We start from the raw sequence: 144179 nt of genomic DNA on the forward strand, positions 1-144179 counted from the left end.
GATAATGGAGCAACTAGCACAGCTTGCATTAAAGGCAAAAAGTAGATTCACAGCTAATTGGTCCTGCAAGAGTATAATTATGACTGAAATGCTGGTAATTATGACATTAAAAGAAAAATGCAGGTTGGCCAGAATTTTAATAGTTTCAAGATGTTTATCAAAATCATCTATGAGTTAATTAAATTTTATTGACATATCTAGAATGTGAGATGCTATTTGTTGAATTTGATCACCATATTATGCACCATGGTCCCTTCCTTTAATCCCATAAAGGAAAATATACTCCGGAGTGATTTTCGTTCAAAATAAAAAAAGATTTTCATTCAACAAACTAACACCACCGAGATTATACAAGAAAAAAAAATGAACATATAAACATCTATATATTAGGAACACCCTGATTTTGTTGGAGAGATCTAAGTAAAATTTTAATGCATCGGTCATTAAGTATATTCTTGATGGACAATTTGTCAAAAATTCCACTAGAAATGACCAGTTAATTGAAATGTATGTATTCACCAGTGATTGTAGTCATTTATAGTGAAGATTCCTCACCTCCTCAAGGGTCAATTTTATCAGAAGCCAATTATCCTTCCCGTATGCTTTTGGACTGTGAGGGGAAAGCAGAGCACCTGGAGCAAAGCAACACAAAGGCAGATTTCTTAGAACTAATCCCCAGCACTGCAAAGTAACAAAGTCACTGCACAACTAAAAACATTATCAGGTCGGTGAGGGAAAAGTATATAATATAAAAGGGACCCATGTCATTTCTCAGCTGTGTACAGTCAGTAGCTTAGTTCTTGTTCAAAGAAACATGATGGTGTAACACAAATTACCATTCAGGTCCTAAAACCATAACATAAATGAGCCTCAAGATAGTATTCTTGGTAATAGACTAGATCAGGGGGGGCCAATACGTTGATCATGGTCCACCAGTTAATCCCCCGTGGATCACTGGTAGACTGCGATGAAGCCGGGGATGCGGAAGTGCTGCGTGAATGCGTATATAAGCTGCGTCGCGTACGTATGCATTCACGCCGCACTTCCTGGTCATCAGTTGACCGCGGAATGAAAAAGTCTGCCCACCTCTAGACTAGATTGTTTAATAGCAATTGAAATTCAGGCATCATTACTATTAAAAACAAAACAAAAAAAAATGTTATGACCCCCTTATATTGTGTGGATTTTGACAAGTTCTGTGCTCAGAAATAGTATTTAGCAAATGGTTAAATAAACAGGAATAATAGTACAATAACATTTGTTATAAATAATATGTAACATACAGGTCTGTGCCTTTAGAATTGGTTCTCTTTTTCATTATATGTATACAGACCTTAGGACACAGGTTCTATTGAATCTCTAATGGTCCGTGCCATTGCAACCTCATCATATGCCTATTTGTTTCTTTCTTTTATAGCTCCCAAGGGAAAGATCCATATGAATCGTATGAAGCCACTGTGGTAAAATGCATGTAGTAGTAAATGATCATCCAAACAGGTTGAAACCCTTCCAAATTACTTTTAGTCATAGGAAGTACTTTGAGTCATAGGAAGTAATTTTTATAGTTTTATGCTTTTTTTACCCTCATACCACAGTTATTGGCTTGGTAAATTAAACAGATAAACTGCAAGATTCTGACTAGGTTCTCATAGACCAGTATGTCCCAGACTAAGGCTGATGGCACAAGAACAACTTTTATCTACAAAGTATCAGCACTGGATGCTTTTCAACCAGCTAAAAGGCACCATATGCCATCAGCCAAAGGTACAGAGTTAACAGATCAATAAGAACCTAAAGCGGAGGATGCAAAGTTCCCAAAAAAACCCTACTCATTTTAATGCTATACTTTTAGCCACAAACAATAAAAGTGGAGGCTCACATGGACTTCCCAGTTATCTCAATTAAGATTAAATTTAATTATTTAAATAAAACATTTTATAATACTTTGTGATTCTTATGAAACTGCTCCCCATCTTATAGTGTTAAATCTAAATAAACTGGGACTTTAAATTAAAGTTATTATATTGAAATGTCTTAAAATCAGTTCTAAAATATTTTTTTTCATTCTAATTTCAGTAAATTATAAGGTACTACTTAGTGCAGAGCTTTACTGCCCCATTTTGCTTCTCTGAAAAATTTATGAAATGCAGAAATTTCACCAAATGTTTTGAACCAATGGTCATTTATTTTGTGCCAAATGTATTGGAGTTAATGGCTGTTTTTTTCTCAAGTCTTTTTTTTTTTTCACATGCATCGCTCAATTTTATTCCCAACCAAACAAAGTGGATAGTGAAATTCTATTGCAGATTCATGAAAAATTTGCAAAACAAGCCAAATTTACACCAGGTGAAAAAATTCACTCAAGACTAGTACGGATTAACAGGAATATAATATCATACAGAATAAACAGCAGAGCAGACGTGAGCGAGGGTAAGCAGGAATGATTTCCTCAGAAGAACGTATTCTAGCAGAAAGACTAGACTACTAGGGCAGGGGTGATTCTGCGGTACTGCTAATAGTTTTCTTTGCATTATCTTTCATTTGTTTACCATTATTCTTCTTGCCACTCACTTACCTTTCTATTTCCGCTGCTATACAGTATAACATTGTCTCTTTTCTCCATTTATGGATCTGACATGTAGATCAGAAGCTATGTAAGTCTACTCGTCAATCAACTGCCAGCTCAACTGTTCAGTTTCTATAGATACAGGATCCAAGAGTTATTTTGCTTATAAAATCTAGCTCAGTGCATCTTTTTATCTATCATCCTCCAGGTGTAGGTGTCTGTAAATTTAGTTTTTCTGAGTGGGGCCTGCGTGGGCGTGTTTTTATGTATGCCTGTGCGTCTATATCTATGTGGACGTGTGTATGCATTTATGAATAATACATTTCTCATTACACACAGTGATGTATTTTCATGCTGTTTAATTATGTACTGGCAAACATATTCTTCCTTGTATAATTACTGTGGACAGATCTCTACATTTATATAACTGAAAAATAAAACAACAGCTCCACCATAATAAAATTTAGGTCAAGTTGAAAACAAAACTGGCCTGGGAAATGCTCAAGACTTCAAGCATTTGTTAATACAATTATGACCCCGTGAATTAAGATGGTTAAGAGTTATAAAGGGTAGATTACGAGTATGGAACATTTGGTAGAAGTGCTTTGGATATGTAAGATAATTGACAATTTTCCCCCCTGAGTATTTATAAAGCAGCTAATTATTAAGTCCACAGTCGCTTGGCAATGGGTTTATTTCACACTGAATGCACAAAAAGTGTTTAGGGGCAGTCAGCCACCCATAGCAGTAATATTAAACATTATCAGCTTCTAAAGCAAAACCTAAAGCAACGAGGCAAACAAATAGCAAAAATCTGGGAAAATCTCTTTTGTTTTGACCACTGCAAGATTATCAGAGGCAAGTTATTGTACTGTATTCTATACTGTTTAAATATTATCTTGTGATCAGAGTTGCCACCTTTTGGCTTGTTAATGTCTGGGCGAGGTCAGTGAGATCAGGGAGGGTGCAGGGCTGGTTTGTGGGCGGGGCAGTTATGTCAAGGGCGGGGCTATGATGCTATGATTGGTGATAAGTTGATTGCCACATCATAATAATTCTAATTTAGAGATCCTGACAGGCAGTTTTCACTCGGACAGTCCTTCCAAAAACCAGGCTGTCCTAGTAAAAGCCGGACAGGCGGCAACTCTGTTTATGATCATTGGAACAAATCATGCAGTGGTACATTGCCCATTATTTATCCATGGGCTTCCCTATACAAACACTTTATTTGTATCTACCAAATTTCATGGTCATGTCAGGGTGGGTTGTCATGCTGCAGTGTGTATCCTAGGTGCATCAATAAAGCTTGTCATCATTGCAATATGGAATAAAACAGTGTTGACATTAGATGTATGTTCAGTGACATCAAATTGTCGTATGCAAGTTCAGTGACAGTGAATTGTCTGGATGTGATATTCTCAGTTATAAATAAAGAACAAGCATTGTGGATATATTTATTTTCTTCATGGACGCCTCTTAAAGGCAAAACCATGGGTACAACATTCCTAAATTCAAAACCCTAAAAGAAACAGTTTAGAGTAAAAATAAAACAGGATAAACAGATAGGCTGTGCAAAATCAAAAATCTTTCTAATATAGTTAAAGGCACAGGTTACTTAGCAGATAACAGATAAAGCCCCATTATATTCTACAGAGCTTATCTGTTATCTGCTAAGTAACCTGGGCCTTTTCTCCTTTTTTGCCAGCTTGAATGGCTGCCCCATAGCTACACAGCAGCTTATTTATATAAACTATAGTAGGGTTTGTGTAGAAAACACACCAGTTGTAGCAGTGCAGGACAACAGCACATTATATTTTAATTACTTTAAAACATTTTTATTTTTTGGTGTTACTGTTGCTTTAATATTTTGCAATTAATAGCCATTTCAAATGGAGTTTTTGAGAACATTTCCCTTTGTCATGTCTGTTACATATTAATTGAGTGCAAATGAATGGTTAGAAAGTATAAACAAAATATATATTTTGTATTTTTACAAAGCAAAATGGTAAATGCAGGTCAACATTCTGCAAGTAGGTACTGTCTATTGATAAAGGTTAGTAGACCAACCCTCCCCAACCGTCTGGACAGTTGCCCATACTCTGTACTAAGTGAAGTAAGAGATTTAGTTGAACCAAAGCCATTATTATAAAGTCACATTTATAGGGCTTTGGGTTCAAGAGGCCTAGGCAAATGCATAACCAGTTTTGAAAATGAGTCATTTGCGACATACAATGTAAACTGCAACAATGTAAGAGGTAAAATTCCACTTCTAAATTTACGGTTTCAACGCATTATTTTGTTCTTTACCCTGTGATTAGAAAGCCAGTCTCCATCCCAGATGAGAATTCTCAAGAGTGACATGGATTTTTTATTACTTAACTAAATGGAAAAAAAGCTGATAGCACTGATGAACAGAGTTGGCAGCATTTCATTATGGTTAATCCAGCCTTAACAAGGTGAAACAATTTTCTGCATTGAGACGTTTTTATTAGTCAAGATTGGCTGTTAACAAATTGTGCTTGTAAGCAGTTCCTTGGTATGTGTCTGTGTCAGGCTAACCGGATTTAGGGAGATTTCAGAGATGTGATCCAGGTTGGACCGTCCTTAAATGTTGTATTGGGCACTGGCCAAATCTAAAAACACTGAAAATAAACATGCTCATTATTATGGTTTATATTGCTGAAATAACGTGTTGTAGTTATTGCCTTATTTTAGAAGACATAGCAATACTCGAAATCCAATATTGGATAGATCTAATTACTATATCCTGGATAACACATGCTAGTTACTCTATAAATACTAATATTGGGCTTTTTTTTAAATGTATTTGGTATTTTAGTTATTGCAAATAATAAAGGCTATTTTATGTTCTTAAAGATGAACAAAACTTAATTTCGCTCCCACTAAAACCTAGAACTGGCCACCAACGATACAAGTAAATATTAGTACAGGACCTGTTATATAATGCTTGGAACCTGGGGTTTTACAGATAAGGAGTCTTCATGCAATTTGGATTTCCATACATTAAGTCAAAAATTCATTAAAACATTGAATAAACCCAGTAGGATTGTTTTGCCTCCGATAAGGATTAATTATACCTTTATAAGTGTGAAGTACAAGGCACTGTTCTATAATTACACAGAAAAAAGGAAATCATTAATAAAATTTTGAATTATTTGATTAACATGGAGTCTATGGGAGACAGCCTTCCTGTAATTCAAAGCTTTCTGGATAACAGGTTTCTGCATAACCGATCCTATACCTGTATAAGGAAAGGGGAATTGACTAGTATCCAGAAAGCTCCAAGTAGACTCCACTTCATCTTATAATTCACATTTTTAAAAACTTCCTAAGATTTCCCTTTTCTCTGTAATAATAAAACAGTACTTTGTATTTGTTCCCAATTAAGATATAATTATTCCTTATTGGAGGTCAAACAATCCTATTGGGTTTATTTAATTTTTAAATGATTTTTTAGTAGACATAGGGGCACATTTACTAATCCACGAACTTTCGAAAAGAGGCCAAATGCGTTTTTTTCGTAATGATCAGTATTTTGCGTTTTTTTTCGTAAATTGACGCAACTTTTTCGTAGCTGTTACGACTTTTTTGTAAATTGTCGCAACTTTTTCGTAGCGTTACGACTTGCGCGAATTGTCGCGACTTTTTCGTAGCCGCCGCGCCAAGTGCGAAAGTTTCGGATTCATTCAAGCTTCAGTATTGTGACTTTCCTTGGGCCAGGTTGGAGCTGCAGAGTGCCATTGAGCCCTATGGGAGACTTTCCTTGGGCCGGGTTGGAGCTGCAGAGTGCCATTGAGCCCTATGGGAGACTTTCCTTGGGCCGGGTTGGAGCTGCAGAGTGCCATTGAGTCCTATGGGAGACTTTCCTTGGGCCGGGTTGGAGCTGCAGAGTGCCATTGAGCCCTATGGGAGACTTTCCTTGGGCCAGGTTGGAGCTGCAGAGTGCCATTGAGCCCTATGGGAGACTTTCCTTGGGCCGGGTTGGAGCTGCAGAGTGCCATTGAGCCCTATGGGAGACTTTCCTTGGGCCGGGTTGGAGCTGCAGAGTGCCATTGAGCCCTATGGGAGACTTTCCTTGGGCCGGGTTGGAGCTGCAGAGTGCCATTGAGCCCTATGGGAGACTTTCCTTGGGCCGGGTTGGAGCTGCAGAGTGCCATTGAGTCCTATGGGAGACTTTCCTTGGGCCGGGTTGGAGCTGCAGAGTGCCATTGAGCTCTATGGGAGACTTTCCTTGGGCCGGGTTGGAGCTGCAGAGTGCCATTGAGCCCTATGGGAGACTTTCCTTGGGCCAGGTTGGAGCTGCAGAGTGCCATTGAGCCCATGGGAGACTTTCCTTGGGCCGGGTTGGAGCTGCAGAGTACCATTGAGCCCTATGGGAGACTTTCCTTGGGCCGGGTTGGAGCTGCAGAGTGCCATTGAGCCCTATGGGAGACTTTCCTTGGGCCGGGTTGGAGCTGCAGAGTGCCATTGAGCCCTATGGGAGACTTTCCTTGGGCCAGGTTGGAGTTGCAGAGTGCCATTGAGTCCTATGGGAGGCTTCCAAAATCATGCAAAGTCTGAAAGGTTTGCCCGCCGTTTACGAGCGCTCAATACGAAAAAGTCGCGACAATATACGAGCAAATCGTAACGGCTACGAAAAAGTCGCAACAATTCGTGCAAGTCATAACGAAAAAGTCGTAACGGCGATGAAAAAATGCAAAAAATACGAAAAAAGTCGCAAAATGTTCGTTTCCAATCAGAATTTTTCCCATTCAGATTCGGATTCGTGGATTAGTAAATGTGCCCTATAAGGTATGGAGATCCAAAAATACACAAAGGCTCCTTAACCAAAAAACCCCAGGTCCGAGCGTTCTGGATAACAGGTCTCATATCTGTACAAACAAATAAAATCCTGAGAACCTATAAATGATTCCATGTCCTTTATTATTAGATGTACAGTAAGTGCAGGAGCACTAATGACAGCAAAATGGCAGTTATGTGCTGTACACAAAGTGGTTGCAGCTAGCCCTTGTACCATGTAATCTGCATCATGGACCTTATGCCAGATTAAAGCTTCAGCGGCATTGAAGAGCTCAGCAACGATAGGTGCCAGCCCCCCCTGTATATAGTGCCCACTAATAGTAGGTGTTGGATGTAGGTCCAAAGCTCCCTAGCACCTTGTATCTCCCAGTGTTCTTTGAACCACATTCTATAGAGTGTCAGAGGGATACCCAAGCTCTAGCCATCATACAAATACAACTGTTGGTTATCCCTTATATGAGTTTCAAATTATTGTTGGAGATCCCTTCTTCTACAGGTCTTACAGAAGCAAGGAGGTAAAATTCAGTTTAAGGACTATTATGCTCTTCATTATTGATATATTATTCAAAATTATATACTTTATTTTTCAAAGTGTATCATTATATAATGGGCAAACAACATTTGAATCCGCAAAATAGTTCCATGGCCACAGTGGCATTATAGCTGCCATAGCCCATAAGAAATACTTGTATAGATACAGTATGTGCAGCACAGCTAATCAGAACTGGAGATTGCATGGAAACACAAAGGGCCATGCACTGATTTTCATGTTAATTAACTAGATAATTGGTCCATGAATCTGCACTATAGTGACGTTATACTGAGATGAATGCAGAGCAGACCATGGCTCAGGGGTCATAAGGCTCCCTTCATAATTTAATTCAGAATTAATCTGGACATTCTTAAAATTACTTCAATTAATGCAAAATGTACCAATATGGTAAAAGGGAGAAAAAAAACTAGTGAAAGTACAGCCATACATATTATTTACAAATGTAATTATTTATGAAAGGAGCAAAAAATACAGGCGGCAATGATATGCCATATTTATACATTAGTGCCGTTGGATGGCTTTAGTCTTTACCCTGTCTCTTCTGCTTAATATGCTATAAAGCTATTCAAGTGAGACAAATGCCCAGAACGCTGCTCGCCCTCCTACATTAATAAATGATACAGCCTTTCACAGAGCAGGTAGACTTTGTGTTCATTTCAGCACAAGGATAGGAAATTGATACAAGCCTCTGTTTCTGGAAGAAATTGGAGTAGTATTTCCTGAAGCTCAAATGAATATCAGTGCACTGACTTTATTAAGTGAAAAATAAAACTGTATGTTAATGGGGCGGCTGAGGACAGAGCACTTCATAATGCTGCCTGCATAACTACTGAGAGCCATTGCTGCAGTTCATTGGAGCTTTCAGCTCTGTCAAAATAACAATTACTCATCAGGAATAAATACTGTAGGACTGTAATAAGATTTGCACCAAATGTTTAATATCTCTATCTGCCTACTCGCTAAACTGATAGCTGCACTAAGACTAAGGGATTGATTTACTAAGGCAGGTGCTAAATATACAAATGCAGTTTTCCATAGCAACCAATCAGCTTTCATTTTTAACTGCTAGTAGACTGACCAAAACTAACAACTGCTATGGGCACTTCACTTATGTTCTCAAATGACCCCCTTCAATGGGATACATCTAATCATCATGCTAAATCAACCAGTATTAAATCCATGGGTAAAATTCAACATATAATATGTGTGCCCACTTCAACACCAAAATCTAGTGAGGAAAAGAAGTGGAAAGTATGCACCCTTTTTACAATGGGTTTGTATTTGTACAAACCTCTGGAAATCCCTTCTTCTACCTTGGACAATTATACAGTAAAGAATACAGTATATAATAAATACAATAAAATTCTGCCTCATTGACTAGTAGGGTAAAAGGTTGAACCATTGGGTACACAAGTGTGTATTAAAGAGCTATTACACTTTTTGTAATGTTATTTTTCCAAAACTGTCTCACCTTTTTGGTTTGGTTAGACACCGAAGGGATGGGGTACAGATGGGGTAACACTGGTTATGTGTGCCATTAGACTAGTTGAGCTGTGTCTACTGTATCAAATAAGGATTAGGGGGTCTCCTTTCATTACTGGACACAGGGTAGGTATAACATGATCCTAGTGTAATGCCATTATTTATAGTACCTATGGTGGGGTTAAGGGTTCTTTAGAGATCAACCTTTTATTACCCCCCAAGACTGAAAATAAAAGGAGATCTATAACACAATTACCAACTGTTTCCCCTTTTTAATGGTTTCTTATTTTTATCTCTAACCCTGTCTTCTGGGCACAAGGTCAGGAAAGGGGGGGAATTGATTCACAGAGACACGCTGCAAATAAATGTACTCTTTCTGGTTTCTCCATTTTTTATGTGTGTTCTTGAGAGAAGCAGACATGCAGATGTTATAGGGAACACAAACAAGCATATCTGAAGGCTGAGGCAGCTGGGATCTGGGTCAATTTTTATGCTCTGCCTCCTAAACCACTCTTTGAACCATTTACTGGAATGTACATGTCCTTTTACATATACTCTATATGTTCTGTTAAGGAAAAAAATATTCAATACAGAATATACAAATATAATATTTGAATACATATTTCCAGTTTAGAGGAAGCCATGGCCCTAAGTTAATACCTATAGAAACCCAGAAGAAAATGTGGGCCTACTGGCATATCTTTTTTGCTCTAAGGCAGGGATGGAAGAGTCATGGCTCACCTCCCTTTTACAGAAGGGGTAATGTACAGTATTTATTTTTCACCTGTGTATCTTAATACACACCAAGAATGTGTTTTTTTAGAACTTTAGTGCATAGCACAGACATTTTTTGAGGCCATAGCGTATATATACCCTATATACATATATATAGATTGTAAGCTCTATGGGGCAGGGACCTCCATCCTCTTGTGTCTTTGACTCTTAACTAATTGCAACTGTATCTTGTATTTATTTGTATGTATTGTTATACTTTGCATTTATCTATTATTATCTTAATAACCCCCTGTTTGTATTAATCTATTCTATCTAAGATAGATACATACATACATACATACATATATACAAAAATAGTCTGTGCAATTCTACATTCACTGGATGTACTCTCCATGCCCCAAACAATGTTTATAGGATTGCCACCTTTGTACATGGACTACACTGACTGGACCAGGACACAAGGGGGTGTACGTTAATGTAAATGAACAGAATGTTTTGTCATAGGACCAGGAGGACCAGGAGTTGTGACCAGTGTTGGACTGGGATGCCAGGGGCCCACCAGAAAACCTTAGACCATGGGCCCACTCTCCAAACTATTTTTCATCCACTTCTTACTCAGTCTCTATATTTTCCTAGTTTTTTATTTTTACATACTATAATGTATTCTTCTATATATTTAGTTGCTTTGTTCCCATAGAAAAATAAGTAATGACCATGAATTAAACCAAATGGCTAGAAGTAGGAGGGCCCAGTGACACCTGTTCCCACCGGGAATTTTCCTGGTACCCCTGTGGACCAGTCCAACACTGGTTGTGACTTCAAGAAGTGGAATTTTGACATCAAGAGGGCGATTCATCAACATCATTTTTGTGGTTTTAGAGGTTTTTAAAACTAATAACTAAATTCATTTTCATGAAAGTCAGTCATTTAGCAAAAGATCAAAATTGAAAAAGCATGAATGAAAAAAACTCCAGAAAAATTAAAAAACCACAACTTTTTTGTATTGTCGCACAAATGACGGTGTCAAAAAAATCCAAAAACCTCTAAAAACCATAAAACAAAGAAAGATCTTCCAGTTGTAAAAGGGAAATCTGCCATTGACTTCTACATGATCTCAACATGTTTTAGATTTGTTTGGGTTTTGTCGCATAATAAATAAATAAAAATTACATTTTCTCTATTACAATAGCGTTTTTTGGCACAAAAGAAATAGTAAATGCCACCCCCCAAGTGTGGATTTGGAAGCGCATTTGATGAGTGTGTGAGCTATGAAGGGGGAAAGGGGCAAATTGGAAATGGACTGACAAGTTATTACACATTTGCTGTACATTTCCAGTTCTTTCCTTTTGGTTGCATTGTTTGTCACACTGTTTAATTCTCATTGCAGCACTGGGGAATATGTTGGCGTGCAGCTACAGCAAGTAACACCAGATGCAAACTGACCTAATATTGAAAATCTGTTCATACATTTAGCAGATTCCCCATGGATAAAACTTAATTTGTGTAAGAACTGTTCGACAACATTTTATTCACATTCAACAGTGATTCCTATTGATAGGTACATGGGAAGTGCATATAATGGCAACATTAGCAGAATTAAAGCATGTTCCCTGCCAGACAATAAAGGTCCATTTTCCAACATCATAAAGAATGTTACCACTTGTTCGTGGAATAATCATTACTGTATAATGGAGTTAAAAGCTGTCTAACGCTCTAATTAAAGCACATCCCAACAAGAGAAAATGATCTCAATTCGTTTTTTCAATCTGTACAAATTGTTACTTTCTTAATAATTGGAGCTTTATAATTAGGTCCTAATGAAATGCGTCCATCGAAGGCACATCTGATTAAACCAAGGACTCTTTCTATTCGTTCTTTCATCCAGCTGAGATTTGGAAGGAGCTCTGAATCCAGTAATTCAAATTAACATTGAGACAGGCATGGAGTGTGTATTTTCAGCAGTGTGCTAGAATATGAAATATAGAAATATGAATATACCTGAATTTTGTTTGGACCGTTATGCATGGCACAAAATCCTACACTCCTGGGTATGTAAAAATATATACTCATGCACGATTAGGCTTGGATATTATAAAAGTTACAACTAATAATACAGCTATTGTATTAATACAGGTATGGGATCCATTATCCAGGAACTCATTATCCAGAAAGTTCTGAATTACTGAAAGCCCATCTCCCATAGACTCTATTATAATTAAATCATTCTAATTTTTAAAACTGATTTTCTTTTTCTCTGCAATAAGAAAACAGTACCTTGTACAGGTATGGGATCTGTTATCCAGAATGCTCGGGACCTGGGGTCTTTCGGATAAGGGATCTTTCCGTAGTTTGGATCTCCATGCTTTAAGTTTACTAGAAAATCATTTAAACATTAAATAAACCCAATAGGATTGTTTTCCATCCAATACAGGTATGGGATCCCTTATCCGGAAACCCGGTATCCAGAACGCTCCAATTACGGAAAGCCTGTCTCTGATAGACTCCATTTTAATCAAATAATTCAGAATTTATAACTGATTTCATTTTTCTCTGTAATAATAAAACAGTACCTTGTAACTGATCCCAACTAAGATATAAAAAATCCTTATTGGATGCAAAACAATCCTATTGGGTTTGAATAATGTTTTATAGATTTTTTAGTAGGCTTATGGTATGGAGATCCAAATTACAGAAAGACCCCTTATCTGGAATACCCTTGGTCCCGAGGATTCTGGATAACGGGTCCTATACCTGTACTTGATTTCAATTAAGATATACCATAATTAATCCTTATTGGAGGCAGAACAATCCTACTGGGTTTATTTAATGTTTAAATAATTTTTTAATAGACCTAAGATATGTACATTTAAATTAAGGAAACACCCCTTCTCTGAAAAACCCCTGGTACTGAGTATTCTGCATAACAGGTCCCATACCTGTATAAACAAAGTTATTTTGTGTTTTCTTTTGCTTTGCCTACTGAAATAAAATGAAGGTAATTTATAAATTCTCACGAACTAGTGAAAGTGATCGTTCAATCTCAAATCTCTTTGCGTTCAGTCCTGAGTATTATGGGGGACCTATTTATCATGCTGTGCCAAATCATTTACACTGGAAAAATGGTGTAAAAAGCAGAGTAAAATAAATGACAAATTTAAAAAATGGAGTATTTTCTTTTACACCGCCTGGTGTAAAGGCAGCATTTAAAAAACAGTGATGGATGGCTGCTATTTTCCCACAGCATTTTTAAGTGTCTGCTGGATTTCACACTGGAATGTTATCCTGGAAATGTTATGCCACAAATAAATACACAGCTTGATATATATGCTGCTTTTTACACAGCAGTGACTGGCGATCAGATAGTGATGTGTGCATTTTTTTTCACACAGTTTGAATAATGGGACCCTTAAGTTTATCCTTGTGTTACTGAATTCTCTGACCTGGTATAGAGGCTCTACTAACTGGAATTGTATTACAGTCTATGTTTCAATAATTAAGACTTGGGGCTTTTTTTAAAAGATGTCACAGAGGGAGTTACCTGTTCTAAACCTGTGCTGCCTGCCTCTAACCCAGACCAGACTCATCTTTGGATACCCCCTCTCTATTATACAGGTATCGGATACATTATACAGAAACCTGTTATCTAGAAAGCTCCAAATTATGAGATAGCCATCTCCCATAGATTCCATTTTAATGAAATAAATCCAAAATTTTAAAGTGGACCTGTCACCCTGACATAAAAAGCTGTATAATAAAAGTCCTTTTCAAATTAAACCCAAAGTAATTTTTTTCTTAACACATCCAAACCCATTATAAAAGCATTTAAAAATCCCAGATGTCAATCATATATTGCCTGCCCCGCCTCTATGCCGTAGGCAGACAGTTACTTTCACTTTCAATTCAGAACTTCTTAGATGTTGCTGCTCTCCTCACATTCCCCCTCCCTCCTCACCATCTAATTTTGTAACCAGTGCATGGACATGAGCATCTGGCCCCCCATACTGGCACAGAAACAAGATTTTGGCAAGATACAAAGCTTGCCTTAATAACAGTGTCCACAAAATGGGGACTGTCTTTTTGCTGCCATTGTGAAATCCAAGGCTAAAGAAAATAAGATTTAAATAATTTTTATAGTGTACGTGAAGTTTATTTTACTTGACAAACACAATAGAAAACAATGTGGAATTATTTCTTAGGGTGACAGGTCCCCTTTAAAAATGATTTCCTTTTTCTCTGTAAAAATAGCAGTACGTTGTACTTCATCCAAACTAAGATATAATTAGTCCTTATTGGAGGCAAAACAATCCTAAAACAAAATCCTAATCCTAATGTTTTGTTTTTTTTTTAAAGTTTTTCAAGTTAGGAGAAAAGGAGGAAAACATAGGTGGCTAAGGCGAGCTTGGTATGGATATTAGGATTGTGCATTTAACCATACACCCCACACTGCCTTAAACTTAGTAGGACATCTTCAAGACATATATACCAATTTCTGCTTGGGTAGCACATCAATGATGAGTTTCTTCCAGAAAGTGAGGGTAGGAGCTTTGATGGACTTTCATTTTAACAGAAAACCTTTGTTGACATAGCTAATGCGTTTTATTTATTTTTAAATTCATTTTTAGCAGACTTACGGTATGGAGTTCCAAATTATGGAAAGATCCCTTATCCAAAAAAAACCAGGTTCCAATCATTCTGGATAACAGGTCCCATACCTGTAGTATGCCTAACTACTCTGTACTTCACTAGCTGCCTGTCAAACATTCAGGTGAGCCCTGTGCTGTGTGAGGCTTCCCTTACCATGCTGGATTCCTCATGCAAGCCTGATAGGCCTAATCTAAGTTCCATAATTTCTATATCTGTTTCTTTCAGTGATCTAAGGGGCCAGCCATACACACATCTTTTTAAGGGATACACGTGCCCTGCTAATCCCTCATTCTAGAATTTGCAATTTTCTAGAGTTCCAACATCTTTTTACTAAATGTAAGTGTGAAAAACAGGATAGCATAAGTGTAACACATGAGCTCCCTGCCCATTCTCCATTTTATGATAGACATAGGTGTCTGTCTTACTGCAAAATTATTACAACATGTATTGATAAAAAAGCTAATTTGCAGCTAATACAGGTATGGGACCTGTTCTCCAGAACCTGAGGTTTTCTGGATAAGGGCTCTTTCTGTAATTTGTGTAATTTGGATCTCCGTATCTTAAGTCTACTAAATAATCATATAAACAGTAATTAAACCCAATAGGATTATTTTGCCTCCAATAAAGATTAATTATATCTTAGTTGGGATCAATTACAAGGTTCTGTTTTATTATTACAGAGAAAAAGGGAAACATTTTTAAAAAATGTAAATTATTTGGGAGATTATTATTATGGGAGATAACCTTCCATAATTCAGATATGCTGTATATCGGGCTTTTGGATAATGGATCCTATACCTGTATTACCATATATGAATATTCAATAGGTGCTTTACAAACTTTTACTTTAAGTTTTACAGTGATAATTATACTCTTCTGTATAAAAAAGCTTCTGTGTATAGCGCTTGATTACATAAAATGTTTCAATATTTAATATTATTGTAGTTAAATAGAGTGCTTCAGCAATAGTAAACAGGCCTGTGTAGATTCTCTGCTTCCCCTCCCTGACTGTAAGAATAATTTAGTATCTAGAACTGATAGCAAAAGGAAGATGAGAGAGTAATATATTTTGGGGATGGTTTTTACTTTGGTTTTTACTTGGCAGCTAAAAAGACAATATATCAGCCTTTTTTATGATTGACAGTAGGCAGTTCTTGGTTCAGATGCAGCACTAGAGACTAGGGTCTAAGCAGAGCAGTATTGCCTTACACAGCATATATTACACCTCTAAGGGGGCAGACATTTAACCAAATGCCTTCAGTCCATTTCAAGATTGTTTCATTGTCAAAAATGTTGTGATTTACAGCAGAGAGGGGGCGGATAATACAATTGATAAAAGAACATTTTCAGCAGCTCTGTTAGATCTTGTAAAGATGAATGTTCGTGATGTAAGCTGAAAAATTTATTATTATCTGAAATCATATTAAATCACATCTTTATTCTTTCTTTCAGAAACCATGGGAATGGTGCTGATGATAACAGATCCACAGCTGGCAAATGACAGGGAGAAACACAAAGTATACTAGACAGATGGTATTGCTTTCAGGACATATTTATGAAGGCTCAACAAACTCTGTAGAATGAATATTTTGAGATACAAAAGCCCTTGCAATGATACACTGTGTACACTAATATTTAAGAGTTTTCAGCTTCATTTTCAAAAGAAAGTGCCATCACATTGACGAGAGACATCTCCCCAGTGCATAAAAAACTGTTTTAAAAGTTTGTAATTCTGTAAAATGCTCACAAAGTCATTAAAGGGACATTGATCAACTATGATTTTTGAAAAGAGAAGTAGTGATTGGCTTTATGTTGGATCTCCCATCATTCCAACTTTTGTCAGGTGATCCTGGCACCCATTTGGGAGGTTTAACCTTAGAAAGCGAGTTGCAGGCAAAATGTATTTCCCTATAGAAATGCCTAAAGAAATTCTAGAATTCTTAATGAATCAGATGAAAGTGAGTGTAGGACTGGCCAGAGTGGGGATGACTTTGACATAGTTGGCCTGTTTGTCCTGTTTGAAGGGTGTTTCTTAGTAGCTTAAAACACAGAATGTTTTCATGGGTAAATAACATTATGGCTATATAAGACTGCTCAAAAATAATATATATAAAATGTATTCATACAATTTGCTATCTACAAGAAACACAAATGTTAATTTAACAATGCATACGCCAGTACTATACATTCCATAACACATAGACATTTACATTAACAAATGACTTTAGTGAAGAGTTGCTAGTAATACAGAACAAATGTTTTACTGGGGAGACAGATTTATTCATTTCTAAATGAAGGGTTTTCAAAATACAATGGTGATTGACTACATGTGGTCTTATTGGTACAAGACATCATCCATATTCATGATCTCATGGATTTCTGGTTGTTGAGGCTCAACCAGTGGCCAGAACAGGCACAGTAAGTTTGAAGTAAGTTTGCTTTCCCCACTGTAAGTGCCTTTATTTAGTGGCACAGTAAGAATGGCCACTGAATAAAGTTGGGATGGCCACTGGCAAGGTTGATATGGAATGGAGTCTTGGATAAGTTGGTTGATTTGCAGCTTGCCCATTGCTTACATCAGAGAGTAGCCTTCTCTTCTCAATGTTTACTTCTCCTTTACTGTCTGTTCTTATTGACTCCTCCACACCTGTTTTGGTTACTAACACTCCAGATGATATCTGTAATGTTGCTGTATCATTGACAAAAGCTTTTCTTGGCAGTGCATGTTGCTCAAGGGACCTACTGTCTGTAGTAGGCTATCTGGCCGGCTGGCATCTGTAAAAGTGTGGCAAAAAAAGTGCAATGCTGTCACTCAAGGACCTACTGCCTGCCTGTGTTTTTAAGAGACACCTGTATAACATGAAAAGAGAGTGCTTAATCACTAATGTGGCCTGCTTGCCACATTCTTAAGTTATCTTGCTTGTTTGCACTATGGAAAGACACCTGCAGTCTTACCAATGTCTCAAAAGACAGTTCTTAACCTCTTAACTGGGGTTCTTGCTCCATTCTAAACTTCTGTTGCTTGTTTGCTTTCTGGAGAGACGGCTGCATTAACTACAGTGCATAATTAATGGAAAATGAAAAGTGGGTTTTGGTCAAGCTGATTTGGAGAATTTTTGGCCTGAGCTACTGGAAGATTTCTGGTCGGACAGTATTCATGGAGAAGCTGCTGCTACGCTTGCAAGGAATTGTTATAATAGAAATGTTTTTTACTATAAAGAACAGGTATAGGAAGTGGAAAGGAGCTTCTCTAACAATGTAGGGCAATGCATATACTACTGCTGAAATAAATACACTGCAATGAACTGCAACATAAATGTAGCTTCCCATTGACTCCGATGCATTTTGGTTAAATCAAGTAGTTTCATAGAATTTTTCATGGTTTCATGAATTTTTCATGGAAGTCAAAATACTGTAGATTTGCTTGTCACTAGCCAGGGCCATATATATTGCAGTGCTAGCTCAAAGCAAAGGTACTAAGTACTAAAAATACAGCAAACCTTAAAGCATCCTGGAGAAAGAAGGGGGGTCAGGAGGCTTAGGTGCCTACTCAGTAACCCTGATCATATGTCAGCACTTAAACCAGGGCTAAGTGACAAAAGTGTGTCCTTTGTAAATACATTCAGTATGTTTAATCAACAATATAACAAGTTACATTTAGCTGAATACCTGCTCTTATAAACTATAAATGATTAGCTGTGTTCTCAAATGGTATCTACATGTTGTTGTTCTTCTTTCTTGCTGCTAATTTCTTAAAAATGATACAGGAAAAACAGTATATTCTTGGTTGGGCAGGCAGTTACCAGCAAAGGATCCGCACAGGAATAAATAGCACAAAAGCAATTCTCAGATACTGTAGATATCATTAGAATAAATATCATCACAGTTGAAAAGATCAGCTATGTCTGAAAGCAACACTCCCAGAAACAGCATAATACAAAAATATTTGATTGTTAAATGCTATATATAGTCCTGAAGAACCGATCAATAAATCAGCTGCTGGTACAGGAATGAGTCAATGAAGAATAAATGACTGGGTCAGGTGTCTGCTGTAGCAAGCCCACCAGGAGCTAAAGCTGCAACTGACTACCTTCATTGTTTGTTTTACCAAGGCAGAACTACTGCTGGTTAGTGATTAATTACACTAGCACCCAGAAAACCACAGAACCATTTTGTGCAGCGTATATTAACTAAGCAGTGTCAGAATTTCAAATGCATCAATGTGCCTTTTCTTTAAAAGCAATTCCATGAGCAGAGGTTGGGAACCCAGGCAATGCAGAAAGACTGAGGCTCACAAAGGAATGTCTAACCTGCAGTGCCAGCTGTTGCCAAGCTTCTACAAAGGCTAGCGGACCATGGGTTAAACATCCTTAATGTATACTGAAAATATTAATTCATCAAACATTTTTAATTGTTTTAAAGATATTTGTTAAATGTAATTGGAGTTGGAAGCGGTTTTATTGTATCCCTTTCTGTTCTAGGGGTCTGACACTTGAAACAATGTAAAAAGAGTCAGATCTCCTGTAGAGGGATTCTTTACAGTGGAAGGCAGTGTGCAGAGTGCAAAAATGGGTGTAATCTGTCATTTTACTTGCACTTTGCACATTGCCTCCCACTTTCTTTGAATTGACACATCTTTCTGTACTCAATGTAACCAGGTTTTATTGTATAATACATTTTCCTACTAAAAGTTAAGTTTAAAGGGATTCTGTCGCGATTTTTATGGTATACTTTTTATTTCTAAATTATACTGATTACATAGCAAATAATTCACTCTACCATTTAAACTTTTATTCTTGAACCAAAAAATGTATTTTTTTTAGTTATAATATTGGTGTGTAGGCGCCATCTCAGAGCCTGAGCTTTTAGAAGGAGCCAGCACTACACAATGTATCTGCTTTCAGATAAGCTATTTTTTTTCTACTGAGTGCAATTCTAATTGAGTGCAATTCTGATATCTACTGTTATGTGGGGCATGGGCATATTTTTAGCAATGCAGGTGTGAGGGAACTGCTATCTTGCTACTTCCCATTGTTTTGCTGATCAGCTGTTGGGGGGAAAAGGAGAGGGGTGATATCACTCCAACTTGCATCACAGCAGTAAAGAGAGACTGAGGTTCAACAGAGCACAGGTCACACGGCTGAGGGTACCTGGGAAACTAGGAATATAGCTAGCCCCATGTCAAGTTTTAAAATCAAATATGAAAAAATCTGTTTGCTCTTTAAAAAAAAACAGATTTCAGTGCAGGATTCTGCTGGAGAAGCTCTATTAACTGATCTATTTGGGAAAAAAAACATGAAGGTGATCTATTGTTTTTGGTGCATTTTTGTTGCACCTGTGCTACTCCCAGGATAAGAATACTCCTCTGTGTGCCTCCAAGTGCAGTATATGAAGAAGCTGTGCTTGGGTAGGAAAGTTAATTATTGGTTACTCGCTCCTTTCTTCCTCACAGAAATCAGCAGTCCTTGCTTGTACAGACAAGTAACTGTAGCTATCTTTATGCCAGAACATTCTGTCACAGTGGTCAGGCATTGTATCTAAAACCCATCGAATACAGCAATGCAGTCTGGAACGCTTGATTGCTCTAGTAGTACAGCAGCAACGAAACCCTGCATTGAGCTGTGCTGGAATTACACTTGTATTTCTGAGCAGTAATCTCAGGCTTCACAATTGTAGAAGGGATCTGCTCCGATTTCTGTATTAAAGGGCATGATTTTATCAATCAATATTCACTCTTTCAAGCTCTCCTTCTTAAAGGGGAAGGCATTAATTAACTTCACGTCCAAACATCTAGAACGCATTGATTTTTAATTAAAAAAATATACCAAAAGCAATTAAAGTACTTAACAATTCTCTTGTTTTCTTAAAACCTTGAGTACTTTAGTGTACTATACCTTTCACCTTTTCTTATGACACCTTTATATTTTTTTATTAAGAAAATCAAACCCAAACTCTCCTTGTCTTTCTGGAACTTTGTGGCCCTTGAGACCAGGGCCGGAACTAGGGGTAGGCAGAAAAGGCACGTGCCTAGCGCGCAATGCTTGGGGGGGGGGGGTGCTAGGCATGTACCTCTTCTACTCCCCAACTCCGTGCCCTCGTCCCCCCACAGCATGTTACCGGTCATGGTGCTTAGTCATTAAGTGTGTGCGTGTTCTGGCATCGTACTCCCCCTCATTGTCAGCGTGCAGTGAGGAGGGGGGAGCATGATGGGAGGGGGACAGTGGTATTTACACCAGGCCAGGTTACGCCGACTGGCTAGGCCCGGCACTGCTTCAGACCCTTTGTAATTACCTTTCCTTGCAACAGAGGAGACACTAACATGAGAGGAGACTTAATACTGAGGAAGCTGGAGGGACCCCACACACAACCTGTTAAAGAGTAAATATCTCTTTGGTTGCTATGGGTTACTTTACCATGGCAAATTTTATGCCTTTTAATTTTACTACAGGTTATTAGCTTTATCTATAAGAAAAGCCTTTTGAATTGAGAATCCCTCTCCTAATCTGAATGCACAATAAAAAGATTTGCACCAAAAATTAATATTTATTAAAAGTGCATTTAAAATGATAAACGACCCTAAGCAATTCATCCTACCATGTTCGTTTAAGTACAATACAATAGGGACTGTAAAACTATAATCTACTTCATTTGATATAAACCCAACAGTATGCAAAGGTTGTTAACATCAGTCTTTTCCCGTAATGTTATTGATAAGTGAGGCTTATTTGTCAAGGTGATAAATTGTACCAGTGCAGCTACCACTGGCAACTAAACAGCAATTCACTTTGATCAGCTAGATAGAAAAGAAACACTTTAGATTCAATTAGTTGATATGGTCAACTGCAAATAGTAGTAAATCAGTCCCAGAGTCTGTTTAAATGGAACACATTTAAACTAGGGATGCACTGAATCCAGGATTCAACCTTTTTCGGCAGGATTCGGATTCAGCCAAATCCATGCTCCTGGCCAAACCGAATCTGATGTAAAACACATCATGTAAACACAGAAGCTGAAAATCTTTTGCAGTGCGTGCCGACATTTAACCCTTCCGAGACTTAATTAGCATGAGATAATTAGGATTCGGTGCGGTATTCGGCCGACTCCTTTATAATGGATTTGGAGGTGCCATCTCACCGCTAGAATGTAAATCGCCAGTGGGATGGCATATGCAGTGCGAAGTTTCCTCTCAAGGCAACTTCCGCGATTTCGGGAAATGTCGGCGCCGCGTATGCCTTCCCAGAGGCGATTTACATTCTCACCAGTGGGATGGAATTGCGAGGAGATTAGTCGCCCGCAACAACGAAGATTTGTGTACCCCTGCGCTTATAGGTGGAGATGGGTTGGATGTTCCAGTAGCAGTGTTTTGGGAGAAGACAGTACCACATAATGTTTTGGGGATATTATACACACAGGGAACATTGCAATAATGTAGGTTCTGTGTTTCAAGTACTCACATCCATCCTTGAATCTTATGGACATTTTGTTGGTCACATGACTGATGACACTTGTTTAATAGTAAAGTACTGCCATGTTAAAATATAAGGGTATTAGTGGTCACCTCTATGATCACCCTATGGCCTGTGACCAACAGCCTTTTTTTAGTCTTTTTAATGAAATTCCTAGGTCACTATCTTTTCTTTTTAATCATAAGGGGTACATGCTCTGCATACATCAATATGCTGTATATGTGTATTTTACTCCTGCTTACTGTAATAATGGGAAATTTTGATATTTCTAGCCTGGTGAAAAAGTCTAGCGATTTTTTTCACCAGGCATGGATTCTCAGCAAAATTCCACATTTCGCCACTGACACATTTTTGCTGTGAAACTTCCGCAAAATTTCACCATTAAAAAAAAAATTGCGTCAAAGGCATGTGCGTGGAAAAAAAGGTGCGTAAAATAAGTTTATTACCATTTCACAATTTTTTCGTAGTTTCGTGAATTTTTTTGTGAAGCGGGGCAGATTCACTCATCACTAGATTGAACTAAAATATCAAAGATAATGAAACTGCCACCAGGTAATACTTAAAATAACTTTTAATATGAAATATAAAAAAGATAATATTAAGTCACAGGGTCGGACTGGGCCGCCAGAACACCGGGAAAAGGGAGCAGGAGGCGTGTCCAGAAGGGGAGTAGGAAGCATGTTCAGAAGGAGAGCAGGGGGTGTGTTTAGAAGGGGAGCAGGGGCGTGTTTGAATGGGGCAGGAGGCGTGTCCAGAAGAGGAGTAGGAAGCATGTTCAGAAGGAGAGCAGAGGCCATGTTCAGAAGGGGATCAGGGAGCGTATCGCTGGTCTCCTGCGCTTGGGGTCAGATGGGTAGTGGGGGCCCCAGTGGGGGGGGGGGGGAGGAGGTGTGTGAAGGTGGTGGGAGCCATTGGGTAGTACAGGGGCTTTATCCCCGGTGGTCCTTGCACCCCCCAGTCCGACCCTGTTAAGCCATGTAAAAGAGCAAGCAAAAGTGATACATCAAAACAGTTTTTCACTGATGGAAACAGATTTTAATCAAGGTCACAAATTACAGAATATTTTCATTCTTTTTTTCTAAGAGTAACAAATATAAAAATGAAGACTATTCAGTCAAAAACCCCTATGCTTCATTTTGTAGTGCAACTGCTAGAATTCCAGCCAGCCATGCCACATGACTCATGAGTGCTCTATATGCCTTTTGTCTCTTTCAGTCTAACTGATACAATCTCAATTAGTAATTCAAAAACAAAATCATGCAACGAGCACAAGATGGTACTTTTGTCTTTTTTTTTTGCTGTAACACCAAATTAATTATTTTTAATGTGGTATTTAACTCAACATCTTGAACAAATTAGCCTTATTGGAAAGTTCAGTAAAGTGAGCCTTGTTTGCTATTAGTAGGAAGGTGCATGTCACTGTAGATACAATTTTAACAAATGCATTGAAACTGAGCACAGTTGGGAAGATATTCTAAAACTTGATTTTTTTCGGATTTATATTTGTTTGAAACCAGGAAAAAAAACTTGTTTCCACATGTGGCAATCATTAATCAAAAGATCCAAACCGAAAAAGCATAAATGAAATAATTGTGGGAAAAGTTGCAAGAACAGCAAATTTTTCGACTTGTCACACAATAACTGTAACTTTTTCGTATTGTCGCACAAATTCCCCGAAAACCTCTAAAACCACAAAGAAAGATCTTCCACTTGTTAAATGAACATCTGCCATTGACATCTACATGATCTTGACAGGGTGTATTTTTGCATTCAGAATTGTTGTGGTTTTGTTGTACAGGTATAGGACCTGTTATCCAGAATGCTCGGGACCAAGGGTATTCCAGATAAAAGGTCTTTCCGTAATTTGGATCTCCATACCTTAAGTCTGCTAAAAAATCAATAAAACATTAATTAAACCCAATAGGATTGTTTTGCATCTAATAAGGATTGATTATATCTTAGTTGGGATCAATTACAAGGTACTGTTTTATTATTACAGAGAAAAAGGAAATCAGTTTTAAAATTCTGAATTATTTGATTAAAATGGAGTCTATGGGAGATGGCCTTTCCGTAATTCGGAGCTTTCTGGATAATGGGTTTCCGGATAAGGGGTCCCATACCTGTATAATAAATCACAGAAAAGACAGTTATTTTCCTCAACTAATTCAGGATTTCTGCAACAAAAATCCTAACCCTCCAAAAAACACGCTTTAGTAAATGCCCCCTAAAGAGTTAAAAAAATGATTTCCATTCATTCTGCGCCAGGTTATTATGTACTTAGAACAAAGAGTGCTGAATAAATGATAGAAGATCAATGATTACATTAAATAAAGATGTCAAATGTCAAAATAATTCATCTAAATATGTACAAATGCAGATAAATATTTAAAAAGGCAATATATACTTTGAAAGTCTATTCATACAATAAGCGCAAGCCAGAAATGTATTGTGCAGTTTACTGGTGCCTGGGAATTGATATTAGACAGAGTTATAGGGCCTTCACTAATAATGGACAAAATGCAAAAAAAAATTTGTCATATCTAGTGATGAGCGAATCTGTCCCATTTCGCTTCGCCAAAAGATTTGCGAAACAGCGAAAAATTCGCCCGCGGCTTTTATTTCATTGCGTGGCTATTATTTTGTCGCACTGCTATTATTTTGTCGCCCGCGACAATTCGCATGGCAAATTTTTCTGCGGCAAATTTTTTCATCTGTTTCGTGAAACAATCCGCCAATGGCGAAACGCAAAATTCGACGCGAATCCATGCCTGGCGAAACATTTCGCCCATCACTAGTCATATCTTCTCCACAATGCGGTATACATAAATAGGAACCATGTCCGCCCAGCACTTTCACCTTTTTTAGTAAATGAGGCTCTACGTCATTAGTTATTTTAAAAAGTTCTTGCTTAGTAGTGATGGGCGAATCTGTCCTGTTTCACTTTGTGGAAAAAAAATCGCATTGAAGTCAATGGACTCTTTTTTTACATTGGTGTCTATGGGTGTTTTTTCGTAGTGGAATCTGGTGAAACATTTGACTTATCACTACTCCTGAGGCTGAAATGCAGGCTACTGCTATGAACTGCAATGTCTGTTAGTGTTACTCTTGTACCCCAAGTCTTTTGTGGGGCATTAAATCAAATTCTGCCTAAAATGAAAATGATATTTTTCTGCCATGAAATTTGTTTAAAAAAAAATATTGCAGTAAAAGTTAAAGTCAAAATGTTTATTGATATGAATGTATTTAGATTTTATTAAATATGTATAATTAACATAAATGTAACCCCTTTTTGGCCGTAAAAACAGGCAATACAGGCTAGATAGGCTTTAAGCAGGTGTGGGCAAACTTTTTGGCTCAGGGGCCACAATGACTTACAGCCGGGCCGGGCCAGGCCAGTGTTATGCCCAGGGCTGCCATCAGAAATCACGGGGTCTCTCAGCTCCCCCCCAGCATCCTCCAGCTCCCCCCCCAGCATCCTGCAGCTCCCCCCCAGAATCCTCCAGCTCCATTCCCCAGAATCCTCCCCAACATCCTCCAGCTCCCCCCCCCAGCATCCTGCAGCTCCCCACCCAAGCATCCTCCCCAACATCCTCCAGCTCCATTCCCCAGCTCCCCCCAGCATTCTTCCCAGCATCCTCCCCCCCAGCGTCCTTCCCAGCATTCCTCCCAGCATCCTGTGGATCAGGGATAGGAACTAACCTGATACCTGCGTCTTAAACACAGTCCTACACTAAGGCAACTTTCTAACTAGACTATCTCACTTTCCTAGAAAGTGCTTTTAAACATATTATCCTGCTCTTGCTAATCTTGCTCGTTCACGGGGCCGCTGTTCCCCGACTTCGCTAGAGTTTAGGTGGTTCTCTAGGGTAGATGGCTTACTGGGGCCCTGTTGATCCCAGGCTCAGTGGAACATCCACCTCAGTGAACAGATGCAGCCAAAGAGAGAGACCCACCCCCTGCTAAGCACTATATCAGAGTGACAAGGGAGTGGTGGTACATGGGTCTTTGCCCAGTAACAGATATAGGAAATGGTAGGGTTTAAAGCCACAGGGGCATTTTAACCCTATGGGTCCCTACATAATAATCTTTATAAAAGATCCTACTAAGCAACGTAAGAACATCAGGTACAACATCAAAAAAATCAGGTACATTTCTTTCTAATTTCTAATAACATTGTCACTATTTATGTTTATGTAATACCCTAAACATGTAGAAGGTAGCCCCCCCGGGGCAATAGCATAAAAGAGAAAGTAACGTATTGCCCTTCATTCAGTAGCTGCCTGTGTTGGAAGCCAAATGCATAAAAACGCTTTGAAAATTGTGTTTTTCCTCATTTTAATAAATATACAAACTACAAAGCACAGTGTACAGTGCTCAGCTGCAAAACGACCATTCATCTTAGCAAACGCACATTGATCCATTTTTTAAAATGTTCCTGTTTGCAAAGAAAAAGCTGTATTATAATATTCCTATTGTTGGGTTATCCCGTTGCTTTTATCCTTCTTTTTTCCTCCAAAACCCCAAAGAGAAAACAAAAGGGGGGTGCAGAGGGGCTAATTTACTAACATATGTGGCATCGGTGCAGTCACTAATCGCAATTTCTTTTGTTAAGATAAAATAAAAAATCATTCTATGTAACAGCAGCGTATAGATACAGAACACAGAAGAGCAAAGAAAATGGTATGACACTAATAATTGCAAAGATGCTTAATGTGAGGCATGAACTATGTTGTTCTCTTGAAGCGCAATATATATAATGTGCCTACAGGGCATCAACAGTACAGGGACTTGATGTTAATACTAAATACATCTGCGGATGAAATATTGTAGAGCAGTGGAGTTATAGAAAATTATGGTACTGGAAAAAAAGTATAAAAAATAGTATTTTCTCCATATCTAAAAAGCACTTTAATGGGGTTATGTAATAAAAGGGACAAAATTTACCCCAGAGCAGTAACCCATAGCAACCAATCAGCAGGTAGAATTTACTGCTCACCTGTTTGAAATGAAACACCTTGGTTGCCATGGGTTACTGCTCCTGGGCAAACTTAGTGCCTTTTATTACATATGGGAGTTTATGTCATGTTTAATTGACTTATGTATCAGTCCGTTTCGTATTGATGACTAAGTAGGTGAAATATCAAATACAGAACTGGGGGATCCTGTGTTGTTGTCCCCATATAATTTCCACTATTTATATGATAGTCAGGGAAGTTTTTTAAGGAGTTGGTAAACTTTTTTTTTTTAAAGCTGATACCGTTGTCAATTCAGCAGAATGCGTTCCGCTGCTTTGATAAATGGAATCCTATTCCTGCTCTATGGAGAGATAATGGTCAGCTCTGCTCAGCACAATTTGGAAAGTTATTTTCCACACTGGAATGATTTGTTCCAGGGAGAAAAATAAATGACTGAGCCTTAAAAACTCTTAAAAGTCTTAATGGGCAGTAACAATCAAAAAGCTACACATGGTATTTTAGTACAGGTACACAAGAGATGCCTACTTTTGGGTAGCTTATGCATTATCACCAAAATAAATGGTGTGTACTTTAACAAAAAGTGGTTAATGCAGCCAGAAAACAGAAAACAATGGTGTAAATGCTTCTGTTGTGTCTGCAACATACTGTAAGCCCCAAAATGTAATCTTCTAGTGCATTATATAATCATTGACTACTATATTATAGAAGGGGCATATTTATTATAGTGTGTAAACCATCATCGCCGGTGATGTTGCCCATAGCAACCAGTCAGCAATTCAATTTTAATGCTCACCTACAAGTCAGAGAACAAAAGCAATAATTATTGGTTGCTATGGGCAACATTACCTGTGATGTTGGCTTAGCACCAGGGTTGGACTGGGAAAAAACGCCGGTGTCCTCCCCTGACACGTTTCATTTATTGCATTCAGTGGAGGATGTCGGGCGGGTGGCGGGGGCCCCTGCGGGGGATTAGGGTGCGAGGGACGCAGCCAACGGGGGGCACCTTGGGGGGTTGGCAGCCCTTGCCCCCCCAGTCCGACCCTGCTTAGCACTAATATAAAAAGGGTCGGACTGGGGGGTGAAGGTCCCACCAGGGCTCCTGTCCCAGGGGCCCTGCAGGTGCCCCCGACCAGTCGCGTCCCCTAACCCTCCCCGCAGGGGCCCCCCTAACCCCCCTCGCAGGGCACCCCTCCCGACGTCCTCCTCCGAGTGCCTAAATTTGACGTGTAAACGCCGTAAATGTTATACGTCAAAAAAAAAAAATTGACGCGCGACAATTCGTTTGATGTCGGCAAAAATTCTTTTGATGCGGGCGATAATTTATGGACACGCAGCAAATTTTTCCACAGCAAATTTTTTCATCCATTTCGTGAAAAAAATCCGCCAATGGCGAAACGCAGGAAATTCACCACGAATCCATCCCTGGCGAAACATTTCGCCCATCACTAGCACAGAGGCCTAAAGTAATGATGTTAGAATTCTGTATTTTACATGTTAATAATATGTTAGTTTTTTTTTTATTATTTCTTTTTATCAGGACAAGTTTAATATTGAAGTGTCCTATTCTATGTCCAACTACCAATGTCCTATTGTACTTAATAAACAATTACTTTTAAATTAGGTTCTCTAATAATTAGGTTTAGTTTGCAGTGCAAGTCATATTATATGCCCCATATTCTTTTCTAGGAATGTCAATATATTGCCTGATTTAATAACCCTGCTTAGGTATTTAGAATCGTTTAGCTATGTGTCATAGCTTTATTGGGAAGAGGATTATTTTTTTATTGTGTATTTTTCCCATGGCTGGATTCAGTGCATCACTCACTCTTTCCCTCTCTTTACATTCCCTACTCTTAGCCTGTAAAATTACTACAGAAATAAAATAATCAGGCAGAACACACCATCTTCAAAAAAAAAAAATATATATATATACGTTTTTCAGCATGGTTTTAATGAACAGCTTCTAACACAATTTCTAGAGAAGAAAACAGTTTCTTGGAAATGGAAAGACGCTCGCAAACTGTCTATTCAGGGCTGTTGCTGGCTTGGAGCTGGAAGGAAAACAGGGAAATGTACTATAGTTAGTGATGGGCAAAATTTTTCGCAAGGATTAGTGGTAAATTTCCATGTTTCTTCACTGGCCGATTGTTTCATGAAATGGGCAGAAAAATTTGCAGTGGAAATATTTGTCCCGCATCAAAAAAATGTGTCATTTTCCGTGGTTCGCAAATTTTTCGCTGCTCCGCGAATCTTTTCAAAGTTTCATACATTTTTAGCCAATGTGAAACAGGACAGATTCAATCATCACTAACTATAGTTGGGCAAAATGGTAAGAGTTAAAGAGATGGTAAGACAGAAGTGTGGTAATCATTGGACTTAAGTACAGTCAAGAGGGAAAACAGCCCCATATGTAATAAAAGGCACTAAGTTTGCCCAGGAGCAGTAACCCATAGCAACCAATCAGCAGGGAGAATTTACTGGTCACCTGTTTAAAAGCAAACATCTTATTGGTTGCTATGGGTTACTGCTACTGGGCACACTTAGTGCCTTTTATTACTTATAGGGGTCATTGTCTTAGGGCTGTTTTCCCTTTTGACGCTACTTTTATTACATAACCCCCTAAGTATCATTATACAAACATACAAATATTCATAATAAATCAAGTATTAATACAGAGGCAGCATATTACACAAAGCTGTACAATAATAGCAGGGCATCTGTAATACATATAAGCTCCATACAACAAGTCAAGGTACAGTATATCCCCATAGAATATCCTGCATTAACCACTTTGCTCTTACCCCATGTACATGCAAACGTGCAAACAGTTTATGCAGGACTGTTGACACACTGGAAAGGGTGCAGGATGTATGGGGTGGAAATATCCTTATTGTCATAGGACTGCCGGAATTATACTAAAGTACTGACAGAATTTGCTTTCATTTAGTTCATGACTGTGGCTGGACTGTACAGCAATTACCTGCACCAGTGTTGTGTTAGTAGCTGTAAAGTGCTATATTTTATGGGTTGGATCATTTATAGTTGTTGTTACTTTATTCTTCTTTAATATAAGAAAGCTCCTGATATGAGCGGCTTCCGTAGATTATTTATTTTTACAATCTACTGCTCCTATGTAACTTATATATTTTCTGGAGAGAGTAAAATGTTTGTAATAGTTTCCTCTAGTTATGAAAATCCACGCCATTTGCAGTTCTCCAGTGCTACAGCCTGATGCAGGACAACAGCCCTATTTTGGAGGAGGTTCCTTTCTAATTTATTATGTGTAAAATGTTGAAAGTTGATGCCACATTGGCACATTTTAAACCTTTAAGTTACAGTGGGGCAAGTAGCCATGTGTTTTGAGCATTTATGAGACATCACCAAGGATATTACAGAGGCTTATATGATGGCCTATCCCCAGTTTGATTACAGACTATCTCTGGTCAAAGATGTAAACTGTAGTTGCAGCTACTGTATATCCCAGGTAAGACGCTACATTGTATAAGGCAAAGTCAGAATGCAAATCTAAGTTTCAGCTTTGGACCGTTCAGTATTTGCTGCTCAGATTCCCTGGGCCTCCTTTTTAAACAATAGTCAAAATGCATTTTACCACTGTTATTCTCTTAATAATAGCCTTTAGACATCATGTTTGGCCCTTCCAACAGAAACCTGACTGATTCTAACTTGGGCATGCAATCATTTCACATGTAAATAAAATATATGTGCACTGGAAAAGGACATTTATTAAGGGGCATGTTTGTGTAAGTAGATCTCTCTTGAACCCTATTTTGAGAAGGAATATGCTGCCCACATTTTTTTCAAGTCTTCATCTTTCATCTCACACTTACTGTACATTGTGTAGGGCTCAAATTGCCCCAGATACAAATGGAGGAGCATTGAGGGGGTGCAAACTGGTTGGGCTATGCACCTCGCACTGCATTAAAAATCTATTGAAGGGTGTAGAGGACAACACTGCTGGGCACAACACAGTCCTGTACCTAGCATTTTGTGTCCCCTATCCTACATTATATATATATAGGTATGTCTTTTTGTAATTTGGATGTACATACTGTGTTTGCTAAAAGTTAATTGTAATTTTTTCACTGTAATTATTTCCTAACCCGTGTATTCATGAACAAACGGATACTTTCTTACTTCCCATGCATATTTTTTATTAAATATTTGTAAATATGTGTGTGTATAGATAGGTCTATATATGTATACTGTATATATATATATAGATATTAGTATTTTCAGACATTACTGTACCCTTTTGTCTTTCTATTTTTACTATAATGCTTTAATGATGTACCAATGTACATCATGCACAATTCAACAGTGTTTGAACTGGAAGAGAATTCAGCCAATAAGAACGCTGTCAGTAACAGCTGACATGAGTTTACAGATTGCCTTAGTTTACTAATGTTCAGTAACCAACCATACATTTATGTGACTGTGTGAATGCTACCTGTTAACTGGTAGTTATGAGTATCTAGCTATGTAGCAAACGTTGCACCTTTTGTTAAATTACCCATCAGGGGCAGCACTAATTTCTATATTTAAATAAAATGAGCCATTTTTCCATAATGAAACTAAGAAATAAAATAAGCACAGCGCAAATCTGTGCAATATCCAACCCAGTTTTGTCCTACATACAAAAAAATGCACAGACAAGTTGTTGTGTTTAACACATTCCATAGAAATGTGCAAAATGGTTGATTCATATTTATTAAAACAGTTCAGTATGAAGTAAGATTCACTGTTCAATGCATATTATAGGGCAGATACTATTAACAGACTGTAATATCAACATATCAAATATTCCGGTCTGAAATGTCACTTGGAAAAGGAAACATACACTTGAAATATTTACAGGTTGCTTCCCATTTATATACAGGAGTGAGTGCGCATACAGGTAAAAATGTTATATGTCACAGGAGTCTAATTGCATCAGAACTGGTTGAGGTCTAGCAAACCTTAAGATCCAGGCAAATTAAATAAGAAAAAAGCAGGATATAGCACACATTTATAAAGAGAAACAAATACATTTATATAGACTGGGGCTGATTTCCGACATAGTTACCCCCAGCAATTCAATATTTGTTTTCATTTGCTGATTTGTAGTAGACTGTTCAAAGCTACAGTCATTTTTGATTGGTAGCTATTGGCAACTGCACTTGTGCAATTTAGCACATACTAGGACTTGTTTGTCAACACTGAGCCAATTTGAGGCTGGGCAGTAACCCATAGCAGTGATTAGCTTGTTCCCATCAGCCATCTGCAGGAAGAAGAATGAAAGCAAAAGTTTGATTGGTCTTTATGGGGTTACTGCCTAGGTGCAAATCTCCCTAATGTTTATAAACAGCCACCACTGTATGATAGTAAATGAGCCCTATGTAATTGTTCTTTATGAGGATAAGCAAAGTTCTTCCTTTATCTGGAGACGAGAATGCAGAGTTTCAGCGCAAGGGATTGGCCATGCTTGCTTGCCCTGCAATGTATCATAGATTGGTGATTTAAACACATCATTGGGGTATGTTCCTTGCACAGTATTATTGCTTGCCAGTGCACGCATGGGTTATATTGCACAATGTCCGTGGAAGATCTTGATTCACTCAGATCGGGGTTAGGGAATGTTCTTTCTCTAGCACTCACACTTTATGGCATATAATGAAGCATGGGTAGCTCCAAATACCCCTTTATAAAACCACATCATTAAAACACCAAGCTTCCCTTTTGGGTGTGTTCCAAATGTAAAGGTTTTGGATGCGGTGTTTGCAAAAACTGCTTTGTAATGGGAAGAAGCAGGCACAATTTTAGTAGTAAAACTGCTTAACGGAGAATTTGGTTGAACTGAAGAAGCTGCTCAGATGTGTAGTGAAACATCTTCGAAGATTACTCAGCAAGTCCACTTGCTCTACATTTACTTCCACTAGATTTTGCTAAGTAAATTTTCTTGCACCATTTTTTCACACTTCTCAGTGAATTCTGAAATATCTGGGTATGCTAATTAAAAATAAAGAAACATTTCAGAGTTACACTGAAATTGATGCCTTAGTAAAGGCCACTGAAGACTATGGGAAAAAGTGGCACAACGTTAATAAATCTTCCAATAATCTGGCGTAGTTAGTAAAAAACCTGGCGTAGTAAGTAAAACTGCTTAAGAATGTATGTAGTATCTGTGCCATTTTGCTTCACTGAAAAATCTGCAAAACTGCTGGAAATTTGTGAAGCGGAGAAAAATTAGGAAAATGCACAGAAGTCAATCGGTGATAATTTTTTTACATGTGTCAATTTTATGGAAAAAATATGGAATTTCAGAGCGAATCCATGCCTGCCGAAAAAATTTGCTCATCACTACTCAAATATAATTTGACCTGTGCTGTGTTCTATGCAACCTCGTATTCATGGCTTCACTGACTTTTCCTATCACCTTTTACGCTAATGCCAGATGGGGCTGATACTTGGCCTGCAGATAAATGTCCCTATGCTGCTATCAGCCTTTTCCTGTGACTGCGCCTGGATATATATATATGTATTGTGTAAGTATTGGGGGTGGTTGCTGGAGATTTACAGCCCTACTGTGTCAGTGATTACATTTCCCTGGTATAAATGTTCTTTTATTTTTTTTACATTATGTAATTAATAGGAAAACTTTTCTAGAACTGAATAAAGTGCTTTTCATGTAAAAGGGAGTTACTGGAAATGAATAATGTTCATGCAAACCTCTACTGGTAACTTATATCCTACATTCATATCAGTACACTGGCCAAAGGAAAAACCTTCCTGCATCATTCATTTTTCACATGTAATGCCAATGAAAATGGACTTTTATGATGTGAATAATATGAATAACACAATAACTAAACTAGATCACAACACTGAACAGTTTATGTTAAAGAATCAATTCAGATATTTTTAAATTAAAAAAAAAAAATGATTCATTGTTCATTATGGTATTGCTAATACAATACTCTTATGATACCAAAAATACATTCCACCAAAATCGGAGCAATGGGTTGTATTTGATGGTAATATGTCAGCAACTTTGTTGCAAATAAGCCTAGGCAATAAATAAAATTACTATAAAAAACAGTGTAGGAATACATTACATCAAATGAAATGAAATGGGTATTAAAGCACAGAAATAAATGGGTCATTGCCAATAACTGTATATGCATTCCAAATTCTCTACTTCCCCAGAAGCCATTGCACGAGCAGTAACATGTTACCAGGGTTAGAGCTGAACCCATTACAGACATGTACTTTTTATTCCACCTTATTAGTAGAGGAATGGGTTTGTTACCAGCACACAGACCATGTTTGCAGCAAGCGCCCACTGAACAATGCCCCACGCTTGCTGCAATTATCTCTCATTCATCAGCAACTTGCATTTCTTGTGACTTTAAACATAAACACATCAACATGTCAATATGAAATCACATGGCAAAATAAGCATTTATTTAATTGCAAAAACATATTCTTTGGGCTTTCCTTTCCATTATTACTAATAACCACTGGTTAATGTGTCGGGGTGTACATTTTGCCTCAAGTTACTACAAAATCTAAGTATAATTTCATACCCAGGTAAAAATACAACTAGTAATGTCAGCCTATTTTGACACAATTCATTGTTTTCTGAGTAATTTGAGTTGAATTTTGTTGTTGTTTGTCTGTTGGAGGCAGGAATGGAAATGTGGTTTGTTGGTCACCAGATATTCCCGGTTGGCTCAATCATTGAGGAGGGGTATACGGTTCAGCTGTACAGGGCCATGCCATTCCTGGGTCCCTGAAAAGCAACATTTAACATTGCTCATGAAGAAAAGGTATTTCATCTGTTAAGGGCCCCAAGTGCCGAGTCGATATCCGATAGTTCCCTTGTCAAAAAAAACCTCAGTGGGTGGATTCCCTTTCATTGGGCTAAAGTTTGTCAGACTGCCAGTTGCAACTGCATGATCTCTAAGACTGTTATTTCAGCAAATATTATTATTATACAGATGGTACAAAGGTTTTTTTTTTTTACAGTTTTAGAGAATTTCAGTCCGTCATTACTGGGAAAATGCCCAACGTACGTAATAAAAAGATACTTTTTTTTTTGCACCGACACTAACACTTTTCCTGAAAAAAGTAAAAGTATTAATAAATATTTATGTGAAGCACATTAAACTTTAGAATTTAGAAACGTTTTTTTTTTGTACACAGAATGCTGCGTTATTATCATAAAAAAGAGTTGTACGTCAAAAAATAATGTCCCCCAAATTAAAAATTCACATCTCCATAAATTGGTTCTCTTTTTAACACATATAGGCAACCTTTGGCATTGCAGCTGTTGCAGAACCAAATCCCAGCATCCTCCATTCGTGCTCAGCTGGCAGGGGATGCTGGGAGTTTTGGCTCTGAAACCGCTGGAGTGCTGAAGGCAGATCCCTATTGAGACAAGCCACTCACCATGTGCTACGACAGAACGTTAACCCTTTCACTGCCAAAGGGTGACACACAGCATCGCTATACAATGTGTTTTTGCTCCTCCATTTGCAGCAGTTCATTCCAAAGTAAAAAAGAAAATAATATATATATAATAATAAATACTTTGTAATCTATGTAATTTTATAGAAGCCATAAGTGCAATCTTCTCAAAGCTCATTCCAGTTAACAAAGTCCTCCTTTTGAGAGGAACATACTGTACATTTCAGTGAACGAATCAGTTTATTAGTAATACATACTAAAACAATCTGAGACTGAAGATGCTAATGGAGTGTTAGCAAACTCCTATTCCTATTTGGATAATACCAGCCCTTCAATGGCGAGCTCCCTATTCAGGTAAGTTGCCCAGTATACCAAATTGAATGTACCGAATAAAAGTGGAAAGACTATTCTAGACATTCTGTCGATTTTACTGACGCTGTTAAATGTTTTCTTTGCCTCCTGTGGTTTCGCTTTGTTCGGATCTGCGGTGGCGCTTTTAGATATTGTTGGCAGAGCTGAATCTTTCGTGATGTTCGGGGCGTAATTTGCAACCGCCACTGCGTATGCATTGTTTTTCTTTATCACAGAAGCCTTCTCTTTTTTCTGCAAAGAAAGAATAGATGGTTTAAAATAAGAATTTGTTAATTGCTGAGTGTTTTTTTTTTCTTTTGCCAAAGACATAATTAATTACACGGGTGTCGTGATGCTGTATTTATTGCATCTTTCCCTTAAGCCTACCTGCAAGAATGGTTATAAGCCATATGCTTTGTAAAGTAGTAATTACTTGAGCTAGATTTCTACCCAATACAGCAAATTAAATGGATTGGTAAAAGTTAAAGAAGAAGTAGGAGCGTAATTTAAGTTGTTAAAATGAACAATAGAAAAGAAAGACATTTGGCAACAGCTCAGAGACACCAAGTATAAATCAGCTCTTTATAGGGAAATTCAAATTTAGTTAGTCTTCATGAGCCTGAAACGTAATTAAAATGTGTGCATATTAAAGGGGAACTTCTGCTTCCAAACCAAAATTTGTTAAAGTGCCACACTCAGAGCCCCTAATAAATATACCCATCACTGTAATTTGTTCTTTCAAAAAGTATGAATAAATACTGTTCTCCTACTGACCGGGCTGGCTACTTTGAGACTCAATAAAAAAAATGTAATAGTAGTCAACTGTCCTCAGCCTGCCTTCAGCCTGCATCCTCCCAATCCCACAATCCCCTGCACACATGATGTCACTAAGGAAAGGAACTTCACAGTGCAATGCATTGTGGGTTATGTAGTTCCTGCGTGCTGTCTGTAAGCTGTGGAGAAGTTGTTACAATTTGTACCATCAGTGTTTTAGTCCCTCCTCCCCTGCCAGGATTTCAAATAATGCAGATAGAGAGTAACTGTTTTGCAGCTGGAATTCAGCATATAAAAATTATATTTATTTATACTTTTTGATAGAACAGATTACAGTGATAGGTATATTAGGGGTTTCTATGTTGTGTGGGGCTCTTTAACAAATTTTGGTTCAGAAGCCGGAGTTCTCCTTTAAAATACATAAACATAGTGGCTGCAGACTTGTGACCAATGTAAATGCATCTATCATCAGGTTCACTGATGTGCATACCCAGAAAGCATATTGGATAGCTAAAGCCAAGACCATACGGATGTGAAATGAATTGCAATTAAGGTAATTTATACGTCCATGCCATCTCTTAGCAACCGTATGTCATCAGCGTACCATACCAGTATTAATAGCATGACACATTTGTCATCAAACACCTCTTCCTATTCCCCAACAATGGAGCTGTGCCAAATATTGTTATGAAATATTATGTGCAAAACAGAGAGAAAAATTAAGCACCGGCACTCAAAGCAGATACAAGGAGGGCAATGCTTGACAAATGGGCTTGCCCTGCTTGTATCTGTTTTGGATGGTGCCAATCTCTCCTGCATTTGTGCAGTTCATTGGAGTGCCAGGGTGTGCGGGTAAGATCTTCTTTTCTACTGCAAAACAGAGAGAAAACACCATTCTACAGCTCTGAAGTAACCAAATAATGTAGCTGCCAAGGACCATGAACCATTTTCTTATGACCATGAAATAACACAGTTATATCCTCAGGAGGTGAAGGTGAACCCCTAAGTAACCAGATAAATAAGAAAAAATAAAGTGTAGATCTATGCATATAATCTTTTTGGAAAAGCAATTTGCAATATTTCATATTCATCTTGTATGGAGTGGGGAGGGGGTGTTCTCTTACCTTGTCATTGACAACACTTTTCCCATCCCAAGCCCATCCTCTTTTAGTAAAGTAGTTGACAGTTGCAAACTCTATCAAAGCAGAAAATACAAAAGCATAGCAGACTGCAATGAACCAGTCCATGGCTGTTGCATAGGCCACTTTTGGAAGGGAGTTTCTAGCGCTGATACTGAGTGTTGTCATTGTCAATACAGTAGTAACACCTACAAGAAAAACATATATATATATAATTTATAAGATGCAGATTTAAACTGGTAAATGATGTAACTAATGTACACGTGCAAATGACGAAAATGGCATGGATTTCCAACAAAATTACTTGTCTCATTACACTGCATTCCATTAAGGTTTTGATTTGATACAGCTGAACTGTATTATTCTCTTTTATTGACTTCCTTATCTAGTGTGAAGCTCCACCCCCTTTTGCTTTCTGAGTTCTCCTTCTCTTTCCAACTATGAAGACCTCAAAGAGGTGCCTACTGGGCATGCTCACTGCTTCTGCTCCAATTACAATTAATCAGGCTTGTTTGTGCAGTAGGCACCTCTTTGAGGTGGAGTGCTCAGAAAGCACAAAAAGGGAGTACACAGAAAGGTGCTTGTAATAGAGAAACAAAATACATCTGCATGCAGGGAGAAAGGTATGTTATTCTGGGGGCTGTACAGAGTAATTTTAGAGATTTTAAAAAAAAAAAAAAAGATTTACTTATTCTTTAAAAACTGGATGCAAAGAAGACCAAAGCAATTACAGGTATCGGAAAACCCATTATCTAGAAAGTTCCAAATTACGGAAAGGCCATCTCCCATAGACTCCATTTTAATCAAATAATTAACGTTTTTAAAAACGATTTCCTTTTTCTCTGTAATATTAAACCAGTGCCTTGTACTTGATCCCAACATGTGGTTTCAACAACAGAAATGATGGCTTTGATACAATATATGTATGCAGATTTTCTCGTAACATCACTTGGAAAAAGGCAAGGGCTTATTTATCAACATCAGGGAAATCTGCACCCAGAGGAACCAATCAGTAAATAGCTTTTTTCAGGCAGCTGCAGGTAGAGCAGTGTAAGATACATTTTGATTGGTTGTTATGGTTTTCTGCCCAGTTTTGATTAATGCTCCCCAGTGTCTCTTCGCATATAAATAATACTAAGAAGTTAGCCAGCCCTTGGCGTGTCCCTCACTGTAGTGCTGCCCAGCAGCTATTAATCAGTGCTCAATCTAACCTACAGTCAACTCTGGAGTCTTTTATTATTTAGAACTTACAAAAATAGAGAGAATAATTACAGTGCAGATATTGTAGGAAAAGGATTGGGTGGGGTTAGATTTTTGTGCAGATGCCCTAGGAGTGTAAAATAGAGAGATTAAGTATGAGTGGGTAAGTATGAGTGGGTTAGTATGAGTGGGTTAGTATGAGTGGGTAAGTAGAAGTGGGTTAGTATGAATGGGTAAGTGTGAGTGGGTTAGTAGAAGTGGGTAAGTAGAAGTGGGTTAGTATGAATGGGTAAGTATGAGTGGGTTAGTATGAATGGGTAAGTATGAGAGGGTAAGTATGAGTGGATTAGTATGAGTGGATTAGTATGAGTGGGTAAGTATGAGTGGGTAAGTAGAGGTGGGTTAGCATGAGTGGGTAAGTATGAATGGGTAAGGAAAAGTGGGTAAGTATAAGTGGGTAAGTATGAGTGGGTTAGTATGAGTGGGTTAGTAGAAGTGGGTTAGTAGAAGTGGGTTAGTATGAATGGGTAAGTATGAGTGGGTTAGTATGAGTGGGTAAGTATGAGTGGGTTAGTATGAGTGGGTAAGTATGAGTGGGTTAGTATAAGTGGGTAAGTATAAGTGGGTAAGTATGAGTGGGTTAGTATGAGTGGGTTAGTAGAAGTGGGTTAGTATGAATGGGTAAGTATGAGTGGGTTAGTATGAGTGGGTAAGTATGAGTGGGTTAGTATAAGTGGGTAATTAGAAGTGGGTTAGTATGAGTGGGTAAGTATGAGTGGGTTAGTATAAGTGGGTTAGTATGAATGGGTAAGTATGAGAGGGTATGTATGAGTGGATTAGTATGAGTGGATTAGTATGAGAGGGTAAGTATAAGTGGGTTAGTATGAATGGGTAAGTATGAGAGGGTAAGTATGAGTGGATTAGTATGAGTGGATTAGTATGAGTGGATTAGTATGAGAGGGTAAGTATAAGTGGGTTAGTATGAATGGGTAAGTATGAGAGGGTAAGTATGAGTGGATTAGTATGAGTGGATTAGTATGAGTGGATTAGTATGAGAGGGTAAGTATGAGTGGATTAGTATGAGTGGGTAAGTATTCCACCTGCATAGGGACTCATGTGTATAGATTTGGGGTATAAACAGTTGCCCCTTAAAGTCCAGTAAAGATGTGCCTTTTATGGCTGTTGTTGGAACTTATAACAGCTATCCAGAATGCTTGGGACCTGGGGGTTTCCAGATAAGGGACCTTTCTGTTACTTGGATCTCCATACTGTAAATCTACTAAAAAATCACTTAAAATTTTAATAAACCCAATAGGATTGTTTTGCCTCCAATAATGGATTAATAATTGGATAATGGGTTTACATGTACATGCCTGTACTTTAAGCACAGTGAATGTTGCTGCTTTTAACCCTTAGGGCTCTGGCACATGGGGAGATTAGTCGCCCGCGACAAATCTCCCTGTTCGCGGGCGACTAATCTCCCCAGATTGGCATCCCACCGGCGAAAATGTAAATCGCCGGTGGGATGGCATTTCGGGGAGATTAGTCGCCCGCGAACAGGGAGATTTGTCGCGGGCGACTAATCTCCCCGTGTGCCAGAGCCCTTAAATCTTTAATCTATTGCAACATCTGAATTGCCATTGTTTATAAAAATAAATCATTAACCATTTGATAAAAACTTACTGGTGTTCAAATACGCGATTCTGCAGTTTGTCTAAAATAGTTTAATACCATTATCTTAACTTTTTCACAGGCCTCAAAAAATGATTATGGCCGCTATGTAATAAAAGGCATTACGTTTGCAGTAACCCATAGCAACCAATCAGCAGAAAGCGTTTACTGGTCACCTGTTTAATAATACAGGCAATAGATGTAAGAGCTACAATGGGCGTGTAAAAATGGACATGGTCGTATCAAAATGGGCGCAGTCGTGGCAAAAAAAGACACGGATGACAAATAAAAAGATGTGAACGACAAATAAAAAGATGTGGGCGACAAAAAAGACGCGGGAGACAAAAAAAAGTTGCTTGACAAACATGTTTTGCGGATTTTTCACTGTTTAGCAAATTTTCTTGTTTTGTGAATTTTATGGTGAACCCAAACTTGACAGATTCGCTCATCGCTAACTGTGATTTATATGAATATTTTTTAGAGAAATTGCATTCCATTAGGAAGCAGAAGAAAAGGATGGGTGCGTGGGTGGACAGCAAGCAATCTGTAGGATAAAATATTTATGTATGAGCACAGATAAGAAACCCATACATCATAAGATAGGCCTCTCCCAAATGGTTCTTCTTTGTAAAACAACAAAAGCTAATCATGATAAAAGCATAGGAACTATTGAAACTGTCTCCATCAGTGATGCTCTTTGGTGCATGAAATCACCCGTACCGGCCACCCACACACACACACAAGCTAAACATTACAGTTCTTTTATTATTAGCTGTAAAACTTCCCAACGTGTTATTGAACAATTTGTTACGGATCTACAAATTCTGTATAGACTTGTTTATTGCCCTCTGGAGTCATGGAATTGCCAAGGTGATAAGTGGCTGCATAAGAGCAAATAAAAACACAAACATTTGCATCAATTCTACAGCCTGTCTTTATATGAAATTGTCATCCAGCCGTAGCCATTCCGGTCCCACTAATCAACAATGTATTTATGGCTATCCCCCAACCCCTCCTATTATCAGCTCAAGGAATGCATGAAAAGGGGCTGATTTGTCATTTTTTAATTATATCTTTCTAAGCAATTGAAATGTGTATGCACAACTGATAAGAACACTTAATTTCTGCAATGGAACAGTTTGTTGGGGATGGAATTGGTTTTAATGTAAAAGCTCAACTTGCTTAATAGATATCAAAAATGTACATTTTTAAAACCATAGTTCAAATTAATGATTTTAGTGCAAAAATTTGAATAATGAAAAAAAACATGACCGTTGATAAATAATTCCCTAAGTTGCCTCTTTCAGAGTTATGCTGTCTACATATATCTTATTATTTTATAATCATAAATCATTATGGGCTTACATATATGCCCTTTTGTCTTCAATAGCTGTAAAATTATATATTTTTTTTATATTTTACAACAGTTGGGAGTCTGCATCACCCAGCTTGTTAGTCATGATAAGCAACATTTTTCGCCAGGTATGGATTCGTTATGACATTCTGCAATTTGGGAGTATTTTTGCATAACCGTTGCATAATTTTGATGTAAAAATGTTCATTTCTTAGACTCCAATGAATTCTGTATAAAAAAAATTACAGCTAAAAAAAAAGGTCAAAACAAAAAAATGCCCATAGACTTTAATGTATTGTACAGGTATGGGATCCCTTATCCGGAAACCCCTTATCCAGAAAGTTCCAAATTATGGAAAGGCCGTCTCCCATAGACTCCATTATAAATAATTCTAATTTTTAAAAATTATTTCCTTTTCCTCTGTAATAATAAAACAGTACCTGTACTTGATCCCAACTAAGATATAATTACCCCTTATTGGGGGCAGAACAGCCCTATTGGGTTTATTTAATGGTTAAATGATTCCCTTTTCTCTGTAATAATAAAACAGTACCTGTACTTGATCCCAACTAAGATATAATTACCCCTTATTGGGGGCAGAACAGCCCTATTGGGTTTATTTAATGGTTAAATGATTCCCTTTTCTCTGTAATAATAAAACAGTACCTGTAATTGATCCCAACTAAGATATAATTAGTCCTTATTGGAGGCAAAACAAGCCTATTGGGTTTATTCAATATTTAAATGATTTTTAGCAGACTTAAGTTATGGAGACCCAAATTATGGAAAGATCCCTTATCCAGAAAACCCCAGGTCCCTAGAATTCTTGATAACAGGTCCCATACCTGTACATGGAAAATGTCCCTACAAACAATCTTTGAAAAAATGCCCATTGCCTTGAATGGATTTTAGCGGTTTCATTAATTTTTCTTTGGTTTCGCTAATTTTACTGCAAAGCTAAATGTGACAGATTTGCTACTACTTATAAGCAGTTATGCAATACTGTATCATATACATTCTCTTTTGCCTCTCCTTATCATACTAATGAATTGATCACAACCTGTAATAAAGAACTCTAAACAGAAATGCCATAATGGAATCTGTTCAACAAATAAGATCTAAAATAATGCACTCACATATGTATTCATAATTATGTATTAATATTGTAAATGATAGCACTTATGATGCAATTAATGACTGTTTACAGAGCAGGAATATCCCCATGCCTTCTAGGTCTCAGAACAGCAATGTCAGGACAGTAGGACTTGGTTCAAGCTGGGCACTTTCGTAGTGGAACAGATGCTCATATTCCTTCTTATGTTGCTGTTTCAGCTTCTGACCCACAACTGTTATTTACTTTTCTTGAAGGTCAGGCTCCATTTCTGCAGGGGAGAGATTTCTCTGGTGTTTTCATGACTGTAGTAATTCTATTTTTTTAAGAATTTGACTAAATCTAACATTGAGACATTCAGATTATTTAACTGGGGAAAAGGTTTTTTTATCTCTGCAAAAATATTATTGAATTCAATATGGTTATGTCTTTAGCTTGTTCTTGGGCTTATATGCACTTGCTTTCTAAGCAATGCAGATGGTTTGTAGATATTGTCTATCATATCATTTCCTGTGGGTTGAGATACCGTTGTTTGCTATGTTATCTAAAAATGCATCATCTTGGAATGTCTTCCTATTCCATTAACATTAACACAAAATTTAATCCCCAAAAAATGACAGTGACAAAGCTTTACCATACATCGATGGGGGGTAAATTGCTTAGTAGACACAGTGAATATTTTCAGCAAGTAACTGAATAGCTTTTGGAAACACAGAATATCATTACACACATTCATTTAGTGGCAGTATACCCCCTACAATTCAATACTGTGCTGAGCATACTCTTTGCCCATGGGTTTTAAATAAGAAATATCTATTATTTGGTTTTGCAAAAACCCTGCATAATTTTTGATGACTATTGCATTTAAGGCCCCTGGATCTTTTACAAAATGCATTTTTGTATAAAAGTATTCAAGGCTAAAATGAATAGTGTTCATTTAATATTAAACAAAAAAAAACAGTTTTGCCAGTATTTTATGCAATGTATTTTGCTTAGTAAGCATGATTTGCCAATTTCACAGCATCTGCATAGCAGTCTTCTAGGTAACTAGCACTTAAAGCCTCATGCAAATAATATGCTTACTTCTCTTAGATTATACTGTAGCACTGAGCAAAAGCTACCCTGCTACTTTCATATTTACAGAACGATGGTATTAACTTCCTTTTCAGTTCGCTTTTACATGTGCTATACTCCCAGGGGTCATTGAGTAATTGTAATTCAATAAAGAACAAAACACATGGAAAAGTCATTGGCATTCTTTCACTCTTATGTCCAAAATGAGTCCCAAACAAAATTATCCACTAATGGATCATATTGGCATTCACATACTTTACACATGCTTAAAAGCTATCAGAATGCTTACTGCAATACAGGTATGGGACCTGTTATCCAGAATACTCAGGATCTGGGGTTTTCCAGATAAGGGATCTTTCTGTAATTTGGATCTCCATAACTTTTTAACTTCCTAACTAATTATGCTAAAAATCATTTAAATATTGAATAAACCCAATAGGATTGTTTTGTCTCCAATAAGGATTAATTATGTCTTAGTTGGGATCAAGTACAGGTACTGTTTTATTATTACAGAGAAAAGGGAATGATTTAAGCATGAAATAAACCCAATAGGGCTGTTCTGCCCCCAATAAGGGGTAATTATATCTTAGTTGGGATCAAGTACAGGTACTGTTTTATTATTACAGAGAAAAGGGAATCATTTAACCATGAAATAAACCCAATAGGGCTGTTCTGCCCCCAATAAGGGGTAATTATATCTTAGTTGGGATCAAGTACAGGTACTGTTTTATTATTACAGAGAAAAGGGAATCATTTAACCATTAAATAAACCCAATAGGACTGTTCTGCCCCGAATAAGGGGTAATTACTGTATATCTTAGTTGGGATCAAGTACAGGCACTGTTTTATTATTACAGAGAAAAAGGAATCATTTAACCATTAAATAAACCCAATAGGGCTGTTCTGCCCCCAATAAGGGGTAATTATATCTTAGTTGGGATCAAGTACAGGTACTGTTTTATTATTACAGAGAAAAGGGAATCATTTAACCATTAAATAAATCCAATAGGGCTGTTCTGCCCCCAATAAGGGGTAATTATATCTTAGTTGGGATCAAGTACAGGCACTGTTTTATTATTACAGAGAAAAAGGAATCATTTAACCATTAAATAAACCCAATAGGGCTGTTCTGCCCCCAATAAGGGGTAATTATATCTTAGTTGGGATCAAGTACAGGTACTGTTTTATTATTACAGAGAAAAGGGAATTATTTTTAAAAATTAGACTTATTTGCCTATAATGGAGTCTATGGTAGATGGCCTTCCCATAATTTGGAACTTTCTGGATAGTGGGTTTCTGGATAAGGGATCCCATACCTGTACTTCTAATTTTACGGTATCTATCTGACCAATAATCTTGCCTTTACTTTTAGGGGCAGATTTACTAATCCACGAACGGACCGAAAGCGTTCGAACGCTTTTTTTCGTAATGATCGGTATTTTTGCGACTTTTTCGTCGCCGTCGCAACTTTTTCGAATGTCCCGGCGATTTTTTCGTCACCGTTATGACTTTATCGTATATTTTCCGCGACTTTATCATTGCCGTCGTGAAAAAATCAGATTGGTTTTTCCGCCGGTTACAATTGCTCATTACGAAAAAATCGCGATGGCGATGAAAAAGTTACGCAAAATACGATAAAGTCGTGACGGGGACAAAAAATCACGCAAAATACTAAAAAAAAACGCGACAGCGACGAAAAAGTCGCAAAATTTTTGTTTCCAATCCGATTTTTTCCCATTCGGGATTCGGATTCATGGATTAGTAAATGTGCCCCTTAGAGTATATGGTTCCTTCTGCCTTAGTTTGCTTTGGGATCTGTTTTAGCCCTACATAATGATGCTTTTAAACCTTCTTCCTCCATTTCTTATCTAATGGGTTTCTCTTTAACAGCCTCTTTTTTTCCAAAGTACTACTTAAAGATTTTCCGTTGCTAAGTGATGGGGCACATAGAGTACGTATGTTGCTTACATAAGTCACATCATAATTGCTGGATAAGATAAAAAGTTAGCTCTGCAGCAATGTGGGACATATCTGGAAATAAAGAGGAGGCAGATTAATTATATATTTCAACACCACCAACTCACTTTGCCTGTTGCTTCGACTGTGATTCATGCAGAATTATTCTTTTTTCTGATATGCTCAACTTTTAATGCTCCACTTCTAATTTTAATATAACGGATATAATAATATCATTTTTCTTTTGAGATGCACATTTCTGGCCACAAATATGATTCTACATTATTGTATCTGAATGGCTCGTTGTCTTTAAAGTGGCTCGTTATTCAATATAAATTTTTCTTACTCTTTGATGTCAGTAACACATCAGATTTTCTAGATAAGAACGAGAAAACCGTGTTTGCTGAAAAAAATGTGTATTCTGTAACAGAAGTAGCAGTTACATCACCCAAGCATTGCATTTTTAAAGCATCATCTTACACAGTGATCCCCAACCAGTGGCTCAGGGGCAACATGTTGCTCCCCAACCCCTTGGATGTTGCTCTCACTGCCCCCAAACCAGGTAGTTATTTTTAAATTCCTGACTTGGGGGCAAGTTTTGGTTGAATAAAAACAAGATTTCCTACCAAATAAAGCCCCCTGTAAGCTGATAGTGTGCATAGAGGCTGCCTAATAGCCAATCACAGCCCTTATTTGGCTCCTCCATGAACTTTTATGGTGCTTGTGTTGCTCTCCAAGTCTTTTTACATTTGACTGTGGCTCACGAGTCAGAAAGGTTGGGGACCCCTGATCTTACAGTTTATATTGTCTGTTGGTTATATTCAGATTCATATAAATATTTGATAAGTTCTTTATATATAAAAATAGTGCCATTTTTTTTAAAATAAACTGTAATCTGTATCCCAATATACAAATTATTATGGCCTACTACATTTTCTCTCCTGTTCCAGATAAATGGTCACACAGAGATATGGAAGAGCGCTGAGTTCTAATACAATCTGTAGTTCTAATACAATCTGTGCTGTTTCTGCTATTAGATGTTTAATTTTAAACCATTTTTTTTTCAAACTATATTAAAAGATAATATCCTGTTATTAACAGTAGAAACTAAGGATGCATTACCACTGTTGTAGACTACCTAGTACATTTTACCAGTTTAAGCACCAGATACAATATCTCAAGTGCTGTATTATTTGCCTTCTAATGCACACAGCTTTGGTCCTTTGCAAATGAAGGGGAAATTGGGTCAGAGATACAGAGAAATCCCATCAAGAGTTGTTAAAAAGAAGTGGGTCAATGGGTAAAGTCGGCTTAAATGAAGTGTTAAGCATCATTTTGCAAATGAAAGGGAAATCTTTTAAAGCAATCATGAGCAATCAGATAGGCTGAGGGAAATTAGCCTATAAATTCTTTAGCTTATGGTAGATGAGTGAGGCGCAACAGAATTCCTGTAAACAGCACAAGTATAGCATTCAGCATTAACTGTGCAGTACCCACAGAAACAAATGCTGAATGGAAAAATGGTACAAGGAAATCCTATAAAACATTGAGTCCAATGACTGTATAAGGCACAGGAAAGGAAAATAAATTGCAAATGCATGTATTGATATCATTGCTGTTATTATTAGAAGCCCTAGCAGAGATCACATGGCAACATACAACAGCATCCCCAAAAATATAGGAAATGACCAAATGGCAGCAGTAAGTGCTCCAGCAGATTATAATTGAATGATATCTTGAAATGCTTTCTAGATAATGTTTTTTTTATTCTGCTTTGGCATTCTTTTTTCTGTTATGTGCCCAGAGTCTGAATCATAGACCCAGGCTGACAAACACATAATCAGGCTGCAGGAGTGAAGAATTCACTTACATCTCCTTGACAGCCACATAAAGTACCCTGCATTTTTATTCCTACTTCTATTTAGGTTTTCAAGAACATACTTCTAGTACTGTATCCTATACAAAAGGGCAAAGGGTGACTCTGCTCAGAGAGCATAATTCCACACACACATATATATATACAGTACACACTCTAACAAACACAGCTTTTCAAGGTTTATAAACCTATTATATTTTGATCTGCTTATTGTTTCCAGGTAGAGCATTGTGTATGTTGGTCCCCTGTACTTTTAAAAGTCTGTATCTGATGGGGAAGAATCTTACAGTGCACACAAAACAGTGTTTGTATTTGGTAAAATGATAGCTAAGCTAAAGCAGTGAGTACTCTTTCTGCACCTAAACACAAGGCTTATGAATATCACAGACATACTCAGCTTTAACACAAGCCAAATGAATAGAAAAGTGGCAACTCCATTGAGTTTCTAAAATACATTTTACCATTTTACTGTCTCCAAAAAATATGGGAAATATTTCATTGTCAACTGAAAGGCAACTTCGGGGGCAATTTTACACAGAATAAAACCATTTCCATAAACATGAGAAGAATCACACAAATTCAAGTTCAAATAAAATGCACCTAATTTGAGTAGGAGATTAAATTCTACTATTTATCTATCTATCTATCTATCTATCTATCTATCTATCTATCTATCATCTATTTATATCTGTCTGTCTTTCTGTGATAGAAACATTAACCACAAAATAGTTATATACATCTGGGATATTACATGGTTTAATTCCAGAAACAGCTCATTTCATTACAATAAGACTAAGGCAGGATTTCTTAATACATTAAAATGTTCTCTTACAGTAACACCAAAAAATGAAAGTGTATAAAAGTAACCAAAATATAATGTGCTGCTGCCCTGCACTGGTAAAAGTTGTGTGTTTACTTCAGAAAGTCTACTATAATTTATATAAATAAGCTGCTGTGTAGCCATGGGTGCCTGTGCACATAGCAGATAACAGATAAAACACTATTGTATTCTACAGTACTTATCTGGTATCTGCTATGTAACCTGTGCCTTTTCTCCTTTTTTCCAGCTTGAATGGCTGCCCCCGTGGCTACACATCAGCTTATTATATAAACTATAGTAGTGTTACTGTAGCAAACACACCAGTTTTACTAGTGCAGGGCAACAGTGCATTATATTTTTATTACTTGAAAGCTCTTTCATTTTTTGGTGTTACTGTTCCTTTAAGCGCAGTATATAAACCTATATAAACCTATTGTTTGGCCTGCAAAGCTAGTTTTCCTACTAAATGTGGTTCCCCTGAAAGACGTTATGAAGCACAGGCCTAAGAAGACCAAGAAGACAAAACAGAAAATCCATTCATCTAGTGTTATATGACTATATAGTGTTATGTCACTGAATTTTGTGTGCATCACAATTTTGGATGAGCTTTGGTCTCCAAGTAGCCTGACACTTTTCTTTTTAATTTCTTTGTTGTTCTATCAATGAATCAATGCAATGGAATACAATGCAACTGGGTTTGAGAGCAGCCCCCAACATGTTTGATATTTTACACTAACTTAAATGTTTGGCCTTTGCCAAACAAAATATTAGCTTCATTTAATTAATTTTTAACTTATTGGTCAAGAGAGCATTTGTATGCAATAATAGGTAAGCAAAGTAAGGCTCAAACAGTGCTGATAAGTAAAGGAACAAAGATCAGTTATAACTCCTGATTCCCATTAGTTCTCCACCCCCCAAATGGGAAAAACAAAAATATGTGTAAAACATAAATCCATTATTCATGGAAACCCAGAAAGTGTTGTACTGTAACTGTAAGATTCATTTTTGGCTTTGTGAAAAACGTTTTGATTGGTTGCTTGTCAATTAAATTTCTGTCCAGATAAATAATTATCGTCTATTCCATGTTTCATGTTCCTTACTCTTAAATTTTTCTTTACCATAGTTTTTTGGACTCTTCCATGCTGAAGGGTGCCCAAATTTGTTCATAAAGATTTTTTTCCCTACAAAATTAGTAAATGGTCACCCTGTTATATTATTTGGCTAAATTATTTGGCTGTATTAGACAATAAGATATAGAAAATATGATGGTTTTGTGTGTGACATTTCCATGATCCAAAGTGAGTAAAACAATTACTGCTATTGGTCAAGTGCCAAATTCTTGACATTTACAATTACAGGTATAGGACCCATTATCCAGAATGCTCGGGACCAAGGGTATTCCGGATAAGGGGTCTTTCCATAATTTGGATCTCCATACCATAAGTCTACTAAAAAATTAATAAAACATTAATTAAACCCAATAGGATTGTTTTGCATCCAATAAGGATTATTTATATCTTAGTTGGGATCAATTACAAGGTTCTGTTTTATTTTTACATAAAAAAAAGAAATCAGTTTTAAAATTCTGAATTATTTGCTTATAATGGAGTCTATGGGAGACGGGCTTTCCGTAATTCGGAGCTTTCTGGATAACGGGTTTCCGGATAAGGGGTCCGATACCTGTACTAGAAAATATATACTTTTTTAATTCTGAAGAAATAATATCGACAAAGGGACTAATTGTCCTTGCTCAATACTTTTTGCCAAGCAGCTTTTTTGATGGGTATAGAGAATTTAAGCTTTAACAATTTATTTTCATTTGATTCTTAAAGAATCTATTCTCCCCCACATGTGATTTGTAGTCAAACACATGCTGACAAATTGTAACAGGTATCAGGTTTGATATATGTGTCAGCCCTAAAAGCTTTCTCAGTTGTGGAAGATTGCAGCTGCAATTTTAGCTTGGTCTTCCTAGCTTTCTGCTGCAGCTCTAGCCATTATAGCTCAGATTACGGTGAGTTTTATGAATTCTTATGGGAGGGGGGAGCAGGAGAGGGGAGAGAGGAGAGAACTGCACAGACTCTGGTCCCAGGAATGAAGGATTTTTCTGAGATACCAAAGATACCGAAGAACATGTTTACAAAAAATAAGACTAGAAATCCTTTGTTTCTTTTGATAGAGGACTCTGCATTTAGCAGAATTATCTAGAAACATTTTACAGATCAACATATTTTGGCACTGATAACTGGAGTCAAGTCGATTGCACCATACTTGGCACTTTCTACTCACCAAACACTGTTCTTGCAGGGACAGACTCTCTGTTCAACCAAAAAGACACCTGAGATAAAATAACTGTCATGATGCAGGGAAGATACGTCTGAATCACAAAGTACCCAATCTTTCGTTTCAAATGAAAATGTGTTGTCATCACTGTATATTCACCTGCCAGACACAAATACATAAATAAAATCCATATTAGCATTCTGTACGTGGAACAACACGCATTCCCACTCTGTAAATCCCTGAGTTAATCAAATCTGCTCTCTGGCAAAGAGAGGATATAACTATAATGATTTTATATTGGATTTTTGGTCCTTCCGCAAGAAAATGAAATCTTGAGCAAATACAGATACAGAATGTGTACAACTATCATTAGATGAAATGCAAAGGCACACTAGTGTTGGTAGGAGACGGCTTACTGTTCTTTTCTTAGTATTTATTTATTTAAGAATTTGTTCTGCTTTCATGGAAAAATCGATTTCTTGGTGATAATTTGACAATGACCCCTTGCCTGAGGTGAAAAACAGAGTTATAGGATATTGCTCAAACACATCCTTGATTGTTTTCTTAGGGGATGATTTATTAACATTCAAATTTGATTTTTTTTGTGCTAAAACTCACACATTTAAGTTAAACGTGAATACAAAAATGTGGCATCTTAAAGCTAGAAAGTTCATGTCAGGTCAATGGGAGTTGTCCTAGCAAAATTCAAGCATGTTTTTCATATCAAATCTTTCAGCTCGTGGACATCATTGAAAATGATTGTGCTGCGGTTTAATTTTTTGTTTTCACATTTTTTTTTTTTAGAGATTCAAGTTTTCTTATTAAATAAAGATCATTTTAAATGAATCTACTAAGTTTAAGAAAACTCATAAATTTCAAAGCACTTGAATTTATAAAATCTATTACATTTTCCTAGTGCAACTCCTATTGACTTCTACATGAACCCACCAGCATTTAGATGCCAAATTTTTACATTCATTGTTTTTCCAGCTTTATATATATATTTTTGTGCTTGATACATCTCAAACTTATTAGTTTTGGAACTCTAAGGGGCACATTTACTAACCCACGAATGGGCCGAATGCGTCCGATTGCGTTTTTTTTCGTAATGATCTGTATTTTGCGATTTTTTCGGAAAATTGTCGTGACTTTTTCGTTACCAATACGATTAGCGCGAAAAAACGCGAGTTTTTCGTAGCCATTCCGAAAGTTGTGCAAAATCTGGCGATTTTTTCGTAGCGTTAAAACTTGCGCGAAAAGTCGCAATTTTTTCATAGCGTTAAAACTTGTGCGAAACGTCGCGCCTTTTAAGTTTTAACGCTACGAAAAAGGCGCGACTTTTCGCACAAGTTTTAACGCTACGAAAAAATCGCCAGATTTTGCGCAACTTTCAGAATGGCTACGAAAAACTCGCGTTTTTTCGCGCAAATCGTATTGGTAACGAAAAAGTCGCGACAATTTCCGAAAAGTCGTAAAGGCGCCGAAAAAATCGCAAAAAATACGAAAAAGTCGCAAAAAGTTCGTTTTCCAATTGGAATTTTTCCAATTTGGATTCGAATTCGTGTCTTAGTAAATCAGCCCCTAAGACTTTTTAGTTTTAGAACAAAAAAAAACTTTGCAGTAAAAACTTGAATTCAAGTTGCTAAATCTGCCCCATACTGTATCATCAGCAGGAAGGCTAGTGGAGAATTTCTAACCTGTTGCTTTGTAGCTGCTTTTGAATGATATTGTGTAGCATGCTGTCAAGGCATACAGAAAAGTACAATTAAGTTCAGTTCATTTCAATCTTCAAAAACTATTAAGAAAGCTTGAATTTAGCTTGCAATGTATGTACCAACCTGTGCTGGATTTAATGGTTTCTTTTCCAACTAAATGGCCCAAAAGAACATACTGGTTTAATCGAGATCCATCTGGTGCCACCACTACAGACTCTGTGGCATTGCGTGTCCATACATATGTCACTTCAGAAGTTGTATAGGCATCTGTCAAAGAACAAATAGGGCACTGTTGATTTGATTAACATTGGTCCAATTGCATTACTGCATTTACCTCAGACTGCACTGTTAAGACTGACATTCATATGTATAATAGATATCATTTATGCACATAAGTTATGAGATTGAAAGCTCTTTTGGGCAGGTCCCTCTTTAACTCTTGTATCAGTTATTAGTTACTTTGTATGTTGAATGTATACACTTTTTTATTGTACAGCGATATTCCCAAGTGCACTTTCACAACAGTCCCCTCACAGTTAAGCAGGAATACAATTTTACCATCCTTTCCAGTAAACCAGAGCAACCAATCAAAAATTCGCTTTTATTGTTATATCTGACTAGATAACTGCTGTCTCTACCAGATACAAATTAATACTTCCATAATATTATCATGTTATACAGCTGTCAAGTGTTAATATGGCCAAAAGAACCAGACACTGTCCAACATATCACTGTTAAAAACAAGGGGATTAACATGAAGTTGGGCCTTGCTTTGCTGTAACAGCCTCTTCTCTCCCGATGTTCTTAAGATTCCATATAGCCACAGGGGTATTAGTGAGGTTGGGCAGTGATGTTGGACCGTCAGGCTTTGCTTCAGTTGGAGGTCTAATGCATTCCATAGGTGTTCAGTTGGGTTGAGGTCAGGGCTCTTTGCAGGTCAGTCAGGTTCTTCCACTCCTGTGTCAGCAAACCCACTCTGTACAAAACTTGCTTTGTGCAAGGGGGTAGCATTATGTTGAAACCTTTGCCACAAAGTGGGAAGCTTAAAATAGCCAAAAATGTCATTGTATGCAGTAGCCTTAAGGACTGCTTTTGGTGGAACCAGGGGCCCTAACAGAAATCATGTAATACAGGCCATTTTTCCTCCTTTATCAAAATGATCAACTCAACTCTCTTCTGTCAGACTTCATGATGGTGAAATAATAACCTTTCCGGGGGATGCATTTCCACTATTCCAGACTCCAGTAGTGTTGGCCTTTACAACACTCCAGCTGACACCCAGGGGCAGATTTATGATTGCTCAAGTCTTTTTTTTTTTTTCAAAAGCCCTCACAGGGGAATAAAAACCCCAATTGGCAATAAGCCGTGGTAACTGGAGCAGAAACCACACATAAGTTCAGGAACTCATCATGGTTTCAGCAAATTATTGCACAAGCCCTAAGGCAAACATAAATCTGCCCCTTGGGATTGTACCAGGTGATGTTAGATTTGTTTAGCTTTGATCGCCACATTTTTCTACATGACATTTTAGACAAAGTGTCCAAATCTTTAAAAATGGCTAGGTTAAAACTGTCTTACCAAAAAGGTTTTGACTCTTTATACTTTTTTACTCTATCTGGAGGATAAAGTTGAAACTTAAAGAAACCTACCAGCCAGTTGGAACAATCTACAGCGCTGGACCAGACATTGTGTTATACTACAGAGATCTGTATAGACAAGTGTGCAAAAAATAGTGGCACATGGTGGCTTTAGATATGGCAAGCAATTCTCCCATTCCTCTCCTCTTCGTGTAATAATTAACATTGCTTATAAACCATTCTTGACTTAGTATTGCTGTGTTTAAAAAGCCAAGTTGAACCAAATAAAGTGTGTAGGGACCTATAAGGTTAACAATCCCTAAACCTTACGCTTCCTTATTTCACTGTTACTGGCCAGAGACCCATATAACAAATTTTCCTATTTACATGTTGTACATTATTGACCCATAGGTATGACCACTTCCTGTCACTCTTTAATATAGTGTTGAGCAGGTGGTGGATATTCCTCTTTGGCTGCATCTGTTGAACCAGGTGGATGTTCCACTGAGCCTGGGATCAACAAGGCCCCAATAAAGCCATCTTACCCTAGAGGGATCTTTACCTTTGGAGAAGTCAGGGAGCAGGGACCCTGTGAATGAGGATTAGCTAGTACAGGATAGATATTTGTAATAGCATTTCAAGGAAAGTGAGATAGTCAGCTTTTGTTAGAAAGAGCAGCTTTCTGGCTCCAACCAGGAGAGATTATATGGGAGTATTCTCCTTTACAGGCTCTACTGCCTTAGTGAAGGGATCACATAGTGACAAGGGTATCAGGCATAGCCTTCTCCCTGATCCACGTCTGCTGTAAGGGATCCAGACCACTAGACGTAGAAACCCTAAGGACTTTGTTACTAGCCAGACTACTCTCCACAGTGGTGTCTCTGTAGTCTATCTATCTATAGTCTATCTAGCTGGCCTTTGTCTGATTTCAGCCAAAAAGGAATTACAAGAACAAAGTATTATTTGAAATGTTCACCAGCATTTAAATCTGCCAGTTCACGTGCGTTCTAAAAATACATATATGCCACATTAGGTTTGTATTTAATCCAGACAGATGCAAATGGTAAAAACTGTAAGAACATTTAATAGGAGAAAGATTTCCAAACTTGTGAGTTGTTGACAGGGAATTTACACGCCTGAAAATTGTTTTCTTATTCTAATAAGGATAAAAGCAGCCAGTTCCATCATGAATGTGCTTTCTCCCAATGTACACAGCTTTTTTATGCTAGCTCTCTGCACAGCCAATTCAATTAAGTGTTCGCAGATCATTGATCCATGCAATCAATAAAAATAAAGTTTCCTTAAAGGGATACTATCATCAAAACTGATGATCTGATAACCATGTGTAATGTTGGAGACAGCAGTGTGGAGGATTCCTAATAAAACATTCATTACTGCTTTTTTGTTTGCATAGATAATGTCATCTCCTTGTCCCATTGGTGAATCATGGCTGCAACGGATAATAATCAGATCATAATATATCTTTAATATTAGTATTGTATAAAGGGCTGCTATCAACATCACCAGATCATTTTGTGACTAAAGAGGTGAAACAATGCGATTATGTCTTTATTAACATCAGATGCTCAGTCACTTTAACCATGCTGTTTGAGAGTAACAGTAATGTAGTACTGCTGGATCATGTCTCCAACTCTGCCTGGCACCAACGTGTTTAACAAAGGTGCCCAGTAGTGATGAGCGAATCTGTTCCTTTTTGCACCACAAAAAGTGAAAAATTCTCGAAATGCGACCATTTTTTCCGCAGAAGTTTCACAAAACAATTCGGTAATAGTGAAATATGGAAATTCCCTGCGAATCCATGCCTGTGCGGAGAGGTTTTTGCTTATGGGGAAAGTTAGGATCTTAGTGGGGATTGGCCATCTAGATCAGAGGAGGGATTAATATCCAAGAGCTTTACCTCGTTGCTTTTTTCACCATCAGGGCACTGGAACGCTGGCACCTACACCTTTTGGTTGCGAGTACTGCATGCTGGTTATGCACTGATTATAGCTTGTGTGTTTCTTTATACAGGTATGGGACCCGTTATCCAGAATGCTTGGGACCTGGGGTTTTCCGGATAAGGGGTCTTTCCGTAATTCGGATCTCCTACCTTAAGTGTGCTAATACAATTATTTAACCAGCAATTAAACTCAATAGGATTGTTTTGGCTCCAATAAGGATTAATTATATCTTAGTTGGGATCAAGTACAAGCTACTCTTTTTTTATTAGAGAGAAAAAGGAAACCATTTTAAAAAAATGTGAATTATTTGATTAAAATGGAGTCTATGGAAGATGGCTATTCCGTAATTAGGAACTTTCTGGATAATGGGTTTCCTGATAAGGGGTCTGATACCTGTACTATAACTCATAATTTCTGCTTTCAGTAGTGTTTTTGTAAATTTGCTATGTTTATTAATAGTATTTACAGCTGTTGGCAGTTATTTCATTATATCCTTGCCATTTAGTACAGGTTACCATGCTTCAGTTTACATGCCCACCGTGGCTGCAGTGACTGGCATTGGAATATGTTAAAGTTTGGTTATGGCAGGTCAAGGACAGGTTATCGGGTTTGATAAATATATATAAATAAAACTGTGGCCAACCTTCACCCATTCAAAAGGAAACCTGGACTCAATTTTTTCATCTACCATATGCACCTAGTTTCTTCCAGTTAGGATTTACTAATCTACATGAGCCGCACCTGCCTTCCTACAGTCTGAAATGACCAACACAGTATCTGAAAAACACAGTACAGTTGAAAAACTTACTTTATTTTGTGAGTTGTTAGAGATCTACAGCAGAAGCGCACTCTAACACACCTCCAAACTATCAGAAAATGAATGAGCCTATTATTAAAATGAATGTAAAGCAAGTTACTTAGGGTGTAATAATTCAGTAGGATTCAGTCTTTAGTTTATCTGCACTACTACAAATTGGAACATTAAAAATGATTTTGTAGATGTTGAGAATTGCTTGTAGTTTTTCTTTTTACTGCTTAAAGAAACAGCAAGCTATAATAAATCTACCCTTTAATCATATTACTCTTGTCATGCTATCACATGTAGCTTAAATTAAAATTCCTTGATGCAGACAGGGTAAGTCTAATGTATAATGATGAACCATTATATCTCATGTATACTGTCTATGCTGTGCATCTCGTAGTTATTTCACTTCAGCGGCAATTCAAATCAAAGCTATTTATAAGTCCTGAAATATAGCAATATTTAATCAATACAAGGTGTCTTTACATGAGTCCATTTGTGACGCAAAGGCCTTTATTAGGTAGGTGTTTATTTAATCTTGTTTCTTGACCTACAAATGGAGAATAATTTACTAGTGCATATGGATCATACAGTGTATAAAGTACCTTTGGAAGAGTAATAAATACTATAACTGTGTTTCAGAGCTTTAACATTTGACTGGCTGATTATCATTTACCAGGAGCCCTGAGGTTATTTACCAACAGTAGAACCATATGTCACTGAATAATATTGCCACTATGACCACTTAAGCATCTCATTGCTTAATTAGCGCATTGCTCCATCTTTTTATCTACCTCGGTCTCATATGAAACATAAAACAGCGCATATAAATACTGCATACCATATGCTTTCAAAGTCATTTATTTTTAAAGGGGAACATTATTTTGATCAATATGGAGTAGACATGCAGCATTATGAATTCTGAACCAGCTGCTTTTGGGAATGACAAATTCTCTCCGGGGTATGGCTTTCCCAAAGATTAGAAGCTGAGCAAAGTCTGTAGCAGCACATTCACTAAATGGCACATGTGGCACAGAGACAAAGCCAGGATAGGGGTACTGCACATTTGGCTGTGAGCCAGAGCTTTGGACTCCCCATACTTGGACAACCAATGTAGTACAGAGCAGCCACATAAATATAACTTAAAATGATGATGAAAAAAGAAACCTAAAGGTGGGAGAAGAGCTTTTTTTGGGAATCTATATGGAAAACATTTGTAAATAATAATAGAAATATTAAATGAAGTAGAAAAACGAGAAGCACTGGGTCGCACTAGAATTATTGGGGGGTTCTTAACAACTTGGCACAGACAGAATATACCTTTCCTTCTCTTAAAATTGGCCTAACAAGAAAAACTATGGCCCATTGTTTAAAAACAACATGAATATAATGGTACAGTATGTTCATTCCTTCTGTAGGCAGACTCGCTGTCATGCCATGTTTAGCAGAATAACTTATTAACCTTGGCCATACATTACAATCACAAGAATTGTGGCAAAAATGATTGTTGTATGAAGTCCCTCCTAAAACTATCGGCCTGGGCATGTTCACCCAGACACCATGTTACTACTGGTAAACTATACAGATTTTAGTTACGCAGTACAGGTATGGAACCTGTTATCTGGAAACTCAATATCCAGAAAGCTCAGTATTATGGAAAGGCCATCTCCCGTAGACTCCACTTTCATTATTCTAACCAACTGCTTACAAAAGCTGCCTTGATCATTGGCAATACTAATGAGCCTAACATTTTCTTGAAGAACTGTAGTCATTACAGGGAATGCCAATGGCAAAACAGTGCTGTGATGTTTCTTTATATGAGTTATGTGCAAATTTAGGGAGTTGTAACTGTTACTCCAAACCCTGTAAAATTCCAATTGTAAATACCCCCACTGTTGTCATAACCCACTCCTTTGGCCACGAGGCCACAGACCCTTTTGCCTGTTTCTAGGAAGATTATAAGATACATGTACATCCACAAAGGCAAAGTGCAATTTCTAATGCAATTGCCATTTTTTTCCCACAAAGCAGCATTTTTCCTAGAATTCAAGCCTCATTGTGGTCGAAAGGGGGAAAAATGCTTGGCCTATGCTGTGCCTAACACAAATACGTCCAGATGTAATGGCATGTAAGTCTGGTTATCAATTCCAGTGTGAGTGATGTCTGTGGCCGATTCTTTATACTCAAGAGCTGGACCCATTGACATTGGGTGCCAGAAAGGCATGGAGCACATTTTGATGCAAGTACCTTTAGTGAAAGTGTGGTTACATGCAACTTACTGCAGGGATATTCAGGGCTATTTTAAGGTACCAGGGAGCCCTGGACAAACTTTAATTGGTGGGCCCCCATTGCCCCAAGAAATTTGTGACAGAATAACCCTCAAGCATGTGAGGTTAAATATAAAGTATATGCGGTTCAATTGCAAATATATAAAGGTGTGCTACTGGGCCCCCTATCCTGGCCAGGCCTAGGCAAATACTGCTTTTGCCAATTTATTCAAACGGACCTGGAGAAATTGTAGGGAGTGTAACTGCACTTGTGGATGTAAATCAGCACTTACATCTCAACAGAAAAGCAACAGCAGGTGAAAATGGTCATTAACAACAAATGATATCTTTAAACCCGTATAAAGATTTACTTACAGCTTCCAAATTTTAATGGACAAGCATGAGCATCCATAGGAAAATCTTCCAAATGCATGGGACATTCAGCTTGGACAGTCAGCCTGAAAATGAGAGATATACAATCATTTTGTTCAAAACCATAACACAAAAGGATATAGGCTGCACAAAAGAAAGAACTTGTGGTGACAGAGATAAACTGCTCTGTTCTGTTAATAGCATAATTGGTATTTATATCAGCTCTTGTACTTTCTTTTCATGTGCTCCTTCTGAAGACATTTATTCCTAACATCAAAACCTGGAAAATAAACACATTTGCATCGCCTGTACATATTAAATATGTTAATCATTCTTTGCAATGTTTGGCATATAAACAATTAATAGGAAGACACTAAGCCCCTGCAGTCAGATTATAAAAGATATGAAAAAGAAAATAGAAATATTATCCTAATCAACTGGATTTCCAATGTACAATAAGCTTGCATACACCTAAAGGTAATGGCCTTCCCAGAGCAATTAATACTCTTCTGCCAAGTCAAGCCAAAAATTCAAGCAGGCCATGAAGTTTTTCATGACAAACAAACAAACGTGATCACAAAGTTTTCAACTGAGATTTATCTAATAAAAAATTGGGGAGCTAAAAGCTGGTGAGCATCTGTACTGTATTGCAGACTATTTCAAAATAAAGAGAAGAATTTGATGTTAATAGTTTTTGGCTCATGTTTTTGGGATTCAAGTATTCAAAATCTAAGAGTTTTAAAGTTTCTCCAAATTTGGAAAAATTCGGAATTCGGAAAAAAATCTGCTTCTAAAGGTCCACCCACTCAAATTTTTAAAAATCAGCTTTTATCCAGAACAAAAAAAAGTTTCCGGTGCAACTATTTTTTTTGTGTGTGTGTGTTTTCGCTATTTACTAAAGTAGGTTTGGAATTTCCCTTAAGGTTCACTGGCACAGAGGAGGTACAAACTATTATTTGCCTATTTGTGTTATTTGCCTATTTGTGTCTGTTAGTTACCCTCCCATATAGATTGTAAGCTCTACAGGGCAGGGACCTCCTTCCTCTTGTGTCTTTGACTCTTAACTTATTGCTGCTGTATTTATCTGTATTTATTATTATACTTTGTATTTATCTATTATATTATTAACACCCTGTCTGTATTAATGTATTCTACTGTACAGCACTGTGTACATAAGTAGCGCTTTATAAATAAAGATATACATACCAAACCAAGTTTCGCAGAATTTTAGCACAGAACCGATTTGTAGTGAACTTCTGAGTTTCGCCATTGGTGGATTTTTTTTGCCAAATGGGTGAAAAAAATTGACGTGGAAAAATTGGCTTTATTTTTTTGACGCACAACATTTTACACGTTTTGCGAATTTTCACAAAGTTGCGCTAATTTTTCGATCACGCAAAAAGGGACAGATTCACTCATCACTACTGATTTGAAAAGTTAGTAAAAACAATAAAGATTCTTTAAGAGGCCATCTGATGGAAACTTTAAATAGAGAGACAGACAGTTTTTTTTACTTTTTTTTGCCTAAAGATAAATATTTAATAAATAATAGTAAATTGCAAAAAAGTTAGGAATTTGTCTTAAGGGTTTTAAGATATAAAGGAATCTGTAGATAAGTTAAAGTAACTCTCAATATAATGACCAAAGGAAAATATATTATATTTTCATATTATTATTATTATATTTTGAAGAGGCAAATGCAATAGGAAATCAAAATGAGCAGTGTCCATGTAAGCATAACCTATTAGTAATGAAGCATTTATTTAAAAATAATTAAATGCAGAAATTATTTTGTGTCATAAAGCAAATTTGTCTACTGTGTTTTGCCTTTCTGAACAGTTAGTTTCAGGCATTTATGCAACATTCATGTTTCTTTAGCTCAATAGATTGTCCATTTGGCAAGAACTATGACAGAGCTTTCCCCTTGAGAAACTCTATTTTACCAGAATCCCAGAATAACATTGACTTTTCAACGGAACTGTCTTCCTTATGGATTTCTGCAGCTGGGAGTAGGTGCTGTACTTGATTTAAAAAAAAATGAAAGAATCAGGAGTTATAGAACAACGTCCAACATCTGGAGAGTTACAATTTGCCAGAGACCTGGATTAGACTAAAAAGTGAGCTATGTTCTACTCATTTATGAGAGGAAATCTTGTGAAAGAGAGAATGCCTCGGAGTTATTAGCAAGCCGCTGTGAAGGGAAAGGCCGTTCCACACAGACTATTCAAGGAAGAGGAAATCACTTTCCAGACCATAAATAAGTTCATCGTTTTACTGTATATCCCTAAAAGCTTTTTAAAAACCATCACAGAAACATTCATCTTTTATTTGATCCTGTTCCAAGTTAAATATTTTTCATGCAGCCTTTGCAGCATTTAAATGATAATGTGCTATGAAGCATCCTTTCATAATATAGTTTTCTTTGAAATTGAAAACCAAAATCTGTCTTTGTAAAAGGATGTCCATGAATGTCCAGGAAAAAAAAGGATAAGCCTTACCTTTGTCTCCCCCAACCTTTCTCTAATGGAAATATTGGTAGGGCAAATGTATAATGTAAAATTTTTTTTATTGCACCCACACTCAGCTTTGTGTTATAATCCCATAATACCAAGTAAGAAGGGGCATGACCTAGCTGTCCTAGGGAGTGTTGGTTTGTGTTGTCAGTAGTGTGGTCAGAATTCCTACATTTTAGAACGCCCCCCCCCCAACCCAACTCTCCAAGTCTTGCCTGGAGCTTATTCACATTCTGGAGGGACAGCTGCAATCATACAAGGTACAATACTTGGAAAACGAAAAGTGCATTTTTGTCAACATCATTTGAAGAATTTCTGTCTTCAACAACCCACCAAACGTCTAGAAATATGTTACTGGTTTGGTTTGCAGTTTTAGCCTTGGCTAAGCCAAGCTATTATATTATAATCCCATAATAAGAAGTAAGAAGGGGCATGACCTACTGTAGCAGTCCAGGGGAGTGTGCCTGGTGTGAACAAACTTCTTTACTCATTACTAGTGGTCAGCTGAGCGGAGCTTTAATCAAAGAGATACCCAAAATAGATATCAATTGAAGTTTTAGGCTACTATAGCCCTTCAGTCAAAGTAAATATCATAAAATTAGCAGTATTACATGTATTCTGTACAGCAATATAACTGCTATGGGCATTCTGCATTGGCATGGATCTCAGGGACTAAGATTTTCCTTTCAAGGAGACCATTCTGTAGATTTCAGAATACAATACTAAACGTATAGTCCATGTTCAATTATTTTTTCACAAATATACAAATCTTTTTAGTCCTTGAAATACTCATCCTGCTACAAATTACTCAGCCATTCTAAGTCACTGCTGAAATCATATTGTTAGACTAGTAAAGCCAATACAGGGCTCATTTATCAACAATTGACACGTTTGCACTAGTGCAGAAACCAACAGAAACTCATCATCCATTTGATTTCAAGGTCTAATGCAAGCTAGAAAGTGCAAGCCAAGATGTTACTGCTTACTACACTACTGTATGATCCCATGGCAAACAATCACATATTTACTTGCAGTTATTGCACTGATATGTTTTGTAAAGCCAGAAAAATGTTGGGTTGTGTAAATTAATCTTCAAATACCTAAACAAATGCAAGAAACAAAGAAGTATCACAAAAAATGTATGTTCTCTAAAAGCATTTACGTGTAATACGTTTTTTATTTTTTTAATACTTGTAGTTCTTTTTGCAGGGATTTCAGGGGTTGTATTATTATTATTATAGTCTTATGTATTATAATACTCTTCTTAATACAAAAGAAGGACTTATTTATTAACATACAGTAGGTAGGAAAGTGCAATTGCCAGTAGCAAAAAAATAGCAAATAGCTTTGAACAGTCTACTTCAACTTGGAAAATGGTAGGCAAAGGTTTGTAAATCTGCCCCTAGACTGGTTGGGCTTTGTTTATGCTGCTTGAAGTCGTGGATGTATTGCACCACACTTTAATGAGTGTTCAGCCTGCAGCAGTTGCAGTGTCTATATTTTACACATAGGACCTCAAAGGAAATGATTATATGGATGCTTTAAGAACAAGAGAGAGAATCTCCAACATCAAAGTGGTGAGGCCTTCATACCACCCAAGGAGAACTTTTTGAATAGCAGGTCTGCCAAAGGGAAGGGCACCTCCAACAGCCCAACATACCTCATTTCACTAAAAATACTGATCACGTAAAATATATGTACATATGCTTATTCAGCACTCATTAATATGGCATGGAATTCAACATTGTATCATTCATAAATGCTGGCGGGTGTCCTTTACATAGTCCTTGGACTAAAGGGCTCCATTGCGGGTGAATCATTTTTTTCCCAGGATCATCCTGCTTTGTAACCCTGCATCCCAGTAAGACTTTGCTGTTGGGATTCTAAAATATCCTGTTTTATATGTTCTAGATTTCAAACCCCACCCCTGGATCACAACCCAAGTGATTATTAGCTATGATCCGATTCTGCTCAGACCAGGTCTGTTCTGCCTAGAACACCTCCCCTTGTCTGACCCCTACTAGGAATATAAATATGAATAGAGATTATCTTGGAGAAGTAAAAAATTAAACATACAGAATATGGGTGCTCAGTGTAGGCTGCGCTTCTAAACAAAACTCATAAATCTACTCATCATTATTTTTTAATTTTTTAGGGTAGTGCCCTTTAAGGACTGAATCTGGGAAGCCCTCTTTTGCTACTGCATGAGATCTAGCACGCATTCACTTGCGTGTGGTGCTACAGGAGCGCTCTATGGAAGAGCAGGTACACTAATAAATGGCGTGCCCCCACCCAGGGTCAGGACAGGTTGGACTGCGGTACCCCTCCCTGGGAAACTTCTCTGATCCACAACACACACAGGAAAGGTTGATGGATTTATTGGCAGGACGCTATACCTATAAATTTGCAGAGATAGATACAGCCTGCCAGCCAGGGGCAGCTTCACTCACATAACATACAGTAGGTGGTACTTTCTGAACTGCTGAGGGGACTCCCCACTTATGTGGCAAGTACTTCAGAGTCTTGAGAAGAACTCCCTTTGGCTTTCCGTGCCCTGAGAAGAGCACGCTGACAGGGACCCCCTTTCCTTCTGCCACTGGGGGGTTCCCAATTACTTTCTTATACAGAACACTGTGTGAGCTACCAGCACCTCACTTCCTTGTTCCAGCAGCACCTCCTTCTTGTCAGCTCACACAGAGGGTGTGGGCTCCTCCTCCTTGCATAGTAACAACCCAGAGGAGAGACAAGTGTAAACAGCTCCCGAACATATATATATATATATATTTATATATATATATATATATAAATATATATATTTACATATAAATATCATATTTTTTCATGAAACAAATATTAAGCACAATTTCACCATCACTGTAGGTGCTTGCTACTTTTTAATTGGCTTAATCAGCCACATTGGGATCTACGGAATGTCACCCAAACCTTAATTCATTTTCCCATCTCCCTTATACAGACTGCCAACTAAACTAATTTAAGTTTAAACTGTTTTTATTTCTCATTAGTCCTAATCCTTATTTAACAGTTAAAAGTTGATTCACCGATCTCTCTTGAATTGTTTTTATTTCACCTCTTTTTCTTGCTTTACATCTCTTTCTGTATTCGTCTTGCCTCCCTATTCAAATGGATTGCTGGAAATAATAAGGTATATTTCTTACTGTGATATCCATCTTGTATTTCTAAAAATGTTAATAAAAACTATTGAAAAGAAAAGAAAAAGCTTTCAATGGATGTTGCAGCCACTGTGTGACATTTAGCTGCACACTTATTTCGTTTGGAAAAAAGGCATTTGCTTAACCATTCACAGAAACACTCTGGCATCCAGAGGAAGGCATACTGTAACCAATAAAAAAGATAGCAAAACACCCACAGCTGCTGCCGAGCTCCAGTCTTTTGAAATTAATCCAAAAAAGTATTTACTAAAATTATTAAAACCACCTCTTCTGGAAAAAAATGACTACTATTCATTCCTACACTGGGTTTCATCTCAGATTCACATAAACAAGTATATATAGCATTGCCATTTTCTACAATGTGCGCGATAAGCTCGTTTTGCAGATTTTTCATGAATTTTCCTGTCGTTTCGCAAAAACTGCTAAGGAAACACTGTGTCATCAGCATTAATTAATTTAGTTCCATTAATCATTTTACTATATGTTCAGGGCCTACTTCCAGTTGAATATTTACTAGAAACAAGCAGCGTCCATAAGGCTGAAGCATGTTGTATGCCGAATATTATATCAGCCAATTCAGAAACAATCTACTTACAATTCTGTACTCTCTGTAGATCAGGGTGTTTCCTCTAAACAAAATCCTTTATACATTCATGTGGGGAAAAGTATGAAATGCCTCTGCAAATGCTAGATATTAAATAATAAATTATCAAGTGCAGGTTAGCTGGGTCTTCCTTATATGAATAAATATTAGATTTTCTGGCCTGTCCTTTACAAAGCCATGCTGCATTGATTATGATAGTATTGCTGTACAGAGTCCTAGAAGGGCCCTTTAAAGTGCTTGATGAAGGCAGGGAAAAATACTTAGCCCTGCCACACTGCAAAGCCTAGAAATAACAAAACCAACACAACTAAATTTGCAATGGAAAATATTTTTACCCAGCTCTATTAAATGACATGTTGTACACATTCTTTTTTTAACAAATCTCTAGAACTAATAACAACTACAGTAAGTAACTTCTTTGCAATGGTTCCAAAATTATGCACGTAAACCATACCAGCCACCACGGTTTAACTACCAACCATACGCCAAGAACTACACAATCTCCTAGAGGCCCTTGGTTCTTACAAAGGAACTTTAACTAAGCAGATACCCAACACCTTGCCAGGCAGTTTAATTCTTGCCCTCCCAAGCACTACTTCCATTGCCATATCATGCCTAACCTTTAATGATCAGGATTTTCATCCCGTGGCATGCAATCTATCGCAGTAGATTACCCAGCCCCCCACTGCTTGAGGGTACACTTACCCCAATACAGATATCAGCTTTAATAGCTTAAACCTAAATACCTTTTAAACGTAGTGAATAGTACCACATTCCCTACAATTAAATTATTTGTAATATAAAGACTGCATATATTGCAAAGAGTGGTCTTGTTTAAAAGGAAATCCAGCATATATTGTTTATAATTAATATGAATTGTTTCAACACATGTATTCAAGAAAAACTATAACCTGGTATTTTATTTTTCATGACTATTTCATATGTAGATTAGAGGGGGGGGGGTCACTCATATCCCAGTATGAATAACTCACAAGTTAGAGGAAGGGTAGCAGGTGGGAGGGGGGACACTTACGTGCACTTATACAGCGCTCACTGATGCAGACCTGCGGCAATACCACTAAAAATTCTTTTTACGTTCCAAGAGTTTATTTGCAGCCTTTTTATACTTTATAATTATTGTAACTATAATGAACTATATAGAAATTCCATGTGATGCCCAGTACAGGTATGGGATCCCTTATCCAGAAACCCGTTATCCAGAAAGCTCCGAATTATGGAAAGCCTGTCTCCCATAGACTCCATTTTAATCAAATAATTCAGAATTTTAAAACTGATTGCCTTTTTCTCTGTAGTAATAAAACAGTACCTTGTAATTGATCCCAACTAAGATATAAATAATCCTTATTGGATGCAATACAATCCCATAGGGTTTAATTAATGTTTTATTGATTCTTTACATAGTAACATAGTAACATAGTAAGTTGGGTTGAAAAAAGACATACGTCCATCAAGTTCAACCATAATGCCTATATATAACCTGCCTAACTACTAGTTGATCCAGAGGAAGGCAAAAAACCCCATCTGAAGCCTCTCTAATTTGCCGCAAAGGGGAAAAAATTCCTTCCTGACTCCAAGATGGCAATCGGACCAGTCCCTGGATCAACTAGTACTAAGAGCTATCTCCCATAACCCTGTATTCCCTCACTTGTACTGAGAGCTATCTCCCATAACCGTGTATTCCCTCACTTGTACTGAGAGCTATCTCCCATACCCCTGTATTCCCTCACTTGTACTGAGAGCTATCTCCCATACCCCTGTATTCCCTCACTTGTACTGAGAGCTATCTCCCATAACCCTGTATTCCCTCACTTGTACTGAGAGCTATCTCCCATACCCCTGTATTCCCTCACTTGTACTGAGAGCTATCTCCCATACCCCTGTATTCCCTCACTTGTACTGAGAGCTATCTCCCATACCCCTGTATTCCCTCACTTGTACTGAGAGCTATCTCCCATACCCCTGTATTCCCTCACTTGTACTGAGAGCTATCTCCCCTACCCCTGTATTCCCTCACTTGTACTGAGAGCTATCTCCCCTACCCCTGTATTCCCTCACTTGTACTGAGAGCTATCCCCCCTACCCCTGTATTCCCTCACTTGTACTGAGAGCTATCTCCCATACCCCTGTATTCCCTCACTTGTACTGAGAGCTATCTCCCATACCCCTGTATTCCCTCACTTGTACTGAGAGCTATCTCCCATACCCCTGTATTCCCTCACTTGTACTGAGAGCTATCTCCCATACCCCTGTATTCCCTCACTTGTACTGAGAGCTATCTCCCTTACCCCTGTATTCCCTCACTTGTACTGAGAGCTATCCCCCCTACCCCTGTATTCCCTCACTTGTACTGAGAGCTATCTCCCATACCCCTGTATTCCCTCACTTGTACTGAGAGCTATCTCCCATACCCCTGTATTCCCTCACTTGTACTGAGAGCTATCTCCCATACCCCTGTATTCCCTCACTTGTACTAAGAGCTATCTCCCATACCCCTGTATTCCCTCACTTGTACTGAGAGCTATCTCCCATACCCCTGTATTCCCTCACTTGTACTGAGAGCTATCTCCCATACCCCTGTATTCCCTCACTTGTACTGAGAGCTATCTCCCATACCCCTGTATTCCCTCACTTGTACTGAGAGCTATCTCCCATAACCCTGTATTACCTCACTTGCTAAGAATCCATCCAGCCCCTTCTTAAAGTTATATAATGTATCAGCCAGCACGACTGATTCGGGGAGGGAATTCCAGAACCTTACAGTGAGAGCTGTGAGGTTCTGGAATTCCCTCCCCGAATCAGTCGGGGACTTAAGGTATGGAGATCCAAATTACGGAAAGACCCCTTATCCGGAATACCCTTGGTCCCGAGCATTCTGGATAACAGGTCCTATACCTATGTTTTACTGCACAGTGCAGCTGTCAGAAGATTCTAAATACAAACGTTGCACCATAACTGTATATGCAGTGTATGAGTTGTATACTTGCCTTCTGACAGACATATGATAATATACTTGCTATCCTTAAGCTCTGCATTGCTCTATTTATTCCCAATATACAGAAGATTTTTCATATTTAAAACATATTAATATGAACCCTTTACCTTTTCTGGTTTATGTTAACAGACATACATACGCATCCATATCACTGTATTACTGTCTCATTTAAACAGTCATAAGCCTTTAACTGCTCTGCATTTTCTCCAATTGTCCATAGTGGTATAATTACAGAATGCTATGCCACAGCTATTGTGCTACATTTGCAAAGCTGTATTTGCATTTTGGCAGAAAACTTCTCTTCGGCATTCTATTTGCATTTTTAATTTTGTAAACTAACTCATATTAAGCACACATCAGTGACTTTAACATGAGCAAACCTAGCTTGTGTAAGCAAAGTAACTTGTTTGTTGTCTTGTAAAGCAAAATTCCCAGTTTTTACTTTTAAAGAGAAAATATACCTCATTGTATACAAGAGGGTTCCGTCATCTTGAATCCTTAACAGTTTATTTGGCATGGTCATGTTGTGGGCTATAGACTTCTTTCCATTATGGAAGAATGTATCCGGAGTCCAAATTTTATTTGCCATAAGGTTGTTTAATCGAAGAATATGCATTGGCCCTTTAAATCTCAGTCGTTCATCTTGCCAGTTTTGACGAAAAAAGACATCAATTGTATACTCCTGTTTTGGAAAAGAAAATGTGAGGTTATTCATGGAGCCTCCCCAACCCAGTCGCAAACTCCTACCTCCATATGTCAAACCTGCTGCCAGCCTCCAACAACACAGCGAGAGGCATGTTCATTACATACAGCAAGAGGCTGTAAAAGTGTTATCTCCAGATACATTACATACAGTGAGAGGCATTAGGTGCTGACACTGCAGACTTCCTTTACCATTACAAAAGGCAGGTTGGCTGAAAGCAGAATAGGTTTCAGAATCAAAAAGGTCAAAATTGTCTGAATATGCACTGATGCACCTAATGGCAGTAGTCTACCTATCCTGAATGGCAGTTAACGCTCTGTCATATAGAATATGGAGATAATAATTGAATAGGTGAAAAAATAGCTAGCCAATAGTACTTGCATGGTGCTGGGCTGGCTGACAGGATCATGCATAAAGAACTGAGACAGCTGTCCACACCCCCTTATTAACAATTTTCCTGCCAACAAACATAGGTACCACCCAACAGGGGCGAGCTAGATAAAACCATTTAAAAAGAATCACTCTCTTCTCATCTCAAGTCACACACTATTGGAATAGACAAGTGATGGGACTGCATATTTATTTATTTGTTTTTTTACAGTGTTCCTATTGCATTTTTATGGTATATATTAGCTTATGGCATTGCTATGTTAGGGTATAGTGTTTAAAGTATGTTCAAGCTCATGACTGACACAAGAGCCACTCTGCACTCATTTTCAATTACCAATATATATATAGGACATAAGCTTCAAAGAAATGCCCTTCCCTTTAAACAAAACAGGGACTGTTTGTCCATATATTGCAATATATACAAGCTAGCCAACTACTTCAAAGTCATCCCTGGTCTGACCAGTCCCACATGCACTTTTATTTGATTCATTAAGAATTCTACTGCTTTATTATCCATTTTACAAAGAGACTAAGTTTTACCTGCAACCTGCATGCTTTCAATGTTAAACCCCCAAATGGTTGCCCTTTTATTGGCTCCACTGGGATCACCTGACCATAGAAGGGAATGGTGAGAAATCCAATATGGAGCTGGTGGCTGCTCCTGTATAAACTATAGTAACAAAGGGAAAGTTGTGCTCACCACTAAATGTTAAACCATTAGGTGGGGGTGCAATGAGGCTGTGACCACAACCTCATTGCACTGAATCGTGCTAACCATCAAAAACAGATTATTTTTTGGGGTCATTAACTAAAAAGTGCAAAAGCCTTAGCACAGAGCTCAGCCAGGCCCAAGGCAGAAGTGCTCTCTGAACTCTTTTGCTCTTGCACATCTGCCCAAGTTTGCCACCTGTCTGGTTTTGATGCGGATGGCCCAGACCAAATTAGGAAAACCAAGCAGGACCCTGCAACACCACTGCCCACCAAGTGATGTTACCGCCCACCCCCCCGCTTGGAGTTAGCAGTGGGGAATGGTGGCAACCCTACTACTGCTCCAGAATTAGTAAATGGCCCCTTATGTTTTCCAAACAAATGAACCGTGCAGAGTGCAGCACTTGTCTGGCTGTGGCACATTAGGGATAAGTGTGGAGGAGTGGGGATATCAATGTGTCTTTCCACTGCTTGTCCCAAACACAAACAGTACTGTATTCATGGGGCTCTCTGCAAGTCTCTATGCATAGAATAAGAACCTACAGGAATTCATTTATGCTGAAGGGCAGAGTGCACAAAAATAGTGTATTGAGCCCATACCTTTCACTTTTCACCCTTTTTTCCCCTATAATGATAAGAAAAAATTCTGCCAATGTTGCTTAAATGAAAGATAGGAAACCACTGTCTGAGAAGCTGTGTAACAAAGTACAAGAATCACAAACAGGAGCAACAAGTGCTACAGGTATAGAACTTCAGCCTGTTTAGGCTCATCCTTATTTTATTTTGTTTAGAATTTTGTGCACTAAGAGAATAACTTTTAAACAGTAGTAGTCTTATTTGCTTGTACAGGTATGTGATCAGTTATCTGAAAACCTGTTATCCAGAAATCTCCGAACTATGGGAAAGCCATCTCCCATAGACTCCATTTTTATCAAATAAAGTAAAGTAATAATAAAACAGTACCTTGTACTTGATTCCAACTAAAATATTATTAATCCTTATTGCAGGCAAAATAATACTATGCGTTTTAAGTATTATCGACCGACCCCTTTTTTTGGAAAACCCCATGTCCCGAGCATTCTGGATAGCAGGTCCTATACCTGTATTGTTATAATGCAACACAATTTAGCAGCCAAATGCTCAGGTAGCTCAACCTTCACTTATTCTATGGGATTAGCTATTCCCTAAGGGAACAACCCTATTAATATATGATTTCTCATTCAAACAATTCCATTTCTACAGCTTTCACTATTGATTTCCACCTGACGCACATCCATACTGAGGGTGGCTATAGCAAATGCATACAGTATAGAAGCCCTCAGACTATTATTATCCAAGGTCTTTCAGCTCACTGCGTTGGACAAGATTCCCTTCACCTTTGATGATTTTCTTGTTTCCTGCCAATTATTTATTTATAACCTTAAAGCGCATGGATTGGTAACTACATCAGGGATCTTGGTATAGAAAATCTGTGTTTTATTTTCTGATTCCCCGGGTAATTTCTCCTTTGTATCCTACATTACGGCGCTCCCCTTTGATCCTTCTCAGTTAGGTGTGAGGAATTCTCTATTTTTATTCTTATTCGATGGAAACTAAAGTGTTTAACACTGGCTGTGATTAGGGGCAAGACTTGTAACAGCTAGAGGTCACTGAGTGGGCTGCAATTAGAACTGTATCTCAGTTAAAGCACTTCATGTTGTAATTTGTCCCATCCAGAATGGGAGCACCGAGCTTGAAACTGTTTACGACTGTCAACTGCAAAACAGATCTTTTTTTTTCCCAAAAAGGCTATTTACCTTTGTGTAATGTGTAGGATTTGGGGATGCAAGTCAAATAGGTTATTATTTAAGCTTATTTTATTATCTTTTCACCTCTCACTGGTCTGCAATAATGTTACATGCATCCTACAATTATATCTACCGGCCCAGACTGGCAATCTGTGGGTTCTGCAGAGGGGCTGCTGTAAGATGCAAGGGACAGTCACTATTTAGTGGCCTCTTAAATCCCAGTCTGGGCCTAGATCTAACTTCCGGCCTATGGTTAAATGACTTATGGTGATCAGAGGTTAATGAATGGTTCTGAGAAAAAAAACTGTTGCAGGTTGGATTAAGTAGTGGCTCCAAATGAGTAAAAATGCATTTTGTGCGTCTTGGCACAAAATGTTGCATGCTGGGTGTGGTTCTACCCAATTAAAGCTGTGCAGGTCTCTATTTGCACAGTTTTTCCTTAACAAACTCTACAAATGGAGCACTTTTATGTCAAATGTACTGTAGGTAATGCAGGGACACTGCAATAATATTAAAGTCATGGTCACTACTCTGTTTTGGTTTCCCCAAAGAATATAGTGCCGCCTGTGTTTGGCAGTGCTATGTTCAAGAGGGGCAGGTGGTGGAGGGTATACTGGCACACCTCCCTTTGCCCCCATACTTGTAAGTTATTTAGATACGCCAAGTTACAGAGCACCAACAGGTGCTGTGCTTCATAGTGCTCTTGCACTTGGGTCCAGGGTCTATGGAAATGACCCCCAATATAAGAATCTGTAGTTCTTTTCTTTTTGGTTTAGCTTATGGCGACATTATGATTCTTTTTAAAATGTAGAAGCTTTTTCAGGATGTTACCATGGTTAAATCTTTGTGCACATCTAAAAATAAAGCAGAAAAATTATGCAGAGTTAAAAAGAATGACTCACCATATCTGTATCAGAAACAGGACCGAAGCTTGTCACATAGATATCAGTGTGGACTTCTGTTACTCGGTCTAAAAGAAGAGAGCACCAGTTAAATATCAATATATTCATTATTAATATTATCATACAACAGACATATCAATTCCACAATTCAAATCCAGCAGGAGAGTTTAATGCTAACTGATTTTCATAATCCCATAATTAAAGGGATAGTGTATTCATTCATTTAAAGCCACCCATAAATTTCAGATGTATGTCAACAAAATTGCTTCTGCTACTGACCACTCATCTGAAACCTTCCAGGATGAGAAGCTTGGGTACAGAATGTAAATCCATATATTTGTTACATATGGTTTTAATCAAATAACTGCCACTTAAGGCTTTAAGGCTCTTATCGCCCCTCCATACGTTTTCATGGCAATCACCCGGACCCTGCTGGTGCATTTGTGGGCCACAAAAAGTCTTGCTAAACAAACAGTATGTAGAATGTAATGCAGGCTACAGTAGTGCTGTGTAACAGTGCACTTAGTGATTTTGCTATCATGGTGTCAGTGAATTAGAGACAGAAATACAATAAATTCAATAAAAGGTGATATTTGCCCTTTCCACCTAGCAATTAGCTACTGCAATTAGCATGTACCAATCAGTTAAGACTAAATGACCAATTATGAGTATGTATAATTGCTAGGGATGCAGCGAATCCAGGATTCAGCCTTTTTCAACAGGATTCCAATCCAGCCAAATCCACGTGCCTCGTTGAACTGAATCAAAATCCTTCAAATCATGTGACTTTTTGTCACATAAACATGGAAGTTGGAAATTTTTGTGATTTGTGTGGTTCTCTTTAATGCAAATTAGGATTTGGATGTGGTTCGGTATTCAGCCAAATCTTGCACAAAGTATTCGGTGTTCGGCCGGATCCCAAAATAGTGGATTTGGTGCATCCCTAATAATTGCCTCTAGTGCTTACAGTGCTTGTGTTATTATGTTCAGGTAAGTGGAAGAATTTGTATATCTAGTATACAGGTATCGGACCCCTTATCTGGAAACCCATTATCCAGAAAGTTCCGAATTACGGAAAGGCCATCTCCCATAGACCCCATTATAAGCAAATAATTCTAATTTTTAAAAATGATTTCCTTTTTCTCTGTAATAATAGAACTGTCTCGTACTTGATCCCAACTAAGCTATAATTAATCTTTATTGGAGGCAAAACAAGCCTATTGGGTTTATTTAATATTTAAATGATTTTTATCAGACTTAAGTTATGGAGATCCAAATTACAGAAAGATCCCTTATACGGAAAACCCCAGGTCCCGAGCATTCTGGATAACAGGTCCCATACCTGTACAGTATTTATTATGATCCAGGCCTCACCCTCAGTATCATTAAAGGATAACCATACCCCCTACAATGTAAACCTTGCGTATACTGCATAAAACAGCCCATATTAAAAACCTTGTTAAATCTAAATAAACTATTTTCATAAAAATATACTTTTTAAGTAGTATGTGCTATTGGGTAATCCTAAATAGAAAACTGCCATTTCAATTACTAAGAGCCGCCCCTTGGAATTGTATGATTCATGGTGCACACAAACAAACCAAGGGCACACATACATGTTAAGTCACATCAGCCAATGAACAGACACAGTTCTCACATGCGTCTTCCTGTTGCTATATTATTTCCTGTCAGATGATCTCTGAGGGAGCACACAGACCTTCACAAAATGGTGGCAATATTTACTATTATATACAGGATATATATATATATATATATCAGTTATGTACTATTCTGTAATGGCCCACGTAGTGTGATCTAAACTTGCTGTTGGTTAGGTATTACTTCTGGGGTATAGTTTTTTTTATAAAACTACAATTGAAGCATGACATGTGGGACCACTGAAATCATAGTAAGCCTGAAGGTAATGGTAACTTCATGGTTCCCCTGAAGTATTGGGTGCACTTGATTACATTTTGGAACAGGAGACTGGTTGGCTGCACTAGCACCAAGTTTAACTATAAGTCAGCACTATATAAATTACAGGAAAAATAAAAATAAGTGGACACAAGTACTGTGTCAATTTTTGCATGTCCACAACTGTGGTTGAGGTTTTAATTGAACCCAAATGTCTTGGAGAGGAGCCATTTGATTAAAACACATTGTTAATAACATTTGTTGCACAATAGTTCTTCCTAACCTACCTACTTCCATAGTATCTCTGCCATTTGCTTGTATTGCTCAATGATGGAAGCAAAGAACCAGATACCTGCATTTTTTTGTCGGCCATAGTTTTACTCTCCAAATATTTTGTACTGTTCTCCTGATATCCTGATACCTGGGGTCTAACAACTGCATATTTCTTATAACCTTGCTTAGAACTAGACTCAATCCATTGGCTCTGTGGGACACTAGCAAAGTGAGAATGTAATTCAAAGGCTGTAAGTTTAATCCTGCCAGAGTTTGTTATGTCTTTCTGTGGAGAGGACAGTCTCAGAAAAGGAATTAAAGTGGGGAAGTGAGGAGGTTTTGATGAAACACTGTTTCATATGAGGCATGTCCAACTTGTTGGCCTCCAGCTGTTGCTGAAATACAGCCATGCAACAAATATAATGTGTTTAATGCAGGTTGAATATCCCTGCTGCATACTGCAGAAGTAAACTAAAGCCTAAAATGAATATGGCTAGAAATGCAGTATTTTTTTAATTCTAATTGTAATAATAGCAATGGTACAAAACTTCAAACTTCAAAACTTCAAATCCTCATCATCTTAGATCAGGTTCAGCCCTCTTTTAGGTGTCATCTTTTATGGGGATCATTTATACCCATAAGTGCAGTAGTAAGTGCAATTTCAAGCACAATAGCCCCATTGTTTTTTACACACAAGGAGGGACTTTTCATACAACTGACTGTGACCAATCACATCTCAGATGGCAGCAGTGACTCCTTATATGTAGCATTTCTAGCCTACTTCTTTTTTAAGCTTTAGTTCTCCTTTAATCTGCATGTTAGATGTTCACACCCATCTAATGCATAGCTATTGAACAGAACATCAGTGATAAATCCACAAGTAGTCAGAATAATTACCTTACATATCTATACACACATATTAGAACACTGCTACCTTTATTTCCCATTCTATCAGCTACTCTGTATACTGGAATATGTGAATGCATGTCTGTGTATTATGTGGAACACATTTTATTGAAACCTTGTAATATGTTATTGATGAACTCAACGTGTTTTCACAACAAAAGTCTGTGCTGAAAGTGTAAGACTTTTATAACCATTTCGGTAAATGCTATCATCGACTAAGTGAAAGTCTGGCCTAATATGTTTAAAACAATCGATGAGGCTTAAAAATCTAAACAGAAAAGTAATCATGTTAATTCCCAAATCAAATTCCTGGGCATCTATCTAAATAAGAACATCAACAAGAGCCTTCATTATGCATTGCCTGTGGCCATTGTCCACATATTCTATTGACTAGGGCAGCATAAAGGTGCAGTTATCTAACCCAGCATCCCTCACTTGCACATTACCTTCTTCCTATTACCCAAGGGAAATAAACAGACCATCAGCCACAGATAAATTAGGTTACAGAACTTTTTTAGTAAAATCAACATTGCATATAAACAATTTGTATAAAGCCACCACAGATTTACTGCCTGCCATGTCAACCACCTTCTGCAGCCACATTGCAGGCAACAATCCCAGGACCCCATGCCTGAGAAGCCAACCAACTAAAGGTCCCCATACACTGGCCGATTCTAGCTGCTGATATCGGTCCCTTAGACCGACTCAGCAGCTTATTGGCTCGTGTATGGGTAATAACGACGGTCGTGCCCGACTGATATCTGGCCTGAAATTGGCCAGATATCGATCAGGCAGGTTGAAAAATGTAGTCGGATCAGGGACCGCATCGGCTCATTCATTCGGTCCCTGAACCGAGTGCGCAGATACCCATCGTAATAATTCTATTGTTTGGCCTGAATGACCGAATTAGCCTGAATTAGCCTGATATCGCCCACCCGTATCCGTAATTCAGTAGGCGTTGACCGAATTAGCCTGAATTAGCCCGATATCACCCAACCGTAGGCAGATCTTAGCGTGTATGGCCACCTTAAGACCAACTAAGACCACTAAGATGTGACAAAAAAACAACAACCTTTTGCGCCAGAATCAAAACTGATGTCATTATCTGACCCAACATCAACCAATGGGATAGGAGCCTAATATTTAATGAGGCACAATACTGATTACTATATCTAATATGGTATGATACTGATGGAAAAGCCACTGCCATATTTGGAAAAAAACTTTTTTCTATGAAAAACAGGTGTAATATAGTGGAAATTAGCTCCTCTAACAACCTACAGCAGTGTATATGCTATTGCAGAGCCAGAAAGTCTTAAAGGAAAACTAAACCCATGTCTAATCCCCAATATATATATATACTGTATATATAGGCCAGGTAAAGAGTACAAGTGAAAAGAGATGAAAAGATTTTGTTAATAAAAACTGATGTATCTGAAAGAACCAATTTCAAGTGTACAATAATAGTTTAGGCCAAGAAAACCAATGAATTAAATTCAGAGTGGTTGCTTGCTTGACATTTCTAGCATCAAGCCCTGCCTTTCCCATTAAAAATATCTAATATGTGTGCAGTGACTTTTACAAGAACCCAGCTAATTTGTTCAGTGAACTTTGATGCATTAAAACAAGAGAAATGCTTTTTACAAACCAGTCCCTGCCTCAGATTGTTACCAATTAATTTAGTGGTAGAGGCTACCATTTAACAGAAACATTACAGGTATTGGACCCCTTATCCGGAAACCCATTATCCAAAAAGTTCTGAATTACGGAAAGGCCATCTCCCATAGACTCCATTTTAATCAAATAATTCACATTTTCCTTTTTCTCTGTACAGGTATCGGACCCCTTATCCGGAAACCCATTATCCAGAAAGCTCTGAATTACGGAATGCCCGTCTCCCATAGACTCCATTTTAATCAAATAATTCAGAATTTTAAAACTGATTTCCTTTTTCTATGTAGAAATAAAACAGAACCTTGTACAGGTATCGGACCCCTTATCCGGAAACCCGTTATCCAGAAAGCTCCGAATTACGGAATGCCCGTCTCCCATAGACTCCATTTTAATCAAATAATTCAGAATTTTAAAACTGATTTCCTTTTTCTATGTAGAAATAAAACAGAACCTTGTAATTGATCCCAACTAAGATATAATTAATCCTTATTGGATGAAAAACAATCCTATTGGGTTTAATTAATGTTTTATTGATTTTTTAGTAGACTTAAGGTATTGAGATCCAAATTACGGAAAGACCCCTTATCCGGAATACCCTTGGTCCCGAGCATTCTGGATAATGGGTCCCATACCTGTAATTGATTCCAACTAAGATATAATTAATCCTTATTGGATGCAAAACAATCCTATTGGGTTTAATTAATGTTTTATTGATTTTTTATTAGACTTAAGGTATTGAGATCCAAATTACGGAAAGACCCCTTATCCGGAATACCCTTGGTCCCGAGCATTCTGGATAATGGGTCCTATACCTGTAGTATTAAAACTGTACCTTGTACTTAATCCCAACTAATGTTTATCTGAATTATCCTGTAAATATCCTCATAAATGGTGCTTAGTGATGTCATTAGTTATAATTGGTGTTCAGTGATGTCATTTCTGTCACACGGCTCAAGGAAACTTGTGTATTATAAAAAATAATGTACCCTCTGCTGTAAAATATGAGAATGTAAGAAGTAATTTTGGAGTTCCAAAGCACTTGGCCTGCACTTACACAAGCCCTATAATGTCCTTATATTTTATGACAAAGGGTTCCATTTTATAATCTACAGGTACCAACCTGTAGATTATAAAGTGGAACCCTTTGTCATTATTAATCTGAACATTACAGCCTGATAAATTCCACATTTAGACATCAGAACATGCCATTTAAATACTTAGCCATCCACAAATGTTTGAGTCGCTAGCCATGCAGAACCTAATGTTGGCTTTATGCTGTTTCCCTCCTACCAACTTTGCCATTATCTCTCTGTTTCTTACTGGTGAATGCCCAGTTGTGTTTCTGAGGAGCAAACTTAACCCACTTTAGAAAACAACAGCATCCTCGAAATGGTGTATCTAGCTATTATATTATTTTATATTAAATGTTGGGTAACCACTTTGAGCTAATTGCAGATCAAGCAACAGTAATAAGGTGGTTTCATTCTTTACAAAACTTCAGCTTCCCTACCGAGCATAGGGTATGAAAGTGGCGACAGAATGCCAATGCCCTTTCTAGAATCTACTGTCTGGTGGGTAAATGTGTCCAAACCACAGGCTTGGAGGATGTATATTTGGCTCAGTAACTGGCAAAACCATGGAGAGAAGTCACCTCTTTCCCAGAATGCTCTATGAAGATAAAGCAAAGTCCGCTGAGGCTAAAAGATGGGGGAGATAAGGGCAAAAGATGTTGGGTGAGATTAGTCCTTACCTCTGAAAAAGGGTGGGGCTTGGAGTGAATGCTATCTGTCCTGTTATTGGGATGCAACCTGGTGCAGCTTAGTGAGTTTCCTAGGTATAAAAATAGAGGGACAATACTTCTAGTGAAAGTTGGGGAACAGGGACGACTTGAATGAAGTTTAGTCAGGGCTAGCATTTTTCATAGTACTGAAGAGGGATTTAGGCTTAGTATTTACTCTGTAAACCATTTCTTCTAGAGGGGATCCAGACTTCTAGCTGGTTACCAAAACATGTATCTTAACCCACCACATCTTGTTCACAACATCATCTCCCTTTGTCCTCCATTTAGCGAGGGCCTATCTGGGTATAAGTGTGAGAGTCCAGTGTGACCCATGTTCTACCTTCACTAGCTGGAAAAGGCGCTTTTTAGCTAAGATAGGGCTATACACACACACACACATATTTATAATATTGGGGGGGATTACAAATAAATAAATAAATGCTCCCAGGCCCATCAGTTGTTGGTCTGATGATTAAGTGCTGAGTGTATGAAATGAAAGGCTATGGTGTGCCATAACTCTCTTTGAAATAAAATGTACTTTCCTTTTATGACACCTAAAGTGTTTGCATGTTTCTTGTGTACTGATTACCCCCCAAAGCTGTGTGTCTGGGGCAAGTGCACCCAGACCCCACACTACCCACTCACTACTGGTAATCATTTCTAACTGTGGTTTTCCACAATATTACTTTTCTTCCTGGCTGTCACTATTATTTCACATTTATAAAAGACTAAACTAAAATATGCTTTCTTTTTTTTTGCATTAAACATATCCTGTGGCTGTGATTGGCTATTTGGTAGCCCCATGGGACTGCTAGCCTGCAGGAGGCTCTGCTTCTAATAAAACTATGTCTCTGGGCTTCCAAAACTTGTCTCCAAGACAGACATTTAAAAATGGGCACCTACTTTGAGGCCCCTGGGAGCCCTCATGAGCCACTGGTTGGGGATCACTGTACTAGGGTATACATTGGAGTTTAAATTAGTTGGAACTGATACTAAATAGCAGTATCCTTTATCTTCTAGATCCCCTAAGCAGTTTAAATTGTTAAAAAGACTTCTGCCACTCATCTTGTTTCAGTAAGGGCTTTGCAAACACTGGCCAACAAATGGACTGTGTCTTTGGTAGCACCATATACTGTACAGCTCCTCAAGGCTGAAGAACTTTTAGCATTTGTGCTTTCTGTAGCTTGAGCCTCTGGCAGTGCACAGATGCATAATAGGGTGTTTCAAGCCCTGGCACTTTAAAGCAGCAAAGGAGGTTACTATGGTAACACTTTTGCTTGTTGCTATGATTTGCCAGCAAATGACAGTTAGTGCATTATTAGCTACTGAATTCTCCATATCAATTTATTTTGAATGGAACTGTACATTCCTAAACAGTGTTTGTGCTATTATTTATTTACATACAGTACCAAGCAGGCTTGTTTTTAAGAAGGGAAATACAGTCATATGAAAAAGTTTGTGGACCACTCTCAGCCTGCATTATAATTTACACCAGTTTCAACAAAAAAGATAACAGCGGTATGTCTTTCATTTCCCAGGAACATCTGAGTACTGGGGTGTTTTCTGAACAAAGATTTTTAGTGAAGCAGTATTTAGTTGTATGAAATTAAATGAAATGTGAAAAACTGGCTGTGCAAATATTTGGGTCCCTTTGTAATTTTGCTAATTTGAATGTAGGTAACTGCTCAATGCTGATTAATGGCTACACCAAATTGGTTGGATTAGCTTGTTAAGCCTTGAACTTTATAGGCAGGTGTGTCAAATCATGAGAAAAGGTATTTAAGGTGGCCAATTACAAGTTGTGCTTTTGTTTGACTCTGCTCTGAAGACAGCATGACAGCATGACAGCATGGGATCTTCAAAGCATCTCTCAAAAGATCTGAAAACAAAGATTGTTCAGTATCATGGTTTAATGGTCTATATCAGAGGTTTATACTGTCAGTTTCAACTGTAAGGAATGTAATCGGGAAATGGAAGGCCACAGGCACAGTTGCTGTAAAACCCTGGTCTGGCAGGCCAAGAAAAATACAGGAGCGGCATATGTAGAGGATTGTAAGAATGGGAACAGACAACCCATAAATCACCTCCAAAGATCTGCAAGAACATCTTGCTGCAAATGGTGTATCTGTACATCGTTCTACAGTTCAGCACAATTTGCACAAATCTGTATGGCAGGGTGATGAGAAAGAAGCCCTTTCTGCACTCACGCCAGAAACAGTCGCTTGCTGTATGCAAAAGCCACAGGCATTTTGGAACAAAGTGCTTTGAACTGATGAGACAAAAATTGAGTGACTTGGTCATAACAAAAAGTGCTTTGCAGGGTGGAAGAAGAACACAGCATTCCAAGAAAAACACCTGCTACCTACTGTCAAATTTGGTGGAGGTTTCATCATGCTGTGGGGCTGTGTGGCTAGTTCAAGGACTGGGGCCCTTGTTAAAGTTGAGGGTCGGATGAATTCAACCCATTATCAACAAATTCTTCAGGATAATGTTCAAGCATCAGTCACAACGTTGAAGTTACGCAGGGGTTGGATATTCCAACAAGACAATAACCCTAAACACAGCTGGAAATCTACAAAGGCATTTATGCAGAGGGGGAAGTACAATATTCTGGAATGGCCGCCACAGTCCCCCGACTTGAATATTGTGGAAAATTTATGGGATGATTTGATGCTCCGCAGCCATCTATTTTTAACTGAATTTAACTGAACTGGAGAGATTTTGTATGGACGAATGGTCAGAAATACCACCATCCAGAATCCAGACACTCATCAAAGGCTATAGGAGGCATCTAGAGGCTGTTACATTTGTAAAGGGAGGCTCAACTAAGTATTGATCTCTGTTGGGGTGCCTGAATTTTATTGCATATTGCATATTTTCTCTTAATCCAATAAACTGCTGAAATACTACTGCTTCCATAAGGCATTTTTTATATTAAGAGAAAGTTGCTACTTAAAAGCTCAGCCAATGATAAACAAAACTCCAAAGAATTAAGAGGGGTTCCCAAACTTTTTCATAAGACTGCATCTTGCTAAAGGTCATCCTCAGGCCCCATTGGGACACCTTGGCATGCTTTGGCTTTTGCCCCAGTGTGCCAAAATTAATTTATGCCTGTAATTTATGACTGTACTCAGATTGGGCTTCAAAACAGGCCCTGGTATTTCAAGTACAAAGAGGCTCAAAAAGCCCCCCCCCACCAGCCCAATAAATAGTGACCGTCTATGGCATCTTACAGCAGCCCCTCTGGCATTTGCCAGAATCCACAGATTGCCAGTCTGGGCCTTGTTTCAGATATAAAATATTTCTTCTGAATCCAAAATCTGAGATTAAATATCATAGCAGACATTGCTCCAATGACAAGGCAATCAAAGAGCTCCTTTATAAATACCATATATAGAAATCCATAAATTAACAAATTGCTAGAAACCCAAGAAAATCCATGAAACGCTAAAATAAATAAAACTGTATAATCATAATTTTAAACACAAAATCAATAAAATGAAATGAATTTACTAGAAGTAGTCACTAAAATCATGAGTCCGCATTAAAGCGATCCAGGAAATAACAAATCCATAGAAACAGATGAAATGTGCATGTAAAAAATGATGAAATTCATGAATCATATATAACACATGTTCTTGACTGAGGCTCCTTATGTTTAATAAATGTATAAATAAATGATCCAAGTCATTCAGCCAATACGTGGAAAGATAAAAAGCAATAATGCTCTGTGGGGGGGAATGGCTTAGAGTGGCTGCTATATCCCAAACTCTATAGAAACGGGCATGGCTTCTCTTATTAAAAGTATTGTTTAGTGTTATACCTCTGAGCATTGCAGTTCTCTAAAAATATATTACATAAAACAGCCCATATATTAAACACTACTTCATCTAAAGAAAAAAATACATAAAATATATATATATACAGGTCCTTTTCAAAAAATTAGCATATTGTGATAAAGTTCATTATTTTCTGTAATGTACTGATAAACATTAGACTTTTATATATTTTAGATTCATTACACACAACTGAAGTAGTTCAAGCCTTTTCTTGTTTTAATATTGATGATTGTGGCATACAGCTCATGAAAACCCAAAATTCCTATCTCAAAAAATTAGCATATTTCATCCGCCCAATAAAAGAAAAGTGTTTTTAATACAAAAAAAGTCAACCTTCAAATAATTATGTTCAGTTATGCACTCAATACTTGGTCGGAAATCCTTTTGCAGAAATGACTGCTTCAATGTGGTGTGGCATGGAGGCAATCAGCCTGTGGCACTGCTCAGGTGTTATGGAGGCCCAGGATGCTTCAATAGCGACCTTAAGCTCATCCAGAGTGTTGGGTCTTGTGTCTCTCAACTTTCTCTTCACAATATCCCACAGATTCTCTATGGGGTTCAGGTCAGGAGAGTTGGCAGGCCAATTAAGCACAGTAATACCATGGTCAGTAAACCATTTACCAGTGGTTTTGGCACTGTGAGCAGGTGCCAGGTCATGCTGAAAAATGAAATCTTCATCTCCATAAAGCTTTTCAGCAGATGGAAGCATGAAGTGCTCCAAAATCTCCTGATAGCTAGCTGCATTGACCCTGCCCTTGATAAAACACAGTGGACCAACACCAGCAGCTGACATGGCACCCCAGACCACCACTGACTGTGGGTACTTGACACTGGACTTCAGGCATTTTGGCATTTCCCTCTCCCCAGTCTTCCTCCAGACTCTGGCACCTTGATTTCCGAATGACATACTTTGGACCACTGAGCAACAGTCCAGTGCTGCTTCTCTGTAGCCCAGGTCAGGCGCTTCTGCCGCTGTTTCTGGTTCAAAAGTGGCTTGACCTGGGGAATGCAGCACCTGTAGCCCATTTCCTGCACACGCCTGTACACGGTGGCTCTGGATGTTTCTACTCCAGACTCAGTCCACTGCTTCCGCAGGTCCCCCAAGGTCAGGAATCGGTCCTTCTCCACAATCTTCCTCAGGGCCCAGTCACCTCTTCTCGTTGTGCAGCGTTTTCTGCCACACTTTTTCCTTCCCACAGACTTCCCACTGAGGTGCCTTGATACAGCACTCTGGGAACAGCCTATTTGTTCAGAAATTTCTTTTTGTGTCTTACCCTCTTGCTTGAGGGTGTCAATGATGGCCTTCTGGACAGCAGTCAGGTCGGCAGTCTTACCCATGATTGCGGTTTTGAGTAATGAACCAGGCTGGGAGTTTTTAAAAGCCTCAGGAATCTTTTGCAGGTTTTTAGAGTTAATTTGTTGATTCAGATGATTAGGTTAATAGCTCGTTTAGAGAACCTTTTCATGATATGCTAATTTTTTGAGATAGGAATTTTGGGTTTTCATGAGCTGTATGCCACAATCATCAATATTAAAACAAGAAAAGGCTTGAACTACTTCAGTTGTGTGTAATGAATCTAAAATATATGAAAGTCTAATGTTTATCAGTACATTACAGAAAATAATGAACTTTATCACAATATGCTAATTTTTTGAAAAGGACCTGTATGTGCCACTGGATAATCCTAAATGGAAAACCTGCAACTGCATCAATTTTGACGCATTTGCCACAGTTGCATGCACCTCCCTCTGGTGACCACAATGGCACTGAAATTCTAGGGGAAAAAAACGTTGCAATTGCGGTCAAAAACATAACAATCATGTTCAAAAGTGCACTTTGCACATTATGGGGCACATTTACTAATCCACGAATCCGAATCACGAATGGGAAAAAATCGTATTGGAAACGAAAATTTCGGAAGATCGCAAATATCACGAAAATGCTTACGAAAAAATCGTATTAGTCACGATAATATCGTATTGGCGATCCGAAAGTCACGAAATTTTCGTACCGAACAATTGTAAACAACGGTAAAACATTTCCGATTTTTTCGCGCAAACGTCCGAAAAAGTCGTGCGCCAATACGAAAAAGTCGTGCGTCGTACGAAAAAGTCGTGCGCCGTACGAAAAAGTCGTGCGGACGACCGAAAAAATCTTATGTTCAGGTGCACCAACCGACAGTCGTACCACTTCTCACAGGTCCTGTGCAAGTCTTCCTGACCACAATGACAAGCAGCCCACCTAAAATAAATAAGGACCTCAAAAGTACATAGTACTCTTAATAAAGAGGAGGTATATTTATTTTTAAAAAATTTCGAGTTATTTTATAATTAAAAAAAACTTGAAGCACTTGTGTGCTTATTTATTAAAAAAACGTGAATCTTAAAAACTAGGTTGTTTAAAAACTTGAAGGAACTGAAACCCAGTGAAATCCCATTTTACTCATCATTTTCAATGAGTCTACCAACTTTAAAAAAAAATTAAGAAATGCAAAAAATTCTAATTAAAACAAGCTCAAATTTTTCCTACGACATCTCAAATTGACTTCTACATGAACTAACCAGTAGTGATGAGCGAATCAATCCCATTTCATTTTGCCGAAATTTTTTTTTCAAAAATGTTTTACTTAAAAAACTTGAACCTCAAAAATGTGATCACTTACAAAAGTAAATTAAAACCAGAACACAGTGCAATTGCATTTACTCATCATTTAAAAAAAACAAACAAAAAAATAACTCAAATTGAAAAACCTGCTTGAATTTGGCTAGGACAACTCTCTTTCCTTTCTACATGAGCTTTTAGATGACACATTTTTCACAACTGAGTTTTTTTACACAGGGGGGCTCATTTATCAACATTCTGAAATTCGTAGTTTTAGGGGCACATTTACTTACTCACGAATGCATCCGATTGCGTTTTTTTCGTAATGATCGATATTTGCCGATTTTTCGGAAAATTGTCGCGACTTTTTCGTTGCCATTCCGAATGTTGCGCAAAATCTGGCGATTTTTTCGTAGCGTTACTACTTGCGCGAAAAGTCGTGACTTTTTCGTAGCCTTCGCGTCGATTTCGAAAGATTCGGATTCATTCAAGCTTCAGTATGGAGACTTTCCTTGGGCCAGGTTGGAGCTGCAGAGTGCCATTGAGCCCTATGGGAGACTTTCCTTGGGCCGGGTTGGAGCTGCAGAGTGCCATTGAGCCCTATGGGAGGCTTTCCTTGGGCCAGGTTGGAGCTGCAGAGTGCCATTGAGCCCTATGGGAGACTTTCCTTGGGCCAGGTTGGAGCTGCAGAGTGCCATTGAGCCCTATGGGAGACTTTCCTTGGGCCAGGTTGGAGCTGCAGAGTGCCATTGAGCCCTATGGGAGACTTTCCTTGGGCCGGGTTGGAGCTGCAGAGTGCCATTGAGTCCTATGGGAGGCTTTCCTTGGGCCAGGTTGGAGCTGCAGAGTGCCATTGAGCCCTATGGGAGACTTTCCTTGGGCCGGGTTGGAGCTGCAGAGTGCCATTGAGCCCTATGGGAGACTTTCCTTGGGCCAGGTTGGAGCTGCAGAGTGCCATTGAGCCCTATGGGAGACTTTCCTTGGGCCGGGTTGGAGCTGCAGAGTGCCATTGAGCCCTATGGGAGACTTTCCTTGGGCCGGGTTGGAGCTGCAGAGTGCCATTGAGCCCTATGGGAGACTTTCCTTGGGCCGGGTTGGAGCTGCAGAGTGCCATTGAGCCCTATGGGAGACTTTCCTTGGGCCAGGTTGGAGCTGCAGAGTGCCATTGAGCCCTATGGGAGACTTTCCTTGGGCCAGGTTGGAGCTGCAGAGTGCCATTGAGCCCTATGGGAGACTTTCCTTGGGCCAGGTTGGAGCTGCAGAGTGCCATTGAGCCCTATGGGAGACTTTCCTTGGGCCAGGTTGGAGCTGCAGAGTGCCATTGAGCCCTATGGGAGGCTTTCCTTGGGCCAGGTTGGAGCTGCAGAGTGCCATTGAGCCCTATGGGAGACTTTCCTTGGGCCAGGTTGGAGCTGCAGAGTGCCATTGAGCCCTATGGGAGACTTTCCTTGGGCCAGGTTGGAGCTGCAGAGTGCCATTGAGCCCTATGGGAGACTTTCCTTGGGCCGGGTTGGAGCTGCAGAGTGCCATTGAGCCCTATGGAAGACTTTCCTTGGGCCGGGTTGGAGCTGCAGAGTGCCATTGAGTCCTATGGGAGGCTTCCAAAATCATGCTAAGTCTGAAAGTTTCGCCCGCCGCTTACGAGCGCTCAATACGAAAAAGTCGCGACAAGATACGAGCGCATCGCAATGGCTACGAAAAACTCGCGTTTTTTCGCGCAAATCGTATTGGTAACGAAAAAGTCGCGACAATTTCCGATAAGTCGTAAAGGTGCCGAAAAAATCACAAAAAATACGAAAAAGTCGCAAAATGTTCGTTTTCCAATCAGAATTTTTCCAATTCGGATTCGGATTCGTGGGTTAGTAAATGTGCCCCTTAGACTCATTTTCAATAAAACCATGAATGTCTAGTCATTTATTAAAAGATCCGAATTGGAAAAGTACAAGCAAATTAAAATTTGGAACAAAGACACACGTTTTTTGTGGTTTTTATTTTATCCACAAACCTCTGTGGACTTACAAATAAAAGAAAAACCTTAAAACCTCTAAAACCAAGAATTAAATAAAGATTGTTACAATTTGCCAAGGACAGCTCCAATTGACTTATATGTGACCTGGACAGCTTTAAGATGGCAAGTTTTGTATTAGTGGTTTTCTTATGGTTTTTACACTTAATAAATCACAAAAAATGTGTTTTTTTACACAAAAAAATTACGTTTTAGTGCACAAAAACAGGAATCATGGAAAAAAATTTAAAAAAGGAACGTTAGTAAATGCCCCCCTTAATATATCCCAAATAGTGATGAGCGAATCTGTTACATTTCGTTTCTGCAGAAACGGCAGAAAATTCGCAGGATGACGAAAATCACATGAGTCAAAAAAAATGATTGTGAGCGACAACGTACGCAACCAATTTTTTATGCATGTCAATTTTTTTGACTGACCCACTGTGCCCTGCCACAGATAACCTCTCACATTTTTCCAACAAAAGTTCTTAACCAAATTCCCAAATAATTGCAAATTCAATTGAAGTTTCAAGAGATAAGTTAATTTTGTTATATTTATAATTATATTTGACCACGTTTTGAATTTTACCAACTGCACAGAAAGTTTTTAGTAGTTTTAAAACAGAATGTTCCAAAAACCTGTCTATAAAGTCAGTTGAAGCTAGAAATGCCCTTTTGTGTATGGCAAAATGCACACTAATTTCCCAGGCACATTTGTGTGAATTGCATTCAAGTTGCAGCCTAAATTTGCACAGGGAATGGTGTGACTTCTGGTCTGTATCTGTCCTCGCACCTATTGATGCAATTTGCTAGCGGATCCCTCTATATACTGACATGTTCCAGGTTTCCCTTGCATCAATACATGTAGTTGCATTATAGCAGGATGGCAGTATGTGTAAGTGCGAGGAGCATACCTGGGCAGAATGATTTTAGCATGTTGCACTTCTTCAACACTAATGATAATTTCATAATTTCATTTTATTCATAATTCCATATGTGATCATATTGCCTGGTTCTAGAAGCATATTGCCTGGGTATTGGAGAATGGGTATGTAGGAACCCTAACACCACCAATGCAAAACAGGCAGAGGATATGGAAGTTATTGCTCATATGCTTTAGAAGTAGTAGTCAGCACAACACCTTGTATTTAGTCTGTAGCAGTGCAGGTTCCCCAATGGCCACTTTCCATTGGCATATCCAGGTACAAACAATCTGGAACAGCAACTCTTATATTTTAAATTAAAATGCCTTTATTGCAAATTTCAGGGGCCAACAGCTCATATGAACATGAGTTATTGAACAAGATGTAAAGCAAAGGAGAGGCTTGGGGGAAACAATATTTATGACCATACAGGCTAGAAAAGCTCACTTCAGGCACAATCTAAAATCTGCTGAAGAATCCATGACATAATGTGCCGCATCTGCAAAGGTTACAAACTATGAAATTTGTTGGCTACGTTGGCACTTTGTTCCTTCCACGTTAAGGCTCAGATTTGGTATGCAATCATTTTTTTACTGTACTGGACAGAGAATTTAGAATCCATGGATGAATGGCAACTTTCGCAATTTTCTTAATTGACTTTATAATCCCAAGGATCTTGTTTGCATAGCACGCTGAATGCCCCCTTCTCCTTACTCTTATTCCTGTACTGACTCAGTGTATAGAACGTATAGATGTAGTTGTGAGTTGCTCAATTGCCCACTGTACATATCAGAGTAGGGTAGCATGCTTCAATATTCTTTTAACAAAGGGACCAAGTTTGTAGCTTCCTCCCTTCCCAGCTACAGTCAGGTGATACAAGTGGAACCAATAAAAGGGCAACCATTTGGGGGTTTTATCCTTAAAAGCAAGTAAGCTGCTGGTAAATCTCAATCGCTTAGGTAAATGTATATTAAAGCAGTAGAATTCTTAATAAATCAGATAAAAGTAAGTGTAGGACTGGCCAGACCAGGGATGACTAAGAAGTAGTTGGCCAGCTTGTATATATTGCAATATATGGACAAACAACCCCTGTTTTGCTTAAAGGGAGGGCATTTCTTGGTAGCACAGGATGTCTTAATGTCTTATATTAATTGATAATTGGTGAGTTCAGATGATCTCTTATTGATGTCTGTATGAATTTTGTGGTCGCAGCCTCATTGCTCCCCCACCTAATGGTTAAAAACTAAAAAGCACAACTTCCCCTTGTTTGCTAAAGTCTCAGTAATGACAGCACCCCTAATGTTTGGCCTGTGTCATTATGAGTGTGGTTGTGTTATTTATACAAAATCTATGTTTCATCCGGACAATTCCCTGTAATTGAGTTATTGTTGTATCCAGCATACACTCCGCTAAAAGCTTTTGGCCAGATTCCGCGACTGTAATTATCCCGTGGCTGAAGAGAACGCAGTACATGGCCAAGCAGGTTTTAGATAATTATTTCCATAAAGACTGTTATGTGACTTCTCACTCATAACTTGACATGGACCCACTGTTAGCAGGAAAATATAAACATTTATTTCAGATTAGGTGACAAACATTCCAGTTGCTGCTGAAATAGGCACCATCTGCTAATGCAGTGTTCAGTTTTATGTGACAAACTTATTATACATTTTACAAGGTGGTTTTATTATACAATAAAAGCAGCATCGTCAGCCACTGAATTTTGGCAGGAAGATGAGGCAAATGTTTGCATTTTAATATGTACGATCAATAGAGAAGGTGCAGGGGAGGTTAAGGCAAATGAAATGGAGGCAAGGCATTGGGGTAGAGGGGGAGCAAGAAAGACAGAAAGAATAAGAAAGAAATTAACTACTAAATTACAAGGGCAAACTGCAAGAAGAGAAATAAGCAAAGGGGCATAAAAACATAGACAAAATAGATGGTACTAAGGAAGGAAAGAAGCCTGCTGAATTCAAGACATGTAAATCAATTGCAGAAGAAGCACAAATGTCCCTCAGATGTAACAATGTACTTTCCACTCAGGAACGTACAAGAGTTAGAGCCCAGGGCTACTTAGCTCTAACATCTTTGTAGAGTAGAACCAGCAGTTCACGCGCACTTCCACGTGAAATTTCACACAGACTCTGGTCAGTCATGCAACTCAGTAACTTTATTGGCACGTCCAGTATCACATTAACAGAGCAACATCCAGATGTTCTCAAGTAGACACACAACAATATCCCACACAGGCTAGCCTTCACATGTAACTACTTTCCAGAGGACTTAACCCAAGGTTGGCTAGTCTGGGTTCTCACATTTGTCTCCTGTCCCTGGGAATCCCTGTTCCCCACCTGTCTCAGCAATCCATTGCAACCAGGCCTTTTCTCAGTGGCAGCCCTCTGGCCCAAAGCCCATTAAACCCTCTCACTAGCCTTTTGGGTCCTACATTTGGGTCCCTCTACCATCCTCGTTGGGGAAATAGGCGGCCTATGCTAGCTATCAAAATTTTTTGGAAAAACCTGCATAGACTTTTTATTTGGTGACTGAAGAATAAATAGTCCAGCACTATGGTGCAAAAGTACAACATGCAGTGTGTAAGTACCCCAGACCCTTATAGAATCTTACTTTGTATTTGTCCTAATCTCAGTAAACCAGCCCAGCTGCACTGACAGGTCATTCCTCTTTCAATTCCACATTGAATATGATATGAAAAGGGACAATTCAGCATATATTATAATTATTAGCCTTTATTTCTATACGTATGCACCATCATGTTACACAATGCTTTACTGAGGTCATTCATTATTCATATCAATCCCTGTCCCACTACACACTCACACACTAGGATCAGACTCATCAGAAACCAATTAAACTGCCTTTTAGCACTGGAAACATTCATCTTCTTTGTTATTTGCCAAACTAAGCAGTTCCAGCTTGCAACACAATTATTTATACTGGGAGCTCCGATGCATTCTGCCATCCGAAGCATAATAAGCCCTCACCCCTTCTAACCTTACGCCTCAACCCAACACAAGGATAAGACACAGATACATGTACCATTGCTGAATCAGCATCCTGGGAAATGGAGCACACGACTTCATCTCATGGTGCCTAAAGATAAGATTTGCGCAGAATATTGCAGGGCTAGCAATCATTCTCCTGGGCTTTATCTTGTAGCCCCAGATCTGTACACTAATGTATGTATGTATGTATGTATAACTTTATTTATAAAGCGCCACAAGGGTACGCAGCGCTGTACAATCTTACAGAATACAAAATTACACACAGGGAGGACAAGTGATATAATAAATAAATACAATAAATATATATATATATAAGTGCCATGTGGTATGAGACACAGTAGGAAGGAGGTCCAGGACAGTCATAGGGCTATCTAAAAGGCATCCTGGTCATATCATTACGTGCAAAGAACCAGAACCAGAGACTTTCACCTGGCTAGTTTATGTGAATGAAGAGTAGATCTCATTCATAGTTACATAGTTACATAGGGTTGAAAAAAGACCATTGTCCATCAAGTTCAACCCATCCGAGTAAACCCAGCACACAACCTATACTAACCAATCTATACACTCACATACATAAACTATATATATACAACCAGTAATACTAACTGTAGATATTAGTATCACAATAGCCTTGGATATTCTGCTTGTTCAAAAACTCATCCAGGCCCCTCTTATAGGCATTAACAGAATCTGCCATTACGACATCACTAGGAAGGGCATTCCCCAACCTCACTGCCCTCACCGTGAAAAACCACCTACGCTGCTTCAAATGGAAGCTCTGTTCCTCTAATCTAAAGGGGTGACCTCTGGTGCGCTGATTGTTTTTATGGGAAAAAAGAACATCCCCCAACTGCCTATAATCCCCTCTAATGTACTTGTACAGAGTAATCATGTCCCCTCGCAAGCGCCTCTTTTCCAGAGAAAACAACCCCAACCTCGACAGTCTCACCTCATAGTTTAAATCTTCCATCCCCTTTACCAGTTTAGTTGCACGTCTCTGCACTCTCTCTAGCTCATTAATATCCTTCTTAAGGACTGGAGCCCAAAACTGCCCCCATACTCAAGGTGAGGCCTTACCAGGGACCTATAAAGAGGCAAAAATATGTTCTCATCCCTTGAGTCAATGCCCTTTTTTATACAAGACAGCACTTTATTTGCTGTAGTAGCCACAGAATGACACTGCCTGGAATTGGACAACTTGTGATCTACAAAAACCCCTAGATCCTTCTCCATTAAGGATGCCCCCAACACACTACCATTCAGTAGATAGTTCGCGTTTATATTATTCCTACCAAAGTGCATAACTTTGCACTTGTCAACATTGAACCTCATTTTCCAGTTTGCTGCCCAGTTTTCCAATTTTGTCAAATCGCTCTGCAAAGCGGCAGCATCCTGCATGGAACTTATAGTTTTGCACAATTTAGTGTCATCAGCAAAAATAGAAACAGTACTGTCTATGCCCACCTCCAGGTCATTAATAAACAAGTTAAAAAGCAAAGGACCAAGGACTGACCCCTGCGGTACTCCACTAACCACACTGGCCCAATTAGAAAATGTTCCATTTACCACCACTCTTTGTACTCTATCCTTCAGCCAGTTTTCTATCCAATTACAAATATTATGTTCTAGGCCAATATTCCTCAATTTGATCATTAACCTTCTGTGAGGTACTGTATCAAACGCTTTAGCAAAATCTAAGTAGATGACATCAACTGCCATTCCAGCATCAAGGTTCCTGCTCACCTCCTCATAAAAGGCAACTAAATTAGTCTGGCAAGATCTGTTACGCATAAAACCATGCTGGCACAAACTAATAGTATTGTGAACTGCAATGTATTCAACTATCCTATCCCTTATTACCCCTTCCAGAAGCTTTCCTACTACTGATGTCAGACTAACAGGCCTATAGTTTTCAGGCTGAGAACGAGATCCCTTTTTAAATAATGGCACCACATTAGCAATCCGCCAGTCTCTCGGCACCATGCCAAACCTCAACGAATCCTGAAAAATTATGTGAAGAGGCTTGGCAATCACAGCGCTCAGCTCATTTAATACCCTGGGATGAATCCCATCCGGTCCTGGACCTTTGTTTACCTTTACATGTTCAAGTCTCTTTTGAATTTCCTCCTGAGTGACCCACGCGTCAGTAGCTAAATTACTAGCACTGGGTATATTAAAAGGGAAGCCTTCATTATCTGGCTCCTCAGATGTATAGACAGATGAAAAATAAGAGTTCAAAATTTCTGCTTTTTCCCCGTTCTCATCAACCAACTTACCCCCCCGTGATAATAAAGTTCCCACCCCTTCTTGCTTCATTTTTTTACTATTCACATAATTAAAAAATAATTTTGGATTCTTTTTACTCCTAGCTGCAATATCCCTTTCCATCTCTATTTTAGCTTGCCTGATAGCTTTTTTGCATGCTTTATTTGCTTCCTTGTACCTGATGAAAGTTTCTGCTGTCCCAGCTAACTTGAATGCTTTAAAAGCACGTTTTTTATTACCAACCTCGACCTTAACTCTTTTATTCAGCCATAAAGGTTTTGCTTTGTGATGCCTCTCCTTGCTTACAAGGGGAATATACTGTTGTGTATACCTACAAAGCAATGTTTTAAAGATGTTCCATTTTCCTTCTGTGTCTAACCCCATGAAAAGCCTTTCCCAGTTGACACATTGCAGTGATGCCCTTAAACTGGCAAAGTCTGCACGTCTAAAATTGAGTGTTTTAGTTACTCCCTTATAGCGCTGTCTCTGTAGCATTATCTCAAAGGAGACCATGTTGTGATCACTGTTCCCCAAATGCCCCCCCCCCACACAAATGTTTGAGATAAGTTCAGTATTATTAGATATTACCAGGTCCAAAATAGACTCATTCCGAGTAGGTTCTTGAACCACCTGAAATAAAAAGTTGTCATTTAGCATATTTACAAACCTACTAGCTTTTTCTGACTTAGCCACCCCATTACTCCAGTCAATGTCCGGATAATTAAAGTCCCCCATAATAACAACTTGACCCAATTTTGAAGCCTCCTCCATTTGCAAAAGTAGCTGGGACTCATCCCCCTCATCTATACGGGGTGGTTTATAGCATACACCAATGATAATTTTCTTTGTGACCTTCAGCCCTACTGAAATTTCTACCCAAAGAGATTCAACGTTTTCATTGGTAATGTCTTTATTACATGGCTTTAAATCTGACTTTACATAAAGACAAACCCCTCCACCCTTTTTAATCTCTCTGTCCCTCCTAAAAAGTGTATACCCATTTAAATTCACAGCCCAGTCGCATTTTTCATCCCACCAGGTCTCAGTGATACCAATTAAATCATAATTTTCAATACATGTAATAGCCTGCAGCTCCCCTATTTTTCCCGACAAGCTACGCGCATTAGCCAGCATGCAGCGGAGATTACTACTTCTTCCTCTGATGCTTACATTAGCTAAAGGACAGTTAGAGCTAAGGTGAAAATTAGTCTGTTTCCCTTGTAACAATGGAAGCTCCTTATCTGATAAACTATATGCCCCCCTCACTCCTCCCCCACAACCCTTTACTGGTCCCACTGCCCCATCTACACTAGCTCTCCCATAAGAATCTAGCTTACCAACTCCCCCCCTTGTCTAGTTTAAACACTCCTCCAGCCTCTTAACCATTCTCTCCCTTTAAACTTCCCCTTTAAATAAGCCTTCATGTTTAAAACAAATCTATCCAGTTTTAACAAAGGTCATCATTTAAAGGGGTGTCTTTGCAGATGTCTGCCTTTTAGCATATTTATATGGAAATTCTGCTTTCAGATGTCACTATCTGACAATGATTACATATTGTACTGTTCTATGCACTTCATGAAAATTTTAATGTTTGCATTAAAGCCATAAAACTGTTTATATTGCTGCACCCAAAGGCACAGAAAATGAAAAACTGAGAATGTGAGCTAATTCAGAATAATGAATTATCTGTTAATGCTGCGGGCTTTCATCTCATTTAGGCAGGAGCACTGTTGCACGGTGAAACAGGAGCCAAGTCAATATTTTGCCCGTCACAACCACTTAATTACAGCACTGCAAGCCTGACATCAATACATTGGGAATTATATGCCAGCTAACTAATAATAGAGAAAAAAAAATATTCTTGGGCAATAAATTATTGATAGCAATGCGTCATCAGTCTGTGTTAGGCAAGGGAAACGTTAATTGTATAAAATCCAAAGGGTCTTATTTGCCAGTGCAATGCATTTCTGCTAAAATCATGGAACTACTGATTAAATATGGCAGTTAGTGGGCTAAAGTCAATTGGGCTCACTTATGAATGCAGCAAAATGTATGAAATGCAATTTCTTTAATTCAAATAAATGTTTTTTAAACACAATGGAGGGGTTTTGTTCCCAGACTTCTAAGTCATACCCACCACAACCTGTGGGCAATGTACCTACAAAGATTCAAATTAACCTCAGTTTTGGTCCATTGTGCAAGTTGCAGTGCATGTATTTGATAGTGGGGATGGCATCACTTCTGCAGAACATTATTATTCAATAGGCACATGTGAGTTGCAGCTATGGATTCAAACAACTAAGGAAACCAATGAAATTACCAATAGGTCAAGACTTGGTAATTCCAGGGTTCCCTTGTATTAAGGCTTGCAATTGCATGGACAGGTATAGGATCTGTTATCCTGGAATGTGTTATCCAGAAAGTACCGAATTATGGAAAGGCCATCTCCCATAGACTCCATTTTAAACAAATGGTTATAGTTTTTAGAAATGATTTCCTTTTTCTCTGTAATAATAAAACAGTACCTTGTACTTGACCCAAACTAAGATATAAATAATACCTATTGGAGGCAAAACAATCCCATTGGGTTTATTTAATGTTTAAATTATTTTTTAGTAAACGTAAAACATAAAGATCCAAACTACAGAAAGACCCCTTATCCAGAAGACCCCAGGTCCTGAGCATTCTGGATAACAGATCCCATACCTGTACTTGTTTGGAGCAAGCTGAGGGGTACTTATAAGGGGTACTTATACCCACTTACCTGCATTCTTAACCCTACCCACTTGCACCCAATCCATCCCTGATATGAGTGTTGCGATTTGCAAAAACTGGCACTGACATCATGAAAGTGGAGGTTCCTTTTTTTCCCCAAATGACCCCCAGTAGCCCACCCAGTTGCACCTAGAGAGTGCCTGGGTGCTGCTTACGCAGAAGGATATTCCGTGCAAGTCCTGACTGCTTGGCAGGTATTCCAGTTAACTCCATGTATCCAACCTGATGCAGGGCTCTGCCACACACATCCTTATCCATTCTATCTCCATCTTGTTCATTTATTCCTGCCTTCTTTTGAAGAATCAGGACTGCTCAGGAAAAAAGGCAGGTACAGATAGAGCAGTTTATATAGTATAGACACTTTAATTGTCCTATCATGACACTCCATTTAAATGGTCCATTATCACACATTTTTCCATTGAAATAAATGCTAACGTTTGGTCCATCAGTAATAGCAAAGTATTTTGTGAATAAATTGGCTCCAGGATGTTAGTTGGCAAAGCGGTAGCTATATTTAATGATGTCTGAACAAAGGTAATAGAAATAGCTAAAGCAGCATTATTGTGACCATTCAAGTTCATCCTAAATGGCAACTATAGCCTTGAACTAATTACAGACTAAGTTTAGTCCTTGTCATAAGGTCACAGCACATGGCTAGAGGCAGAGCAGACTTACAAAGCCTAGTGGCTCTCTCCTGTGGCATTAGCCTCCCTTGCTCTGCCATCAGCCCTGTGGCACTGCCCTGGAGAAGCCCTGGCAGCACTGGGTCACTACTGGCGTCACATGTGAACTAGTGAGTACCAATCAAAACACTGCCTGTAATCCACCCAAATAAGGTTTCTTTTTTGCATAATGAAATAAAATGAAATTATAAGAAACATCTGAGTGGAATTGTGCCTCCTAATTACCACTTTAAAGGGCACTTTCTCCAACTACAACATGTACTTTGTGCTGTCACTAAAAATCCAGGGGACCTATAGTGAAAAGGCAGGAAAGTGCCTTTATCTTTACATTTCATGTGGGCTGGAAAGCAATCGCACCACTCACTTAGTGATGTCTTCTCTTTCTGATAATTAAAAAGAATGTCAGGAAAAAGGGCAAAGAAAGATTTGCCACTGCCTAAGCACAAAAATAATGATGCCCTCAGAATGCGCTCTTCTTTATGATGTGATGTATCTTACTTCCCCTTGCAATAAAAACAGTGCAACAGACCATATGTAATACTAGATAATGGGCACTGGGCAGCACATGGGAACTATCAATTAAGGTACAATTCATCCAAGTCAATAAATAAGTAAAACATTATATATGAAATACAGTCACGGCTCCCATCCTCCCCAGATTTCCCATGGTTTTAAAGGGCTGTCCTGTTGTCCGGAGACGTCATGATCTGGACAATCACGTGTCATTCACCTTAAAGTTAATTTTTAGTATGGTGTAGACAACAGAATCCAAAGACAGTTTGCAATTGGTCTCCGTTAATATTTTCGGTGGTTTCCTATTTTTTAATGTGTTTTTTTTTATTCTGCAGCTCTCAGGCTTAAATTAAATAGTGTTATCTTGTAACTATGGGTTAATTACTGTAACAACCTGGGACCAGTTTTTAAATCCAAATGTAAAATATATATAGTACAAGCAGGGTAAATGCGAACAGCAGATTTAAGCAGCAAAAATGTGCTAAGGGCCAGGGCCTGGGCAATGAGACCTATAACCCCTATGATAACAGTAACACTGTACCATCAACTTCACACTAAGTATGGGGTCTCTGCATCACTTAATGCTGGGGTCACTGCACCATTTAAGGATGGGGGTCACAATAACATTTAAACAGGTAGTTTACCTTTTGATTAAATTTTAGTATAAGGCAGACATTGATATTCTTGACATTTTTAGTTTTTTATTGTTTTCCAGCTATTTGTTAAGCACTTCTCCATTTTAGTATTTAAGTAGCTAGCTGGTTGCTAGGGTCATATTTACCATAGCAACCGGGCAGTGGTTTGAACTAGATACGGAATATGGATAGGAGAGGGCCTGCACAGGAAGATACAGTAAGTAATAAAAAGTAACATTAATAATAAAATTGTTGCCTTACAAAGCAATAGTTTTTGGTCTGCTGGGGTCAGTGACCCCCGTTTGAAAGCTGAAAGCTGAGGCAGGTGAGGAAAATTAAAAAAACTATAAAAAAATAATGAAAACCATTTACTAAGCTGATAGGAATAGGGCATTTTATCTAATACTAAAAGTTAACCTAAAGGTTAACCACCCCTTTAATGCTGTAGGGGAATTGCCCTAGAATTTAATGCTTGTACAGGCTCATTGTAGCCTTTAATAATGTGAGCACCGTATCCATTTCATGGTGGGGTAACTGTACCATTTAATGCTGTGGGCCATTAAACCATTTTATGCTGAGTGTCACTGTATATATTCAGGAGGTCACTGGGGCATTTAGTGCTGGGTCACCATATCATTTAATGCTGTGGGTCACAGTACTATTGAACAGTGAAAGCAAGAAAATAAGATATGATATTTAAACATTTTTAGCTGCCACCATTTGTCCCCTTTTCTGTGAGCCCCAATCACAGTGAGTTATATCAGAAGCTTAATTGCCACTGAAATACTCTATCACTTACTCTGTCAATTACTCTTATCACTCTATATTAATAGCAGTACATTTGCCAGTAGATTCTGTATGTCACATTCTATAAAAAAGTCTGTTTATAAAGATCAGTCACTATGGCATACTTTTCTCTAATTAATAGTTAAACAGGGATTATTTCTGCTATATACTGTGCATTTTTCAGTTTATCATCACTACTTTACTTATGTCACATAAACCTTTTGTGATGCACTTAATTAGACTGTATACTTTGTGCCATAAATACCTTCTAGCAGACAGAAGTGTCCCTTTCATTACTACAAAGTGCTGTGTGGCTCAAAAAAAAAAAAAAGACCCAAACCACCACTGCTCCTGCAATTGCAGAATGCTCAGTTCTGAACAGGAGAATTTAAAAGAGCCATTGAAATCATTATTATATTAAACATTTTTATAAAGCATCAACAAATTCTAGTTGCTGTACAATAAATTGGTGCATCAAACCTACCAATGACATACAAATACCATAGTGTTGCACAGGTCAACAAAAGGTTGGCCCATCCCTGACCATCTCTCACCCATGTCTGATGCCTCTGACATGAATGAGTATACAAAGGAGATGGCGGTCATATAGAGGGGGTAATCGAAACGCTTGCTTATGTCAAGGGCTCATGTCCAAGGATAGAGTTTGGATAGAGTGTTGCGCTGGCATGGAATCCAACCTGCAGGTAGACCTGTGGGTCCCATGGGTTTTAGGCAACACCAAGATACTGACCAATTCAACCTCACAACAAATGTGCTTATTGGCTGGGGACAACAGGCACTTCCATCCAACACTTTTTAGGCCGGAGAGATATTTACTAGAAAAACTGAATTTTAAAAAATGATCACTTGAGACCCCTTAGACAAGGACTGCATCAGATCAGGGACACCACACATAGCTGTCAGTCTACATGGACCCCTTTGTTATCCAAATGCATCTTGATTGGCCCAATTTGCTCACCTAAGTAATGGGGACCAAAATACCTGTGAAAACAAGTGGATCTTTACATGTATAGCCAGCTTTAATATGTAATGGTGTAACTGCCTTTCATGTTTAGGATGGAGGGTATCCTATATGTTAATAAGAATAGAGATGTAAGCATTCATTATATTGGTCTCCAAAGGATTTGGGGGGAGGGGTACAAAATCTTATAAGTGCATTCACAAAAAATTGGAGACCGTAGGAAATCTAGTTGATATGGTGCAAAAAAGATGAATAATTAGAATTTGTTTCATTATGTTTGCTCAATATTGCTCTAAATGCATAGTCCTGTATACATTGCATAGTATTCACATTGTGGTACTTGCATTTTATCTTGCATACACCCACTTCAGCCAATACATGATTTTAATTTAGTGTTGCTTATTTGCAAAATGCGAAATAATAAATTCCTGGAAAGGTTACCTCCTAGTCCAGGCCTCAGACGATTATCATAGCCATCCAGAAGTCTATCTAGAATCCTCGTGAAAATGGTAATGTTGTTCTTTGCATCATTATCCACGGTATCCCCCAGAACTTGGCTGAACAAAACAAACACAATACACTCATGTTATTACCCTATTGTATTCCGCCAACATTAGATTTTTACATTTGTGATATTTATATCTATCTATATACACATTTATAATTGTATATATATTTTATAGTACATGACTATGACAACAATGTGTATAGGAACCCATAAGGTGGCTGATTCCCCCCACACTCCTACTTCACACATAAATGCAGTTCTAGAGCAGCGCATTTTCTATACACACAAATGTGCATTTACACTGTTACATTGGTGTTATAATGTACAAATATGCCAATAAGCAATGTTTTTTGACCCACAATCAGAATTGTCTTCAATTTCTACTGCCTGTTCATATAATAAACTCTTTATTCTACCATAGATGCTCTTTAGATCATTCTGCCAAGGTTTATCCTACACAAAGAATAATGTATATATACCAATTTGTATTTGTATTTAAAGTGGTAGAAAACTGTTATGCCATATTATATGTCCTAATAGAGCATCGCCATCCAGTGGCCAGACTGTCATGAAAAATGGAGGAGTCCTTTGGCTGCTTTGTTGTGAAATACATGACTCCCGAAGTACCCATCAAAACATGTGAACTGTATGTGCTTTTTTTTTAAACTGATATTGTTCAGTAAGACATCCATTCGTGGACTGATGTTCAGTTACTAGTAAATTTTTGTATATTTGAAATATTCTATTAAAAAAGTCACCAGAAAATCAATTGAAAAAGTTGAAAGTAAAGTTATACTATTAGTACTATCACATTATCAGCCCCTCTACGGCAGTGATGCCCCTAACTAGTGGTTGGCTGGGGGGCCCATGCTCTTTAGATCACTAAAAACACTTACGGGTGAAACCTATGGAATATTTACAAATCAGTGACATCTCTACAAAGCAACCAAGGCAAACGGGTGGTTTATCAGTCTGAACTGATGCATACCTTTTATTTATTTGAAGTCTTAACTTTCCCTAAGCAGTACTGCATTATCTCCCTGTGATGTGAGAGCTCAGAAGCTAAATGAATCATTAGATCCTGTGTGTACTCCTTCTGAGAGGGCAGTGCAGCTCTGGAATTGCTTAACTGCATAAGTGGCTTGGGCTAATACAGCTGCGTGCTTCAAGAATGCCTGGGATAGACTCAATCCTGTCCTGAGCATGAAAAACATCAAGAATTGATGAAGACCGAGATTTTATGAAACTCAGACGGAAGGTTTAAAGAAGATGAGCCAGAAGTCACTTTTATGGCTCAGTATATTAACATCCTTGTGACTGCCTCAGACAAGACACATAGACAAAGATAAAAAAAGATGATAGATAGATAGATAGATAGATAGATAGATAGATAGATAGATAGATGATAGATAGATAGATAGATAGATAGATAGATAGATAGATAGATAGATAGATAGATGATAGATAGATAGATGATAGATAGATAGATAGATAGATAGATAGATGATAGATAGATAGATAGATGATAGATAGATAGATAGATAGATAGATAGATAGATAGATAGATAGATAGATACATTAATATCTAGTAGCAGAGCTAATAGATTCAGTAGGATATACCCAGCTACACTACTAGTGTTTATAGCAATATTTGCCATCAAGCTGCTGTACAGTAGCACTGATCACGTAGTAACAGGATTAGAAGCAATTAATCAGTTGCCTCTCCCAGTAGGGTTACTACAAGGAGACAAAACAATAGCAGACACCACGCAAAACTGGGAGAATGCAGATAAATTAAACTGGCGACGTTATTGTTTAAACGAGACATTCCCAAAGGCACATGTATGTGGCACAGATCTGGGCTACAAATGCTAACAAATATACATGGGGAAGAAATAATCTGCGTTATAAGGAGATCTAAACCAAAAATGGGAATTGATGTAAATTTACTCAGCGTGCTCTTGCAAGTATGTTTGCAATTTCTATTTATTTTCTATTTTTAGTCATTTTTGAGATATTTAACAGTGTCTTATACTGCTAATACCAGGCTCTCAGCTAAGCAGCTCCCTTTCAGAGTCAGAGGTTTGGCAATCGAAGGGTTAACTGGCTATGCGGGTGACAGGTAGGGTCACTGACAATGTGACTTTCCAAACAGCTGATGAGCTGAAAGCATGGTGTTAGCAGTCTAAAACTGGTAACTAGGGATGCACGAATCCAGGATTTAATTCACAAGATTCTGCCTTTTTCAGCAGGATTCAGATCCGGACAAACCCACATGCCTGGCAGAACTGAATCCGAATCCTTAAAATCACATGACATGACATGAATTTTCTGTTGAAATTTTTTCACCACAGGCTTCTGTTTGTCACCTTCTATCAAATGTCCAGGTGAAATCATCCAACAAAATGCAGTGGATAAGATTCTGTATTTATCTAAATAAGCTGCATTAAGAAACATGTCAGAACCAGTTGTAATTCACCATATTTCATATACGTTGCTTTTTGATGCACATGTGGGGAGGGAATATACCTGTCTGCATTTGTGTCTTTACTATATTCACATCATTGAGGACATCAAATAACATGTTCTAAACCAATGTATTTTCCATAAGACAAATAAACAGCCATATGATCATTGCTATATGCTATAAATACATCCCAGTACATTGCTGAATATAGGTATCATACATTTATGGCTTTATCATTTCAGTCAACTCAAAGGGAAACTTTAATGTTCATAAAGCAACTTCTGTTACGAACTGCTCTGCCGCTGCGCTCTGTCTCCCCCTAGAGGTTGATACATATATCGCCTTCAGTGCTCAGACAGGGGAAAGACACTTTCCCAAACACTGCACCATCACTTTGCTGTACATTTGCTCTTCCCTTTGCTCCCTGACACTCTGTTGCTCTATTATTCCACCGTGACATTTCCATATGAAATAATAATAAAAAGAATACATTTTTCTAAAACTATATTGTTGCATTCAGCCTCCTGTACAGCACTTGTTTCTCAAAATAAGGAGTCAATTAATTAGGAGTGTGACATGATAACTTGGCGCTTTAATTAATATTTGCACAAAGCTGAACTTATTGTTATCATTTCATAGCCCATAATAAAGCCCATTCCCTGCCAAACATTGCTTGGAATAAGTTCCCTGATGCAGAACCAGTCATGTGTGTGTAAAACTAAACGCTACAGTAAGTTGTGTTCCACTGGGGTCACTAGCGCTAATCAGCTCAATCGAGCATGAATGCTAACGAGCTGCGCCTAGCGCTGCAACATACAGCAGCCTCCCCGGTACTACTCAGCCCAAATATACAGCAGCCTCACCGCTACTACTCAGCCCAAATATACATACAGCAGCCTCCCCGGTACTACTCAGCCCAAATATACATACAGCAGCCACCCCGCTACTCCTCAACATACATACAGCAGCCACCCCGGTACTACTCAGCCCAAACACACAGCAGCCTCCCCGGTACTACTCAGCCCAAATATACATACAGCAGCCACCCCGGTACTACTCAGCCCAAACACACAGCAGCCTCCCCGGTACTACTTAGCCCAAATATACATACAGCAGCCACCCTGGTACTACTCAGCCCAAACATACAGCAACCACCCCGGTACTACTAAGACCAAACATACAGCAGCCACCCTGGTACTACTCAGCCCAAATATACATATAGCAGCCACCAGGTACTACTCAGACCAAACATACAGCAGCCACCCCGGTACTACTCAGACCAAACATACAGCAGCCACCCCGGTACTACTCAGCCCAAACATACATACAGCAGCCACCCCGGTACTACTCAGCCCAAACATACATACAGCAGCCTCCCCGGTACTACTCAGCCCAAACATACATACAGCAGCCACCCCGGTACTACTCAGCCCAAACATACATACAGAAGCCACCCCGGTACTACTCAGCCCAAACATACATACAGCAGCCTCCCCGGTACTACTCAGCCCAAACATACATACAGCAGCCACTCCGGAACCATTCAGCCCAAACATACATACAGCAGCCACCCCGGTACTACTCAGCCCAAACATACATACAGCAGCCACCCCGGTACTACTCAGCCCAAACATACATACAGCAGCCACCCCGGTACCATTCAGCCCAAACATACATACAGCAGCCACCCCGGTACTACTCAGCCCAAACATACATACAGCAGCCTCCCCGGTACTACTCAGCCCAAACATACATACAGCAGCCACCCCGGTACCATTCAGCCCAAACATACATACAGCAGCCACCCCGGTACTACTCAGCCCAAACATACATACAGCAGCCACCCCGGTACTACTCAGCCCAAACATACATACAGCAGCCACCCCGGTACCATTCAGCCCAAACATACATACAGCAGCCACCCCGGTACTACTCAGCCCAAACATACATACAGCAGCCTCCCCGGTACTACTCAGCCCAAACATACATACAGCAGCCACCCCGGTACCATTCAGCCCAAACATACATACAGCAGCCACCCCGGTACTACTCAGCCCAAACATACATACAGCAGCCACCCCGGTACTACTCAGCCCAAACATACATACAGCAGCCACCCCGGTACCATTCAGCCCAAACATACATACAGCAGCCACCCCGGTACTACTCAGCCCAAACATACATACAGCAGCCACCCCGGTACCATTCAGCCCAGCCTGGGGAACAGGAGCACAGCCATACAGACAGACAAACAGAGCTCACCTGGATGACTCCCACAGCACCAGGGTAAAGAAGAGCAGGATTTCCTTTCTGCAGGATGCCAGGGTAGTTCCCATAGTTGCTTCGATTTTAATTGTAACAACCACCTGAGACAGAGATGGGAAAGAATGTTAATACACAGCACTTCCAAGACAAATCGCTAGGCAACCAACTTGCGACTGCTCGCAGGTCAGCTGCTGGAATAAAGTCTCTTCTGCACTGTCCATGCGATTAATAGCCCAGCAGCTACTCGGGGGTGTTTGTGGGTTTGGGGGGCTGTTGGTATAAAAAACCATGTGCCATATGAATAGGAATCGCATTTGATTTCGCACAGGTATGCGACAGACAGGATCGCAGCGATGGACAGACATGTGTCATATAAGCCAGTGATTTGTTGCAATCAGCGGCACCGACAGTGCCACACACACACACACGCATACATACACACACATACACACACACACATATACAGACACACACACATACAGACACACACACAGAGCTGGGATGGATTCTCCCGGATCGCGATGGATGAGGCTTTGTCGGATCAGTGAGGTGCAAGTGATTGGGGTTCCGCCGGGCAGGAGAGGGAGGCTGCGGGCTGCCCAGGGGGAGGCTACCGGGGGGCTCTTTACCTTCAGGAGCCGGAGATGCCGCTCCGCTTGCAGAGGCTGCCGGAGTCGCAGGTGCGGAGAGGTTGCTGCAGCAGTTGCTGTGCGGAGAAGCTGCTCCTTCCTTGGCTGCTTTGAATGGAGGAGGGTCCCGGGCGGGGGCGAGCACTGAGCTGCTGCTGTCTGGGCCGCGCCGGAGCTGAGCGTGAACGCGCTTTGGAAAGGGAGTCCCCAAGCTGTAGAGTAAGGATCTGTCCTTATAAAGAGCTGTCCTTGGTGCTGCACACTGGGGCCCCGGCCCCACACCCACCTCTTCTACAGCTAAAGAGCCCCTGCTATGTATTCCATTGTAAATCATGTGCCTTGTCTGTATCTGAGTGCCAGGGCAACTCTAATACATTGGCATTTCCTCAGAGCTGGGCATTTATTTGTATTACTGTGTGAATGGAAGATTGGGACCCACTGGTGATATGTTCCTTGTCATGTCCTGTATAAAGCAGAGGTGGGTGGTGTGTGATATATTTACTAAACTGTGATTTTTCACCCCAAATTCCCTGTGTGAACCATAATCTGCTGTATGCACAGTGATGTTTCTGCCATAAGAAAAAGGGTCAGACTGGGATGCCAGGGCCCACCCGAAAACCCTAGGCCACAGGCCAACTCTTTATTTACCTTCTCTCCTCCTTTAACTTCTTTATGCCCCTAGTCTCAGTTCTTTCCATCTATTTAGCCTCTTTGTTTCAATTCCAAATTAGGGACCAACCATGACTACTTTATTCTCCTAGTCTCAGTTTTTTCCATACTGTAATCTATTCTTCCATCTTTTTAGCCTCTTTGTTTCAATTCCAAATTAGGGACTGACCATGACATAGGCTAAATGGTTAGAAGCAGAAGGGCCTACTGGTACCTGGGCCCACCGGGAGTTTCCCTTATATCCCAGTGGACCAGTACAGTGTACCGATACTGAAGGCACACCCTATCTGTTTATGCACAGTCAGTTACCATAGGATCACTCGCTATCGCTAACTCTTTTACTATCAAAGAGAGATGCTGAGCCAAAAGCCTGGTAGCAGCAGTCTAAAAAAACAAATATCTAAGAAACCACAAAAACTACAACATTTTATGTAAATTGCAAAAGTGTCCAGAGGCATATTCTGAGTCAATTTCCATGAACTAATTTTTTGGGGGGTTCAGATATAACCTTTAACATCTCCCACTTGCTATATTAAAAACATCGATGGAGCAGGTGAAGCTAGTATGAGGCGGGAACTGGATGAATAAGTTACTTTAACTGTCTAAATGGCACTTGTAAGTGTACTGCTGCTATCCCCCATTTCAGATGCACAGTCCCTGTTTCAGCCCCATCTGCCCCATTATTTTGCAATAGGGGGATGATTTTGTATTGTCATCACTTTGGAGCAGGGGATCAAACTAATCACCGAGGTTCAAAAACTGAGATGGGGAAATCTGTAGGCTGCCCGGATGAGGGTGACGTGCTGACTGAGGTATAGTTGGGCATATAATGGGGCTATAGTGTCCCACTGGTATCAGGAGTAGGCAGTACAGTGTGTTAGTACTACTGCTAGAAAGCAAGTGATCACTTACTGCTTAATGATAGGGTAGCAGTTTAGAATCTCTCACACCTCCGCAGGGGTTTCAGGGGTTCATTATTATGATGGCAAATATGAAAGAGAGGGTTTTGCCACATAGAGTCTGCATATATACCAGTGTTATGTGTTAGTGTAACTGCAGTGATACTGGGGGATGTGTGGAATGTACCAGCAAGAGCACTGGGAATATGCACAAACATAATTAGAGGGATACTGGGGAGTTTGTAAAAATACAGTCGCAGGAATCGAGGCATTATTCACCAATGTGCCTGCAAAATAGAATAGAAGTGTGCCTATATATAAAGTGTGAGTCGGGGGTTGCTGGGCACACTTAGGGGCAGATTTATTATGCTGTGTACAATGAAGTTCGCTGATAAAATGGTGTAAAAGCTGTGTAAAATAAATGGAGCAGTTTGCCATCTGAATGGCAGATTTACGCCATTATTTAGATAAAATTTCTTACCACCATTTTTTTACATTGTGAAGTCTGGTGAATTGTGGCGAATTGTGGCGAATTTTGTTGCCATTTTTTACACAGCATAATAAATCTGCCCCTTGTTGTCCATACCACTAAAGCCTGTCCTGTAAGTGTTGAGGATGACAGACTGGGAAGGCAGAGCTGGTGCAGGCATGAGCAGAGGCCAATAGCTTCACATTACAGTGCCTGCCTATGTAGAATTCCTGGGCATGGATAGAGGCCAATAGCTCTCATGGCAGTGCTGGCCTATGTAGAATTCTTGGGCATGGGTAGAGGTCAATAGCTCTCATTGTAGTACCTGCCTATGTAGAATTCTTGGGCATGGGTAGAGGTCAATAGCTCTCATTGTAGTACCTGCCTATGTAGAATTCTTGGGCATGGGTAGAGGTCAATAGCTCTCATTGTAGTACCTGCCTATGTAGAATTCTTGGGCATGGGTAGAGGTCAATAGCTCTCATTGTAGTACCTGCCTATGTAGAATTCTTGGGCATGGATAGAGGTCAATAGCTCTCATTGTAGTACCTGCCTATGTAGAATTCTTGGGCATGGGTAGAGGTCAATAGCTCTCATTGTAGTACCTGCCTATGTAGAATTCTTGGGCATGGATAGAGGTCAATAGCTCTCATTGTAGTACCTGCCTGTGTAGAATTCTTTGGCATAGATAGAGGTTAATAGCTCTCATTGTAGTACCTGCCTATGTAGAATTATTGGGCATAGATAGAGGTTAATAGCTCTCATTGTAGTACCTGCCTGTGTAGAATTCTTTGGCATAGATAGAGGTTAATAGCTCTCATTGTAGTACCTGCCTATGTAGAATTATTGGGCATAGATAGAGGTTAATAGCTCTCATTGTAGTACCTGCCTATGTAGAATTCTTGGGCATGGATAGAAGTTAATAGCTCTCATTGTAGTACCTGCCTATGTAGAATTCTTGGGCATGGATAGAGGTTAATAGCTCTCATTGTAGTGCCTGCCTATGTAGAATTCTTGGGCATGGGTAGAGGTCAATAGCTCTCATTGTAGTACCTGCCTATGTAGAATTCTTGGGCATGGATAGAGGTCAATAGCTCTCATTGTAGTGCCTGCCTATGTAGAATTCTTGGGCATGGATAGAGGTTAATAGCTCTCATTGTAGTGCCTGCCTATGTAGAATTCCTGGGCATGGGTAGAGGCCAATAATTTCTTAGTGTAGCACCTGCCTATGTGGAATTCTTGGGAATGGGTAGAGGCCAATAATTTCTCATTGTAGTACAGGTATGGGACCTGTTATCCAAAATGCTTGGGACCTGGGGTTTTCCGGATAAGGGATCTTTCCATAATTTAGATCTCCATAACTTGTTTGCTAAAAATTATTTAAATATTGAATAAACCCAGTAGCATTGTTTTGCCTCCAGTAAGGATTGTTTATACCTTAAATAGGATCAAGTACAAGATACTGTTTTATTATTACAGAGAAAAAGGAAACCATTTTTAATAATTAGAATTATTTTCTTATAATGAACTCTATGGGAGATGGCCTTTACGCAATTCGCAATTTCTGGATAACGGGTTTCCAGATAACAGATACCATACCTGTACCTGCTCATGTAGAATTCTCGGGGAGAATACAACCTGGATAAGAACGCTGCCCCCTAGTGTTGTTCAGCCTGGTGCCATTTCTTTATGCAGGCATATGCAGAACCCCCTGTCTGTGCTCCTGAACTGGAGATGCGCCCCTCCCTGCAGTATCACCTACAGCACCAGCCCAGTACCTTGCTGCAGTGCGCACCCCATATGCCAAGCCAGGAAAGTTTCTGGCAGTCAGATACCACATCTTCCAACTTCACTTTCCATTTGTCATGTCAGCCTGCTGTACTATGTGAGTAAATAATCCCACACGAGCACCAGAAAGAGACGGAGGTGATTGATCGCACTACTACTTGTCTGATTTCATTATCACACAATAGAAATACAGGAGCAAGTAACCCCCCCTACTGTTAATTCCCCCATATCTTTACCCTAGCAAAAAAATAAAAAAAGGATGCACACATCATCGGTTTAAAATTAGATTTATGGCCATTTCAAATCCCTGACAGCTCCGATGTGCTTTATTGTGCTGGGGATTGCAACAGCCTGTGCGTGAATTAACTGAATTAGTGACAGTTATGTGAAGCATGCGATGCCCTAATGCTATGCTACAGTAAATGAATGCTGAGCCATTGCTACAGTGTGGGTGGGAGATCCAGCAGCCCCTTGTCTTCCAGCACAATAGAGATGTTCAGTAGATTACTAAATCCCCCCCAGTCACCAACCTGGTTGTCTTGGGCCCAGACTGTCATTGTGTTTACCTGCATCAAGTCTCTGACTCGGCAATCTTTTAATTCTAGTCTTTTTTTTACCTTCATTCCTTTATAGTGTAAAGGGCAAGTCTTCCATTCAGCTGTCTTTGTCCTGTATGTAGAGATTACTGTGTGCCAGTAAATGGTTAGGGACACATTATACAAAGGGAGTAACGAAACTTTACACAATTTAAGGTTAAAGGTACAATAATATTATAAAAATATTACCCTGCATTAAAAAAATGTTCCTTTGTCACCGAAGCTCTAATACCATAAGTTTTTTTGTAGTGAGTGGAGGCTGCTGTGCAGGCCCTGTAGAGATATGGGCCACACTTTGCAGGCACAGCGGATAACATATAAGCTATTTGCAATAACTGAACCTATTATCCAGAAAGCAGAATGCCGTTCCCCGCAGTGTACTGTTAAAATAAGCAATGATTTCCCCATGCCTGATTCCCTGATCATAATGTTCCTCCCCAATATAAAGTGTATATTCTCAGTCACTAAAGGCAAGAACTCAAAGTTGAATTCATATATTTTGAAGAAGGTGGTACATTATTTATTATTGCGGATGAATTTCGAAGAGTCAAGTGACAAAAGTAACATTATTAAGGAATGGTGTCACAAAGCACAATGTATACGGATATAATATATACATAAAACTAGATGTCCATACCCTTTTATCTCTTCTCATGAGCTATATTTGCAATTAAACCCAGTAAAGCCTAAGGGACAATTCTAAGACCATGTGATGAATCCCAGAATTCCATATGGTATTCGGCATATTTCTGTGGACAATTTTGTAGATAAAGGAATAATGGCAGATGATGATCATGGCCCTGTGGTTATTAATATTAATTGGTGGCTGCCTTTATCCTCTATTATACAATAAAAAAATGTGATCCATCGTGTGTGGTGAGGACATGTTAAAGCTAATTGGGGTAATTTACAGAGAGCTCATTCCCCCTTCCCTGGGTCTGGCTGCACTCTGTACCACTAACTGAATGTAAAATCTTGGTTGTGGTGCAAAGTGCTGTATTAGTGGGCACAGATGAGCACTGCCCTTAGGGCAGGCAGTAAGGGAAAATCCCCCATTGTGACAGGGTGGGAGCAGAGACGTGCCTCATGAATACATGATTTTATATCTGGCGAGAGGTGCAAAGTGCAGCAAGACCTGAACACAGGCAGCACTGTATTCATGGGGCTAGTCCCATGTCTCTGAGCTCCAAAACAGAGAAGCAAGCAATCCAGACAATGTGGCAGGCAGGGTGCAAAACTGGCAGATAGTGCTTATTCTTTTACACTTTGCACCCTGCCTTCCATTTTGTAAATGAGACCAAAAGTGTTACAATAAATGCTATGTAAATATGACTGCTATCTCTTGGTTCCATTACCTGCATACAAACACTTTGCCCCTGGCCTCATGCCTGTATGTGGTCCGGCAACTCCACTTCTTATGCTTATATTTTACAACATAGGGTACATTTGTCCTCTACGTGATATGTAATAAAGATTGCATTATCCCATATAGCATTTATTATTTTATACTGCCTGTAGTGCTTGCCCATCTCATTACTAAAGGTGGCCATACACGGGCCGACTATAGCTACCGATATCGGTCCCTTGGACCGATTCGGCAGCTAATCGGCCCGTGTATGGGGAGAGCAGAGCGGCCTGGCCGACCGATATCTGGCCTGAAATTGGCCAGATCTCGATCGGCCAGGTTAGAAAATCTGGTCGGTTCGGGGACCGCATCGGCTCGTTGATGCGGTCCCCAATCTGACTGCCCCATTGCCGCCCACATAATCCGATCGTCTGGCCCCAGGGCCAAACGATCGGATTATTATTTTTTTTACCTAAATGGTCCCCGATATCGCCCACCCGTAGGTGGGGATATCGGGGGAAGATCCGCTCGCTTGGCGACATCGCCAAGCGAGCGGATCTGCTCGTGTATGGCCACCTTAACACATGCTACTGCCATTGCGTGGTAATAATCACTGCTATAGAAATAAAAACTTGCTGTATACAATGCATGTCATTGTTACCAAATTACAAAACGTTACTGAATGTTGGTTTGCAGAAGAACTAACTGTTCAGAGGCATCAATAAAGTATTACCGTCCTTGATATAAATAGTGAAAATGAATCATTGACATTCATTTAAGAATCCAGAGCATTTGTTTGGGTGCAAAGCCGAGCCCACATATATGTTATTATCAAAAGGTAAAGTTATTGCACCCATACAGCAAGGCTGTGATTGGCTATCCCCTTCCTGCTGTGCTTCTGGCAGGGGCAGTTAGGACTCACCCACCCTTCATTTGAAACATGGACAGAGAACTGATAGGATCTAAAGGGAGCGCCAATAAAGGGGCCATTTTTACAGATAGGATTCATTTTTATATTTATATATATGTCTCCTTTAACACCACATGCTGGAAGTGAAGCCAGTGCAGCACAAATACAGGGGGATATAAAGTGCATCCTAAGGGGTCCGTGCCATTATCTCACAATTCTGGGAAGAAAGCTGTATTGTGGGTAAAAAACCATGTGTGACGAAACAATTGCCTCCTGAACTTTTTATTACTGTTTGTTTTAGATTTCTGTACCAGCCCAAGGCCCCCACAGCCCTTTAGCAGGGAAGATCTGTGCCTTCAACGATGCCCCAGTAGCCCCCATCTTCTTTTCTGCTGATTCAGAGCACACTGAGCATGTGCAGTGTCACTGACACTTCTAACAAAATCCTGTGCATTCCTGTGCACAACTTACATTACTCTTGTAGTGATTACTTTTAAAGTCATTACTTTTGTAGAGATTCAGAAACTTTAGGCTCCAGCAATAAATTCAGTATATAAAACTACAGCACTTTTAGCCATATTTGTTTTTAGGATTTAGTTCTCCTTTAAAATTCTCGAACTAGGTACTGTATATGAAGTAGTTTGAGTGAGGGCAACATAGAAGTTGCAGTGGATGCACAAAGGGACAGATGAATGCATAGGGGTATTAAACCTTTGGTATATGTAGCTCTTGTCTATTATTGGCATCAGGATGTATCTGCACTTTATCCTATTCATAAAAGGGCTCATTTCCATCCGCAACTGCATTTGCGTTTATGCCAATGTCCCAGCAGTCAATTGTGCTCCCGTTCCTTAAAGGTGCGTCAAAATGCACTCCTAGCATTTCCATATAGTTGCCAGGGCTGGAACTAGGGGTTGGCAGAAGAGGCACATGCCTAATGCACAATGCTGGGGGGGGGGGGGGCGCTAGGCAAATACCTCTTGTCTGCCTACACCAGGCCCTCCAGTCCCGGATGCCAGCTACCCACTCATCCCTCTCCACCCCACCCCCGCTGTCATTACCATGTGTGAGTGTGCACGCTCATGCTGGGGAGGGAGTGACGGGAGAGGTTGCCAGCCAGGTTGTCTAGGACATATAGTCGCTCTAACTGGCAAACTATTGATGCAAAGGAACTCAAGAGCTACCCCCATCTCCAAGACCAGGCAGTAGCTACCTGTATATGGGTTCCTCAGCAACAAGCAACCAAAGGTGCAGGGCACATGTGCATAAAGAATCAGGTGAGTTTGTTACTCGTGCCAAACACCAGAATGACGGCAACATGACTTGTGGAACTTACAACTCGATTTGTAGTGAAGTGTTATTGTGTTAATATTGGTACAGTGTCTGCAATTGCATCAAGTGCAACCCCCACCTTTCCACTACAACAATGCTAGAACTCTGAGGGGAAAGCTGCATTATGGGAACAAAATGATGATTGCATTTGAATATGTAAATGAGCCCTAAAATGAGCCACAGGGACAATCTGAGATGCTGCAAAAAGTAACAGTTATGTCAGTTAGGCATACTACTACAGGTATGGGATCTGTTCAGGAAACCCATTATCCAGAAAGTTCCAAATTACAGAATGGCCATCTCCCATAGACTCTATTATAAGAAAATAATTCTAATTTTAAAAAATGATTTCATTTTTCTCTGTAATAATAAAACAGTACCTGTACTTGATCCCAACTAAGATATAATTACCCCTTATTGGGGGCAGAACAGCCCTATTGGGTTTATTTAGGGCTCTGGTACACGGGGAGATTAGTCGCCCGCGGCAAAACTCCCTGCTCGCGGGCGACTAATCTCCCCGAGTTGCCTTCCCTCTGCCATCCCACCGGCGAACATGTAAGTCGCCGGCGGGATGGCAGACGCGGCGAGGCGATTTCGGGAAATCGCCGAAAAAGCCTCGCGAGTCTTTTTCGGCGATTTGCGCGAAATCGCGCCGCCGCGTCTGCCATCCCGCCGGCGACTTACATGTTCGCCGGTGGGATGGCAGAGGGAAGGCAACTCGGGGAGATTAGTCGCCCGCGAGCAGGGAGTTTTGCCGCGGGCGACTAATCTCCCCGTGTACCAGAGCCCTTAATGGTTAAATGATTCCCTTTTCTCTGTAATAATAAAACAGTACCTGTACTTGATCCCAACTAAGGTATAATTACCCCTTATTGGGGGCAGAACAGCCCTATTGGGTTTATTTCATGGTTAAATGATTCCCTTTTCTCTGTAATAATAAAACAGTACCTGTACTTGATCCCAACTAAGATATAATTAATCCTTATTGGATGCAAACAAGCCTATTGGGTTTAAATAATGCTTAAATAATTTAGTAGACTTAAGGTATGGAGATCCAAATTACAGAAAGATCCCTTATACGGAAAGCCCATGGTCCCGAGCATTCTGGATAAAAGGTCCTATACCTGTACTAGCAAATGGGACCCACAATGGTTTCCTTTTGACCAAATATGTTTTTTTGGGGGGAAGATGCTGGAGAGTAGGGGTGCTGTACTGAAGCATTGCAGTTTCTTTGTTAGACCAGAACAAATTCTTTTTTTCTCTTTGTTTCCCAGTAGCTCTAATTGCTCAGTACTGAATGCTGTTTAAAACCCAGAATTAATGTTAACAAATATGAAATGTAAGCAATATCCCAGACCTGAAATGGCTTGGAAAATGATTTTTTTATATGCTTTCGCTGTAAACACATTTATAGTCCATTTCTTAGCTGTTGTTAAAAAATAGTTTTAAGCAAAGATTGTAGTGAATTACTGAATTCTCTTTAAACTGCTTGTTTTGAACTTTTTTTAATGATGCTTTTAGAGTAACTACTTAATGGGCTAAAATGAAAGTGTTGCATCTTTACTCATTAATTTTGATTAATTGGATATTACTTTATTCCCACCAACACTCTTCATTAATATTCAGTTTCTGCCTTGCCTATTGGCACAGTGTAAGTAACGGCATAACAAGCCACAGATTCACATCATGTTTCAGCCGTCAGTAACAACTTCTATATCTTCATATTTTTATTGAACATTTCCATGCAAAGTTTCATTTTTAGATTTTAGTGGATATTATATATACAGGTATGGGATCCATTATCTGAAATACTTGGGACCCAGGGGAGTTTTTCAGATAAGGGATCTTTTCTTAATTTGGAGCACCATAGTCTATCAAAATTATTTAAACATCAAAAAAAATGTAGGATTGTTTTGCCCCAATATGGATTCATGCAGCTTATTTACCATGAAGTACACTGTTTTATTATTACAGAAAAAGGATATTGTCAAAAATAATTACTGTTTGCTTAAATAGGACACCGTAGCAAATGCCCCCTCACCAGGTTGTACCCAGACAAGGAGAATCTTTATCCAAATTTATCTTTATCCAAACACTTTTTATTTTGAATCTTGTTAGTATCTGCAGTTCTTGTGATCTTGGCAAATATTAAAAGGCTAACTGGAAAGAGATAATCAATGGCGCTAGCACTATGAGCCTTAAAAACAGCTTCTATGGGCCTGATTCACTAAAGTGCGATAAAAATTATCGCACGCTTTTTTGCGGTAAAAAAGACGCGATAATTTGCACGCGATTCACCACAGTATTATCACGTGCGATAAATCGCCATTTTCGCATGCGGTATTTCTCGCGCTAGTTTTACCGCATGCGTTAATTTCCGCGCTGAAAAGAATACGATCGCATGATTCACTATAACTTTAGCGCGCTAAATATCGCAGTCGGCTATGCGAAAATTAACACCTACTGCAGGCAGGCGATAATTATAGAAAAGTACAGTAAATGAGTTTTTTGCAATAAAATATGGACTTACAGTGTTATTTATTCAAGTCTGTGTTTCCCCCAGAGTGACGCAGCCACCAGTTTGCAGCGAAATGTTCATTTTTAATACAGTAATTTTCCGCAAGTATTGGCGTGTATGGCTAACATGGCGTGCGTTCATTTGCGCGACTATTTCTATTTGGCTACAAGTGATGAAATGTTTCGCCAGGCATGGATTCGCAGCAAATTTTTGGACATGCGTTGAATTTTTTCGCGGCGGATTTTTTCATGCGTTTCGCAAAACAATCCGCCAATGGCAAAACGTATGAAAAAATTCGCCACGCAAAAATTCAACGCACATCCAAAAATTTATACAAGCGTCAAAAAATAATAGTCACGGGCAACAATTTTTTTGCCCACACAACATTTTTGCCGTTTCGTGGATCTTTCGAAAGATTTGCTAATTTTTCACTAAAGAAACCAGAACACATTTGCTCATCACTAGTGGCTACTATTTATAAGCATCTACTATTTATATGATACCATTTATATGCTACCATTTATATGTGGCTAATATTTATATACACCATTTATATGCGGCGACAATTTTTATACACTATTTCTATGCTACCATTCATATTCGGCGACTATTCGCGTGCGTAATTTAGCGCATGTACCGGCAAATACCGCATTGAAATAGTCTTCGCGAGTTAAATAACGCATGCAATATCGCGCATAAAAAAGCGCAAGTATGCTTATAATGAATCGTGTGAAAAATCGGCAAAATTAAGACGCGGTAAAATTTATAGCGCACGCTAAAAATAGCGCACATTTTATCGCGCTTTAGTGAATCAGGCCCTATGAGTCTTATCACCCACAACACTAAAAGGGTTAAAGGTTAAGACTACTTGGGTTAAACCTTTTACATTGGCACCCCTAATAACCTTCCCCTAGATACGTGAATCGACTGTGCCCCCAGAACTTACTGTTGTTACAAAGCTTTGATTCTTTATATTTCCTTGTAATGAGCTTCTCCCTTTTCCCATCACTAGATGGGGGTGGGGCTTGGAAAGGACTAAAATATATTCCCTTTTTTTTGTCCCTGTGTGAAACATGATCCTAGAGCAAAAGCTCCCCCTAGTGGCCAAGTTCCTCCTGCCTCTGAAAACTTTTTCTATTGGTTGGATCCAAGCAATTCTCTTTATTCCATAATTATGAAAGAAAACAGACCTAAAAGGAGAGCAGATAACCAGAGCTATGTACCTGTGTAAGTATTGGGAACAGCCTGGCATACACATGCAAGTGAGCATGTTTTATTTAGTAGCCACCGAAATGATGGAATATTTGCTAAATAATAATTGTCTGGAAACACTAGGGTCTATGCAGTTTTATATTTACATTCTATTGGCTATAAATGTAGGAAACAGATGACAAAGAATTTGAACTTATTTAGGATTTTAGTTAAATTTTCTGCAGTTAGTAATCTAAATGAGTATATTAATCTGCATCTTTTATTTATTCTTGGTGAGGGCTTTGTCATATATTGATGGGACAACACCAAAAATCCCATTGGCGACATGGGTTCCTCTTGCGTTCTTATCACCCTCCGTCTCTTGTTTGTTTTAACTGTATGGTCAGCTTTAGTTCTAGTCTATTGGGCCCCCACCTGAAAGCTCTCATTTGATGCGTTGGTGCTGATGTTGTAGCAGACACATATAAAAAACTGAGTTGCATGACCAGCCAAGGCTTTACCAATGAGAGTTACTAGATTTAGATATTTACAGTACAGTAAGTACAGGTACACTAAGTGAGTATGGCTGAGATATAGTGTGTGTGAGAGTTCCCCAGAGGATTATTATAACAGTGTCAAGAAATTGAAGCAAAGGCCATTGATGAACAAATGATTGTGAATATTGGATATTTTTCCACTGAAGTATAAAATTAGATATGCTTGCTGAGCCTACCTTCAAATAAGCATTGGCTTCCTTAAGTCAAAAGGGCCAAGTGATTTGTGTATTTATATAGTTAATAATAATATATATATCGACTGCAGTATATCAGTAACCTTTGGGCTAGTGTATGTTTCTCTAATTTACTCTTAAGAAGAATGTGCAATTTAATGGACTTCAGTAGCCATGTCTAGGTCTGTGCTTCTTTCATTTGAAGTTTATTTTTCCCTAAGAGATTTTAGTGCTAATAGTCCAAATTAGCAATTCACAAGGGACCCATAGCTGTTCTGGAGCTTCTGCAGCCCTGTGGAATGGGAGGTCAGGTCAGGTTGTGAAGGTGACATTTATTCTCCTAAAATATTAAACAAAAGATTAAAAGCCATATTGATCCAGTATAGAGAATGCTTATAGATAAGGGCCAATCTGTTATACTTGGAGTTGAATGTAATAGAACATATACAGTTCTTTCTTTGCTTTTAAAGGGTAACTTTTTATTGTTTTAATAGTAATATACAAAGTTCACCACTGAACCCAACGTAATTAACAGAGGGAAAAAGAGAGAAAGACTAATGCATCATTTTCAATATAGGATTATCCAGAAGTGCCCGAAGCCATTGTAAATAGGTCAAGGAGCAGACTGTAAGTAACCTTAGGGGGTAGAGGCTGGTTTAGCCTTAATCTATACATCCCTGATTTTGTAGAATTTCCCAAGGGCACCTCTAGCAAGGCATGTAAGTTTAATTAATGAATACATTATGTCTAACACGTTAAGTCAAGAATGTGACGGAAGCGTTTCCCCCTTCCAAGGTATAATACATATTTCTTAGCAAGGAAAATGTAGGGTTCAATGGTCCTGGGGGCTATAACCCTGCAAGTAATTAACAGTAATTAACAGGACTAGGTTTATATAAATTAAAAATTACATCAAAGAGTTGTCCTGACGCACATTCCACAGTTCACAATTCTTAACCCACCCCTTCTGACCTGCCTAACAGGGGTACCATGCAGGGGATGTATGTATTTTACCTGGATTTGACCCTTTGAAAAGCCTCCTTAAAAGGGGTCCCTGAGATTTTTCTACTTAATCAATAAATCTGTGAGACTACATTTGGGGGGCATTAGACCTTAATTTCAAATAAATAGATCGGCAATATCACTCTACATTTCTTTTGAAAGAAAGGGAATGGTGGAAATGTATTTAATAAGATCAATATATAACAAAATATATCTTGATCTCTTAATAGTCAAAATGTAATGTCTGGCAGAGTTCTTAATTGTGTAAGGTGAGAGTTGTCTCATAGTGGGGGCCAGGTGGGGGAAGATTGAGTACTGAAGTCAAGACCTGCCAAACCCTTCATGGTAAGAAGGGCAATAACAGCATGGATTATGTAATGATTGCATGATTAGGTAAGTGCAATTGCCCATCATGTGCAGAGGAGTCCCCCTTTAATTGGTGACCTTTATTTTTAAAGGAGAACTAAAGCTTAACTACAGAAGTAGGCCAGACATGCTGTACATTATGTTCTGGGTTTCTGTACCAGCCCAAGGCAACCGCAGGGAAGATCTGTGCCTCCAAAGATGCCCCAGTAGCCCCCATCTTCTTTTCTGCTGATTCCCTGCCCATGCTCTGTGCTGCTGGCACTTACTGAGCTTCGTGATCCACTCACACTATAATGTATATATAGAATATACATTCACAATACAAGGCTGATTAGTAGTTAATTCGCTTCACATTACATTGCAGCTCTGCAACCAGCTTATACGACAGACAAACCTCAGTTTCTGCTGGATAATTGGCTACAACCCCTATGCTTAGCTTTTCAACAGCTGCTCAGAGCCCACTGAGCATGTGCAGAATCAGTGACACTTTTCTTACATCATGGGGAGCTCCTAGATCATTAATGCTATAGAGAAGCGAAACCTTTAGGCTGGTGCTACAATTTTGGTATATAAAATATAATATTTCTAGCCATATTCATTTTTAGCATTTATTTCTTCTTTAAACTAGAAGTGGCGGGGGGGGGGGGGAGATTTGTTTTAAATTTAAAAAGACATACCACAATTTGGTCCATGTCCCTTACCTTCCAAACTGAGAAGTAGTGACCTGAGAGCTAGCAACTCAAAGGAATTAAGGGTAATAAGCATAAGGAAGGCAGGGTGTACGGTTCACAAAAGGGGGCAAAATGCCCCATTTTTTTTTAACACTTTACACACTACTTTCCTCCTTTTGCAAATTGCTGAAACTCTTTACTCTTCATTTCAGCCTGGCCAAATCATTGTGTTCCCACTCTCTAATTAATACAAAACCTCCTTGGGAGTTGGAGAAAAACAAAACCTCTATATGCCTCCATTCCTCTCTCAGACTTTAGCTATGCCAAGGTTCTATGCCTTTCAGCTGCTGTGTTGAAAAAGGGAGTAATGCAGGCAAAGGCAAGATATACAGTGGTGTGAAAAACTGTATTTCTTATTCTTTTGCATGTTTGTCACACTTAAATGTTTCTGCTCATCAAAAACCGTTAACTATTAGTCAAAGATAACATAATTGAACACAAAATGCAGTTTTTAAATGAAGGTTTACGTTATTAAGGGAGAAAAAAAACTCCAAATCTACATGGCCCTGTGTGAAAAAGTGATTGCCCCCCTTGTTAAAAAAATAACTTAACTGTGGTTTATCACACCTGAGTTCAATTTCTGTAGTCACCCCCAGGCCTGATTACTGCCACACCTGTTTCAATCAAGAAATCACTTAAATAGGAGCTACCTGACACAGAGAAGTAGACCAAAAGCACCTCAAACGCTAGACATCATGCCAAGATCCAAAGAAATTCAGGAACAAATGAGAACAAAAGTAATTGAGATCTATCAGTCTGGTAAAGGTTATAAAGCCATTTCTAAAGCTTTGGGACTCCAGCGAACCACAGTGAGAGCCATTATCCACAAATGGCAAAAACATGGAACAGTGGTGAACCTTCCCAGGAGTGGCCGGCCGACCAAAATTACCCCAAGAGCGCAGAAACAACTCATCCGAGAGACCACAAAAGACCCCAGGACAACATCTAAAGAACTGCAGGCCTCACTTGCCTCAATTAAGGTCAGTGTTCACGACTCCACCATAAGAAAGAGACTGGGCAAAAACGGCCTGCATGGCAGATTTCCAAGGCGCAAACCACTTTTAAGCAAAAAGAACATTAAGGCTCGTCTCAATTTTGCTAAAAAACATCTCAATGGTTGCCAAGACTTTTGGGAAAATACCTTGCGGACCGACGAGACAAAAGTTGAACTTTTTGGAAGGAGCGGGTCCCGTTACATCTGGCGTAAAAGTAACACAGCATTTCAGAAAAAGAACATCATACCAACAGTAAAATATGGTGGTGGTAGTGTGATGGTCTGGGGTTGTTTTGCTGCTTCAGGACCTGGAAGGCTTGCTGTGATAGATGGAACCATGAATTCTACTGTCTAACAAAAAATCCTGAAGGAGAATGTCCGGCCATCTGTTTGTCAACTCAAGCTGAAGCGATCTTGGGTGCTGCAGCAGGACAATGACCCAAAACACACCAGCAAATCCACCTCTGAATGGCTGAAGAAAAACAAAATGAAGACACTGGAGTGGCCTAGTCAAAGTCCTGACCTGAATCCTATTGAGATGTAGTGGCATGACCTTAAAAAGGCGGTTCATGCTAGAAAACCCTCAAATAAAGCTGAATTACAACAATTCTGCAAAGATGAGTGGGCCAAAATTCCTCCATAGCGCTGTAAAAGACTCGTTGCAAGTTATTGCAAATGCTTGATTGCAGTTATTGCTGCTAAGGGTGGCCCAACCAGTTATTAGGTTCAGGGGGGCAATTACTTTTTCACACAGGGCCATGTAGGTTTGGATTTGTTTTCTCCCTAAATAATAAAAACTCTCATTTAAAAACTGCATTTTGTGTTTACTTGTGTGACTAATAGTTAAATGTGTTTGATGATCAGAAACATTTTGGGTGACAAACATGCAAAAGAATAAGAAATCAGGAAGGGGGCAAATAGTTTTTCACACCACTGTAACTGGATGGAGAGGAAACCAAGGCAAAGGGGCATTTATGGGAAAGAGAAGATAAAAAGAGGGAGTGAAGGGTTAACCACTGAGTGTTTCATAGGTTTGGTTGTCTTGGGTGACATAAAATACATATGGCCTTTGTATTAACGGCACATGATTGCAGTACAGGTATACGGAATGCCCATCTCCCATAGACTCCATTTTAATCAAATAATTCAGAATTTTAAAACTGATTTCCTTTTTCTCTGTAATAATAAAACAGTACCTTGTAATTGATCCCAACTAAGATATAATTAATCCTTATTGGATGCAAAACATTCCTATTGGGGTAAATTAATGTTTTATTGATTTTTTAGCAGACGTAAGGTATGGAGATCCAAATTACGGAAAGACCACTTATCCGGAATACCCTTGGTCCCGAGCATTCTGGATAACGGGTCCTATACCTGTACAGTCATTTCTACAAGTGGGGATTAACAAGTAAGAGAAGGGGTTTTCTACAAGCCTGTGTAGTAAAAAAAAAGGTGGATCCTCAGTGTTGAAGGGGTATGACAGTGAATACTATGAATACATTTATGCTAGTTAACACTTTCCTGACTGCCACTGGAAAGTGTTGTACAAATTTGCACATTTATCCTTTTTTAAACATGGCAATTTTTCAGAATCATTTTGACTGCTTGAGCGGCCGAACTAAATTATAACACCAAATCGATTCAATAAATCCTCCCAAAAAGAAGTGCGTTGCATTAATTGAACACAAGGCAAGTCTATTGGGGAACTGTCTAATTGGTAGAAATCATTTTCCATGTTGCTACAAATCAATAGTAACGCAGAAAAGGATTTGTAAATCTGAACATCTCGTTCTTTTATTTACAAACTGTAACTATAGCTACCGCTCGTAGGAGAAGATCAGCTGTCATAGATCTGCCCCTAAGGAATTTCCCTGAGAATAGTATATGGATTCTGATTTATAAAGCAGATCATTTGCAATTCTCAATTCTAAAAAGAAGTCTCAACATAAAAATGTTACTTAATGGTTATTTGTTTATTAATAATTATTAGCAACACTAACATAACTTAACAACATATTCCACAGAACTGCACAATATAAAGGCACATACATAAAAAATACAGACACTAAGGGGCAGATTTACTAATCCACGAACAGTCTGAAGGCGTCCGAATGCGTTTTTTTCGTAATGATCAGTATTTTTGTGACATTTCCGTCGCCGTTGCGACTTTTCCGTCTGGTCTGCGACTTTTTCGTCGCCGTCGCGAAAAAATCAGATTGGTTTTTCCGCCGTTTACAATCGCTCAATACGAAAAAAAATATAAAAAATACGATAAAGTCGCGACGGCGAAGAAAAAGTCGCAACAAATACTAAAAAATCAGTTTTTTTCCCTTTCGGGATTCGGATTTGTGGATTAGTAAATCTCCCCCTAAGGGGCCCATTTCTTACGTTCGTATTTTGTTTGTTTTCACAAATCGTTATTTTTTAGCACTATCTTTTGTAACTTATCAAGTGTACAAACCGCAAAACAAAAAACTAAGTTTTTAAGTTTTTTGATGCCCCTGGCTAAAAAAGGCTAATCCCTGATTGGTTCCTACTGTATGTGTTACTACCAAGGTAAAGCTTTGTCCAGCATGGCAGAAAAGTACAAGGCACTATAGGGTCTTCAAGATTAAGAAGAGTTTAGTAAAAACAGGGATGGATTGGGCCAGCGGGAAAAACACAGTGGGCCGACCCAGGCTCCCTGATCACAGGCAAAAGTAGATGGAACATGATGTGATGCGATATGAAGTGATGCGGTGCAGTCAGAGTTCTTAGCAACAGAGATAGGGGGCCCCTGAGGTGGCAGTCCCTTTGGACCCCAGGCACCCCAGTCTGTGCTGACTAGAAAGAAGGTGTACGCAAGGTTTAGAATTAGTGATGGACGAAATAATTCGCCAGGCATGGATTCGAAGAAAATTTCCACATTTCTCCATTTTGGCGGATTGTTTTGCGAAACAGGAGACGAAATTCGCTGTGGAAAAATTAGCTGCAAGACAAAAAAATAATTGTCTTGCATGTCATTTTTTTATGAACGTGTCATTTTTTTGATGCGTCCGTAAAAATATTGTTAATCAAAAAAAATGCTGTGCCTGACAATGATTTTTGCAAGATTCCCAAATTTTTCAGCCAAGCAAAACGGGACAAATTCGCTTATCACTACTCAGAATCATGGAGAGACATGATCAAGGGTTAATGGATTACGCAGAATAAAAAAAGGTGTGAATATTCTTGTTTGAAGAACCCCTAACATATCCCCTATATTCCTCAGTTCCTCACAGCCCATGGCATCTCTAGTGCAAACGAACACAAAGTTCCAGACCTAGAAGCCCTATGCATCAGCTTGAAATAAAATAATAGGTTTGTCTGACTTGTCTGTTTGGTATTAGGAACAGAAGGAGAAAATCAGATCGTGACAATCTGCAAAGCCATGATTCTGTGAATGGTAAATGTGCGTTGGAAACAAAGCATGTCATGTCAGCTATAAAAGGTCACATTAGATTGTCTAAAATATCAGCCTGTCTCCCTTTCTAGAACACAAGAAATGGTTGCAAACTGAGTCAGGCTCCTGCATTCCTTTAAAAAGTTTTGACATTTATTCTGTACATGCAATTAAATATGAATCAGCTTGTTTTCTGGATCAATCAAACATTGAAAAATGAAAGGCAAAGTGATCTGTAACTTCAATTTGAATACCTTTTAAGTTATTATTATTGTATAGTTATTGTATGGTAATGCTGGGCCCATGCCCCCGAGGCCCTTGATAACCCACTAATCTTACCACAATCCATCCCACTCACCCTTTTTCTCACTCTTCAACGCACTATTCAGTTAGTTAAAGTGATGCTGACACCTCCAGCACAATAGCAGCACTTAGAGTCTAGATATAAAAATGTCTGTAAGTTGTTCAGTCAATTATAAAATAAATAATAAGTTCAACACACATCAGAGAGTTCTGTTATCTAGGGTGTCAGGAGGTTGGGATTTGTCTGGCGGACATCTGTGCCCATCTCTAAATGGCAATTGAGTCGGTAAGGGAGTACATTTTATTTTTGTTCTAGTTACGTGTAATCTGAAATAAGTCAGTAGATGGTACAGCCCCAAAGGTTGGCTATGGCTAGGAATCTCCTGGGAAGTATTTAAAGCCCTTCATAAGGTGACTGGGATAGACCTAGAGCCTCTCTGGCCTGACTAACATCTAAGTTGGACAGCTTTCAGGCTTGAAGCCAGTGTTTCCCCAGTTCAGTTCTAAGTAAAGCACGGTGATATGCATTGGATTAGACTGTGTGCCATATTACTACCTGTAGCACTTGCCTTGTAGGTGAGAGAGATAAGTTATTGAGCATGGGCAGCTGTCACTTCAGTGAAAAGGGCACTGAACATCCAGTGAAAATCAAGCTCTAAATGCTATTAGAGTCTTCACTTGGAAATTGAAATACTGAAGTTTAATGGTAACATACAAAACTGGCATTGCCTTAATGAACCCTCACACATTAAACCATGAAATATAATCTTCTATACTGGCACAAACATTTAAAAATAGTAGGGAGGTGTAAATTATGTAACAGAAAACATGGAAATGTCTTATTTTGGAGGATGACAGCTGACAGGTGAAAACTTCTTATCTTAACGCATAATGTCAACGTAAAGCTACAGCATAGAGATAGATTTGTAGTTGTAGCAAATTCCACCAACAATATTCCAAAATCTAATGGAAAGAAGAGTAAAGGCTGTTATAGCACCAAATGGAGGATCAGCTTTATATTAATCCCATTGGCTTTGGCCATATTGTTAGCAAGGGGTGACTTTGGGAGAACGGTCTACTGTTTCCCAGATTTTTCTTCATTTTATTAAGCACTGGTTATTGCTTTATATTAAAAAACATGCTGAGTTTCAACAGGGGTTAAACATCTGATGAGGAAACATTTACAGACTCACGATTCATAATGACTGAGTGGGCTGCATAGTTTAATCTCAGGTATAGATGTGCACAGGAATAAAACAAGCAGAAATGCTTCAAAGAAAATTAGAGTTAACTTGCGCTGACACAAATATAAATGATAAATTAAGTCATATATGTTTGTATTTTCAATTCTAAAATGCCCCCTATTGCTCTGGGCTATTTGGGAATTCAAGTGTGTCACGATACTTCAAAATTAATTGTTTATATAGAGTCTGTTCTGCAGAATTTTGTTGAATGCTTTGTTTGCTAAAGTCATTTTATAAGTATTTTATTTTATTTATACTAAAAAAAAAGAAACATGGGAAGCAACATTTCTATTTAGTGGCCTACAATACACATCCTTGAGGTTTACAACAAACTTCATTATGACAACCAAGGTGCAATTCTGCCACAAAAATAGAATGGAAATATACATTGGAACAGGAAAGATTAGGTGATCACTACAAGGTTTTTATGAAATGATAAACAATGGTACTGCTTTGCTCCTGTGTGAGTGGGGATGTGCAGGTGTGTGTTACATGACAGACCGTTTTTCTGTAAATTCTCAGTAAATGGCAGTAGTGAAATATTTTAGACAGAATGGTATGTGTGTGTATAACCAACAGGTGGCAGTATAGCTAGGAAAAATAATAGGAGTGTAATTATGACCTCCGGCCACTAGGTGCTAGAGGTAATAGGGTATAAAAAGGGAACCACACCCATGATTCGGAGTCGTAATTAGTGATCAGCGAAATTTTTCGGCAGGCATGGATTTGTGGCAAATTTATGCATTTCAGCATAAGCAGCACGGGATAGATTTGCTCATCACTGCTCCTGATGGGAGGGCTCAGTGAAGAGACCAGCTAAAAGAAAGAGAAGATCAGGCATACAGGGTAAGGACAGGCCAGAGCAGGGTAGCATAATAATGGAGCAGGCACTACTGTAGGTGTCTAAGTTACGGCTAATCAGCATGGGCTGCCTATTGCCCCTACGAGAAGGATAGAGGGAATAATTTTCCCAGTGGATCACATAGGGATCCAATCAGATAGGGGTAGGTTAGCGAGAGGGTTAGGTGGGCTTTGGGTGATTTTGCTTTGTAATGTGGCAAACTTTTCTGCTGCAAATTTTTGCGCCTGTTTCGCGAAACAATCTGCCAATGGCAAAACGCAGAAATTCGCCGCAAATCCATGCCTGGCAAAAAGTGTCGCTCAACTCTAATGCTGAACATGGGATCAAAGTTTCATTCTCAGCTGGAACATTCTGCTTTCCTATTCGCAAAACAACTGGAACTCTTCATCTTCATATACTAAAATGAATCAAATAAACATTCTATCCTCATATTTGTCCTCTTCTTTACCTCTTTTCTGTTATTTCTACTTTGTTCCTGCTGTTGAGAAGCAACTTCGCTTCCTTGCCAAGAAGTCACATATGCTACAACAAGCCGTCCCCAAAGCTCAAATTAATTTCAAGGTCGGTGCTGACAGATAACATTGATCCTGAATGCAAAGCTCTGTATTTGGTCTGGCTTTCTAAATTAGATCTTCCCTTTCCCTCCCGATCCAGAATCTGGGCAGAGATTTGACATATCGTGTAGAACATTTACCAGTAATTAAAATGACATACTTAGCCATACTTTCTGCTGTGTGCAAAGCTGCTTATTATGATAATTGCCTTTTGTGCAGGAGATCCATACAAATGAATCGTATTCCATCAAAGGGCACCTTTTGGTGCAAAATTCTACACTTTATTTATTAATTAATGTATCTTTATAAAGAGAGCCCTTAAGAAGACAGCGCCTGCCATTCCACATATCATTCTGTTTCATTTGTATCTTATTAAAGAAATGTTTTGCCACTTGATTAAGAAAAAGGGTGTTGCTTATGGTTATGTGTTGAACAATTGCTTCAGGTCATTAAACATTAAAGACATTAATAAATCTGAAACAATTCAGAAAAAGACACAAAGCACAATGTCTTATTTTTGATGACCATTTACTTTGGTTTTTTTTTTAATTATATTTCCAACTTCTTCCTTTAAATTAAAAGTGAACCAATTATACAATTCATAAATAAACAAATTACATTGCTTATGTTGAACAGCTCTTGCAATTAATTAGTTTAACAGGCAAGTATTCTATCAGACCAGTAGAATTTTGAAATCCAGTATTAAAATCTACTAACAGCTCCATGTAGGTACAGAAACTGCATTATTTAGGCGTTTCCTGAATGCTTTGGGTTAGAATCTCAAAAAGTTCCAAAATCATGTATGTATGTATGTATGTATATCTTTATTTATAAAGTGCTACTTATGTACACAACGCTGTACAGTAGAATAGATTAATACAAACAGGGGGTTATTAAGATAATAATAGATAAATACAAAGTATAACAATAAATACAGATAAATACAAGATAAATACAGTTGCAACAAGTTAAGAGTCAAAAACACAAGAGGATGGAGGTCCCTGCCCCGTAGAGCTTACAATCTATATCATTCATAGAAATGATATGCCAATAAAACTCTAATATAGATTAAAATAAAATAATGCATTGCCATCCCAAAACTCTGGAGGTCATATCAACCACAGACATTACTTGGGCCCAACTGATTTCAATGTTGTGCCGTAGAGCACAGGGCTGTGTGGTGATAACTTGAAAATCAACTCAACTCGCTCAAGCTGCCAACTCTGAAGAGTAGATAATAGCATGGAGGTAAGTGTAAGAGAAGAATAAACTGAACTGATCTGAGCTTTAGCCTTTAGTTATCTGATACACTAATATGCACTACATATCAGACTTTCATTCGTTTATTTAACACGGTTGCTAATTTGGACCGGTTTCTAGGTTTTGATCACTCCAAAATAGGAAATCAAATTAACAGCCTGTTGCAATGGAAACTCTGTTGCTTGCCACCTATTTTATTCTTGAAGTTATTTTGTATTTTTAAAAATGAATTGCAACTCAACCCAAATAATTAAAAAAAAATACATTTGGATAAAGAATTAAAATAACTTTTTAAGGACTTGCACCTTAATTAAGATATTTTGGTTATTTGAATATAATTATATTACATTTTCAAGTTACAAAAAAGAAAATCGAGGGTGGAAATGTTCATCTAAATCAGGGGTGGGCAAACTGTTAGGCTCAGGGGCCACATTGACTTTTAAAATTTGACAGACAGGCTGGGCCAGCACCAGATGCCGTCTCCGCTCGTCAGTCCCCTAGGTTTTGCATTGCTACGCTCACATGCAGTGTTGACGCCAAGTCTCGTGTGATGAGACTTGCGGAGTTCAGATTTTCTGAATGCATTAGTAGTGATCTTTGATCGCGGTCTCTGTTAGGAAAAGCAAAACACACCAATCCTCGTCGGCCCGGATTAAAAAAACCAACAGGCAGGACGTGGCCCATGGGCCATAGTTTGCCAACCCCTGATCTAAATAAAAGTACAACAGCTTTTTTTTTTAGTTACTTTTTATATATGATATTTTTGTTTAAATAAACGCTATACTTTTTGGATATCCATGCCGTGAGTGCTTTCTATGGACCATGTATATATATATATATATATATTTATATAAAACAGTCCACACGACAGCACCACACTCCAAAATCTGCTGCTCTGCAGCTGCCCCTGTGCACGGGATATCACATAAATATCAAAATAAAACAGCCAGCACCAAGGGTCTTTGTATTTCAAAAAATCTCTTGTGTCCCCCCAAAAGGGACCGAAACGTCGGTTGTACATGCAATTATAATACACAAGAGATTTTTTGAAATACAAAGACCCTTGGTGCTGGCTGTTTTATTTTGATATATATATATATATATATATATATATATATATATATATATATATATACATTTTCTGTTAGCACCTTTTTCCTCATTCAAGTGAGTACAGTTGTCTTTTTCTTATATTTTATTATTCATTTCTATGTATAGTGGTTATATAATTAAATATAATCACAGCTTCTCCTGACTCTTAAAAAAAGTGTAGCAGAACACTTCCAGCCAAGACCATGTTTTACTTTTTGGTTATATATATTCAGAAAGTTCCGAATTACGGAAAGGCCTTCTCCCATAGGCTCTATTGTAAGCAAATAATTCTAATTTTTTAAATTATTTCCTTTTTCTCTGTAATAATAAAACAGAACCTTGTAATTGATCCCAACTCAGATATAATTAAACCTTATTGGAGGTAAAACAATCCTAAATAATTTTTAGCAGACTTAAGTTATGGAGATCCAAATAATTGAAAGAGATATGAGTTATCACATTCTGCACCATACTCTTAGGCTAATGTCCCATGGAGAGATTAGTCGCTGCAATTTTTAAAAAGCAAGTTCCAGCTTGTTTTGTCTCTACATATAGAATATAAATCGCCAGTACCTAAACTGAAGATACTACTTCAAATCACTTAACGCTCTGAATTGCTATGTGACCCTTTTTCGAACAATTTTACAAAGAAAGCACTGTCATTTAAAACTATTGGAATCGCTGAAAGTAAAACTCACTGAACGGGAAGTCGCTGCGATTTCCCCATTGTACTGAATGGAATTTCTAATTGTGGGCGGGGCATAAGACACCTGGATTTGTGGGAAATAGAATCGCTCTGTTATTGAAATCTCTAGTAATCGCTTGTTAGAAAAGGATGAGCGACTTGTCACTGGAACTCGCTTTTTAAAAATCGCAGCAACTAGTCTCTCCATGGGACATTAGCTTTATGGTTCTAAAAAACACACATGGGCACACAACAGGGCCAGATGCAAGCAGCAGCCTCTAAGGGAAACTTTAATCACACAGCACATTAGATTTGGTGGGTTAAGGAAAAGGACAGGGTGCCAGCCATAAAATTTATTCTGCAACAAGCAGAAAACCTGAGCTGAATCTCACAAAGGGAGAAGAATCACTACACGCATTGGCAGCAGAGCTCCACTATTTATTGTTGGTTTTAGTAGAATGTAGTTTACAGCCGTGTGTCTTACCCAGCAGATGGTGATAACTTTTATTGGACCAATATATAACCCGCTGAAGCTAAACATTTTGTTTTAAGTGTCTAACGTCTCATTGGCTCAAAGTGATAGCTTATATAAAGTTTTCAAAAAATGATAATGTTCTTCTTCATTTTGTCTTCTGATTCTTTGTCATTTTTATAATTAAGCACAATGCATTTGAAATTCTCTTTAATGAGGCAAGGCAAAAGGCAAAAATGAACTGATACAAAGAGGAGGACTTAGAAGAGACAAAGGCACAAATTCAGTAACAGTTTTAGGTCAGGAGTAGCTAGCATACATAATATAGATGGGCACATTTAGCATTATGTGGACCAATCTCTCAGCAAGGAGGAGTATTGCATTACTGCTGCATTGCTCAAGACCTCTGTTCATTAAATTAAGAAGAAGCAAAATGAAAGTCTTTCTGTTGATACTGGACATTGAGTATATCTGTTACATTCATTTCCACAGAGTAAAATGTTCGTAATATTATTAAACAACATACAGCCTCATGTTTTTTTCTATAATATTGTAGGATCAACAGGAGGGGTTTACCTCATTGATTGCAAGCTGTGCAGATTTTATGACTACAAAACTATTTGCAGACATTACCCATCCACCACCATACCTAATGCGTAGTGTCTGATTCATATAAGATTAGCTGTATCTAGATTTAAAGAAACAATTCAGTGTAAAAATGAAACTGGGTAAAATGAATAACCTGCACAAAATAAAAAAGTATTTGTAATATAGTTAGGCAAAAATGTAATAATGTCCAGAGTGAGCAGATGTCTAACATAATAGCCAGAACACTACTTCCTGCTTTCAGCTCTCTAACCTCTTAGTTAGTCAGTGACTTTGGGGGGGGGGCACATGGGAAATAACCCATTTTTCACCTTATACAGTTTTGCATCAACAGTTTTACTATCCTGTTCTAGAATGCTGCCATGAATTTTGTTGGGAAAAAAAGCCAAGAGAAAACACCAGTGCTAGTATACAAGCTTACCATGCTTTTTTTCTTTAAAAAAAGAAGACACCGCCCACATTATTAGCTTTCCTTCATGCAAAAACATAAACATATTTCATGTCTTTGATCCTGGACCCCACTGGAGTCGTTGGCTCCAGTGGGGTCCTGGGTCTGGTTGTGCTTTGCACTTTATCCCTCCTCTGGGCATTTAACAAACAATGAAGGCAGTGTAAAAAAAAGTGGTGAATGCTGTGTGTTTGACACCATAAATGACCTCTTTTGTCTACTTGATAGCTACTAGCAATGCCTTTTGAATTGTTTTTGAATTCTTATGTTTGCTATCTTGCCTAATATTCTTGGTTTTAATCTTGGTTTTATTGCACCTTCTGGGCTTGGCTCTGTCTAAAGCTTCCTTCAATACACTTCATCTAGAGTTTCTTTTTAGAAAATGTTACTTGCCTTGAAGGATACTTATGGCTACTAGGCAATGGAATGGCCCAGCATGAATAAAATTGCTAATCTGAGATAAGAGAAAAGCAAATTGGTACCTGCATTGACCTGCACATACATGTGTTCAAAATAGTAACATTTTAAAATGAATGAAAGTGCCATTTTGTATTTGCAACTAACTCAGTCTAGAAGGTTTATAAATTAAACTTTGTCTACTCTTGTTAATTTTAGAACTGGCAGCAAATATTTCCGACTCCATCTACTACACAAGCCAAAGCATTAGATATGGCTAATAAATTCAGATGATCACTTATCACTTAGAAATTCTAATTCATCATAAGAATAATTTGCATATTGGAAGCCATAATGAGAATGATTATTCACAGCGAGATCAGAGGATAGATAAAAAAGTCATTTTGCACTTTTCCCATTTCATGGGTTATGATTTAGCATGGCAGAAATTGCATCATTACAGGGACACATGACCGCAGATTACACTGTTTGCAAAGCAGCCCAGTAGGGCATGACATAACGAGGTGGTTTGCATGATGCCATCATTTAGCAAAATTATTCACTCTTCTGCACTTATTTAGGCGGTTATCCTGGAATAGAATCACAATTGCACATTTAATGATATACATGTAAAAGGAAACACTCACTGGGTGAGATAAAGTAATCAGATCCTGCTGTGCTCAGCCCTGCAGGAAGCTCTCCTAGATGAAAGTTTACAGCTATTCAAAGAAACATGGCCATCCCTTCTATATACACAGCTGGTTAAACTGATGCACATTTCTAAATCAAGAATACTATTTAATTGGATAAAGAGAAATCAGATCATACGTAAATGAGCAAACAGTGGTAATTAAATATGATTAGATATTAACATAGTATTTTTTTTACTACTCAAGTTTATATTTATAGTCCAATATTATATTCTGATGATGCACCATTATCAATGCTGCATAACCAGCCAATATATCTGCATGCCCCAGAACCTCCAACAGAGGGGTTCATTAGCTTAATTCAAATGTTAACAGTGCAACACATAGAACTGTATTAACTAATGGACATATGAAAAAAAGGCAAATTTGCAAAAAAAAAGGCAGGGCTCATTCATGAAGCAAATCGAATGCAAATTGATATGCCTTTACCCACAAATTGTACCCCATAATTCTAGTGTAATTGCTCACAGTGGTTTGGATGAGGGGATTAGGTAAGACGCCCTGGGATTGGATCCCCCCCCCCATACAGTATTTATTTTGGAAAAGTCTATAAGTTAATCAGACCAATCATGTCTTCCCCTCCCATCTCATCCAACGAATTCTGTTAAAAAAGTAAAGGGTAATAAAAGGTGATATTTATTTTTACTTACTTATGGGAAAGCCCTACCTCTATAGGTGGATACTACACAGAATCCTGTCCAGGAAGACCTGTAGGATGAATTGGAAAACCAGTATGTCTGATCATCTGAAAGCATTACTTTAAGCAACCCACAAAATGGCCCATAAGGTGAAAAGTCCACTGGCACACTAGTTAGACCTTACTAACAGAATACTTAAGATACAGTATAAACAAAAAACATGGCAGAAATGGTTAGGTATGTATCAAACTTTTTACTGAGTCCCTTAGGTTTGGATTCTGTGTTTATACCAAAGTTGTAATGATAAATGATAAAACCTTGTCGATGTTTCTTCCTATTATTATAATTCAACAGGACATATACACAAACACATTTTATAAAGCTTTCATTCAAGGTTATAGGATACAGGTTCTCATTCTTGAAAGCTCAATCATCTACTTTGTCTTAACAAAAGAAGCTGTGCTTTGAACTCATGCTGTAACTAATCTGTGTGTCCTAAAAAACCAATGCATAATACCTTGACATATAATTGTTTTACAGTTCCATGATGCTTATGTGTCCCTCTGAGCCAATTGTAGACTTTCATTGTAAATAATAAAGCAATATGTGAACTTTTAAAACTAAGCCAGTTTGCATTACCTTCACCAGAAACCAACTCTATAAATTCCTACTCATGGGCTGCTGAAGTATTTAGGATTTCCTTCTTGGATTGATTTTAAGGTACAGTTTTAGCCAGATAAAATTGTGTGAATTAGCTCATGGGAGAAATCTAATTTTGTATGGCCTAGTACTAACCCAAGCAAAATTTCCCATTTACTGTACCATCCAAGGTTGCTTTACCAATAAACACACAATGAAAAAAATAAAAAAGCATCACTTACTTCGTGGGTGAAGAGTGTCTCTTCTTATAAACAGAAAGCATTGCAATTTGGAACCAGAAAAAGGGTTAGTTCCTCCCATATCTAAGACCCAATGCCTCTGTTATAGTTATATAAGATAGTCATTTTCAACAATTTGACCCTTACTGCTGCCAGTGATGCAAATGGAATTGAATTGTTGAAACAATATAGTCATTTTCTAATACAGATTACTAAATAATGGTGGAATAGATCCTCCTATGATAAATATGTAGAAATCAAATCAAAGTGGTACCGACATATTCTACCTGCTACCTTTAAAGAAACATGGGTGGGTGTATTAATGTAATGCTCTACAGAACTCTTTCAGAATATAAAGACAAAACGGTCAAGGAACAAAATCAGTCTTTATGAAAGTAAATTAGAGGTATTTGGTATATTTTGCCAAATATTTCTGCTTCTGACATGAATATTCTTTTTTTCATGAGCCCTAATCTTTGTCCTTTTGACTTTACTCAATTTTAATGGCTTTTACTTTCTCCTTAGCATTATTGCCTACAATGACTGTGCTTTATTTTTAACTTATACCTGTACCTTTAAAACTTATTTTGTTGACACTGATATTTCTAGCTTAAACGCCTACATTCTACATTCCCTATGATATTTTCCTCCCTCATTCTTTCTGCCTTCTCCATATATTAACCAACTTTACCCACTTATGTACTTTCCTTTTCAACTGGCTTTTCTGCTTTTTATACAAAGTCTCACCTTATTCCTTAATTATAGGAATGGCAAAACCTTCCCTTAGCTCTTATAATAGTCAAGTCCAAGCCCTGCCTTCTACCCTGTAGAATTAAAAACTTGACAGCAGGGAATATAAAGAATCAAATCTGATGGCAGATCACTAGGGATGATATAGATGATACAGATTCACTGCAAATTTCACACTTTCTCAAGTAGGGAAAAAATTGCGGGTTTTTTGCACAGATTACATTTACAGGTATATTTACTAATTTTCAAGGTCAGAAAATGCATGCAACAAAAAAGAAAAAGCAACAAAACTTGTGCAACTATTTTTTGCCAAAAAACAAGTAATCGCATTATTCCATTCATTTTTAATGAGGCTAAAAAACTCTATGTTTTAATGAGCTAGGAAAATAATGAAATAAATAAATGAAGTTTTTTAGAGGCAATGACCATTGACTACTATTTAACCTTTTCCGGCTACATTTTGGGGCAGATTTATCAAAATATGAGTTTAGAGCTTAATACATAAAAACTCACCCATGTTCTGTTCATTCCTATGGAATTTTTAGAAGTATATTTATATATTATGGTGTATTCTAACTTTCACCGACTGATAAATACACTTCTAAAAACCCCATAGGACTGATTAGAACATGGGTGAGTTTTTATGTATTAATCTCTAAACTCACATTTTCATAAATCTGCCCCTTTGTGTTTTTTTTTTCTTTAATACATACCAACGAATTGAGGTTCTGAAGAATATTCTTGAGTAAATTTTCTTTCTCAAATTGTAAAATCATTTTGATAAATAAGTCCCTTAGTCTATCAGAGGTTGATTACTAGAAGACATGGTGATAAGGGAGCTATGCTGCTGGCCAAAAAGTCTTCAAAAAGTCTGTTAAATAATTTTGGTGCCAAAGGATTCAGTAGATTAGTAATTAAAGTATTGAAACCCAAGGTTCTATGGTTCTGTTTTCATGAGCTGAATTACTGTCTTCCAGAGTCCTCTATTTATCAAGTACAATGGTCTCAGCTGGATTTTTGCATGGTCTCCAAAAAGGAAGCGTTTTCCATCACTTATGCCTTTGTGACATTTGACTGTCGCGTGCTGCCTTTAGGTTATCCAACTTGTCATCTCAATTATTTTCCAAGCTGGGTTTGTGCATATGGTATAGGATTGCTAATGGCCATTTATAATGTTTTTAGACATGTTTTGTGACCGTGTTGATCTGATGTCTGTTAACTCTGTTCCAGGCTGCTCATTCCACTACAAGAAATAATAGCTACATAGTTAACATGGTTTGAAAAAGGCAGCAGTCCATCAAGTTTACCCCCTCTCTTTTGTATGTATAAACCCCCCAGCTATTTGTCTATAATGTACTCTAATGTTCTTGTTAAGAGTAACCATGCCTCCAGAGAAACCAACCTCAGCCTTGACAGTCTTTCCTCACAGTTTAATTCTTCTATCCCTACCTGTATTATCAGTTTAGATGCAAGTCTCTGCACTCTTTTTGACTCATTAAAATAATTTTCAAGGACTAAGGCCCACACTTGCCATTTAGAAATGTCTTCTTGTTACTTAGTTATACATTAAATGAATTAACTAAAGACATTAGACATTACCCGGATGTCTTACAACAATTTATCCTATACTGAAGAAATATTCATACATGGTGTTTCAAATACCATTATTTATACACTATGCTATAAGTATAGCAGAATAGAGAACTGAAGTTTGATATGCAGGTATCCCTTACCCGGAAACCTGTTATCCAGAAAGTTCCGAATTACGGAAAGCCCGTCTCCCATAGACTTAATTTTAAACAAATAATTCAGAATTTTAAAACTGATTTTCTTTTTCTCTGTAATAAAAAAACAGTACCTTGTAATTGATCCCAACTTAGATATAAATAATCCTTATTGGATGCAAAACAATCCTATTTGGTTTAATTAATATTTTGTTAATTTTTTAGTAGAGTTAATGTATGGAGATCCAAATTACAGAAAGACCCCTTATCTAGAATACTCTTGGTCCCGAGCATTCTGGATAATGGGTCCTATACCTGTACTAAAATAATAAATGTAGAAATAACCAACTCTTTCCTTTATTTATTTTAAAGAAATGCATTTTTAATAAAAATATGAACTTCTAAAGTAACATCTATTAATATTAAACACAAGTCTGTTGTGGTTGGGGCTGCTTGTGGACTACATGCATCCATGAGCCGCTTACCTTGCCCATGTGACTGGCCTCTATTTATTAGGTAAGAGAATAGAGCTGTTCCAACCTCTGCTTGCATTGGAGGCCCTGCTATTGCCCCCTGCCCATGTTAGGAGAACTACCAAAGGAAACATAGCACACACCAGTTTTAATGAGCCAGTCCTACAGTTTTAAAAATACCATTTCCTCATAGAATACTAAAATAGATCAGCGCCTATAGCAATCTGAGGAAGCTGATTGGTCAGAGAAACGCGTCAGGTGAGAGTGACATCACAGGTGCAGGCAGAGCCACAAGGGGAGCATACACGCCGGCAGGATCCTTGCGAACTGGTGTATTTTATGTGACTGCAATTTGTTTTAATGATTTTTTTATACTATTTGGGTTTTTATCTTTTTATTGGAATCTGAAGAAAAGGAGAGATCTGCTTAACTTAATGAATACACACAACACCTCCAACCATTGGTTTGTAAGTAGGGACTTCTACTAAATGGTGGAGGCTTTCGATCTGTAATAGCATTAACTCATAGAACATCTGATTCCATGCACCGTTTGGAATATAAAATGGAAAACTTTGGCATTTTCTATAACACTGGGTGATAACTTAAGTGTATTTGAAATGTACTATAACAGTTCCTGATTTCTCTGTTGCTATAGGCGCTGATCTATTTTAGTATTCTGTGATATTGATTGCAGCTGGGAGACTGTGAGGAAAGAGAAAGCAATCCTGAAAGACTAACACTCTCGAAAATACATGCTGTGTACCATTTCCTCATGTTAGATACACATCTAAGTGGGAAGAATTCCCAAGGAATCTGTAGGCAATCGGTGTTCTCTTCTTCAGCCACTAAAACATAATGCCACCCAGTCCCCAAATTGAATAACATATGGAAAGCCCCCAGCTGCTTGCACCAACAGGGAAAAGTGCTCTTCACTTGTTTAGAAGTGTAAATATATTTTCTTTTTGGACAAAGCAAATACAATAAGTGCATCTACTTACAGTGTGATCTTTATTGCAGAGGTACCACAAGAAAGCTAAAGGGGTGATTTCTCAATGTTCAAGTTTGATATTTTTTCACAATTTGAGTTTTTTTGCACTAAAAAAATCCTCGAAACTGAATTATGGTTCAAAAACTTTTATTCATTTTGTATTTTTTAATTGCAAAAAACTTGAAAACTCGAATGTAAACATTTGCCATCTAAAAGCTTGTGAGTTTCTGTAGAAGTCAATGGTTTTTATTTGAATGAGTTTTCCTTATTAATAAACAAGCGAGCATTCAATATGTTATCTATTTCTTTTATGCTGTAGCTTGTACTATATTCTGTTTTCTAGAGAACCAATGAATTTGTATTTTGTTTCCAATTGATATTCCCACTTAGACTTGTTCCAGGTGGCATTAGAACACTTTGTGTTGACAAGAACAGTCATCTTTATCATAGAGGTAGGTTGTAAAAACAAGATGATAATGACAGGTTGTACCAACTTATTAGTAGGTTTACACAAATAGCTGAGGTTAAAATCATTTGCAGAAAGGGAAATAACAGAGTTGATGCTTTAACATGTAGATTATTGTTTTCTTTCCACTTCAAGTTCCATGTTTTTATTGTTAGAAATCCAGCCTTATAAAGTGTGGTTTATTCTAATACCTTGGCTTGCTTGGAAAAAAAAAACATGTTCTAAACCACTAAAGTGTACTCGAGTACAGATAATTCTGTATTAGTCTAATTTATAAAGAAATGTGTTTGCTTGAAAGCTGTTTGAAGATTTATTCAATTTTGTAAAAACTGTAATACATGAACAATTATTTTTGAAGTTGCATATGATTTGCGATTTTTCAAAAAAAAAGTAACTGCACATCTACTTGAAAAGCACTTTAACAATCATCATTCAATAGGCACAGCCAGTTGCTATGGATTAGAAAATACATTATGTAACATATTGAAAAAAATATAGCATGTGGTTTCAGATAGAAACTAAAATGAAAATAATATTTTAATAAGGAAAACGCTCAGTCCCAATATGTTGAAAATGATCAAAATATTTTACTGGCGTGAGTTTCTGAGATAGCATTGTGGTGGTATTTAGCTACAAGTAGTAAAATAAGGGGGGCAAAATAAATGGATAAATAGATCAAGTGTCAGGAATTGCTAGGTTCAATATAGTTTTGCCCAGTTGCAGGAGGAAAGGCAGTGCAGCATGGAGTAAAGACATTTGGGCGTATTTATAAACACTGGGCAAACTTGCACCTGGGCAGTAACCCATAGCAACAAATCAGTGGTAAGATTTTTCCAGCCAGCTGCAGGTTGAACACTAAAAGCAATCATCTGATTAGTTGTCATGAGTTACTGCCCAGGTGCAAATTTGCCCAGTGTTTAGGAATGACCTCATGTAATGTCTACTGGAAGAATTGAAGTGGTGAAAAAGTACCTATTTTGCAAGCATAGGAGCTGTTCCATCATAATTATCATGAAAGCATTCAATTGTCCTGTACCCTTCTCTATGGACCAAAACAAAAGAGACACAAAAAGCAGCGGGTGCGTCAAATAAATCACACTTACATCAAAAGAGATGCTGTCGCAACAAAAAACTCACAGGCAAAAAAGTTGTGTGTGTTAAAAACAAAAGAAGTGCATGTCAAAAAGGTTGTGCGGTAGCCGCATTTCATTCATTTTTCACAGATTTTTCAGCAGTTTCTGCAATTTTTCAGCAGATTCGCTCTACTACACCCTAGCATGTTACATTAATTGAGGTCTTAAAGTAAAAACCTAGAAGAAACTTCTATTTCTATTTATTTCAAGGAACCTCATTAAAATATGGGAAACATCTGATATAAATCACCGGGTGGACTCATGTCTTGGCATTTAGATTCCTCCACAGTTTGAAATGTGTTCCATCAAAATGAACAGAAGCCCTGAAGCACACCTGACATTTCAATAGTAAAGGAAACCCTCAAGTGGGTGGAAGTATATAAAAATATGTCATCTATACTACGGGCAATGGGTTTGTATGCAGTGTCGGACTGGCCCACCAGGATAACCTTAACTTATATATAAATATATATATATTAGGTTGTGATTCAGATATTTGTAATATATATTAGTTCAAAATACTTTTCTTGAATACAACTGGCCACCCAAAGTATGTATTTTCAATAGGAATATCATGATTTCACAAATATAGGGAATTTCTATTAAAAAATATTAGTCATTAGTTTTGTGGTTAATTTACTGGTTTGGGGATTGTGTTGGTGCCATTCTAGAAAATGTAGATTATTTTTAATATTGTTGTCTTTTATTTCTAGAAGCTTGTTCTTAATTTATTTCATAGAAAATGAAGAGTTAATATCATTTTAGCATCATCATGGTGCTCTTTTGAAGTGTAATGTTTATTTACAGCATAAAGCAATGGCTAAAATTAGTACAACCACTAATGAGCAGTCAAGAACCATTGTATAAACCTACCCCTATTCTGCTAAAGTTCTGTTCTTATCTATAACAGCAAATCCAAATAACTCAACAAAGCCTCTTCATTTGCCTATGATAATAGGATGCATCATCTTTAGATGGAGGAATATCAAGGCCTCTTGGTTACCAAGGAAGCAGCAATTACTTAGTAATTTGGAAGCAAGCAAAAAGTACTATCATGAGACGGAGAGCATTGCCAAATTATCACTCTGATGGAACACACTAATGTTCAGACAGATTTTGTTACTTTTTGATACGTTAGTGTCCAGTGATAGAAGGAAGATGATATTTTCCTTCTTTGTGTGATGCTGCTGATCCATATAAATTAGAGCATTTTGTAATACTCAAAATTGTATCTTAATCGCATCTATTTCCAGCCAGAAGCCTGCTGTTAAGACTGAATATGGCACCACATGCTGGGAGGGGCAGTGCTACCTACTGAGCAATGAAAGATTACGTGAGAACCTTGCATAGGACATGTATGATCAGAACTATACAGAAAGTCTATACAGTGGGCACTTTACACTTTTTCCTGGACTGTCTTGTGAGCTAAAGGAGGCAATATGACATTTCTAGAGTTTGCACTTAAAAAGCAGCAAGGACAATAATACAATTCTATCCATACTAAAACTGCCCTGTTTTGCATTTCAAATGCATTGTAAATATCACGTATAAGTAAAATGTCAGCCACCAGATTCATTTTATGATGACCATAACTAAAACATATTTCTGAAAAATGGAATTTATGCGTATGAAGACACTAAAGCTTACATTCAAGTGGTTTTGTTGGACTTAATGTTCCTTGTAGATAGTGATGAGTGAAATGTATTGAAGTCAATGATAATTTTTGGTGGTAACTTTTTTCATGATGGCTTTTTCTTTGTGGCGACTTTTGCTGCACAATATAAAAGTATTATGTGTACTGCACAATATATTGTGTGAGAAAAGGGCAGATTGCTTTACTGATACATTTTGCACCAAGCTTCTCTCACAGGTAACAAGAAGGGAATGTATGGTTTGTGCAGCAAGAAAATGAATTTACAGCTTCCAATATATTCAAAACCTGTATCCAGGCAGTCAGCAATAGGGTTGCTTCTATAAGAAGGTAGTAAAGTAATGAAATGTGTCCAGTGAGCCCAAACAAAGATTGTGCATGCAGTGGAGTGATGCGTACTTGTAGCACAAGGAATTATAGCTGGCACAGGTCTGCAGATTTCTTCTTTATTTACATTTTACAATACATATCAAATAGATAAAGGGAGGGATAAAGTAAAGCATACATTCATTTCTCCTTTACAAAACCACCCTACTGTGGGAGGTTATACTTTACATTCATTTTAAGATGAAAATTAAAAAATAGAGGTTTACAATGAGGAATTCATTA

General features: G+C 38.4%; 1 protein-coding gene across 1 annotated transcript; it reads right to left on the reverse strand.

The window, feature by feature from the left end:
- Positions 1–31921: 31921 nt before the first annotated feature.
- gabra2 (gamma-aminobutyric acid (GABA) A receptor, alpha 2) lies at positions 31922–107392 on the reverse strand. Its single transcript, XM_002933463.5, has 10 exons — positions 107274–107392; positions 106642–106745; positions 101846–101961; positions 73824–73891; positions 69795–70015; positions 60016–60098; positions 53157–53300; positions 51325–51477; positions 37959–38161; positions 31922–36312 (listed from the first exon to the last, which is right to left on the reverse strand). Exons 2-10 carry the CDS (start codon positions 106713–106715, stop codon positions 36019–36021), a joined length of 1356 nt encoding a protein of 451 aa, XP_002933509.2. The 5' UTR covers positions 106716–106745; positions 107274–107392; the 3' UTR covers positions 31922–36018.
- Between the last annotated feature and the right edge of the window lie 36787 nt (positions 107393–144179).

The sequence above is a fragment of the Xenopus tropicalis genome, chromosome 1, assembly GCF_000004195.4.
Source record: "Xenopus tropicalis strain Nigerian chromosome 1, UCB_Xtro_10.0, whole genome shotgun sequence".
Lineage (NCBI taxonomy): Eukaryota > Metazoa > Chordata > Amphibia > Anura > Pipidae > Xenopus > Xenopus tropicalis.

Excerpts from the sequence above, each read along its gene's own strand:
- gabra2 (XM_002933463.5), bottom strand. The coding sequence starts at position 106,715 with ATGGGAACTACCCTGGCATCCTGCAGAAAGGAAATCCTGCTCTTCTTT. Across the intron at positions 73,892-101,845 it reads TCTGAGGCCTGGACTAGGAG|ACCGAGTAACAGAAGTCCAC; the intron begins GTAACCTTTCCA and ends CTCTTCTTTTAG. Across the intron at positions 51,478-53,156 it reads AACCATTAAATCCAGCACAG|GTGAATATACAGTGATGACA; the intron begins GTTGGTACATAC and ends TGTGTCTGGCAG.